The sequence below is a fragment of the Thamnophis elegans genome, chromosome 8 (genome assembly GCF_009769535.1).
Source record: "Thamnophis elegans isolate rThaEle1 chromosome 8, rThaEle1.pri, whole genome shotgun sequence".
NCBI classification, from domain to species: domain Eukaryota; kingdom Metazoa; phylum Chordata; class Lepidosauria; order Squamata; family Colubridae; genus Thamnophis; species Thamnophis elegans.
Genome location: NC_045548.1, coordinates 4,384,626 through 4,528,804, shown reverse-complemented (window position 1 = coordinate 4,528,804; position 144,179 = coordinate 4,384,626). Strand labels below are relative to the sequence as shown.

Below are 144,179 nucleotides of genomic sequence, written 5' to 3'. Positions count from 1 at the left end.
CACTGCTTCTGGCTCCGTAGGCACCTGATCACTGCCAGGGGGCCTCGGCCCCATCTCTGCCTCCGATGCATAGCTCTCATCCGAGTCTTCCCAGCCTTCAGGACTGGCCCATGCTCAGTGGTGGGTTTCAAAAAATTTTGGAACCTACTCTGTGGTGTGGCCTCCTTTGTGGGAGTGGCTTGCCGGTCATGTGACCTGGTGGGAGTGGCTTGCTGGCCATGTGTTCTCTCTCTCTCTCTCTCTCTCTCTCTGTCTTTCCTTCCTTTGTCTCTCTGTCCTTTTTTTCTTTTTTTCTTTCATCTCTCTCTCACTCTTTTTCTTTCTTTTTTCTTCTTTCTTTCTTTCTTCCTCTCCTCTCTCTCCTCTCTCTCTCCTCTCCCCCCCCCCTCTCTCTCTCTCTCCTCTCTGTCTCTCTCTCTCTGTGTGGCCGTGGTGGGTTTCAAAAATTTTTGGAACCTCTTCTGTAGGTGTGGCCTGCTTTCTGGGTCCACTGGTGGAACCTCTTCTAACTGGTTCGGTAGATTTGACGAACCGGTTCTACCGAATAGGTGCGAACTGGCAGGAACCCACCTCTGCCCATGCTCCTCCCCAACCTCCTCACTGTCCAATTACTGCCAGTTCTGCTGACTGCTGGCGGGCCACAACAGGTCCTGACATCCAAGCAACTGGGAGGAATACATTATTTAGGGCCCTTCTCGTCCCCCCACCTGACTTTTAAAAGGAAACCTATTTCTTTGGGATTGGGCTAAGTCCCACCTGATAATCCTAAATAATCATTTACTGTGCAGTCGTAAAAGGAATGGTTCCTGTTATTTGTCTCATGTTGTCTCCCACAGGCTGACTGGATACGGAATACACCACTGCTTTGCAAAGAGTATGATGGGTCATGAAGAAATGATGTCCTTCACCAACAATTTTTATGCAGACTATTACACCATGGCCAGCATCACTCTGGTGTCCTGCCTGGCCATGTGCCCAGTGGTTGGTTTTCTCGGAAGAAGAGGGGGTCTCCTGCTCTTCATGATCCTTACTGCTCTGGCGTCTCTTTTACAACTGGGCCTTCTCAACTGTGAGTGTCAGCATCGAACTGTTGCAAAGTTTAGTGCAGATTCACGGAGCCCTGACTTTACCCACAGGGTTTCCAGTTTATGAGCTGTGATGGCGCAGTGGTTAGAGTGCAGTACTGCAGGCTACTTCTGTTGACTGCCGGCTGCCTGCAATTTGGCAGTTCAAATCTCACCAGGCTCAAGGGTTGACTCAGCCTTCCATCCTTCCGAGGTTGGTAAAATGAGGACCCAGGTTGTTGGGGGCAATATGCTGACTCTATAAACCACTTAGAGAGAGCTGTAAAGCAGTATATAAGTCTAGGTGCTGTTGCTATATATAAAACTGAACATAATGAGAAAGGGAAAAATAGGTGTCACAAGACTCAAGAATTTAGATCCGGAACTGGCTGAGGAACTCTGGGAGTTGAAGTCCACAAGTCTTAAAGTTGCCAAGGTTGGAGGCCACTGCCCTACATGACCAAACCATCAACATACTCTTGTCATGCTGTTCATTCACTGAATCAGTCACTATCCACTCAACCCTGGCTCAATCTCTTCTTCTTTTCCATCCATGCTAAGGACCCCTATTTCCACTGGGTTCAATTTACATTGTATTTCCCTTTACCCTGCCCTGTTTTCACGTATAGTAAAGCAGAAGCCAGTTCTAACATGTAGCCATTTTTTTTACTTCTTTCGATAGCCTTTCATTTCTCACATCAGAATGCCTATTACCAAATACTGCATCTCTACACTTGTATATCACCGGGTTGGTTTAGATATTTTGGTCAGGGTACCACAAATGCCAGTTTTACCCCAAGTATGGCAAACTACACTACCACCTTATAAGCCAATCAGTGGTGGGATTCAAATAATTTACCAACCAGTTCTCTGCCCTAACGACCAGCTGGGTAGGCGGGGCTCAGTGGTCATGTGATCATGTGGGCGTGGCCAAGTCAATGGGCGCTTCGTCTTAGCTGTTACAATGGTAATAAGGGTTAACCGGAGAGGCAGTTTCTGTTAGCAGGGCAATCAAGATGAGGCTAGAAACAACACCAGAATGTTTCCTTCCTGCCTTCCTTACAGGATTAGCCCTGTAAAGTGGAAAGAAACAAAAGGAGATTTCTTCCAACAACCGGTTCTCTGAACTACTTAGAAAGTTAACAACCGGTTCTCCTGAATAGGTGCGAACTGGCTGAATCCCATCACTGAAGCCAATATACTGACATCCCACTAGCTAGAAGGCTCATGCAGTGCGCTGACTCCAAATGCTGCCTTCTGAGAGAAAGAGCAAAGTACAATCTGATAGTTGTGCCCTGTGTAATTGGGGTTTTATGTCCTGCAACCTGCTAGTTATAACCATCTCTTTTTTTATTCAAGGTTATCATTTCCTGTAGGTCAGTTGCACAATTTAGAATCAGAGCAGTGACGTGCGGTGAGGTTTATGACTGGTGAGGCAGCAATTTGTTTAGACTTGTGGACTTCAGACTCCCAGAATTCCACAGCCAGGCATGCTCAGTTCCGATTTAAAGCGACAGCATTTGTTTTCCTCCTTTGCTAAATAAGTTTCCTTCTTTCTTTTTCTTTTTCTTCTCCCTTCCCCTCCTTCCTCCCTCTCTCAAACACACACACACACACACAAAGTTGCACCAGGAGGATGAAGTTTGAATTCCTCCCCCTCCTTCCGACCCACACACGTACCTTTCTCAGCTGTTTCAGAGAGGATTTCAACTCAGCTCTTGCCTGCCATCATGAAAAGAAAAAAAAATGTAAAAGGAAAAAGGCAAGAGCTGAGGTCAGGCTGGGCTAGTTGCTGCCAGAGTCACCGTGTGGATGACTCTGCTTAACTGTTTAAAAAAGCCTCTAAAAAAGCACCCTCTACAGGAGGAGGCGGGAGAACCACGTGCCTCATCTACATCAGGAATTTTTCGGCTTTTAACCCTTGCTTAACTCTGCTCGAGTGATCATAAAACGCCAGACTAGATGAGGCACATCGTTCTCCCGCCTCCTCCTGTAGAGGGAGCTTTTTAAGAGGCTTTTTTAAACAGTTAAGCAGAGTCATCCACACGGTGACTCTGGCAGCAACTAGCTCAGCCTGACCTCAGCTCTTGCCTTTTTCCTTTTACATTTTTTTTTCTTTTCAGGATGACATTGGTGAGGCTCTGCCTCCCCTGCCTCCCCTTACTGCACGTCCCTGTCACATATATAGCCAAATCTTGGGTCTCTGCAAGATTCATTTTCTAGCCTACTCTGTGTCTAGTTTGGGTAAATTCAGAGATTGAGGAGAAAGAAAACATTGGCTGATGACACATTTCCATCTCTGCCAGAACTATCCTGGGATTTACTGATTATGCTACTTTTAATGGAAAGCATCTCAACTCCTGTTGCGTTAATTTGAATTTGGCTGAGAATAGCAGATGCCGAGATCACAAGATCCCACAAGATCCTATTAGCAGGTCATAGTGACTCAGATTCACCTTTAACCTCTACTTTTAATCCAATATCATTTTCCTTTTTTTTTTTGAAGCCTAAATTAATGTTGGCCTTGTGTGACTTTAAGTAATGCCTCTGAGATTGTAATGATCAGGTAATTCTGTCCATGCAGATATAATGAAATATGGCATCAGGCATTTAGAAGGCATATTTTAGCAAAAGCTCCATGCAATTTATGCCTACAATCAAACTTTGAACACACCACTTTCAGTTCTTAGCAGATGGATAAGGGTGATTTTTTTTCTGGATTTGGAAGCCAAGGAGGATTGTAGGCATTTCATACATGAAAGGAAGAAGGAAGAGCATTATAGAGTCTCAGCCTGTTGGGGAGACTGGAAACATTTCTTTGGAAAAAGACAGTAACAAATAACTTCCATTCCGTTTCTCAACTGCATGGATGTTATCTGTGAAGATACACAGGTCAAGCTTAAACTTCAAGGAAATGTTATTTTGATTTTAAAATGCTCATCTTCTATGAATCACTAGGATGGAACTTTGGATTTCATATCATATCCCTCTTCATATAAATGCAAACGACAGCAAAGCAGCTCTGTAAAATTTTATATCTGGTTATGAGCCGTGGTGGCACAGTGGTTAGAATGCAGTACTACAGACTAGTTCTGCTGACTGCCAGCTGCCAGAAGTTTGGCAGTTCGATTCTCACCGGCTCAAGGTTGATTCAGCCTTCGACCCTTTTGCGGGGAGTAAAATGACCCAGATTGTTGAGGGCAATATGCTGACTGCGGAAACCTCTTAGAGAGGGCTGTATAAAGCACTGTGAAGTGGTTTATAAGTCTTAAGTGCTATTGCAATATTACATAGCAATATGTATATGTTACATATCTGTATATAACATACATAACGTTGCATAAAATAATATTGAAATAATCCAAAGATGTCTTGAGAAACAGGAAAAGAATTGGAGATCATGTTTCTTGAACGCATTCAAGAAGGATTGAGTCTTAACATTTACAATAACAGGATTTTGTGAGACTCCAGTAAACTTGCCTAAAAATCTTAAGAGTTTTCTTTTTTTTAAACTGAATTTGTTTCTATCTGTATTCTCTCTCTATTTTCCCTACATTATCAATATAAAAGCTTTTGTTGAGACTTTGCATTAATTCTAAGCCTGGAATCTTCCACTATTGTGCAGTTCATTGTTATCATCTCATTAGGATTTTTATTGGGAATTGGAAATTAAAACGGCAGGCCAGGGAAAAAGATGTATTTCCGCTTTATCAAATCATTAAACAACAAATGTGCTGGGGTAGTTAGAGGAGCAATTCTACACTGTAATTTTTTTTTTAAAACAACTGCAACTGGATGTGTGTTTTTCCTCATATGTTCTTTTTTCTTTTCTTTTTCTGTTTCCCATGTTTTCATCATCTTATCGTTCGGAATCCAGTGATAGGAAAATACAGTCAACTTCCAGACTCAGGTATCATTTCCAGATCATTTAGAATGTGATTTAATTAATGTTAGTGAACTTTCTTGAGCCTATTGAGCCGAGGTGGCGCAGTGGTTAAATGCAGCACTGCAGGCTACTTCAGCTGACTGCAGTTCGGCTGTTCAAATCTCACCGGGCTCAAGGTTGACTCAGCCTTCCATCCTTCCGATGGTAAAAATGAGGACCCGGATTGTTGTTGGGGGCAATATGCTGACTCTGTAAACCGCTTAGAGAGGGCTGAAAGCCCTGTGAAGCGGTATATAAGTCTTATTGCTATTGCTATCTTGGTCTGGGGAAGAGGTGGTATTCAGCAGGTTCTGACCGGTTCTGGAGAACCGGTAGTGGAAATTTTGAGTAGTTCAGAGAACCGGTGAATACCACCTCTAACTTGCCCCACCCACATCTATTCTCTACCTCCCAAGTCCCAGCTGATTGGGAGGAAATGGGGATTTTGCAGTAACCTTTCCCAGGAGTGGGTTGGGAATGGAGATTTTACAGTATCCTTCCCCTGTCATGCCCACCAAGCCACACCCACCAAGCCACACCCACAGAAATGGTAGTAAAAAAAATGTGACTCCCACCACTGGTCTGGGGGCATTATAGAGCCGAGGTGGCGCAGTGGTTAGAGTGCAGTACTGCAGGCCACTTCAGCTGACTGCTATCTGCAGTTCGGCGGTTCAAATCTCACCGGCTCAAGGTTGACTCAGCCTTCCATCCTTCCGAGGTGGGTGAAATGAGGACCCAGACTGTGGGGGCGATAGGCTGACTCTGTAAACCGCTTAGAGAGGGCTGAAAGCCCTATGGAGCGGTATATAAGTCTAACTGCTATTTCAACCCTTTTAAGCACAATTAGCTAATTTTGAAGAAATACTATTTCACCCATTTAATATCTATTGTTATTGTATTTTAACTTCCCCAACAAGCATGTTTTTAAATCAGGGGTGAACAGGCATAAATCTTATTGGTCAAGGCCACACATCCCCAAAGCTTCCACAAAATTTCAGGTTAACAAAACAGAGGGAAGCATCAGACATATGGGGAACAACTACAATATCTGTAATATCAATGTGACATTTTTTTTTAATCAAATGTAAATTGAAATGAATCAAGTTTAGACTTTGCCCTAGCTGAGTCTCCTTTTGGAGGACATCCTTGGGCAGCCCCGCCTCCTAAATTTGGACAGCCTTGATTTTAATGGTATGGGAATATCTATTCCTTGAGCCCAAAGGTGTATTTTACCTGCATGTGTTAACTATGTCCTGTTTTTTTTCTCTCTTTTAGACTAATTATAATTACATAGGAATTGGAGGTCATTTTTCTTTTCAATGCCATGCATGATAAAGGCAGGTTTATCTCTCCATACTTCAGATAAGAGAGAGATAAAAGAGCCAATTTGGTGCTATGATTAAGGTGCTGGCTTAGAAACCAGAACACTGTGAGTTCTAGTCCTGCCTTAGACATGAACCCAACTGGGTGACCTTGGGCCAGTCATATCTTCTCAAGTCTGGGAAGAAAGCAATGGCAAGCCACTTCCAAAAACCTTGCCAAAAGAACTACAGCCATTTCTAACCTTCAATTAAGCTTATCTTCCAGCAAATTATTAAGTCCAAACAAACCGCTTATTCCAATTATTCCTCTTGTAACTCATTAATAATCAATGCTGTTGTAGAGCGATCTTAAGCTCCGTAGTTTGTTTGTTAATTTACGATTCATCCCCGCCTTCAAGACTCCGGCGCCATTTTATCTTCTGTCTCTTTAGTTTTAATAGAAGGAATTTTTTTTTAAAAAAACCGAGCTAAAGTTTAAATGTACCTACAGTTGTAGATTCTCCGGTATTTGCTCTGCCTGCTTTTTGCTCAGAAGTAAATCAAACATTGTGCAGGGGCTGTCGTGAGCCTTGGTTTATGCTATAAAGCAGAATGAGTCCCGGGCGCGGAGTGTGCCGAGCTGCAGGGTGGCTCACACCTTCCACACCCCAGAATTATCTCCTGGGTGGGGGGCGTTAATGGAGCTCTTCCCAAGCTCAGCAGCTCTCCCCCTTCCTCTTCACCCGAGGAAAGGGTTATCAATCTGTCAGACGGCGGATGTACGCTGTCGAAACAGTGTTACGCGATCTCGGGGCTGGAGCTTCTCAAGAGAGCCGTTCTTCAGGCTGCACGGAGCCACTCTTCATGACAGTCTCCTAAATGTGTACAGGGGCCAACTGTTGTAGTTGGTAGAGGGGCACGTTAAACAAGGGGGAGCTGTCAGTCCTTGAGAGAGAATGCGAATGACGTTTTGCATGTTTCCAAACAGGTATGAGTGACACCGTAAAGGACAAATTCTCCATTACGTTTTCCATCGTGGGGATGTTCTCATCGCACGCAGTTGGAAGCCTGAGTGTATTCTTCTGCGCAGAGATCACCCCAACTGTAATAAGGTATTTAAACAAGAGTTCATTCTAGGAACAGAAGACGTTTTGAAGTTCCATCCTTATGTATAGACATTGATCCTCTGATCAACTAGTTTTAGGAGTAGACATTTTGGGGGCAAACCTCCAAAAACTAGTAAGGACATTGTTTTGTTTTGTTGTTTGCATACCACTTGTGATTAGTCCATACAGTCGCTTTGATCCCTAAAGCTAATGAAAGGAAAACAGACTAGTTAGTTATAGTTTATAGTTTTATTGATTTGTATGCCGCCCACTCCCGAAGGACTCCGGACGGCTTACAATAAAACAAGGGAGGGGGATAATACACAAACAACATACAACAGTCACAATTTCCGGGGGACCGGATATTTCAAGAGCCCCCGGCCTGCTGGAGCAGCCATTGGTGGCTTTGCGGAAGGCCGGGAGGGTAGTAAGGGTCCGGATCTCCACGGGGAGCTCGTTCCAGAGGGCTGGTACTGCAACAGAGAAGGCTCTCCCCCGGGGAGTCGCCAGCCGACATTCCCATTTGAAACACTTCTCAATCTCTTTGCCCAGATCGGAATCTGGGCAAAAGGAACAAAATTGAAATTGTCTCAGCTAAAGAGTCTGTTCTTCTTAGCTTCACTGAAAGAACTTGCCTCATTGTTTCAACGAAGCTTATCAGTATGTGATGTGATAAGGACTGTGCTTTTCATCTGGCTTGCTGATTTGGGTGGAGAGAGTGATTGCTCAAGGTCATCCAGCTGGCTTCTGTCCTAGGGGAGGACCAGAACTTGGCTCTCCCTATTTCTAGTCAAGCATCTTTAGCACTATACCACATTTTCTCTCTTCATTCGGATAGAAAAACCGGGATTTCTTTTGCCCTTTATTTATTACTTGGGCAAAGAGGGACAAGCAGAAAATCAAAGGAAGCTGAGAAAGAGAATCATTCTCAAGTAATTTCAGAGAGTGAGAGAGATAGCACCCAGAATGTGTGAGAGAATAATTCCTGAAATTATTTGGGAGTGATTTTCATCCATATTCCATATCCCATTGAAGCATATGTATATATTCCATGAAAGTTTAGGAGCAGCTTTTAGAAACTCCCTAAAGTGTGAATATATAAATAAAAACATTTTCACCAAAAGGCCTATTGTAGAATCCCGACAGAGCCAATATATTTGTAGAGATTCCTGATTTTAAGCACTACTAGGAAACAAGAGATAATAAATTCCACAGACTGAATTTTAGGAGATGAAACTGTGATCACTTGATCTCGAGAGGATTGTTACAGAGAGATAAAAGAAAGATGGAGAAAGGGGCAGATACATTTATTTGGTGTCTTCCTTCCTTAAAAAAAAAAAAAACTTTGGAGGCTGACCTTAGATAAAAGATAAGTAAATTTAGACACAACAAAATTCATGGATAGTATGGAAAATGTGGATAGAAATTGTTCTGTTTCCCACTGTTTGATCAAAGAATGATTTCATTCTGAATAATGTGTTGAATCCCAAGAGGCACACTTAGAAATTTTTTTTTTTTAGAAATCAGTGTCATTAAAGCCCTCTATCATTGTGTATTTGTTATATTGGACAGAATTGTCATTGTTCTACACATTCATGTGTACTTAATTCATTAGCTAAAAGAAACATTTTTCAAAAACGATAGCTCCTGAAGGACTTCCAAATTTATAGTGGATATAAAATGTGACAGTGAAAAGGGAGCAGACAGAAGTCTGTCATCAGTATATCTTTTTCAGTAACCCGGCTCCCTGCCTTTATATTTCTTATAAAATAAACTTGAGGAAAGGTTGCTCTCTAGCGATAACACAAAGAATTACGTGTTCCAGGTTTCTGTTTTTCGTAGGCTAGAAAACAAAGGCTGAACAGTGGAAGAGAAGAATAGTTAATGCTTGCTCCAATCTCAATTTCTTGTACATTGCAGATCAATTCTGCTGAAGCCCATATCATCTATTCTAGAAAATGATGAATGTCTATTTGAATAAAAAGTGTATTGTTTTAAGGTATTCTATTAGTTTTTAATAACATATTTACCTATTTTTGGATTGTACTTGATGATAAATGCAGATTTAAAGCAGACAGCGGAACACCTCATTGTGACATCTCCTCATTTCTGCTGATTATGTTAGAACCGAGTGATGAAATAATTTTCACCTACTGTATACACAACTGTTTGGTTTTATGTCCATCTCAGCAACAGGGCTGGCACAATAAGACTTTATTGAGTAAAAATTCATTTGATTTCTGAAAATAATTCTTGAAAGAAACACAACTCTTGCTGCTGTCAATAATTGTCACTTATTGTCACTTATTAACCAATCAGCTACTCCTTTTGCTTTTATAATCCATGCCAATCTTGGCAGAAGGAGACCAACAAGTGAACATAAGTCCTCAGGCTTGGCCATGGTCCATCTTTGGTTCTCTCATGTACTGTGTAACCAAATATTTTAAAAAGTTAATAGTAAGTGGTCTAGTTTCTTGGCTTCTATTGGGGTCAAGGCAGAGGTGGGTTCCTACCAGTTCGCACCTATTCGGTAGAACCGGTTCGTCAAATCTACCGAACCGGTTAGAAGAGGTTTCACCAGTGGACCCGGAAAGCAGGCCACACCTACAGAAGAGGTTCCAAAAATTTTTGAAACCCACCACTGCCACACACACACACACCACCAGACACACACACAGAGAGAGACAGACAGACTGACAGAGAGAGAGAGAGAAAGAAAGGAAAAGAAATAAAGAAAAAAGAAAAGAGTGAAGAGAGAGAGAGAAAAAAGAAAAAGGGACAGAGAGACAAAAGGAAGGAGAGAGAGAGAGAGAAAACACATGGCCGGCAAGCCACTCCCACCAGGTCACATGGCCAGCAAGCCACTCCCACCAGGTCACATGGCCGGCAAGCCACTCCCACAAAGGAGGCCACGCCCACAGAATAGTTTCCAAAAAATTTTGAAACCCACCACTGGGTCAAGGATATCATTGGGTGATTTTTTATATTCCGGGCTAGATGCTGGAAAAATGGTTTGGGACCACTAGTTGCCATCATTATTATAATTCAGTTAAGTAATTAAAGGGTTCTTTTCCATGGATATTCCTCTTATACTTTTATTGCAATCCTCCAACGATTGCAAATTGTGTTGAGTTTTTTTAGCGTTAAAAACATTTTTATATATTTGGCGTTAAACAAAAGTATTAGATAAAGTAATTTGTAATTTTGTAATTACTTTATTTGTATGCCGCCCTTTTCCCTGAGGGGACTCAGGGCGGCTCACAATTCAGGGGGGGGGGAGGACAAACAAGTTACAAACATGAAGACAATACATCATTAAAAGCACAACAGTCATACTATTCGAGTGGGGGTTAAAGTCTTTAGCCCCAGGCCTGTCGGGACAGCCAGATTTAAGGGCTACGCGGAAGGTCTGGAGGGTGGTGAGGGTACGAATCTCCACGGGGAGGTCGTTCCAGAGGGTCGGAGCAGCCACCGAGAAGGCTCTCCTCCGGGTAGTTGCCAGTCGACATTGGCCGGCTGATGGAATTCGGAGGAGGCCTAATAAGTAACCGAATTGAGAGATGAGGGGGAGCCTGAAGCATGAAAACAGATGCTCAAGTGCAGCTATTCTAATGTTGTTACCGTATTGCATGGACAGCTGCCCTATACTGAAGAACTATGCTTCTTTCCGCAGGGGTGGTGGCCTTGGCCTCGTCCTGGCCAGCGCAGGTTTTGGGATGCTGACGGCACCCATTATGGAACTTCACAACCAGAAAGGCTACTTCCTGCACCATGTGATTTTTGCCTGTTGTACCCTCATCTGCATCATCTGCATTCTCCTCTTGCCAGAGAGCAAAAACCAGAACCTGCCGGAGAACATTCCAGATGGTGAACATTACACCCGGCAGCCTCTCATACCGCATAAGAAGGGGGAGCAACCCCTGCTGCTCACGAACTCTGAACTTAAAGATTACTCCGGCCTCCATGATTCGGCAACCGTGAATGATGGGGTGACCGAGATCGTCACTGCCAACGGGATGAAAGCAATGTAGGAGGAGGAGGAGGAGGAGGAGCATTGAGTTGTGGGTTTGCTTCTCGTCCAAGATTACAACCATTGAGAAGAAGGGATGGATACACAGGGAAATTAAGACTCTGCTGCTAAAGCACTTCTAGAAATCTGTGATGGGGATACAAATTGCTTTGAGGCACAGTAATGTGGGGGAAATGCATCTTTAGAAAAACTGGCTGGAGATCACTGTCCATTTTTTTTCCCCTGCCATGAAATAGTTCTATTTATTTTGTCGATTTTCCCCATGAAAGCACTTTATTCTGTTCTTCTTCTCTTGTTGACCATAAACATGAAGCCATGTTACTCTCAAGAAAAGCAGCCATTCCAAGAAAGAAATCATGAGGTGGTATGGTTTGGGTTTCATTTTATTTTTTATTTTTTGTGTTTTTTTTCTAGGGGTATGAGGCATCTCTTGCTGCAACAATGAATTTGTTGGCTACTGGCGTTTTGAGTCATCTTTTTTTCCCCCCTTGATCTCTCCAGATAATTAATATTTCCTCCTTCCAACCTCCTAGTCCTAGCTACTGTGAAAGTGTGTGCCCATAAAACTAAATTCCAACTGCGTTTCAAGGGTTCCACCACAAATGCGCGAACGAAAAAAAGGCGCCTGACTAAACCGCGGTGACAAAACCATGCGACGAATGAGCGACGAATGAGCCCTGAAGCGCGCCGACAACAGCGCGCCGACAGAAGCACGCTGTAACCTAACCCTAAACCTAACCCTAAACCTAACCCTAAACCTAACCCTAAACCTTACCTTAACTTAAATCGCGCTTCTGTCGGCGCGCTGTTGTCGGCGCGCTGTTGTCGACGCGCTTTTGACATCACGGTTTTAGCGCCGCGGTTTTGTCGGCGCGCTTATGACGTTCGCGCTTTTGTTGGGTCACGCTTTTCAAGTAGCAGAAAAAAAAGTTTGGATCAGAAGCCCTGGGGTATTTTTAACAGCTCTTAATTTAGAAGTTGAGGAATCCACGTGTAAATTGCTGTTTACAGTAAAAATAAAAAACACTGCACAAGGAGGTAATTTTTTTTTTCAAGAAGAGGTTAAACGGATAGGGTTTTTAAGGGGGAAAGATTTTTACTGCTATCCTTTCAAGTGTCTGCTAATTAAGAACAGGAAGCCATTTCAAAAAGCCCTCCTTGATAATAAACACTATCAAGAATTATTTTTTAACTTCAAAAGGAAGAGGTAATGCTTTTTAGAAAATTACCTCCAACCTGAAAAGGGGGATAAATGATTGCAAAATAGTTACTGGTTGTCCCAGAAGCCATGGGCTGAAATTTTAGGCAGACCCAACATCATCATCTTTGTTCTAAGGAATGCTTGATTCTGATGGATAAGTGCAATGACTTAAAGATCAAGTTTAGGGGGGGGGGGGAATATAGGAGAAAGAGCCGAGGTGGCGCAGTGGTTAAATGCAGCACTGCAGGCCACTTCAGCTGACTGCTAGTTTGGCAGTTCGGCTGTTCAAATCTCACCGGCTCAAGGTTGACTCAGCCTTCCATCCTTCCGAGGTGGGTGAAATGAGGACCCAGACTGTGGGGGCTGATATGCTGACTCTGTAAACCGCTTAGAGAGGGCTGAAAGCCCTATGAAGCGGTATATAAGTCTAGCTGCTATTGCTATAATGGGAAGCAACTGGTTGAAAAGGCCCCTTTAAGAAGATTTTGGTGCACCCTCCATGTGACATCCGAAGTAATTGCTTTTTTAGGTTGCATCTATTGCCAACCAGCTGCCCTTTTTACTATTGAAACCTTTCAAAATGGCCGCCATAAGTGCACCAACACAAACTCCAAAGTGCTCTTGTAGGATTCTTCATTTTTTTTTTAAACCCTACAATAAATAAAAGCCAAGACCCCCTATGATCACTGGGGGCTGAAAATAGATCCTCAACTCCCTGGTCCTAAGTAAACTTGAAGGTAACTGCTGTTGAAACTCAGCTGCTTCTGACTCAGCTGCGTTGAAGAGCAGGAAGCTCATGGAAACACATCGTCTCCTCCTTCCTCTTCCCCACAGATCCATCCGTAGTATCTGCTGGCAATTTAAATCTCCTGCTCTTGCTCAATCCTTGGCTGTCTCAGCAGTGCTTCTTAGGCAAGAGTCCCTCAGAGTCAGCTTCACGCAAGAAGATCTGAACTTGTGGCTAGTTAAAACTATTCCTACTCCCTTTTTTTTTTAACGAACATCACCATCATGAGATTGATGTCCCATTTAAATCAACGCAGCAGCCAGTGTGGTGATGTGTAAGAGCTCTTCACGTGGTGGTCATTTTGTTTGATGTATATTTTGCATTTGTGGGTAAAGTGTTAAGGACCCACTTTTGTGCAACTTTCCTTGTTATGCCCCTTCCTTCCTTCTTCCTTTCTTTCCATATATTGTCCGTTGACTTCTCTGTGTATCTTCTTACTTCGGTTTTGTGTAGATCAGAGGTGGGGGAAAAACAACTTGTTTTTCCAGCCTTTTTCATATTTGTTTTGCACACTGTAGTAAACTGTCCGGTTTTAACATGACCACCTCTCCCTCCATTTATCTCTTCGACATCACATTCAAAAAAAATAAGGCCCTTTGAATTGTGCAGTATTCATGTGCCAAATTCGTGTGACGCCTTTTGCCTTTTATATGATGCTTGTTATTAAGTGATACATCAGGAACAGCAAGTTTCTAGTATACAGTTATTTTTCAGTGGAGTGGGGGCCTTGTGTTTTTTTCTTCATGGGAGGGGGATTTATTATTGACATCCAGGCTCCAAGTAAGACAACAGAGCACTTTTGCAGTCTCTACGCTGTGGAGTAGCTTTTTTTAAACTCCCCACTCCTGTACATATAGTCTTTATAAACAACCATGCAGTAATATAGGGAATTGATTGCATTTTGCCATGGTTCAAAGTCCCCGTTGTGTTCATTCCTACAGTCCTCACCACTTTCTGATGTGACGCTCCTTAACTTTACAAACAAGCGGAGAAAGAGAGCAAATGGTTGGAGATTGTATATTTGTAAGATGAGAGAGGAGCTCTTGGTGATTTTTTTTAAAAAAGATTTGTTTTTAAAGATGTGCTTTTTATTATTTTGGTCTGAATCCGGTATTTGGAATTAATGTGTCGTTATTCGTGCCCAACTTTCCTTGCAATTTGCCTCACGGAAGACTGTCAGTCGGGAGTCCTCACGACGTTTTTGTTGAAGGCAGTTTGTAGGAACGTGTTTCTAATAAATTATGTTGCACGCCTAAATTTAAATTATTTTTGGATGAAGTAAGTGGGCATAAAATTATCCGCAGAACCACCGGATTCTACTGAATGTGCTCAAGCGCAACCCTGGATTCCGAAGGCTACTCATAAAACTTGACCTACATACCTGAACTTTGATCCATTTTCAAGGACTCACAGAAGTTTGTTACAGTTGTGGTGTGATGGGTCTCTGCTGCTGTCTCCTCTGATAATAAGCTGCACGCTGCGGGAGGCTTGCTCGTAGCAAACCATTGGCAATATTTTTCCATAACATCCCATTCGAGTATTCTTCTTAAGACTGAACTACTACATACTTGGTCCCCGTGTTGTTTCTGGAAAATCAACTACTTATTGCAGCCTATCAACATTTGGACAGGTCTTTGTTTTTTTACAACTTTAGCATTGTCTCTAGACGTTGGCAACGGTCCTTAGTACAGAGCTGATTGCACGCAAACAGCCTATAGTCTATAACTTTGACAAACTGTCAGGCAGCCTCACAGGACTTGGATATATTTATTTATTAGGCATTAATTGATGTTTTAGCTTTTTCCAGTGTGTGAAATGTTGCAGGTACGTCAGTAGTGGGTTGCTAATCCCGTTCCAACCGTTCGGTTGGAACGGGCCGGCGGCGTCCTCGTGCACGTGCGCAGTTCACGCATGCGTCTTAGCGCCTGAGCGATGCTCCAGCTGCTCACGGAGACTCGCGCAGGAGCTATATGTGCCATCCAGCTGCTCGCGGAGAATCGCACAGGCGCTGTATGTGCCATGCGCCTGCGTGGAAGCACAGAAGCCTTCAAAGACCGGTAAGGAGCGCGGGCGGGCGGGTGGGCCCTTCGCCGTTCCCAGAAGTTACTTACTTCCGGTTCGCCGACCAACCGGTTCGCGGGGACCGCCGCGAACCGGTTGAAACCCACCCCTGAGGTACGTGGTGTATAGCTTCATTCTTCTCGTTAAGTCTGAAAAGCAGGTTTTATGGTCCTCAAAACTGAGGGGAGACCAGCAAGAATGAGGCCATGTTCCACTAGGATCCATTCACCACCAAATCTTTTTAGCACAACACTGTCTTTAATTGGGTGGCATCTTTTCCCCCCCACTGTTGTTTTAAACGGTAAGCCAGTTTGAATGTTCAGTCGGGACAGAACGGCAATACCTGTATTAATCTATTTAAAAAAAAAAAAAGTTTCAAATGTTGTTCTCTGATAGGAAAAGGTTGATCAACAAGGGCCCCCATCCCCCATTGAAAATGGTCATCTGGCCATTCCTTTCAATGGGTCTAGGTTCAGCAGAAGTGGTAGGAAACTTGTGTCTGCGATATATGCGCATCGGTGTGGTTCAACTGCCACTACCACACTCATTGTCTCCTGTGAGATGACTTGAACTCTCCATTAAAATTATCATTTGAGACTCATCATGTACCCAATGCCATTTTATCCTATGGAGACCAAGCAACAACATATCAAGCTTTCCCTGCAGCAGCTTTGAAGCTTAACAATCTGCAGAACCACAGAATGTGCGTTCTTGTCATATCAGCTTCTGCTTCATCGCCTACAAGCTGTTGCAATGTAGAAAAAGGGAAGGGATGCTCTCTAGTTGCACAGATTTCAAGACCAGCTTCAGCACAAGAACGCCTGAAAACTGAACACAGATCGTATCCTTGGTTCTTGCCAAATTAAATAAAAAACGGCATATGTTGTTTGGCGAAGAAATTTTAAGAACCATGACAGTCAGGACCTTCCAGCTAGGAAGCTCTTAGCAGGCTGCCTGGCCCCGGAAGAGAAATAAATAAATCCTCATATTTATCCAAACAAGGGTATCCCATCGGTATCTGTTCTGTCCACTTCAGTTTTTCTACTTCTGCTTTCGGTAATTCCAAGTTCAGCCATTTTTTGGGGGGAAGGTATATTTGAAAATAATTTATTAGAAACCTTTTTAATAGCAAGAAAGTTCAGATCAACATTGGACATTCCAAGACTTGGTGCGCCGTTTGTTATCAAAACATTTTGAAAACGAGATTTAAGATTTAATGGATTTGTATGCCCGCCCAATCCCGAAGGACTCCGGGCGGCTTACATAAAAACAAGTTAAAAAAATATTAAAAGAATTTAAAAATGGTGCAGAGAACCTTGTTATGGATCATTGTAAGAATGAATTCTTATGAGTATTCTGAATTGTTGGCTCGGTTTCTCAGTTTTTGTTGTTGTTGTTTTTGTTGTTGTTGTTTAAATTACCAACTATTTACGTCGCCAGTTCCTATAGCCAAACTAAAGAAGAAGGAAAAGTCACCAAATTCAGAAGTGCCATTAAAATGAACTCTGAATGTCATGTCAAGTTGCATCTACCGCTGGGACAGAAAGACAAGTGTTGAATATGGTTCACACTTGATTTTTTAAAAAAAATAAAGTTAACAAAACCTCATTTTTTCAATGTACTGTGTGAAAAACTTTTTGGAACAGAGTAGTGTGCTAATGTCTGTAAGTGGATGACATCCCCACCCTTTCCCTCAATTTCTGATGATGTTTTCTTGACTAATCGTTGTTACTGTACCTTTTTTTTATCACGAGTAGTTGGTGCTTCTTCATAGCACAAGCTTAACAATCAACTACTGGAGAACAGTCTTAAAAGCTAAATGTCTGCATGATGTTACACCCGTTGTACCTACTGAACAACTTTGTATGTAAATGTACAGGAATAAAAGATGTTGCTCCATTATTGCTGGACTCGAGTGTTTATCTGTTTTGTTGGGATTACCCCATTTTGCACTATTACAGATGCTGCTTTGCCCAAAATTGCTTTCCCCAAGAATACCTCCCTTTTTTCTATTCAGGGAAGAATCAGGGTGACTGAATGAAGCTGAGCATTATTTATTTATTTATTTATATGTATGTATGTATGTATGTATTTATTTATTTTATTATTTTATTTTATTTTATTTTATTATTTTATTATTTTATTTTATATTTATTTTATTATTTTATTTTTTATTTTATATTATTTTATTTTATATTTTATTTTATTTTATTTATTATTTTATTTATTTTATTATTTTATTTTATTTTTTTTTTATTTTTTATTATTTTATTTTTTATTATTTTATTTATTTCATTTTATTATTTTATCTTATTTATTTTATTATTTTATTTTATTTTATTATTTTATTATTTATTTATTTATTTATTTATTTATTTTTTTTTATTATTTTATTTTATTTTATTTAGTAGATTTATAGGCCGCCCAATCCCGGAGGACTCCGGGTGGCTTACAAAGCGAAAAGAAGAGTAATTAATAAAAATAAGGAAACAATTTAAAACATCACACGTGCACTCAATCTGATTGGGGCTGGACCTCCAGTGAGGTCAACAGCCCCAGGCCTGCTGGAATAGCCAGGTTTTAACAGCTTTTCTGAAGGCCATGAGGGTGGGCGAGGTCCGGATCTCTGGGGGTAGTTCGTTCCAAAGGGTCAGAGCAGCCACAGAGAAGGCCCTCTTCCGGGGAGCCGCCAGCCGACACTGTCTGGCTGACGGCATCTGAAGGAGGCCCACCCTGTGGGATCTCACCGCGCTGGGAGGAATGTGGCAGTAGGCGGTCTCGCAGGTATGCTGGCTCTAAGCCATCTAGGGCTTTAAAGGTGATAACCAACACCTTGAATTGTGTCCGGAGACCAATTGGCAGCCAGTGCAGCTCACGGAGGATAGGAGTAACATGGGTGTATCTAGGTAAACCCAATATCGCTCGCGCGGCCGCATTCTGGACTAGCTGCAGTCCCCGAACGCTTTTCAAGGGTAGCCCCAGGTAAGCGCAACTGAAATGTAGCTTGTCTTGTTATTGATTTAATAGATGAATCACAAAGCGCGTAAGAGTAAATATTACATATTGGTTTATTTAGTTTTAATTTGACAGCACAATGGTTTTCTTCATAATACAATCTACATCTAGCTATTTCACTTTATACATTGAAATTCATTTTTTTTTCCTGAGAAAGAGCATGTGACTCTCTTTCTCCCCCGTCTCACAAATGTTCTTCTAGAATGCTTCCCCCTTTCTTGTAAAAAATGTAAGCCTGTTCGCCACTGGTGCTCATATAATGGGAAAGTAGTTGATCCAATTCCGCACCATCCCATCAAAAATAGTTAGGGAAGCTGATAAGACTACACTTAATTGAATAAGTTTTAAGTCTTTTTTCCTTGACTTGGTTTGCTATGGGCATCTATTCTGCAATGAATCAATTCCAAATCTAATACTTTCCACTGAACAGATTCATTTTGTCTTTGATCTGATGCTACAGAACTGGATCACTGTGATTGGAAAATTCAAAACAGATCTATGTCGTGTCAAGCAGAAACAGTAGGTGGCAACATCTGTCAAATGTTGCAGCATTTATTCCAGTTCTATATTCTCCCAACAGGAATATCTAAAAACTGAATTCTTCTTTCTTTTTTCATTATATACTGATATGTAGATTCATTCATTAGTTCAAAGAGATACTCTTGAGAAACTGAATGCATTTTGCCATCCAAAAATATATCTCAGTGACTTTTTTTAAAAAAAAAATCTGTGACCCATCAAAACCGCGTTCCACAAAAGCGCGGTCAATGAAAGCACGTATGTGACGTCATCACAGTGCGACGAAAAAGATCGAAAAATTGAAATAAAAATTAAATTACAGCAAGCCGATTCACATAAAGGTAAGGGTTAGGTTTAGGGTTAGGGTTAGGTTTAGAGCGTTAGCGTTACGTTTAGCGTTAGGTTAAGGGTTAGCGTTAGGTTTTTCGTTAGGTTAAGGGTTAGGTTTAGGGTTAGGTTAAGGGTTAGGTTAAGGGTTAGGGTTAGGTTAGGGTTAGGTTTGGGGGGGTTAGGGTAAGGTTTTCGCTTTATTTTTACATTTTTCTATCTTTTTCGTCGCGCTCTGATGATGTCACATATGCGCTTTCGTTGACCGCGCTTTTGTCTACTGCGGTTTTGTGGTGGAACCAAAAAATCATCTTTAAAAAAAAAACACAAATATAAACACAAAAAAAACGTGACTATCCCGAACTAAAATTTGTCCGGGAAAGTTGCCATTTCTTCCTTGATACGGTTTTCTACAAGTAGTATGAAGCTGTTGTCAGTATTTTGAATGTTATAACTGACAAAAATCTGTTTTTTAGTCTTGCTGGCTGAAACATAAACAAAGCACACATCATATCAATCTTTGAAGGGATGTCATAGCACAAATCAAATACCATCATGTGTTCCCCATAGTTCCAAGCACTCAATTGCTGACAAAATGGTGTGTGTTTGGGAGGTAGTTGCTTTACTTTTGGGATAAATTCTCCGCATAACACACTTTTGGGAGTTCTTTGGGATAAAAGGCTTGCTTTAAAACAGGAATTGAATTGCTTTCAGAGCCGAGGTGGCGCAGTGGTTAGGGTGCAGTACTGCAGGACACTTCAGCTGACTGCTATCTGCAGTTCAGCGGTTCTAATCTCACCGGCTCAAAGGTTGACTCAGCCTTCCATCCTTCCGAGGTGGCTGAAATGAGGACCCAGACTGTGGGGGCGATATGCTGACTCTGTAAAAACCGCTTAGAGAGGGCTGAAAGCCCTATGAAGCGGTATATAAGTCTAACTGCTATTGCTGCTATTGCTATCCCCAGGGGTTCTCTGGGAAGGAGCATTATGTAAAGTAGAGGGGGGGGAACTGTGGCCTCTTTAGCACCTGTGGACTTCAACTGTCAGAATTCTTGAGCCAGCATAGTTGGTGTCAAGAGTTCCAAAAAACACCCCCAACGACAGAAGACTCCATGGCCCGAGTTTCCCCAAAGTTCCATTTTTATTAGAGATGTCATATTGGCACATCCGGGGAAACCCGAATCTGAAAGCTTCCAGTTTTTCCCCCCAAGTGAAACTTCAAGTCCCTGCCCAGAACCCACATGTCCATCATATGATCCAATCAGGTGCCATCTAAAACTGGAGATGCCTCCCAGTCACCTCATTAGCAGCTGCAGGACAAAATGGCCTTGATTTTCAGAGAAAGAATGTTATTATGGCTACATACACCCACACTATAATCCTCTCTCTCAGTTTCCCGCAGTAGAAAATGTGGCAGGCGTGAAATCCCAAAGGTAAAAAGATGGGTTCCCGGTCTGACAGCTGGCCCAGGAATTCTGGGAGTTGAAGTCCACAAAAGACCATAGTTCCTCATCCCTGATTTAAAACAATAATAATAAACATACTCAAAGATTGCTCAAAGCGCAGAAGGTTTAGGATCATCCCATATAATTTGAGCCATTACATTTTTTAAAAAACTTTTGTATCGTGGTGACCAGCACACGCGAAGGATGTCAATTAAGCCCAACCTATGTGATCATGGATTTTTCCCCCCTTCCTTTTCCCTGTGTTAAGTTTTAAAAATTCATGCACATACGTACCTAGTCTTTGAGCTAAAGAATTGGAGGTATTGTCAGAAGCATTGCCAAAAAGTAAGGTTGATGCCGGAATGGAATCCTGTAACGAAGAAAAATTTTTAGGAGCAATTCTGTGCTCTAATATATATATACAGATCCTCTACAGAAGAAAAATTGCTGTAATTATGGGGGGTTTTTTTCAGAGGCTGATGCCACTGCAGATACAATTTTTGGCTTCATCCTTTGACTTAATGTTTTTTCTAAAAACCTCGCTTCAAAGATGTATGAAAACAACAGAAGTGCTAAAATGAAAGATCACACAACAGAAACTTCGTATCTAAATCGGTTGCCCTCTCCCCTCCTTGGAAGAACTTTATTAAGAGCCGAGGTGGCGCAGTGCTTAGGGTGCAGTACTGCAGGCCACTTCAGCTGACTGTTATCTGCAGTTCAGCGGTTCTAATCTCACCGGCTCAAGGTTGACTCAGCCTTCCATCCTTCCGAGGTGGGTGAAATGAGGACCCGGATTGTTGTTGGGGGCGATATGCTGACTCTGTAAACCGCTTAGAGAGGGCTGAAAGCCCTACGAAGCGGTATATAAGTCTAACTGCTATTAATTGAACCTTGGACTTTTGACATAGATTTTGACATAGGGATATCTTGTGGTTAGGCACTGGCTTCCTGTTTCTTTTGCAACTCTGCCTATGTGGCTTTTATAGAAGTAAAGGGGCTCTAAGAGGCTGTCCAGCCTGACCCAGTAGGTTTCACACTTAATGTCCAAATCTCACTTTACGTCTGCTTTATGATCCCCTTTTGCGACCTCCCGGACAAGCAAAACTAACGAGGAAGCCAGATTCACTTTTAACAACTGCGTTGTAATTGAACACAACGGCAGGGATTCCCTTAACCAACACGGCAAGAAAAAGTCATCAAATGGGGCAAAAACTCAACTAATTTTCTCACCGAGGAACAGTTTGTGGGGGGGGTCAACTGTGGTCGTAAGTTAAGGACTGCCTGCACCCACAAAACTGACCTGCAGAAGGAGGTTGCCTTCTCATTGCTCCGTTTAAAAAAAGAAAGAAAATATTACTAATAGCAAAGCTGCAGGTACTGAATAATTTACCAGCTGTGCTGTTATAATCCTACAAGAGGGTGGATACCGTGGCACGACAAAACCGCGCTGGTCAAAATTGCAGCGATAAAATCGCGGCGCTAAAGCCACGACGTCATCACCGCGCGTCATCACCGCCATGACAACAGCGCGGCAACAGAAGGGCGCTTTAAAACGGCGCTGCAGCAGAAAGCCGACTTCAATTAAGGTAAGCGTTAGGATTAGGTTTAGGGGTTTGTTTTAGGATTAGGGTTAGGGTTAGCGTTAGGTTTAGCGTTAGGGTTAGGTTTAGGGTTAGGTTTAGGGTACTGAGTGCTTGGGAATGCGCGATTTTGCCCTCCGTGATTATGTCATTGCGGTAGGGTCGCGTTTTTCCTTAGTGCTTAGAACGGCGCAAATTAGTCTTCGCGCTTATGTCTCCGCGGATAAGGGCTTCGCGGATTTGTGCTGGAACCAGTGGATACAGTTAAAGAACTATGTGGTTTGTAAGCCTATATAGAAAGCAGAGCCTAGGCTAAGGGATGGTATAAAAGATCAGTTTATAGGGCAGTGCTAAATAACGTTCATAGTACCACACTTCTCTGCTAGTAAGCTAATATTTTTGCAATCCAGATTTCAATAATGCACCGAATGAGAACTGCCAGATGTACAAGCTGGATTCAAAACAGACAGAGGGAACCTGAGATCATATTGTTAACATGTGGGTGCCTAGAAAAGACAAGAGAGTTGCCAAAAAAAATGCCTAATTTGCTTTATGGATTATATTAAGGCTTTTGATTATGTAAACCAGTGGTCACCACTGAAAAGTTTGGTGGTCCGCAGAAAATTATTTGCATTTTTTATATTGCACTAAATACTATTTATCTTTTTTTTAAAAAATCATATAGTGCTCTCCGCAGGATTTAAAATTATGAATTTAGTGGTCCCTGAGATCCGAAGTTTTGGTGATCCCTGACGCAGACCATAGTAGATGTAGCAGTGGTGGGATTCAGCCAGTTCGCACCTATCTGGGAGAACCGGTTGGTAACTTTCTAAGCAGTTCGGAGAACCGGTTGTTGGAAGAAATCTCCTTTTGGTTTTGTTCCCCACTTTACAGGGCTAATCCTTGTAATCCTGGATTATATTACGGCTTTTGATTATGTAAACCAGTGGTCAGGTTCCCATTTAAGGCTCTTAATTGTTGCATTGTCTTATTTATCCCCCTTCCCTTTTTATTGTAAGCCGCCCGGAGTCCTTCGGGAGTGGGCGGCATACAAAACTAATAAACTAAACTTTGAACAACTGCGTTGTAATTGAAAACAACGGCAGGGGATTCCCTTAACCAACACGGCAGGATAGCAATAGCAATAGCAGTTAGACTTATATACCGCTTCATAGGGCTTTCAGCCCTCTCTAAGCGGTTTACAGAGTCAGCATATCGCCCCCATAGTCTGGGTCCTCATTTCACCCGATAGATAGAATGGATAGATAGATAGATAGATAGATAGATAGATAGATAGATGATAGATAGATAGATAGATAGATAGATCGATAGATAGATAGATAGAAATAGCAGTTAGACTTATATACCGCTTCATAGGGCTTTCTGCCCTCTCTAAGTGTTTACAGAGTCAGCATATCGCCCCCATAGTCTGGGTCCTCATTTCACCCAGATAGATAGAATGGATGGATAGATAGATAGATAGATAGATAGATAGATAGATAGATAGATAGATAGATAGATAGATAGATAGATAGATAGCAATAGCAGTTAGACTTATATACCGCTTCATAGGGCTTTCTGCCCTCTCTAAGTGGTTTACAGAGTCAGCATATCGCCCCCATAGTCTGGGTCCTCATTTCACCCAGATAGATAGAATGGATAGATAGATAGATAGATGATAGATAGATAGATAGATAGATAGATAGATAGATAGATAGATAGATAGATAGATAGCAATAGCAGTTAGACTTATACCGCTTCATAGGGCTTTCTGCCCTCTCTAAGTGGTTTACAGAGTCAGCATATCGCCCCATAGTCTGGGTCCTCATTTCACCCAGATAGATAGAATGGATAGATGATAGATAGATAGATAGATAGATAGATAGATAGATAGATAGATATAGATAGATAGATAGATATAGATAGATAGCAATAGCAGTTAGACTTATATACCGCTTCATAGGGTTTTCAGCCCTCTCTAAGCGGTTTACAGAGTCAGCATATCGCCCCCACAGTCTGGGTCCTCATTTCACCCACCTCGGAAGGATGGAAGGCTGAGTCAACCTTTGAGCCGGTGAGATTAGAACAGCCGAACTGCAGAACTGCAGTCAGCTGAAGTGGCCTGCAGTGCTGCATTTAACCACTGCGCCGAGGTGGCGCAGTGGTTAAAGTCATCAAACGGGGCAAAAACTCAACTAGTTTTCTCACCGAGGAACAGTTTGTTGGGGGGGGGTGTCAACTGCGGTCGTAAGTTGAGGACTGCCTGCAGCCACAAAGCTGAGCTGCAGAAGGGGGTCGCCTCCCCATTGCTCCGTTTTAAAAAAAAGGAAGATAAGACGGATCTCCGCATCTGCGGAGAAAAATGGTTGCGCGCTGCGCCGGGAATCCAACCGGGAGCGAACCCCGCTTTGCAAACGAGGCGCATCGTCTGCAACCTCCTTTACACCCCCCCCCCAAGGTTGCAACCCCAAAGCCCGGGACTCACGCGGGGGTTGCACATGGCCACGGCCAGGTTGCTGAGCTCCGGGCCGTCCCCGACCCAAAGGAAGAGAGTCCCGCAGGCGCATGGCGTGGAAATGCACGACCTGCTCCGCTAAGCGCCCGCAGAAATTGTGCAGCGAGATCCCGGCTTCCTCGGCTGCCGGCGGGGCGGGAGCATCATCGTCTCCTCTTCCCGGCTCTTGCGCTTCCTCCATCGCCGCCGCTGCTGGCCAAAGCAGGCTTGTAGGCCGAAGCAAGCGATCCCCGATCGCGCCCGCCCTTCCCCGGTTGTCAGCGGGCCAGAAGCGGGCGTGGCCTCGCTTAACTTTTTCTCTTTCTTCCAAGCGGCGTCTCGACTTTCATTTTTTCTTTCTTTTCTTTTTAAATGCACGCCGCCGAGCCATAAAAGGAATTGTTCGATTGGGTTAAATTCACGCCTGGCTCGCCGTAAACCACAGTTTGGCCACCTTTGTGGTGCAAACGTAGCTTAAGAAACAGCTGTTACTTCAAACAAGAGTTTTTGGCGTTTGAATTGCACTCCCCGTCCGTTCTTCCTCCATATAAATATAAATAAATATAAATCTCCAATAAACAATAAGGTTTATCTCCAATAAACTACATGTAATCCATAACCAAATAAACCACAATAAACAATAAAGTTTATCTCCAATAAGCGCATATAAATCCAATAACCAAATAAACCACAATAAACTCCAATAAACCATAATGTTTATCTCCATAAACTGCATATAAATCCAATAATCCAAATAAACCACAATAAACTCCAATAAACAATAAAGTTTATCTCCAATAAGCTGCATGTAAATCCAATAACCAAATAAACTCCAATAAACTCCAATAAACAATAAGGTTTATCTCCAATAAGCTGCATATAAATCCAATAAACCAAATAAACTCCAATAAACAATAAGGTTTATCTCCAATAAACTGCATATAAATCCAATAAACCAAACCAATCCAACAAGGAATCTACGATTAACTTCTTTAACCCCAATGCTCTGGGAAAATTGGGATGGTTTGTGGGAAGTTATCATCCAGCCCTCCCCCAGAAAAATGAAATAATCCTAGGAAATATTGAAAAGGCAGAATATTTCTCTGGATGTGAAAAGAGAAGAAACACGCTTTAAAAGACAATAGTTGCCTGTAGCTTCCTGCCCATCCACACTTTGTCAATAGGCCATTGAGAAGGCCAGGCTAGCCCACTTTACATAATAAGACTTCTCCACTGCAGCTCAGGGGAAAGGGATATTATTCAACTCTCCACATGGCATCTGAGAACTCTCTATGCCTGGATTCAAAACAGCCTGGAGAGTAGCCCCCTGCATGGCACCATGGGAGTCTGACAACCAATCAGAACACATATCTTACACAGGAACAGGAAACAGAGAGGTGGGACTAAACAGGGTATAAAAAGCCTAGCAAGCCCCTTCCTCAACCCTTTTATCTTCTTCTCCACCTACATCAAAGCATGTGATCCCCTTTTCTGGTCAGGGCTCAAGCCACGTGGCCCTGTCCAACAATAAACCATCTTTCCAAGCAGCCTCCATGTCATGTCCAGTGTCTTCTTCCCCACTTGGAGCCGAACCCAGAAGGACATTTCTTTCAACAATTTGTTAAAAAAACTGCAACATCATTGCTGTTTTGGATTATCACAACCAGACCCGGAGATGTGATAGCCTCTATCCACTAGATGGAGAAATTTTATTATTCCTATCTGGAGTCTCTACCTGTTATAAATATTCCGATACTGGCTGTTTTTTTTTTATTTCGCTGGAAAAGGTTATGCTGAATTTAAATGGAAATTGTGTCTATTAAGGAAATCACATTTGCAGGATAAAAGAATAGCATAAACTCAGCAGTTATAAATATCAGCTATTCCCACAATCTCAGTCAGCTTTTTCCAGACGTGGGTGTGGATGTCAGGCTCCAAAAACCAACAAAGACACAGCAAAGTTCTTCTAAGCCACAGGTGGCAAACTTGCCATGTCACATTGCCATCACTTGACATATTTTTCGCCATCACTGGGTGGGCGTGGCCTGCACATCATGCATCCAGCCCACGGGATGCCAGTTTGACACACCTGTACTAAGCAGATTCCTTTACTGTTCCTCGCCCATAGACAGAAATATTGCGAGCTAAAGCAAACTACTTACATCATTAAACATATACTCTGAGAATTCCTAGGGAGGAGCTGTTCCGGCTGTCTTCCTCCCACTCAGACTAAACTTTGCTCCTCTGGAATCAGGAGTGGGTTCCTGCCAGTTCTAACCTCTTCTATAGAAGAGATTCCACAAATCTACAGTGCTGTTTAGAACTGGTTCCAGCTCCCTCCCCCCGCCCGTCCAGGCACTGAGAGGAGGAATTCTGGGAGTTGAAGTCCACAAGTCTTAAAGCTGTCAAGTTTGAACACCCCTGGTTTTTTTTCCTAAAGGGTTAGGGGTGCAAGGGTTTGTAACGTGACAGCTTTAAGACTTGCATGCTTCAAATGCCAGAGTTTCTGAGCCAACATTTTGGTTGCTAAGCAAGAGCGTTGTTAAGTGAGTTTCACCACATTTTACAAGTTGGCCACGCCCACCCAGTCACATGGCTGGCAAGCCACTCCCACCTGGTCACATGGCAAGCCACTCCCACAAAGCAGCCACACCTACAGAAGAGGTTCTAAAAAATTTTGAAACCCACCACTGTCTGGAATAGCAATAGCAATAGCAGTTAGACTTACATACCGCTTCATAGGGCTTTCAGCCCTCTCTAAGCGGTTTACAGAGTCAGCATATCGCCCCCACAATCTGGGTTCTCATTTCACCCACCTCGGAAGGATGGAAGGCTGAGTCAACCCTGAGCCCGTGAGATTTGAACCGCTGAACTGCAGATAACAGTCAGCTGAAGTGGTTGTAGTACTGCACTCTACCCACTGCGCCACCTCGGGAATGAACTCCCTCCCTGACTACGTTCAGACTGAATCCAGACTCCATTCCTCCACAGTGGAAACTGCTTTGTCCATATATTGTCTCATTCATAAAACAGAAAAATGGAGATGAAAGCTCTCGTTCAATCTTACTACTAATGCAGGAAATCCTTTATAACCTATCAAGTCTTCACTTCATATTTTATTTTTATTTTGGCTCTTTATTTTTCCAACCTCAGAAGGATGGAAGGCTGAGTCAACCTTCAAGGTGCTAGTTGTCACCTACAAAGCCCTTCATGGTATTGGATCTGGGTACTTGAGAGACCACCTACTGCCAATTACCTCCACTAGACCAATAAGATCCCACAGACTAGGCCTCCTCCGAATTCCATCAGCCGCCCAGTGTCGACTGGCGACTACCCAGAGGAGGGCCTTCTCTGTGGCGGCTCCGACCCTGTGGAACAAACTCCCCGTGGAGATTCGTACCCTCACCACCCTCCAGGCCTTCCGCATAGCCCTTAAAACCTGGCTGTTCCGACAGGCCTGGGCTAAAGACTTGCAGCCCCACTCCGAATGGTATGATTGTTGTGTTTTTTAATTGTGCGTGGTCTTTATGTTTTGTAATTTTGTTTGTTTTTCCCCCTCCTGAATTGTGAGCCGCCCTGAGTCCCTTCAGGGAAAAGGGCGGCATACAAATAAAGTAAATTCAAAATTCAATTCAATTCAACCTTGAGCCCCACCAGGATCAAACTCTGGGTTGTGGGTAGAGTTTGCCTGCAATACTACATTCTAACCACTGGGCCACCAGGGTTCAGATGAAGAAGAATCAACCAGTTTCTATACAACAAGCAGTTTGTATCACCGGGAAATTATTTGTAAGCTCTGGAATCGATTAAATGTACTTCGCAATTTTGTTTAATTTGCACTCATTGAGACAACTCCTTCCTGGAGTGACAAAGAGAAAAAAACCAAATTGCTCCATCGTTGTAACAGTTCCTCATACATTTTTAAGACGGTTCACCGACAAAAGGGCGAACGACAAAACCGCGCCCGACTAAACGGCGGTGACAAAACCGTGTGTCCTAAAGCGCTCCGACGAATGAGTGCTGAATCGCGCCGACAACAGCGCGGCGACAGAAGCGCGCTGTAAAACTAAACCTAACCCTAACCCTAAACCTGACCCTAAACGTAACGCTAAACCTAACCCTAAACCTAACCCTTACCTTAAGTTTAATCGGCTTTCTGCCGACGCGCTGTTGTAAAGCGCCCGTCTGTCTCCACGTTGTTGTCGCCGCGCTGTTGTCTCCGTGCTGTTGTCGCCGCGCTGATGATGTCGCGGTTTTAGCGACGCGGTTTAGTCGGGCGCGGTTTTGTCGTTCGTCACATTTTAAGACAACTATTAAATGACATGCAATGGTCCCCATTCCAAGATAAACATCTACATGCTCCAATTCCGGAAGAATGAGAAAGGGACCACTTGAATACCCTGAAATGGAACCTAAATTGTTGAAACGTACTTAAGGCTGGAAGCAAACTGATTTTTTAATATTACCTAATAGATTACTGTTGTAGCTGGAATCTATCAGATTCATGTACCAATGGATATATGCCAGAGGAGAGTGTGAACCCAGCTAGCTTATGGTTAAGTGAGATGTCTGAACGCAGGCAATTGGGTTAAGTAAACCATAATTCTGTTAACCACAATTGAATGTGTTGTGCAAACACTGCTGAGTGTGAATTGAAAGAGAGAGCCAGTCGTTTTCTGAAAATACCATAGTTTTTCTGCGTCTTTATACTTTTATTATTCTCTATTTACATATTTGTGCACACATACACACACAAAATGCAGCACAACAAAATCTCCCGAGCTTTCTTGGTCCCTTCTATTTCAGCATGCAGGAACTTTGTAACGAATTATGAATCTGTTTTAACTATGAAACCATTTTTCTTCCTGGAAAGCTTATGTGAAAAACTAAGCTTTCCTTGTTACATTTAGGAGCTAAGAATTACTCTTTTGGGATGTAGCCCACTTTCTACTCCCTGCTCTTGTAACATTAGCCCTTCTGTGAATACACACATTTCTACTGTTTAGAAAAATCCAATTATCTAAGCAAAAATAGTTCTGGAAACTCTGTATATCTTACTTCTTTTTGCAAACACCAGACAAGAGCTGATATTCTTGATCTCATCTCTTATAAAATCAGGAGAGGAAAAATTATCTGGTCTCTGAATTCAGCATTTGCTACCCTCCTGCTCCAGACAATTATGTTTTGTTTTGTTTTGTTTTGTTTTGTTTTATTATTTTATTTATTTTATTTTATTATTTATTATTTTATTTATTATTTTATTTTATTTTATTATTTTATTATTATATTATATCATATTATATCATATTATATCACATTATATCACATTATATTATATCACATTATATTATATCATATCATATTATATCATATCATATTTATTTTATTTTATTATTTTATTATTTTATTATTTTATTATTTTATTATTTTATTATTTTATTATCATATTATTATTTTATTATTTTATTATTTTATTATTTTATTATTTTATTATTTTATTATTTTATTATCATATTATTATTTTATTATTTTATTATTTTATTATCATATTATCTTATTATCATTTTATTATTTTATTATTATATTATTATATTATTATACTATTATACTATACTACACTACACTACACTACACTACACTACTATACTATACTATACTATACTATACTATATTATATTATATTATATTATATTATATTATATTATATTATATTATATTATATTTTATTTTATTTTATTTTATTTTATTTTATTATTATTTTATTTTATTTTTTATGGTGCAGTGGTTAGAGTGCAGTACTGCAGGCTACTTCGGCTGACTGCTAGCTGCAGTTCTTCAAATCTCACCAGATTGTAGGGGAAAACATGCTGACTACGTAAACTGCTTAGAGAGTGTTGTAAAGCACTATGAAGCGGTATATAAGTCTATTGCTTTTTAATTTTATCATTTTTAACTTATGTTATTATTTATTTTATTATTTTTATCTTATTTTTTAAATTATTTTTGAATTGTCACCCATCTCACCTAGAGGCATTGCAGTGCATCTGTTAAGCAGAAACTCTACATTCACTCTATGAGTGCTTGATGTGGATCTGTTGAGAAGATTCTCCTCCCTCCACCTACCTTTCTGCAAGTTGGAAAGAAGATCAATCCATCCCTGTTCATGAGCAGGAACCCAGGGAAGTGCTGCATTTAGAATACGGCCATGCGGGCCAGTGGTGGGATTCAATATTTTTTTTACTAGCGGTTCTGTAGGTGTGGCTTGGTGGATGTGACAGGGGAAGGATACTGTACAATCTCCATTCCCGCCCCACTCCAGGGGAAGGTTACTGCAAAAACTCCATTTCTTCCTGATCAGCTGAGACTCGGGAGGCAGAGAATAGGTGTGTGTGGAGCCAGTCAGAGGTGGCATTGACCAGTTCTCCAAACGACTCCAAATTTCCGCCACCAGTTCTCCAGAACTGGTTCAGAACCTGCTGAATACCACCTCTGATGCTGGCAACAAGCTCAGTGTTCATTTACAGTGCCAGCAGATCTTAAAGACCAAATCCACTCCTAATTGTAGCTGCCAGGAATGAAACCCTATCTGCACACAGAACAGCTGATGATGATCTTCCCTTGTTGCTGCATTTAAGCATGTTTGTTTTGCCTTCTCCTCAAGACTTAATACAATTACTCACAGAAGGCAGCATTATGCATAACTGCGGTTTTTTTAAAAAAAAAAAAAAAACCAGAAATGCTTCATCACATAATTCCCATTATCCTCTGTGTCAGACCAACATATCTGAAAGACACCAGATTTAGAAGCTGTGGTTAACTAAAGTCTTTAAGGCTCTGATTTCTCGTTTGAGTCTATCAACATATCAGCAAAAAAGAGCTGCTTCATCCTTTCGTGGATCGGAAATGCCTTTTTTTTTTGTTAGCAGTATCCAGGCTGCCGTGACCCGTCAAAACCGCGGAGGACAAAATTGCGCTCGACGAAAGCGCGCATGTGACGTCATCACAGCGCGACGAAAAAAATTAAACACTTAAATAAAATTAAAATTAAACCAAGCCGATTCACATAAAGGTAAGGGTTAGGGTTAGGGTTAGGGTTAGGTTAAGGGTTAGGGTTAGGTTTAGAGCGTTAGGGTTACGTTTAGCGTTAGGTTAAGGGTTAGCGTTAGGTTTAGCGTTACGTTAACGGTTAGGTTTAGGGTTAGATTTAGGGTTAGGTTAAGGGTTAGGTTTAGGGTTAGATTTAGGGTTAGGTTTGGGGGGGTTAGGGTAAGGTTTTCGCTTTATTTTTACATTTTTCGATCACAGCGCGATGTTTTTGTTGCGCTGTGATGACGTCAAATGCGCGCTTTCGTCGAGCGCGATTTTGTCCTCCGCGATTTTGTGGTGGAACCCCAGGCCGCTACCCATAGTGAAATCCAGACTATTGATTTCATTGAGATAAAGGATACTTAACACTGCAATACTGCAGTGTAAGACACACAGAAGCCGAGTTGAGGTCCAGACAACTTCAAGTTGCCAAGGTTGAGAAACACTGATATAGCTACATAAATGGATATCAGTCTCAACTGCAATCTAAGTGATAAGAGTTTTCGTCAAAATGGCAATGCACGTTCTACCTCTTACGTGCATAAGCAAAACGTCACAATCCCCCCCCTACAGAAGGAACAAAGTTTGCATTTCAACACAACGATGTGTGCATCATTTCCCCCTCCCTTCTCCCCACCAATGGATGCCCATGGTCATTGTATTGCTGAAATAAGTCTTTTGTTACCTGCCAGCAAAGAAAATTATAGCAGTGGGCATCTTAACACCTTCTTATATTTTAACACCATAGCCCTATGCTCAAATGGCATAGAAAAAGATGTAAAATAAATGTTATTGATTTCAAGCAATTCTCTGCTCCTTTCCTTCAAAATTCAGGGTTAGGGGAGACCTTCATTTGTTTCCATATTCTTGCTTTTTAAGCCACGAGACGGTATTGTCAGAACCGAAAACGTTACCGGATCACGAGACAGAGGGATCCTTTTTTTCCCCCTTATTGCAGCTTGTTTCCAAGGCTAAAGCAGTTGCCTTGGAAACCGCAGTCAGTGGAATCTGATTCAATGCGTGGCTGGGCCAGACCGGAGCATCAGAGATCTGTGGGTAGCGTTTCAATGAAGAAGGGAGCCGGTCTCTGAAGAATTAAGGAAGGCGTGCAATTGAAGAGAAGCAAAAAATTTAAAAATGCAAATTCAGGGCAATTCCTCTCCTAGCGCGGAATGTCAAGTTCTGCATAAAAAAATAACCGCATACGTTCGAAATGTAACAGGGACTGGGATCAGGCAAGAATGCCTTGCCGGAAACAATAGGAACCTGCTATTATTCAGTATAATGGCTCCTCTAACTAGAGATGGGGGAAGGGGAAGTCTGCTTTTCTCTCTTTTTTAGGGCACAGAGACGTACAGTCAGAAAACTAGCACTTTCTTTCAGAGAGAATTATATTTGGAGACATCTTCTTTGTTCAGGCGGCCTATTATCTTCTTAACGCCTGCTAGTAAAATTCACAGAAGCAACCCACTTCCATTTTTATATGCGATGTGAAACTGATACGGTATTTGTGTGTGTCAGGGTTTTTGGGATAGATGGATATATATTACAGACATAAACCGAGGGATTAATTATTCAGTTATAGCCTTGGCCATCATCCAGTGGGCGAAGGGAGCATATGAACATCATTCATATCCGTGCTGGTTTGAGTACCTACTTTTGACGTGCTGTCGTTCTTTCTGACTGCTGCATCACTACGGTTTAATAGCATGGATCGTGTTACTCTTCTGGGATCTGAGGATGTTAATAAAACATTGTGGCTCTGTTGGCCCCTGTCTATCTTAATTTATTCATGCTGGCTTGACGGAGCGGTAATGCCAGCCTTGAAGCGGGCCGATCCGACCCACAAAGCAGCTCTTTCTGGATCCAAATTTTTATTCATGAAATAGTGGCCTTGACAGGTGGAGTGAGGGGAAATCTGCTTGAATGCAGTAGTGCAGGGGGGCGGATATGGCCTGCGGGGTGCTTAAATCTGCCCACAGGACCAGCCTGGAAATAGCAAAGGACCAGCCCTTGGTGCCTCTGGAAGCCAAAAGGTTTTAGCTGGCAGGTGCTGCAGGAGGCATCCATCCTGTCCCCCAGAGGTGGGTTCCTACCGGTTCGCACCGGTTCGGTAGAACCGGTTCATCAAATCTACCGAACCATTTAGAAGAGGTTCCACCAGTGGACCCGGAAAGCAGGCCACACCTACAGAAGAGGTTCCAAAAGTTTTTGAAACCCACCACTGCCACACACACACATACACACACACACACACACACAGACTGACATAGAGAGAGAGAGAGAGAAAGAGAAAGAGAAAGAAAGGAAGAAATAAATAAATAAATAAAAAAGAAAGAAAAAGAGTGAGAGAGAGATGAAAGAAAAAAAGAAAAAAGGGACAGAGAGACAAAAGGAAGGAGAGAGAGAGAGAGAGAGAGAGAGAGAGAGAGAGAGAGAGAGAACACATGGCTGGCAAGCCACTCCCACCAGGTCACATGGCCGGCAAGCCACTCCCACAAAGAAGGCCACACCCACAGAGTAGGTTCCAAAAATGTTTGAAACCCACCACTGCTGTCCCCCCACCCCGGCCGACCAGCAGAAGAGAACTATTGAGCCGAGGTGGCGCAGTGGTTAACTGCAGTACTGCAGGCCACTTCAGCTGACTGTTATCTGCAGTTCAGCTGTTCAAATCTCACCAGCTCAAGGTTGACTCAGCCTTCCATCCTTCCAAGGTGGGTGAAATGAGGGCCCAGACTGTGGGGGCAATATATGCTGACTCTGTAAACTGCTTAGAGAGGGCTGAAAGCCCTATGAAGTGGTATATAAGTCTAACTGCTATTGCTATATTGCTATAGATCAGGGGTGTCAAACTCACAGCCCGCGGGCTATAGGTATCACGCGCTGGCTATGCCCACCCCCGTTTTAGCAAAGGGGAAAAAAGTTGCAATACATCAAGTGACGATGCAAGTTTGACACCCTTGTTATAGGTGCACATAATTCTCCAAAATATTTTTAGATGCCCCAGGACATTTATTCACAGATAATCTTGATTTACCTGCAACTCTCATATATCTCATTCTCCTTCCTAGCATTTTTGTCTCCAAGCGCAGGCTTTGCTTTTTCAGAACAATCAAATGTTGATCCATTGGTTGCAAGAGGAAATGACCAACTGGTTTGTATCCTGGAACAACCCCCTCCTTCTTTAAGCCGAGAGGAAGTGCCTGGCCCAAAATCACCCAGTTGGCTTCCATGCCTAAGTCAGGACTAAAAACACAAGGTTTCCTGGCTCTAGCCTGATGCCTTAACTACTAGAATGAACAGACTCTCTTGTTATACTCATGTTGTTAGTTGTGAAGTTGTGTCCAACTCATTGCAAACCCATGGACAACGTTCCTCCAGGCCTTCCTGTCCTCTACCATCCTCTGGAGTCCATTTATGCTCATGCCTACTGCTTCAGTGACTCCATCCAGCTGCCTCATTCTCTGTTGTCCCCTTCTTCTTTTGCCCTCAATCTTCTCCAGCATTCGGCTCTTCTCCAGAGAGTTATATTCACAAATACTTCAATTTACTAAGTATATTTTCCACATAGGTATAGAACAGTGGTGGGTTTCAAAAATTGTTGGAACCTACTCTGTGGGTGTGGCCTCCTTTGTGGGAGTGGCTTGCCACCCATGTGACCGGATGGGAGTGGCTTGCCGCCCATGTGACCGGATGGGAGTGGCTTGCCGTCCATGTGAACGGATATGAAATTATGAATTAGTACTTAGGTCGGTCCAAGTAGCTATTCAGAAGTTAGTGGTTAGAAGCAATCGTAAAGCAAGATATGGAATTAAAACCAGAAATATTTTGTTGGCTATTTGAAAGGGAGTATAATATATATTTAATTTTACACATATTAGCAGCTGCTGGAATTGTGTTTGCACAATAGTGGGAAAACAGAGATATGTAAATGAATGAATATTACAATGTGCAGGAATAAATAAATTGACAATTAAAATCAAGAAGGCCTTGAATACTTTTTCACGTGGGATTTGTTTTAGCAATTGCCAACTAACGGAAACAGAAATTAGAAATCCAAAAGTATGAAAGAAAACACCAATTATGTAAGGAAAGGTCCCTGAAATGGATAAGGAAATATTACTAGATCATTATTAATGCATAGATAACTGCGGGACATTACACAGCCACCAGTGGTGGGTTTCAAATATGTTGGAACCTCTTCTGTAGGTGTGGCCTGCTTTCCGGGTCCACTGATGGAACCTCTTCTAACCGGTTCGGTAGATTTGACGAACCGGTTCTACCGAATAGGTGCCAACTGGTAGGAACCCACCTCTGGTATAGAATATACATAGCAATATATGTGATTAAACAACACATTCCAATTAATGTGCTTTTCTTTTGCAGCACACATTCCTGAGTTTCACACATTGTACCAGACCATAATGTAATTTGTTTCCTTTTAGCTAAATTATGGTAAGTGAGAGCAAGCCAGTTTGGTTTAGGGATTAAGGCTTCAGAAAACCAGGAGACCGTGAATTCTAGGTATGACTTGCGCATGAAGCCAGCTGTGTGACCTTGGGCCAGTCATCTCTCTCAGTCCAAGGAAGGAAGGAATAGCAAACCACCTCTGGAATCTTGCCAAGAAAACTGCAGGAATTTGTTGCCAGGATAACTGCAAACAGTTGCCAAGAATCAAGACTGACTGAAAGACCATTTTTTTGAAAAAAAGTGTGAACTCAGCATTGTGATTTCTTCACAATACAGTGTGTTGTTATGCATGAAATTAGTGTTATGTGTGAATAGGCTACAGTTAAAATGTGGATTAATATTGTGTGAATTTAGCAAGCTTCAAAACAAGTAGGAAATACATTGAAAATGAATAATAATATATACATGGCATCTATATTTATATTCACACACATAAGAGATGTGCCTGCTTGTTCTTTGGGGGAATGTTTCTTCAAAAGAAGATCGATGCACTCTCTTATCACACATTTTTCCCACAGTGCTTAAATGGAAAAAAAAAGAATATTCCGTTTCTAAATTCCCCCACCCAAAATAACATCCCATGTCATGTGATTATGAATCTACAGATCCTGTGATTCTCAAAGTAGAATAATAATCTCCACCTGTTAATACTATCATTTTAAAGATGTAGATAGGGGTTATATTCCTTGCAGGATTGCTCATCCCCAGAAGAACTGTTAAGGTAACATGGGGGGATATAAGCTGTTCCAAGTAGGGTGGTTTTTTGTAGAATCAGAATGTTCAATTTAAATTTCCAAATAGCGAGGTAGCCCTTTAGGTATTGCTCCAAGGGCTCCAATTACAATCGGGACAACACACAATTTCTTTTTCCACAGTCACTCAACTTCAATTTGCAAGTCCAGGCACTTTGTGATTTTTTTTCTTGCTGTTTATCTTCAGTTCCTGCATCTCCAGGTATTGCAATGTCAATGACCCATACTTTTTTCTTTTCAATTAATGCTATGACAGGTGTGTTGTGGGCCAAGTGCCTGTCAGTCTGGATTCTGAAGTCCCACAAGATCTTGACTTTCTCATTCTCTAAAACCTTCTCCACCTGATGTTCCTAGTGATTTTTGCTTGCTTAATAGATGAACAATACATCATTTTTGTGTGTGTGTGCACAAAATGAAACAGTATAATGCATATACAGTATATAATGAATCTGGACGCCTATTTTATATATATATTTAAAGTCACAACCCCTGGTATGCCCAAATATGGGAGGTTCGATTCCCAGCAAGGGTATGGCTAGCTGATGAGAGCTAAATAGCTTGAAATAGATCTATACTAGTCTCCCTTTATTTATTTATCAGCACAAATATAACATATATATACGTTTTTGGGAACTTGGGTATGGCTAGCTGATGAGAGCTAAATAGCTTGAAATAGATCTATACTAGTCTCCCTTTATTTATTTATCAGCATAAATATAACAAATGTAACAAAAAAGGCAACAGTAAAAAATATTGGGTTTCTGTCTGGATGGTCTCTTGTGATGAGCCTAATGACAGAGAGTGGAAGTGTGACCCTTCCTCCCATACTTGGGCATACCAGGGGTTGTGACTTTAAGTATATATATATATATATATATATATATATATATATATACCTCCCACCCTGGCTGGCTGATAAGGAGTCGTTCTCTGTAGCTCAAATGGTTAACTCCCTGCCTGGGAGGCAATGGAGCACAGGTTCGATTCCCAAACATGGGTATGGCTAGCTGATGAGAGCTAAATAGCTTGAAATAGATCTATACTAGTCTCCCTTTATTTATTTATCAGCACAAATATAACAAATATAACAAAAAAGGCAACAGTAAAAAATATTGGGTTTCTGTCTGGATGGTCTCTTGTGACGAGCCTAATGACAGAGAGTGGAAGTGTGACCCTTCCTCCCATACTTGGGCATACCAGGGGTTGTGACTTTAAGTATATATATATATATATATATATATATATATATATATATATATATATATATATATATATATATATATATATATATATATATATATATATATATATAGTGTCACAACCCCTGGTAAGCCCCAATTATGGGAGGAAGCTAACTGCTTCCATCATCTGTCAATTGGCTCCTCACAAGAGTCAATCACGACAGCACATTTATCAGCACAAATAAAACACACACACACACACACACACACACACACACATATATGTGTGTGTGTGTGTGTTTTATTTGTGCTGATATTTGTGCAGCACAAATAAAACACTAATATAACAAAGGCAACAGTAAAAATATTGGGTTTCTGTCGTGATGGATTCTTGTGACGAGCTGATTGACAGATGATGGAGGCAGTTAGCTTCCTCCCATAATTGGGGCTTACCAGGGGTTGTGACACTAAATAAATAAATATATAATGGAGGGATGAATTTCTGCATTAAGGCTTGCACCAATGCAAATGTGTATGCCCCAGCTATGAGATCCTCTTGGCTCACTCCCTGAGCAGCATTCCAGTAACAATACAAAAAGGCTACTCCGTGGCCTACGATCACTGGCAGGGTGGTGCGTGAGGCGGGTTTCCTTCCAAGTGACATCTACTAACAGTAGGAATGGGCAGAAACCAACCGCAGCATAGAAAACCCCATCCTACCCACCCACCCACCCCCAGCGCTATTCCGTTTCTCACCACAGCTGCTGCATCTGCTGAAGGACGGCCGCCTGTTCCCCAACCCCCAGCCTTAAAACGTGGGAAGCTAACGGAGATAATTCATCAGCACCGACCCCTCCTCTACAAAGAAGCGGATCTAGGGAAAGCGAGGCAGTTGGCACCTTGCTTTGGTGCAAATCTGACCAAAAAGACTCGCCTAATTAAACCAACTGCATTTTTTTAAAAAAATAGGAAAGATAATACTCTTCAGTAGAAACATTCTGGAAACCGGAGTGTTAATATTTCGCTTAGCGCCGACTTGGGGGGCTGGAGAGGGGGGTTTAACTGCTTTGACACGGTTTCCGTCCTTTGCAAAATCCCAGTGCACGTGAGAAAAGCCTTTTCTCTCTCCTCGTTTTCCCCCCGTCTGCCTCTCCCTTCTCTCCTTCTCTCCCTCCCTTCTTCCCCCCCCCCTCTCTGTCGTAGCTATTCTCTCCCCACCGCTCCCCCACTCCGGATAGCACCGCCGTCAACTCTTCCTCTCCCCCCCCCCCTCCCCACTTCGCTCCCATTGACAGCTTGGCGAGAAGCGACTGCTCCGACCAAGTACAATGTTGCGACCTTGACGAGACCCCCGATCGATCCTCGCTTGGAAAACTCGAAAATGCTGCCTGGCTGGTTTTGCATCCCGTGCTGCAATTCGAGCCCGAAAGGGGACCGTGGAGGGTGGGAGTGGGGAGGTCGGGAGAGACGATGGGGGGGGGGGAGGGACGTTAATGAAAACTCCCCGTTGTCTACAACGCTGAAACCAGAGTTGGGTTTTCTCTTCTCTCCCTCCAGCTCGGCTCCCGGAGGAAGCGAAAGGGCTCGATCCGCCAACAGCTGGGGTGGTTTCGCGAAAGGGTCCCTGTGTGTGTGTGTGTGTGAGTGTGTGTGTGTGTGTGTGTGTGTATGCAGCTTCTCCTGTTTCCCACGAGCTCTCTCCCCCCCCCCTCTCTCTCTCTCTCTCATCTATCTATCTATCATCTATCTATCTATCTATCTATCTATCTATCTATCTATCTATCTATCATCTATCTATCTATCTATCATCTATCTATCTATCTATCAATCTATCTATCTATCTATCGTCTATCTATCTATCTATCTATCTATCATCTATCTATCTATCTATCTATCATCTATCTATCTATCTATCTATCTATCATCTATCTATCTATCTATCTATCTATCTATCTATCTATCTATCTATCTATCATCTATCTATCTATCATCTATCTATCTATCTATCTATCTATCTATCATCTATCATCTATCTATCTATCTATCTATCTATCTATCTATCTATCTATCATCTATCTATCTATCTATCATCTATCTATCTATCTATCTATCTATCTATCTATCTATCATCTATCTATCTATCATCTATCTATCTATCTATCTATCTATCAATCTATCTATCTATCTATCTATCTATCTATCTATCATCTATCTATCTATCTATCTATCTATCTATCTATCTATCAATCTATCATCTATCTATCTATCTATCTATCTATCTATCTATCTATCTATCTATCTATCTATCTATCTATCTATCATCTATCTATCTATCTATAGAGAGAGAGGGAGAGAGGGAGAGAGCGCGTGGGAAACAGGAGAAGCTGCAGCACGAGACACGCCCCTGCCCCCCACCACCTTTCGCGGCGTTGCTGCTGCTGCCAAGGGGGCGGGCGAGGCTCCGAAAGGAACAAAAGACTTGGGGGGACTTGGGAGTCGGAGGGCGCGGTGCGAAGCGCTCTCCGAACGGAGGCTCGGAGCCTGAAAGCCCAGACGTTGCAGTTTTTTCGTCCCCTCCTCCGCCTCCTCCTTCTCCCTAGCGCCTTATTTAGCACCCTCTCTTCTCCCCCCCCCACCCCACCCCTCCGAGGAGGAGAAACCAAGAACAAAGCGCTGTTTCAGCCTTAAAAAAAAATAAAAAGTTGGAGCGCTCCCCACCCACCCGGGCTCCGCATGTCGGTTAAACCCTAAAAGAGATCGCTTGCGGGGTGTCTGTGAGAGAGAGAGAGAGACAGAGAAAGAGAGAGAGAGACAGGAAGAGAGAGAGAAAGAGAGAGACAGAAAGAGAGGGAGAGAGAGAGGGAGAGAGAGAGACAGAAAGAGAGGGACAGACAGAGAGAGAAAGAGAGAGAGACAGAAAGAGAGAGGGACAGAGAGAGAGAGGGACAGAGAGAGAGAAGGTAGAGAGAGAGACAGAAAGAGAAAGAGAGAGACAGAAAGAGAGGGACAGACAGAGAGAGGGAGAGAGAGACAGAAAGAGAGACAGAGAGAGACAGAAAGAGAGAGGGACAGAGAGGGAGAGGGAGAGAGACAGAGAGAGAGGGAGAGAGACAGAGACAGACAGAGGGAGAGAGAGGGAGGGAGAGAGGGAGGGAGACACAGAGAGAGAGACAGACAGACAGAGAGACAGACAGACAGAACCAAAGCAGACCTTCCTTTCGGTCCCTTCTCTGATCCGAAGCGCATTTTCTCTGCCTGGGAGTGTGGGGGTGTGGGATGACGGGAGGGGGGGGTTTCAAATCAGCAGAGGAGGCCAAAATGCCTTGAGGAATCATGCCGGGGGAGGGGGGCTGCGACGATCGCCCCACCCGCCAGCTTGACATGGCTCTGGGTTGCTTTAAGAGGACTCGAACATCATTTCCGCCTCTCCGCTTTCGAGAAGAAAAAAAAACCCTGATCGTTTTGATCCCGCCGTTCCCTTCTTTCTCTACTACTCTCCACCACTACTACCGTATTACTACGATGAGTAGGATAGGGGGGGGGCGGCGGTGGTTTTTTTTATTTTTCATTTATTTTTTTGCTGCCGATCTCTCGGTTGGTGGAATAGAAGAAGGGAGTCCATTTGACAGACCGGGAAGCCCCCCCCCCCCTCAAACCCTCCGCGATCCCTTCTTCCCTTCTAAAAAGGCAGCGAGCGAGCTGCTTCTCTCGCCGCGGGGGCGGCGTAGAAAGGAGAGAGAGGGGGGGAGAGGGAGAGAGGAGAGGAGAGAGAGAGGAGAGAGAGAGAGAGAGAAGAGAGAGGAGAGGAGAGAGAGAGGAGAGGAGAGAGAGAGGAGAGAGAGAGAGAGAAGAGAGAGGGGTAGGGAGAAGAGAAGGAGAGGAGAGAGAGAGAGAAGACGAAGAAGGAGAGAGAGAGAAGGAGGAGAGAGAGAAGAGAGAGGAGAGGAGAGGAGGAGAGAGGAGAGAGAGGAGAGAGAGAGAGAGAGGAGAGGAGAGAGAAGACAGCGATAAGAGAGGAGAGAGAGGAGAGGAGAGAGAGAGAGAAAAAACAGAAGAGAGAGAGAGGAGAGGAGAGAGAGAGAGAGGAGAGAGAGAGAGAGAGAGGAGAGAGAAGAGGAGAGAGAGAGAGAGAGGAGAGAGAGAGAGAGGAGAGGAGAGGAGAGAGGAGAGAGAGAGGAGAGAGAGAGAAGAGGAGAGGAGAGAGAGAGGAGAGAGAGAGAGGAGGAGAGACACACACACACACACACACACACACACACACACACACACAGAGCGGCCTTTTTGCCGCGGTCGCCCCCCCCCCCTCCCCCCGCGCCTGTCCAGAGCCGCATTACCTCACCCTGGGAGAAGGGGCGGGGCTTGGAGGGAAACGGGGCGGGGCTGGGGGCTGCGGAAGGGCGGCGCTCCGCGCTCTCCCCCCCCCCGGGTATAAAAAGGCAGCTCGCGGCCCCAGCCCTTTCCCTGTCGCAGGTTGCCGGCGCGAGAGCAGGTGGAGGCGAGGCAGGAGGCTGAAGCAGCGGCCACTGAGGGGGGGGTGCGTGAGCCCAGAAGAAAAGCTGTCGCCATGCGTGAAATCGTGCACATCCAAGCCGGCCAGTGCGGGAACCAAATTGGAGCCAAGGTACCCTGGGCGAAGAAGTGGCTCTTCTGCTGTCGGAGGCTTCGCGGCGGGGTGGGGGGCTCAAGTACCCACGGGTGTCACTGCATCTGTGGGCAGGGCGGTCGTTTCCTTCCCCCTGCAGCAGATTGGGGGGGGGGACTCGGAAGTCCAATACTATGCTCTCCAAATTAATTTCTTTCTGAATAGTTATAATTATATATAATTATAAAAAGATTATATATGTGTACGTGCATGCATGCATGTATTTGTGCATACATGCATGCATGCATTTACGCATGTATTTATGCATGCATATATTTATGCATGCATGTATGTAATGTATGTATGTATGTATGTATGTATGTATGTATGTATGTATGTATGTATGATCTCGGGTGCACATTTTCCCCTTTGTTCTGCTTCAGTGGAAGGGAGGGGAAGATCGCTTGTCGGCGTTCATAATCAGGTTCATTGCTGCGGTACAAAGAAACTAAAGCGGGCGAGCTTTAGCCGGGGCGCTTGGAGGGGGGAAAAAGGCGTGTCCCCCTTTCCCACCCCCCGTTGCTTTTTAATACGCGGTGGAGGGGAATAAAAAGCTCGGGCGACTCGGTGAGAAAGCAGGGATTCCTTTCCGAGCCACGCCCTTAACTCCCCTTCCATTCAGACGTACCTTCTATTATACATTAGTGCGACTCGACTAGAGGACGAATTGCATACAATTTAATTGGAACAGGAATTGGAAACTCCGGAGCACCATTCTGGCATTTCAGTTTCCAGCCAAAGGCGCAAGATGTAGAATTATACCCCCCCCTCTGCAAATTCTAATAGGTTTAATTTTTTTCACCAGGCTGGTGAGACTATTGAAGGTGAAATCCAGCTAACAATTGGAGGTGGAGGGCATTAACTCTTCGCTGCCATCTAGATCTGGTTGGTGGTACCCATTGTTGGTGCTTTTGACACCCGCCACACAGAAGCAGACTTGGGAGCCTCCTGGGGAAATTGGGACCCAAATGTTAGCTGGGCAGGAGGTTGGGAATAGGATCGATCCAGTGCTGTGCGGTTTTAAGCCTTCTGCAACCCCACCCCTCTTAAGACAGTCAAAAAAATTGCTCCGTATATCTTAAAAATACCAAGGACCACTGGTTCTTTTTTTTTTAGGGGACCTCAATCAGATGAAGTGAAATGTGTGCATTTATTTTATATCTCGGGGAAGGAAACTGGGGTTTTTTGGGGGATGGGGGGTTATAGACAGGTGTGTGAACCGAAGAATCCTACATCTTCACTTATTCTAATGCAGAACACCGGGTCTGCAGTATGGGCAAAATATATTCATTTTCTTTCGAGATGCAGCTGTTAATAAAGCCTCTTCGATGTAAAATGTCCTGCTCTTTAAGTATTTTCAGATATGTTCAATATTCTTTTGTAAAGAACATTGAACATAAAAAGGGGTGGGAAAAAAATCCTTCTTAAGACTAGTTTTAACTAGAACATATCTGAAAATACTAAAGAGCAGGAAATCTTTCGTTTATGGTTGCCCAATTCTCCTCCTTGGCAAAAATATAGAAGAATGTGGGTTTTTTTTTAGAATTAATGGCAGATTGAACCTCTGTCTGCCTTCAGCTGTAACTGTGTCATTTCCTTGTACTTTAAAACCCCTCTTCCTTTTGACACAGCTGCCTTGATCTCTGCTGGGGTGGCAACAGCAGCTCTGGCAGCAGAATTAGGCAGGGTGTGCCTTGCAACGGAGCACGTGCTGCTGCAGCCTCCTGGCATTTTTAACTGCAGTTGCTAACAGCTCTCAAAAATCCCGTTCCAGTTCTGGGAGGTCATCAGCGATGAGCATGGCATTGACCCCACCGGCAGCTACCACGGAGACAGCGACCTTCAGCTGGAGAGGATCAATGTCTACTACAATGAAGCAACTGGTAATTGGGGGGGGGGAGAGAGAGAGAATCTGTGATATGTTGTGCCTGAATTTTTCATTTGAGAGAGAGAGAGAGAGGGACAGAGACAGAGAGGGAGGGAGGGAGGGAGGGAGGGAGGGAGGGAGGGAGAGAGAAACAGAGAGAGAGTGGGAGACAGACAGAGTGAGACAGACAGAGAGGGAGACAGAGAGAGAGAGAATGAATCTGTGATATGTTGTGCCTGAATTTTTCATTAGAGAGACAGAGAGGGAGGGAGGGAGGGAGAGAGAAACAGAGAGAGAGGGAGACAGAGAGAGAGAGAGACAGAGACAGAGGGAGACAGAGAGAGAGAATCTGTGATGTGCCTGAATTTTTCACGAGAGAGAGACAAAGAGGGAGGGAGGGAGAGAGAAACAGAGAAAAAGAGAGAGAGAGAGAGAAACAGACAGAGAGAAAGGGAGACAGAGGGAGGGAGGGAGAGAGAGACAGACAGACAGAGAGAGACAGGGAGGGAGAGAGAGAGAGAAACAGAGAGAAAGGGAGACAGAGAGGGAGGGAGAGAGAGAGAGAGAAACAGATGGAGGGAAAGGGAGACAGAGGGAGGGAGAGAGAGACAGACAGAGAGAGACAGAAAGAGAGACAGACAGAGAGAGAGAGGGAGGGAGAGTGTCAGCACTCCTCCATTGAATAATTAGGAAAGAAAACCACGAGACTCCATTGATAGAAATCAAGTGTACTTTTACTAATTATAAATGATCAGAAGCGTAGCAAAGCGAAGACTGATTATTTAGGCACGAAAGCAAATGATATATAGAATAACCCATTCCCCACCCCTTGGCATCCCAGTTACAGTCCAATCATAATTCTCCCAAGTGTCAGGTGCGAGATAACTTCGAAAGGCATCACCAAGATGGAATGTCGGTGCCGTTGGCCTTGGCGGGAAACCTCCTCCGCATGCGCAGTAAGACAGGCAGCAGAAACTCCAGAATCTTCCTCCAGCACAAGTAGTAGTCCCCTCCCAAATACCATGCCCCCCTCCCCGTTTCAGTGGCAGCTGAAGCAGCAGCAAAGCAGAGGCTGACAGAGAGAGAGAGACAGACAGAGAGACAGAGGGAGGGAGGGAGAGAGAAACAGAGAGAGAGAGAGAAACACAGAGAGAGACAGAGAGAGAGAGAGAATCTGTGATATGTTGTGTCTGAATTTTTCATTAGAGAGAGAGAGATAGAAAGAGAGAGACAGAGAGGGAGGGAGGGAGGGAGGGAGAAACAGAGAGAGAAACAGACAGAGAGAAAGGAAGACGGAGGGGGGGGGAGAGAGAGAGAATCTGTGATATGTTGTGCCTGAATTTTTCATTAGAGAGAGAGAGAGATAGAAAGAGAGAGACAGAGAGGGAGGGAGGGAGAAAGAAACAGAGAGAGAGAGAGAAACAGACAGAGAGAAAGGGAGATGTAGAGAGAGAGAGAGAATCTGTGATACGTTGTGCCTGAATTTTTCATTAGAAGAAAGAAGGCAGCCACCGGGAGCAAAGTGTGACAAATCATTGATAAAACAGTCTGGTTAAATCCTTAAGCAAAGCATGAATGCCTACTTGAAATTCCATCCTTGTTTCCTGAGATGAGGCGTGTCTGGCTGTGGTCTGCATGCAGCCCTGGACACCTAATAATGGTACCTAGTTATAGTAAACCCTATTACAGGTAGTCCTCAAGTTAGGTACCGCAATAGAGCCCAAAATTTATGTTGCTATGGGAAACATTTGTTAGGTGAGTTTGCCCCATTTTTATGACTTTTCACGATGGTTAAGCAAATCATTGCAGTTGTTAAGTTAGTAACGTGGCGGTGAAGTGGATCAAGATTCTCCATTGACTTTGCTTTATCAGAGGATCGCATGACCCTGGGGATCCTACAACTGCCCTAAATGTAAACCAGTTGCCAGGCATTTGAATTTTGATCACATGACATGGGGATGGGCAATGGTCATAAGTGTGAAAAATGGGCATAAGTCATTTTTAAGTGGTGGTGTAAATTTGAACATCCATTAAATGAACTGTCGTTAAGTCAAGGACTACCTATATGTGATTTATATACATTACTATGTTATGTATTTTATATGTGGTTCAAGACAATTCCTGAGAGTGATCCAGGCAAGCCAGAAGATTGGCCATCCATGCCTTTAAATATAAAACCTCCCCTTCTATCTGTCTGTGTCATAGCTGTGTTTCTTTACTGAACAGCAATGAGTTGCCAAAAGCATAGAAGCAGTTTTCTTTTTTTGTAAAGATTTTTATTTTCAAAACAAACATACAAATCCTCCTCCTTTACGTACTGTAGAAAGTGTATCAGTTGGTTACAAAAGGCTTTCGTGCATCTCTTCCCACCGTCATCAAATATAATTCATATTAATTCAAATACCTTAACTCAGATATTTATTATATTACCGTCATCATACCTCCACTTTTATTTGACTGTAGTTATTTAAACGTCCTTCATCCTAAAATATACCAAGATTTAATATATAACCACATACTGGCATTTCATTTACTTATTTATAAAATCCTCCATTAACAATAAATCCTCATATCCTGTTCTAGCTAAACATCCATAATATTTAATACAAATTTTTTCTAATCCTCCATGTATATAATTTATTATCATTATCCTTGCTTTTTTTAACTATATCCTACATCATAACGTTTCCCCCCCCTATTAGTTAAAACTTAGCTGTGTCTAAAGTTTCTGTTCCTAAGCGAAATATTTGTTAAGTGAATTTTGCCCCCTTTTACAATCTATCTAGCCACATAAGTTGAATCACTGCACAGTGAAGCAGCTTTCTTTTTAATTGGTTGGATTAGTAATACTGGGTATTTTTGTCTTTTCCACAGGTAACAAATATGTTCCCCGAGCAATCCTTGTTGACCTGGAGCCTGGTACAATGGATTCGGTCAGATCTGGGCCTTTTGGCCAGATCTTCAGGCCTGATAATTTTGTCTTTGGTGTGTAGCTGATCTATGTGGCTTCTCTTTAAATCTTTTCTTTCACATGGGGATTATATAAAGGTATACTGTTATCAAATAGATAATCAAGAATGTAAGGGAACTATGACTTATTGGGGGGGGGGAAATAATCGTAATTGAACGTATACTGTACAATGAAAGCGAGTTATTTAGTTACACTAGATGAAAAATCTGTGATGGTAAATGTTATTCGAGAATACGGATGTTAAAACATCTTCCATACATTTTTAAATAATGACTTCCGACACTCCTCAGCAGTATGGGCAGTGCTGAGGGAAGCCAGTTGTTATAAGTTTCATACGTTGCCAAAACCTAGGCTTGTTTTAAGTCATCTGAATTCAACATATATAAAGAGTCTACGTGAAGGAAAGACTACTGATTCTTTCAAATCGACTTCCCCTGCATGGGACAAAAACATTTTCACTCTTTATTGAAAGTAGACCAAAACCAAAGAAGTTGTAGATGAATAAAAAAGATGATTAAAGATGGAACTAATTTCAGAAATCCTATTTAATTACTTTGGAGCAATTTTCTCTGCTCTGACGCTCACTTAAAATGTCAAACCCTTTCCTAAACTAAGATGGCAAGGCTATTTGGCCTTCTGTAATAGCATTTCCATCAGAAAGCAAGTGATGTGTTGAAATAAGACCTTTCTTCTAAATCAAGATACTGTACTTTACTGTAAGAAGAATTGAATTCTATGCAATCACCTGAATTTATATAGAGCACTCATTAATTCTAATGTAAAAAAGAGGCCTAATAAATTACATTTGCATTGTATGTTTAAATAAATACATATTTACTTAAGGGAAATTTGTGGCTTAAAAAGACTAAATAAGTCTTGTGGCCTTGGATGAATTAGTTCCCTAGAATAGGTTGGAGCTCGAAAATCAGTCGCAGTATCTACCCTATTTATAATGAGTGGTGCCTGGGTTGAGATACAGTCTTGAATAAATTACAGGGGTGGGATATATCTGATATGTTTAGGCTGAGAATAAAAGCTTCATTTTGGCTTTAGTATTATGTGTCAAACTGTGGTTATATTTAAAATACAGCCTTGGAGTGCTCAGATATATAAAGAAAAAGAAAACGATTTGGTATGTGCAAGGACACTCCCATCGTATCTGTGGGTGGGTCCTTAAAACAGCTGCATCTTCCCTGATCATAAGCCTAGACAAGCAGCAACAATTGAGACCAGCAGGTTGGTAGATAAGCGAAGTGGTTGCTGAGTGAAAAACCACGATTTAGTGATTGAACTTCAGCTGCGAAGGTTGTATATGCCAGGATTGGTCACAAACTTTTTCATCGTTGTCATAACTGAACATTCACTGTCTGAGGCAGCCACTAAATGAGGACAACCTGTAAAATATTAGTATTTAATGTGTCTCCTGTGTGTGTAATAGGTGGCATAGTCATTTAAAGAGCCGTTTTTAGAATTTGACCAAAATACAACAGGAGCATATAAATAGTTTGGTTTGGTTTATTAGATTTATATGCCGCCCTTCTCCCAAGGACTCAGGGCGGCGTACAACATTAAAAGAAACACATAATGGAAAAGTTAAAAAAATAAATAAATAGATAAATATAAATAATTTCTACATATGCTTGGTGCAAGGTGATATTTGTGAAATAATTATTAATCTATTTTCTTCTGGGTATTTTTTTTCCTTTTAGGCCAGAGTGGTGCTGGGAACAACTGGGCCAAGGGCCACTACACAGAGGGAGCTGAGCTAGTGGATTCGGTGCTGGATGTAGTAAGGAAGGAGTCTGAAAGCTGCGATTGCTTACAGGGCTTCCAACTCACCCACTCATTGGGTGGGGGCACTGGTTCTGGCATGGGAACGCTTCTCATCAGCAAGATTAGGGAGGAGTATCCTGATAGGATCATGAACACCTTCAGCGTAATGCCATCTCCAAAAGTCTCAGACACGGTGGTTGAGCCATACAACGCCACCCTCTCTGTCCACCAGCTGGTCGAGAACACGGATGAAACCTACTGCATTGACAATGAAGCTCTTTACGACATCTGCTTCCGCACATTGAAACTCACAACTCCGACCTACGGCGATCTCAACCACTTGGTATCTGCCACCATGAGCGGAGTGACCACCTGCCTCCGGTTTCCCGGCCAACTGAACGCAGATCTTCGCAAGCTGGCGGTCAACATGGTGCCTTTCCCTCGCCTGCACTTCTTCATGCCGGGATTCGCGCCCTTGACGAGTCGCGGCAGCCAACAATATCGTGCCCTGACAGTCCCGGAGCTGACGCAGCAGATGTTTGATTCCAAAAACATGATGGCGGCCTGCGACCCCCGCCACGGCCGATACCTGACGGTGGCAGCCATCTTCCGGGGCAGAATGTCCATGAAGGAGGTGGACGAGCAGATGCTGAACGTCCAGAACAAGAACAGCAGCTACTTCGTGGAATGGATCCCCAACAACGTGAAGACGGCCGTGTGTGACATCCCTCCCCGGGGCCTGAAGATGTCCGCCACCTTCATCGGCAACAGCACCGCAATCCAGGAGCTCTTCAAGAGGATCTCCGAGCAGTTCACAGCCATGTTCCGACGGAAGGCTTTCTTGCACTGGTACACCGGCGAAGGCATGGACGAGATGGAGTTCACGGAAGCCGAGAGCAACATGAATGATCTGGTCTCGGAGTACCAGCAATACCAAGATGCTACTGCAGATGAGCAAGGAGAGTTTGAGGAGGAAGGAGAGGAAGATGAAGCTTAGGAGGTTTGAGTAGGGTTAGTCCATAGGCAAGTGTCCAAGGTGAGGGCTGTACCAGTGCATGCTTTTCCAGTGGTTCTTGGTGCTTTTCACTGTTGCCTCTGTCAGCAGTTTTTGTAACTTCACTCTTTATGTAGTTGCAAAAGATTTCTGGGGAGAAAAGTCTTCTGTTTCAATGTCTAATCTCAAACATAAAAAGTATTTGTGTTTCTCATTGGTGTCTGGATTCTTTTCTTACAAAATAGCAATAGCAATAAGACTGGATTACTGTAACACGCTCTACATGGGGCTGCCCTTGAAGAGTGTTCGAAGACTTCAGTTAGTCCAGAATGCAGCCGTGCAAGCGATGGTGGGTGCACCTACGTACACCCACGTCACGCCTATCCTCTGCGAGCTGCACTGGCTTCCCATTAGTCTATGGACACGCTTCAAGGTGCTAGTCGTTACTTTTAAAGCCCTACATGGTATCGGACCTGGGTACTTGAGAGACCGCCTCCTACCATTTACCTCCCAAAGACCTATTAGATCCCACAGACTAGGCCTCCTCCAAATTCCATCTGCCAGCCAATGTCGGCTGGCAACTCCTCGGGGGAGGGCCTTCTCTGTGGCTGCTCCGGCCCTCTGGAACGAGCTCCCCGTGGAGATCCGGACCCTTACTACCCTCCTGGCCTTCCGCAAAGCAGTTAAGACCTGGCTGTTCCGGCAGGCCTGGGGCTGTTGAATCATCCAGCCCCATTCGAGGTTACGACTGTTGTGAATTTTAAACTGTTGTTTTATTTTTATTTTTTGTATCCCGTCCCTTTTTATTGTGAGCCGCCCTGAGTCTCTCGGGAGTAGGGCGGCATACAAACTCAATAAATACAAATACAAAATACAAATACCAATAGCAGTTAGATTTATATACCGCTTCATAGGGCTTTCAGCCCTCTCTAAGCAGTTTACAGAGTCAGCATATTGCCCCCAACAATCCAGGTCCTCATTTTACCCACCTCGGAAGGATGGAAGGCTAAGTCAACCTTGAGCCGGTGAGATTAGAACCGCTTAACTGCAGATAACAGTCAGCTGAAGCAGCCTGCAGTAATGTCATAAGGCTAATTGATTTAGCCTAATCGAAGGAATATGGCAAGCTGATACTAATTTCCTTTGTCCTTTACAGTCTGGACTGTCAGTAAAAAAAGTATGAATATTGTTTCTTTGTGATTCTGTAGTTTATATTTCTCCCTGTAAATTACAATAGCTCTTAAGGAATTTTGACCAAGTAATAATTCATTCTTTCCGTATAATGCATACTCACCACTGGGCTGTAGTCCTTTAGTACAATTTTAGGGAAATAAATTTATGGGCTTTGGTTATAGAGATTTGAAAAGTTGTAGCTTGCCAATCTGCTTTTTGATGCTTTCCCCGCTGCCTGAAAATTCCAGCCCCTCTCCCTTTTTTCAACATTTGGGGGTCTTGGTGAGAGTTAAGGAAAATGAATGCCTTAAACTGCAAAAATATAATTGGAGAGGTGTTCATGGCCTGCTATGTAAATCCTGGAATGGCCCACAAGGCAACAAAAGTTGGCTATCCTTTTAAAGCAAAAAAAAACAACAACAAGACACAAGTAGTATAATTTTTAAAATGAAGAGATTTGTGATTTGAGTTGAAAACTGCATCTAACAAATTCCCTTGCTGTTTTCCTTTCAAAGTGAAATCTGGTGTTAAGAATAATTATTTTTAACTTGTCCCAGTGCACAGCAGTTTAATTACAGCAAAACCATTCATACATAAAATGACTTGAAGCAACTTAGTCCTTCCGTGTTCATTTCATGAGCATTCAAACTCCATATTTAAAACCACAAAGTTAACTCTTTTTTCAATGTGAAGAGCCAAGACCTTAGCCCTGAAGCCAACTGGTGTTGAGAAAAGGGTGGATATTGGTTCAAATCCAGAAACAAGACCGAGCTTGCGTCTCAACGTCACAGGAAGAAGGAATAATTAAGGTATGGTTTGGACCTTCCATGAAATCACTGTAAATACTTTGAAATCGTGGTGTCAAAGATGATGTTACTCACGCCCTTGTCACCTCAAGGCTGGATTATTGCAATGCGCTGTAGGAAATTCTGTTGCTTTATACCAGCAAAAATATTCCAGAATTGGAAGACTGCAGAAAAGAACCAAAATATTATTAGTTAAGGAGATGGGGTCCTTGCTTGTTTTCTTAACTTCTTGCAGACGTTTCATTACCCTAACTAGGTAACATTATCAGTGCTGCTGTTAGTTAAGGAGAGTTCTTTTTTTTTTTCTGTTTGTTAGCTAGAAAAGAGATGGAGTAAGTCTTCCTTTTCTCATAATACTGGGATTCACACTTCCCTAATTAAGTTTAAAAGAGAAGTACTGAACACGATCAGAAGATTCCCGGCAACAGGTAAGTACAGTGAGCTGGAGATACAGTAAATCCAATAAATATATACCAGGCATCCATAACAGACCATGACAGGGCAAATGATGTGTATTGTCACCATAACATCACAATGTGATTTATGAATGAGCAAAAGGCTGGAGTGTGTAATGCGATGGATACTATGATGTACATTTCATTAGTTTTCATCATCTCGGTCCGTACCAGATGCCTGCAGCTGGATGCTTTCCCGATCACGTTTTTGTCCCCAGAGATTGATAAAAAATAAATGGAGAAGGACTCTGCCTTAACAGCAGTCTGATTCCTGGAAAGGGTTGGATAATACGCTAGGTCAAACCATTACATGGCTCAGTGTGTCAGGCTAATAAAGTCAATCACTACTAATGATGGTAGCAGTTGGATTCTGCATTTCTGGTCTTTATTTACATGAAACGTTGACATGGAGCTCAATGGGTATGAGGACTTAAAATGTATATAACTCCACACACCATAATGTTAGTGTTATCTATGTTTCTCTAATCAAAGCTATTTCTCTAATCAAGACAACACATCACCAGTGATTATGGACTTATTATAAAGAGAATTTATTTACAGGTAGTCCTCAACTTATGTCCTCAACAATGGAGCCCAGAATTTATGTTGCTGAGAACTTTGTTAAGTGAGTTTTGCCCCGTTTTACAACTTTTCCTGCCACAATTATTAAGTCAATCACTGCAATTGTGAAACTAAGTAACCCGGTTTGTTAAAGTGAATCTGGCTTCCCCCATTTTCTTTGCTTGTCTGAACGTCGCAAAAGGAGATCACCTGGCCTTGGCACACTCGTTAACAAACACAGGCAGGCAACCTAAAAGGAAGGCTTTCTTTATCAGTTCTCAGTTCAAACCGGCTTCGAGCCCAAAAAGAACATAAATGCAAGTCTCCGACAAGAATGCAAAACAAAAACTCTTACAAGCGCTGCACTTCTTCCACAGTCTCCACGGATCAGGTTTAGATGAAACACCAAAGCACTTATCTGTTCTGTTCTTCTTTTTTTTAATATATTTTATTTTCATTTTCATACACTCACATGTATACACCATACAGTATTAAACAGTAATTGCATCAATTCCTCTTGTCAACAATGCCCCAGAAAATAAAAGCTCAATATACCTCTTCCATTCTCCATACACCTCTTTCTTCCACCACCTTCCAACTTTCTATCTTCCCTCCATCATCCTCCTCTACCCTACTTCCCCTCGCCCTCTACCACTCCTCTCTCCAGATCCACTCCCCCCTTCCTTTTCGCCTCCCCCCACCCTCTCTCCCATCCCTCTCTACCCATCTTTCTTCTTTCCTACTCCTCCTCCCCTTGATGTATTTCCACGATATGTTAATGTACTTGGCTTATCCTATTTTTTTTTTTTAAATAGAGAAAAACAGTATACATGTGAAGTCACATTGCATTGAGATCTAACACATCGTGTCTAGCCTAATATATATCCCTCCCTCCCCCCCACCCTCTCGCCTGACCCCCCCTCCTTCTCCCCCCCCCCGACTTCCCAGAACCCGTACACGGTATAGATTTTTAACAAACACAGTCTAAAATCTATTGAGAAAAAAGAAATAAAGAAATTAATAACATCTCTACATTGATCTTAGCTTCTTCTTGCTAAGCTAACTTTAAACAATACCAAAGCACTTATCCAAGTGTAACAAGCATAAATCACGATTAATACTCAAGCAATGTTGTACCAAACAAGGAACACACGAAGGAACGTATGAAGGAACGACGTTGACTCCTGCGACTAGGGCGTGGCAGTATCCGTCCTTTTATCTCCAAAACCCCACTAACGAGCCCCAGCTGCATCGTTAATCATTGCATTCCGAAAAGACTCACAGCAGACATCTGCTGAGTCAACAACAGGTTCCCATACCATATTAGAAACCTTTTTTTAAAGTGTCCACCATTAAACCATCTTTCCAAGCAGCCTCCGTGTCTCCGATGTCTTTTTCCCCACTTGGAATTGAATCCAGAGGGAAATTTCTTCAACGCCACCTTTATTATTTTCGCAAATAACTCAAGCATATGCAACGCACCTTCCTCCTCCTATTTTCCCCACAACAACAAACTTGCGGTGTGCATTGGGCTGGGAGAGAGAGTGGCCATCCCAAAGGCATCCTGCTGGTTTTCATGACTAAGGCAGGACTAGAACTCAAGGTCTCCCACTTTCTAGCCTTGTGCCTTAACCACTAGACCAGGGGTGTCAAACTCGCAGCGTCACGTTGTGATCAAGTGAAGTATCAGGACTTTTCCTCCCTTTGCTAAAGTGCGGATGGGCATGGCCAGCAAGTTTGACAGCCCTGCACCAGACTGACTCTATAAGACCAAATATGAATATTGTATTGTCATAAGAAGTTATCTGTTCTGGGCCCCCTCCGTCCGGTAATGAACACAGACACAGGCTTAGCTGTTTGCCACTCTTTATTCACAGCAATTATAATCCTATTGGCTGAAAGCCTAGACACGACTCACTGGCAAGACGTTGGCAGCAACCCAGACTCCAACAGACACGGGAACACAAGGCAGACCAGACAAGGAGTTCTCCAGATTAGTACGAACGGTTGTGTCCTGCAAAAGGACTCCTCCCAAAGTCTCTTCTTATATACTCTCTTAGGAGGGGCCAAGCCACAACCACCTGGGCTTGATTATCTCTTATGAGTCTGTCTCCGTAACTGCTGCCTCCGTTTCTCCACCCTCCGTTGCCTGGCATCAGGGACAAACTCCCTTTGATCTTCCCCACTGCTCCAGGCCTCAGGCGCCTCCTGGGGGCCAAACAGCCTCTCTGGTCCCTGCTCTGAGTCTGAACCCTGCCCAGGGTCCTCCACATCTTCCGTAGCAGACTCATAGGGGTCCTCGCTATCGGAGTCCATCGGCAGCTCCAACGACTCCTGCTGGGCCACAACAGTTATCTAAGAAAACAATCTTACAGTATGGATGCTTCAAATGCAGACAAGGCTGCATTTGGATTGCAAATCGCACAGCAAAACCATTAATAAAGATGTCAGGAGCCTTGCAATAATTGCTGTGGTCTTTATTGCTAGGCCCTGCCCTCTTTATTTATGGAAAGGCTCCAGAAGGCAATGCTGAATATCACATGCTAAATAGCTCTGGGGTACAGCTGGCTAAACTGCCATATACAAAATCAAGATGGAATCTCCCTCTCTCATTGTTGGAAAAACTCTGTAAAAGCAATTAAGAACCCTGTAAGTGGCTCACATATGCAAATGTGCTGCTCTTAATTTATTCCAAGAAGAAGCTGCTGAACTGGATTGGGTTCTTTGTCTCTCTCTCTCTCTCTCTCTCTCTCCTCTCCTCTCTTTCTCTCTCTCTTTCTCTCTCTCTTATACACAGATCCTCATTTTCTGCAAAATAACATCGTGCACTTTCGATAAAATCCCCGCCTTAAAACTGAACTTATTTTGGACACCAAATCAAGTTAACAATTCAACAACAACATACCCTAGAAGTGTTTGGTGTTTTATCTTTAACGAGTTGTTTGGATTTAATGATTTGTTAGACTTTTTGTTTGCTGAAATTGCCAGGAGATGAAATGCTCCTGGGGAGGGATCATCCCACAGTCCCTTCTCCCCAAGGAGCATTACTTCGAAGGTCTGTGTTTGTATTTTTGCGTTCTCTTCTCACGGGTATTGTGTGTGCAATTCCCCCGCCTCCTTTTTGGATCAAAGGGTAAGAGTATCTTGGTTCTTTGCACTAATAGAGACACGCTACCTCATTTCTCACTACAATCAATATCATTTAGGCACATAGGTTTTTTCTCCCCTGCCCCAAATTGCTTTCTGATTGGGTAGGTTTTTTCTCAGTTTTAGTTCAGAGAGAACACGCATTTTAAAAAAATGATGTTCAGAGATGTCTTTGTCAATTGAAACAATCTCTTTTGCAATCAGTGTATAGCAGAGGTGGTATTCAGCAGGTTCTGACCAGTTCTGGAAAACCGGCAGCGGAAATTTTGAGTAGTTTGGAGAACCGGTAAATACCATCTCTGACTGGCTCTGCCCCCATCTATTCTCTGCCTCCCGAGTCCCAGATGATCAGGAGGAAATGGGGATTTTGCAGTATCCTTACCCAGCCACGCCCACCAAGCCACACCACACCCACCAAGCCACGCCCACCAAGCCACACCACGCCCACCAAGCAATGCCCACAGAACTGGTAGTAAAAAAAAATGAACCCCACCACTGGTGTACATGCAGGGGTGGGTTTAAATTTTTTTAGAACCTATTCTGTGGGTGTGGCCTGTTTTGTGGGACTGGCTCAGTGGTCATGTGACTGGGTGGGTGTGGCTTAATGGGCATGTGACCGGGTGGGCGTGGCCAACTTGGAAAATGTGGTGAAACTCACTTAACAATGCTCTTGCTTAGCAACCAAAATTTCGGGCTCAATTGTGGCCATAAGTTCTCTCTCTCTCTCTCTCTCTCTCTCTCTCTCTCTCTCTCTCTCTCTCTCTCTCACTCTTTCTTTCCTTCCTTCCTTTTGTCTCTCTCCACCTCTTTCTTTCTTCTCTCTCTCCCACTTCCTTTTTCTTTTTTCTTTCTCATTCTATCTTTATCTCTCTCTTTTTTCTCTCACTCTACTTCCATTCTTTCCTTCCTTCCTTCCTTCCTTCCCTCCCTCCCTCCCTCCCTCCCTCCCTCCCTCCCTCCCTTCCTTCCTTCTTGCCTTCCTTTCTTATGTGTATCTCTTCCTTTCCTGTGTGCAGGGCCGGATTTTCCTATAGGCTAACTAGGCTTCAGCCTAGGGCCTCAAGATCAAGAGGGGCCTACATTCAAATTGTTAGCAATTTGGTTACCGTGTTTACTATAGTAATGACTATCCTTGTATATCTTTCTATATACTAATGATTATTACCCTTGTATAATTATAATCATACCCAGTCACACTGAGGATAATCTCTGATGAAGTGAATTTTAATCTATAAAATTAGAGTATGTCACTATTAGTGTTGAAGTATATGGAACCTCCCTCCCTCCCTCTCTGTCAACTGGAATATGGTAGAAGAGGCCAGAACATACATGCCAGAACATATAAGATGATTCAGACCAAATTTGACAATCATTCTAAACCTCTGTCAAGGGGCAGATAGAGGGTTCCTAGCATCGCCAGTTCCTAACCGTGTATGCTAATAAAAACATCTGATTCTGATTCTTTTCAATCCATGTCCTCTAGGGAGGGATGAGACTGACCTATACATTGACTATCGCATGACTGCAGTGATGGGATTCAGCCGGCTCGCACCTATCCGGGAGAACCGGTTGTTAACTTTCTCAGCAGTTCGGAGAACTGGTTGTTGAAAGAAATCTCCCCCGCTCCACTTTACAGGGCTAATCCTGTAAGGAAGGCAGGAAGGAAACATTCTGGTGTTTCTAGCCTAATCTTTATTGACCTGCTTACAGAAACGGCCTCTCTGGTTAATCCTGATTACATTTTCACAGCTAAGGCGAAGCGCCCATCAACCTGAGTGACGTTGAGTTGGCCACGCCCACCCAGTCACATGGCCACCGAGCCCCGCCTACCCAGCTGGTCATCAGGGCAGAGAACCGGTTGTAAAATTATTTGAATCCCACCACTGCGTGACTGTGTCAAACACAAGACCAGCATCACACATTCCAACAACCCCCACCCATACCTACGAAAACTAGGCATGCACACACGCCCCCAACTTCTTCCAGGTCCACCACTACAGACCTTAAACGCAAACTACTAAACACAATAAGCCTCGCCAACAAAATGCCTGCATTCCTACTACGACTAAACGAGGCCCTTTTCGTTCTAATCTTTGTCTGTGGAGACACGGTTGAATGGTATCCTTTCCATACTCCATTACCACAGTAAGTGACTATCATGTTTTCCCGTCTGACCAGTGGTGAGATCCAGCTAGTTCGCACTTATTCGGGAGAAACGGTTGTTAACTTTCTAAGCAGTTAGGAGAACCGGTTGTTGGAAGAAATCTCCTTTTGTTTTTCCCCACTTTACAGGGCTAATCCTGTAAGGAAGGCAGGAAGGAAACATTCTGGTGTTGTTTCTAGCCTCATCTTTAGTGCCCTGCTTACAGAAATTGCCTCTCCGGTTAACCCTTATTACATTGTCACAGCTAAGGCGAAGCGCCCATTGATGTGACGTTGAGTTGGCCATGCCAACCCACTCTCTTGACCACTGAGCCACGCCTACCCAGCTGGTCATTAGGGCAGAGAACCGGTTGTTAAATTATTTGAATCCCACCACTGCGTCTGACCATGAAAACCGTAGAGGGGGTGTTGGTGTTGCCATTTTCTATTAAAAAAAAATCCCTAGATCTCAAAACAACTGTGCAAGTTACCCTGGAGCTTGCTCTTCCTGAAATGAAAGCCAAGAATGCGGCCAGACAAAGGCAGGGCAATGGTACAGTTGCCTCATTTTTAATTATTGAGCCTTTTAAAGTTTAAAAACACCAGCATCACATGCATATGAAATGGCTGCTTTCTTAATGGACTGCAATCATCCAAATATATCAATGGGACTTGTGAATCCCTGGGACATTTTACACGGGTCATTCTCTGCCAGTGATCCAGTGGTGGGCTTCAAATTTTTTAAGAACCTCTTCTGTAGGTGTGGCCTGCTTGGTGGGAGTGGCTTGCCGACCATGTGGCCAGGTGGGAGTGGCTTGCCAGCCATGTGACTGTGTGGGCGTGGCCAACTTGTAAAATGTGGTGAAACTCACTTAACGACGCTCTTGCTTAGCAACCAAAATGTTGGCTCAGAAACTCTGGCATTTGAAGCACGCAAGTCTTAAAGCTGTCAAGTTATAAGACCCTTGCACCCCTAACCCTTTAGAAAAAAAACTCCCAGGGGTGTTCAAACTTGACAGCTTTAAGACTTGTGGACTTCAACTCCCAGAATTCCTCCTCTCACTCTTCATCTTGATGATGTGCAGACGAGCGGCGGGAGGGAGCTGGAACCGGTTCTAAACGGCACTGTAGATTTGTGGAACCTCTTCTATAGAAGAGCTTAGAACTGGCAGGAACCCATCCCTGCAGTGATCCTATGGGTGTGAAAGAGGGGAGGAGGGGATGGGGGAGGGAGGGGGGAGAGATAGCCAGGCTGACAATGTATTGAACAGATTTTATTTACTTGCCTAATTTTCTAACAATGCTGCGTCCCCCTATTACTAACAGGGCTGAAGGCTTGTCAAACCCGAGTAGGGGCGGGGGAGGAAAGGAGAAGTAAGTTAGTAGCATTTAGTATTTAAAACTGAGCAAGATACACTATTGCAATGATCACCAGAAATTAATTTCTCGAGAAAAATATTTGGTCTTAAAAAATGGTTAGACTAAGAGTACTTAAGGAGAACACTATGCAAATTTCTACTATTTTTTTTAAAAAATAGCAAAATTATATGCAGAAAGCCAGAGAAGGCGGGGGGGGGGGGGATTTTTCCAGAATTGCAGAGCCCCCTCCCCCACCTTCAGTTCCCACAGTTCTTTCCATGGGGCTTTTTATTTTCTTTTTACACAGGAGTCTGCGTCTTTCGCAGTCTCCCAAAAATGGTCGCTTCTAATGATGAATTTAAGGAAATAAGGATTGTTACAAATGAAAGAACCCAGGATATAAATTATTTGTTTAGGATTACATTGCAGCTAATCTGGAGTCAAAAGTTTCTATTTTCTACAAAGCCATATTTATATTTAATATATTTAATATTATTTAATATTATTTAATATTATTTAATATTATTTAATATTATTTAATATTATTTAATATTATTTAATATTATTTAATATTATTTAATATTATTTAATATTATTTAATATTATTTAATTTTATTTAATATTATATTTAATATTATTTAATATTATTTAATATTATTTAATATTATTTAATATTATTTAATATTATTTAATATTATTTAATATTATATTTAATATATTTAATAATGCTTAGCAAAGCACTTGATAGCCTATTCAATTCTCAAGTTTTTTCCCCCCTGTTTTAAAGGAAGAATTGCCTTGAAAGCTAGGCGACGCTTAGACAAAATAAGGTGAGCTCTCCATGCTTATTCCAACTTGGGTTTATCTGAGCAAGGAGTAATATTGGTGGATGTATCTGAATAAAATGCTCCATGACAGCGCAATACTCAAGTTACGTTTAATGCAAAACCAGGGATGTTAATCCTGAGCTTAAGGATTGATGCACAAAAAACTTGATGCGCAACCAAAAGAAAAGGCTTGATGAAACGGAGGAAAGCTGGTCTTTTTTTCTTCTCTCGCTTTGTTTTTGCATGTTTTGTTTAAAAGGAATCAATATATATATATATATATATATATATATATATATATATATGTGTGTGTGTGTGTGTGTGTGTGTGTGTGTGTGTGTGTGTGTGTGTGTGTGTATTTAGTGTCACAACCCCTGGTATGCCCAATTATGGGAGGAAGCTAACTGCTTCCATCATCTGTCAATCGGCTCGTCACAAGAGTCCATCACGACAGAAACCCAATATTTTTACTGTTGCCTTTGTTATATTTGTGTTTTTTTTTAAATTTGTGCTGATAAATAAATAAAGGGAGACTAGTATAGATCTATTTCAAATAGATCTATACTAGTCTTCCTTTATTTATTTATCAGCACAAATAAAAACACAAATATAACAAAGGCAACAGTAAAAATATTGGGTTTCTGTCTGGATGGACTCTTGTGACGAGCCTAATGACAGAGAGTGGAAGTGTGACCTTCCTCCCACACTTGGGCATACCAGGGGTTGTGACTTTAAGTATATACCTCCCACCCTGGCTGGCTGATAAAAGGAGTCGTTCTCTGTAGCTCAAATGGTTAACTCCCTGCCTGGGAGGCAATAGAGCACAGGTTCGAATCCCAGTAAGGATATGGCTAGCTGATGAGAGCTAAATAGCTTGAAATAGATCTATACTAGTCTTCCTTTATTTATTTATCAGCACAAATAAAAACATATATATATATAAAGTCACAACCCCTGGTATGCCCAAATATGGGAGGAAGATCACACTTCCATTCTCTGTCCTTCGGCTTGTCACAAGAGACCATCCAGACAGAAACCCAATATTTTTTACTGTTGCCTTTTTGTTACATTTGTTATATTTGTGCTATTGTTATATATATATATATATATATATATAAATGGTCTCTTGCAAAAGGCAATGAACGCGCGCGCGGCCCCTTTAAATCCGACCAATTCCGACTGGGCAGCCGAGCTGGACCGACGGCCTTCGTGCCTAGAGGGGGGCGGAGCCACGCCGAGCCAGGTATAAATAGAGCCGCGGGTGAGCCGCCGCCCTCCAGTTTTCCAGCAGCGGATGCTCGGCGTGTAGAGAGAGAGTCGCTCTCCCCGAAGGCACATTCGCAACCATGCGCGAGATCGTCCACATCCAAGCCGGCCAATGCGGGAACCAGATTGGAGCCAAGGTATCGTTTGTGGGAGAGGGGGGGGGGGAAGGGGGTTCGGCGGTTCGAATCCTCAGATAGGTCTCATATAGGGGGGTTGGATTAGATGACCTCCCGACGTCCCTTTCCAACTCGGTCCCTGCTAACTGTGGCCCGCTTGGATGGTCTCAAGAATGCAAGAGGAATGATATCGTGCCTTAAGCCCTCCCGAGCTGAGGGTAATGGGAATTGTAATCCAAAGCTTCTGGGAGAGAAATGTCAATTTTGGGCGTGGGAACCCACTCACGTGATTTCTTTCCGGTTTGGGGGAAAGGAGGCGGGAGGGAGGGAGGGAGGGAGGCGGCTGCTGCTGCGCTTGTAATAAATCCTATATAGTGCCACCTTGAATGCGGAGGAAGAGAAAAAAAATTTAATCCGAAAAACAAGCTCAACCAGTGGAGATTCCTTGTTTTTATATATATATAATATATAAAAGGTATTTACAACACTACAGCTGTGGGCGATGGCCAAAAGCCACTTAGAATTGCATCATTAGCCCTCTCCCCACCAAGAAATTGAGGTTATACTTAAGATGGTTTGGGCTTTTCTTCTTGGCTCCCTTTATGGAGGAGAATGTGTGTGTGTGTGTGTGTGTGTGTGTGTGTGTGTGTAATGTGTCACAACCCCTGGTATGCCCAAATATGAGAGCTAAATAGCTTGAAATAGATCTATACTAGTCTCCCTTTATTTATTTATCAGCACAAATGCAACACACAGATAGATAGATAGATAGATAGATAGATAGATAGATAGATAGATAGATAGATAGATGATAGATAGATGAGAGATAGATGAGAGATAGATAGAGATAGATAGATAGATAGATAGATAGATAGATAGATAGATAGATGATAGATAGATGAGAGATAGATGAGAGATAGATAGAGATAGATAGATAGATAGATAGATAGATGATAGATAGATAGATAGAGATAGAGATAGATAGAGATAGAGATAGAGATAGATAGATATATAGAGAGATAGATAGATATATAGAGAGATAGATAGAGATAGAGATAGAGAGATAGATAGATAGAGATAGATAAGAGATAGATAGAGATAGATAGAGATAGATAGATAGAGATAGATAGATAGAGATAGATAGATAGATAGATAGATAGATAGATAGATAGATAGATAGATAGATAGATTGATTGATTTGCAAAATCTTGGAGGCTTCTGCCATGCTCCCCTCCCTCTCCGCATCCTCTCTCCTCTCCGTAGAAGTGCGTCTGTTTGGAGACAAAGAGGATCTCCCTCCTCCTCATTTGTTCGACGCAGAGACAAAGAAGCCAGCCTTTTATGAGTCAAATTCTCTCTTGAACCCAGTAGTTGTAACAAGGTGTCTTAGCTGGGAACCTGGCGCACTTTTAATAATAGCCCTTGATTGCCTCGCCCATTTTCAGAGGGTGAAACCTGGTGAAGAGGCGCAAAGGGTGTGTGTGCTTTGCAGGCAAATCCTAGGAACATTTTCTCCATAAAGGGAGCCCCACAAGAACCATCCTAAGTATAAACCTTAATCTCTTGGTGGGGAGAGAGGGCTGATGATGCAATTCTAAGTGGCTTCTGGCCATTGCCCACAGCTGTGGTGTTGCAAATACCTGTTGTAACAGCCCCTTTCTTGTAAGGTTAGAGCTGCACTTAGACACGACCAAGGGGACCCCAGAGGGGAGGTGGGCACCGCATGGAGAATGCGGCCATTGGCTGCAGAATGCGGCTAAGGTGTGGCTGCACCACGTGCAATGCAGCCCTGGTGGTGTTTCAAAGGAATTGGCGAATAATTCTCGAAAATCCCGTTCCAGTTCTGGGAGGTCATCAGCGATGAGCATGGCATCGACCCCACCGGCAGCTATCACGGAGACAGCCACCTTCAGCTGGAGAGAATCAGCGTCTACTACAATGAAGCGGCTGGTAAACCCTTTTCCTCTCCTCTTGCTGTTTTGAAATGTTTGGAGGGTTTTTCCGCGAAGGCCGTGTGAGCTAGCAAAAGAAACCCACCCAGCAGAAAAGTCATCTGAATTGTGTCCCTTGTTAAAAACAACAATTGTAATTCTGCTTTCGGCTTTTTTCCCTTGTTAAAAACAACAATTGTAATTCTGCTTTTGGCTTGTTCTTCTTTTAAGATATTGCTGCTTCTGGTTGCATTGGGGGAAAATGAGGATATTTTAACCCACTCCAACCTCCAGGTTAATACTTTGGAAATAATGTCAACCACTAAGGGAGAGCCAAACCTTTGATGGGCAGAAATGTTTTTGGCGTCTTGCTTTTTTTAAAAAAAAATATACTTTTTATTTTCCATTTTCATAACATACAATCACATGTATACTATTACATAGCCAGTATCCTATTGTATTAAGTAGTAATTACATCAGTTCCTCTTGTCATCCACGCCCAGAAAGATAAAAAACCATTATTAGCTCTTCTGCTCTCCATACACCTCTTTCTTCTACCTCTCTCCTACCTCCTTTCTTCCCTCCATCATCCTTTCCTACTCTACTTCCCCTTCCTTTCTCCTTCTCCTCTCTCTTCATTCCACTCCTCCTTACCCTCCGCATCTTCCCCCCTTACCCTCTCTCCTATCCCTCTCTTCCCATCTTTCTTCTCTCTTCTGTTTCCCACTCTTCCTCTCATTGGTGTATTTCCGCTTCTGAGCAAACTCCATTCTATGTTGATGGTATTTATGCTTCCATATCAATATACTTAGCATATCTTAGTTTTAAAGAAAAAATAAGAGAAGACAGTATACATGTGCAATCATATCACATTAAAATCTAACACCCCTCTTCAAGCCTAATATTCATCCCTCCCTCCCCCCCAACCCCCCCCAGCCTTCCCTCCCCCGACTTCCCAGAACCCATACACGGTATAAATCTTTAACAAAAACAGTCTAAAATATATTGGAAAAAAGAATAGAGAATTGATAACAAGGAGCCAAGGTGGCGCAGTGGTTAGGGTGCAGTACTGCAGGCCACTTCAGCTGACTGTTATCTGCAGTTCTGCGGTTCAAATCTCACCGGCTCAGGGTTGACTCAGCCTTCCATCCTTCCGAGGTAGGTAAAAATGAGGACCCAGACTGTGGGGGTGATATGCTGACTCTGTAAACCGCTTAGAGAGGGCTGAAAGCCCTATGAAGCGGTATAGAAGCCTAACTGCTATTGCTATCTTTACATTGAACTTAGCTCCTCCTTGCTAGGCGTCTGGCTTTTAAAGTCTTTAATATCCTATTCCTTCCAACATGTCAGCCGGTAGTTGGCCTTCAACATGTCTGCCAAATCCTTCCCTGCTTCTATCTTATCTGTTGGTGCAGGAGGTGAGAATGAGTTTAACCCTTTCCTCTGACGAGCCATTTTACTAGCAATCAAGGGTTTATCCGATTGGGAAATGTTAGTAATTAAAAAAAAAAAACAAATTTTGAGTTTCCATAACTGAAAGCAATTAAAAGAAGCTTATAGGTCAAATATTCTGGCTCTGCTCAGATGATATAAATGACTCAGACATCTCCTTCTCCAGGAATAGAATCAGCTTTGCAGGCCAACACTATACGCTGGCTGAAAATGTCACTTGGTCATCCGGTTGTTTTTTTTTTTTTTTTAAATTCTCCAGAGGGAAAGACTGCTACTTCCCAGTTCTTTTTGGATTTTTTTCCCCCCACCAAAGCAAATAGTAGCAATAGCAGTTAGACTTATATACCGCTTCATAGGGCTTTCAGCCCTCTCTAAGCGGTTTACAGAGTCAGCATATTGCCCCCCAACAACAATCCGGGTCCTCATTTCACCCACCTCGGAAGGATGGAAGGCTGAGTCAACCTTGAGCCGGTGAGATTTGAACCGCTGAACTGCAGAACTGCAGTCAGCTGAAGTGGCCTGCAGTGCTGCACTCTAACCACTGCGCCACCTCGGCTCTAATACCGTGGTAAAGCTTAACCCAAGAACAATTAGAACAATCCTGCTAGAGTTCAGTTCTTTTATTTGCTTACACACAATAAACAGAATCTTGCCAGAGTAAACCTATATTATTCTCATCCTAATGGATATATACCCATTAAGGGGATTCTAAGGAGTGGCTCTCACTCTTGTCTCCTATCCAGCTCCAGGCTGTGATGCCTCTTGTCTCCCCCACCCCACCCCACCCCTCCATGGTTTGGGAATGGGCTCCCTTCTTCCTGGGTAACAACTGCTGCTTCACTAGTCCATCACATCACCTCCCACTCCTCAGGAACCATCCCTCGCGGCTGCCATTGTGGGCTGGCCACACTGCCCCCCCCCCTTTCACTGTCTTTTTCTGCTTTTCACCATTCCGCCTCTTCTGTGGGTAGTGAAAATAACCGTGACCCGACAAAAGGGCGCCCGACAAATCCGCGCCCAACTAAACCGCGTCGCTAAAACCGCGACGTCATCAATGCGCCGACAACAGCACAGAGACAGAAAGCTGATTTAACTTAAGGTAAGGGTTAGGGTTAGGGTTAGGTTTAGCGTTATGTTTAGGGTTAGGTTTAGCGTTAGGGTTAGCGTTAGGTTTAGTTTCAGTTTTACAGCACGCTTCTGTTGTCGGTGCGATTCAGCGCTCATTCGTTGGAGCGCTTTAGAACACGCGGTTTTGTCACCGCGGTTTAGTCGGGCGCAGTTTTTTCGTTTGCCCTTTTGTCGGTGAACCAAAAAAACCAAGGCAGTTGAGAATCTCTAAGAAGGTTTGCCTCTTTCTGGAAATAAGAATAAACGTGACTCCTTTATAAGTGATTGACATGACATGAGAGGCTTAGTTTAGACTCATATTTAATTTTCTCTGCCTTAGTTAAGACTTAATTCCAAGTCTTAATTTAACATAGGGCAGGAAATCACTGTGGAATTTTGATGAGGTTATGACAACCTTTTTTTTAACAAGATCTCAGGATTGTCTCGGAGCACGTGGTACATCATGCATGTTCTATGTAACTAAATGGTAATAGCAATAGCAGTTAGACTTATATACTGCTTCATAGGGCTTTCAGCCCTCTCTAAGCGGTTTACAGAGTCAGCATATCGCCCCCCCCAACAACAATCCGGGTCCTCATTTTACCCACCTCGGAAGGATGGAAGGCTGAGTCAACCCTGAGCCGGTGAGATTTGAACAGCCGAACTGCAGTCAGCTGAAGTAGCCTGCAGTGCTGCATTTAACCACTGCGCCACCTCAGCTCTCTCTAATAAATCCAGAGTATTTTTTTTAAAACTATATCAACTTTGTTGCTCCCTTCTAGTCATTGTTAACTCCTGGCAATTGCCTGAACAGGTCCCTGCAGTTTTCTTGGCAAGGTTTTGAAAGTGGTTAGCCTTCTTCCAAAGGCTGAGGAAGAGGTTTACTCATCTGGTTTTGTGCCCAAGAAAAGAATGAAAATTTGCAGTTTTCCGTTCCTTAATCACTACACCAAATGGAGCTTCAAAGTTGATTCAGTAGTTTTAATAATCATAGCTATTCCATGTGGACCCTGGAAAATATAGCAATAGCAATAGCAGTTAGACTTATATACCGCTTCATAGGGCTTTCAGCCCTCTCTAAGCGGTTTACAGAGTCAGCATATTGCCCCCAACAATCCGGGTCATTTTACCTACCTCGGAAGGATGGAAGGCTGAGTCAACCTTGAGCCGGTGAGATTTGAACCGCCGAACTGCAGATAGCAGTCAGCTGAAGTGGTCTGCAGTACTGCACTCTAACCAGTGCACCACACAATATATGGTGTTGGAATTAAGAGATTTTAAAAGATCCTTGGTAATCTGGGGAACATTTATTCATAGAGTTCCATAAAAATATAAGGAATTTCTATAGGCATCAAGGTGAAAAGCTAAATGCTATTACTTGACTAGATTATGGTTGAAGGCCATACAGCCAGTCCTTGAGTTGAGGATTGAGGCCAAAACTTTTGTTGCTAAGTGAGACATTTGCCCCATCATAAAACCTTTCTCGCCATAGTCATTAAGTCAGTGTTTCTCAACCTTGGCCACTTGAAGATGTCTGGACTTCAACTCCCAGCATTCGCTGGCTGGGGAATTCTGGGAGTTGAAGTCCGGACATCTTCAAGTGACCAAGGTTGAGAAACACTGCATTAAGTGAATCATTGCACGCATGGTTGTTCATTGAATCTGGCTTCTCAGATAACTTAGCTTGTCAGAAGGTCACAGAAGGTGATCACATGACCCTCAGGATACCACAAATGTCATAAATATGAGTCAGAATTTTGATCTCCTGACCATGGCGATGCTGCAACGGTTTTAAGTGTGAAAAAATTGATCAAGTCACTTTTTTCAGTGCCAGTGTCACTTTGAACAGTCACTAAACAGTTAGCAATAGCAGTTAGACTTATATACCGCTTCATAGGGCTTTCAGCCCTCTCTAAGCGGTTTACAGAGTCAGCATATTGCCCCCAACAACAATCCGGGTCCTCATTTCACCCACCTCGGAAGGATGGAAGGCTGAGTCAACCCTGAGCCGGTGAGATTTGAACAGCCGAACTGCAGAACTGCAGTCAGCTGAAGTAGCCTGCAGTGCTGCTTTAACCACTGCACCACCTCGTTAAAGGTAAATCCAAGGACTTACCTTTATGTCAGCAGTACACAGCACGTGCTTAGCACATGAGAATTTTCCTTCACACTTCTTTTTGCGATGTTTAGGTAATAGGGACAAAGAATTGTGTTTGAATTTCTGCAGCTAGCTAGCCAGCATGAACCTGTAATAACAAACTGCCTAAACCAGGGGTATCAAATTTGCGGCCCGTGGGCCAGATGATTCACACACTGGCCGCGCCCACCCGCCTCCCCCCCCTCCGGTTTAGTGAAGGGAGGGAAATTGCGATATGTCATGTGATGTTGCAAGTTTGACATCCCTGGCCTAAACCAATGAGAAACAGATTCTTTTTTTTTAATTGAATTTTTTTTTAAAAAAAAAAGCTTTTACAAATATTTCCCTCCCCACCTGAACCGACCCCCCCAACCTTTCCCCCCCCCCCCGACCTCCCAGAACAAATACAGGATATAAATCTTTAACAAAGATATTCTAAAATAAACTTAAAGAAGGCTAGTATCATCTTTCATTTGAGCTTTAACTCCTCTTTTTGTTAGGCTAACTCTAAACAGATTATGTCATTCCTCGCTTGCTCAGTCATAAACTATCTGGAATTTCTTTAGTCCCATATTTATTTTGAATATAGTCAATCCATCTTCTCCACTCCAGTTTATATTTCTCATTTGAGTGGTCCTTGAGATATGCTGATATTTTAGCCATCTCTGCTAAGTTTTTTTACTTTTAATGTCCATTCTTGAATAGTAGGCAAATCTTCCTTCTTCCAGTATTGCGCCACCAACAGTCTTGCTGCCGTTATTAAGTACAAAATCTCTCTAAAAATATGGAACACATCCCGAATTTGCATGTCATCCTTCCGCAGGGGCCATGCTAATCTTCTCTGTATCGTTCCAATTTTAGTATATGTGCTGCCAAAGCGGGCACGAGAAACAAATTCTTTATGTATTTTATGAGCTTACCAGTTGGAGAAATTATTATAGAGTTGGTTCATCCATTAAGCTATGAGCTACCAGTCAAACTGTGTAAATAGATATGTCTACATCTAATTTTAAATAGGGCCTAGATAGCTGGAGCGCTGTATAAAGCAGTACATTGTGGTCTGGCCTAATTAAACACGGCACGAGAACATGGACAAAAGGAATGTTCTTTCATATCCTATCAAAACAACACAAAGTTCATAGGGGAAATTATAATCAAGATTGATGTTAGCCTTCAGTATTTGAATTGAATTTGAATTGAATTTGAATTTTAATAGATTTTGTATGCCGCCCAATCCCGAAGGACTCTGGGCGGCTTACATAAAAAAACAATTAAAATATTAAAAAGATTAAAAACACGAAACAATACAATTAAAACAGGAAAAACACAACATGCACTCTGTTATAATGGGGCTGAAGTTCAGTGCCTTCTGCATGTCAGCATTTCCACGAAGGAGGATTTAATCACTATGTGCTTCAATTGTTGTCTGTGAAATGTGGCTCTAGTGATTCTGTTCTTCAAGCTGTCACACTTCTGCAAGCATTTGAAATTTCACTGCTTGTGAGTAAGCTGCTCTTTTGGGTTCCACCACAAAACCGTGTTCGACTAAAGCGCACTCGACGAAACCGCGTAGCTGACGTCATCACAGGGCGACAACAGCGCAGAGACAGAAGCACGCTGTAAACGCTAAACCTAAAATTAACACCTAAACCTAACCCCCCTAAACCTAACCCTAACCCTAAACCTAACCCTTAACCTAACCCTAAACCTAACCCTAAACCTAATCCTAACCCTAACCCTAAACCTAAACCTAACCCTTAACCTAACCCTAAACCTAACCCTTAATCTAATCCTAACCCTTAACCTAACCCTAAACCTAATCCTTACCTTAACTTGCTTTCGGCTTGCTTTCAAAGCGCTATTTAAAGCGCCCTTCTTTTTCCGCGCTCGCTGTTGTCGCCCTGTTGATGACATCAGCGACGCGGTTTAATCGGGCGCGCTTTAGTCAAGCGCGGTTTTGTCGTGCCACGGCTCTTTTGTACCCACCTCCCTTCCTTTCCCAGTCAAGCAGGAGTTTTCTCCCCCTTTGGCCGCAGAGAAGGTTAACGTCGTGAAAAGTTCTCCCATTTCAAGCCCTTTGGAGATGCAGTTTCGTTTCTGGGCACATACAGTATAGATACCCATCTGAGACAAAGATAATATGATGCAAGCTGGTGCAGGAAACTTAAGAGAATATTGATCAACGGCTGATGTGTTTGTTGTACTTTCAGAGTGAGATTTTAAAAAAAACAAACTGTTCCACAAAGGAATTACTTAATGCCATCTTTTAAAACATCGAAGTCGCCAAGGGTACAATAGTTGGAAGGTATTTTATAAGGCTGCTAGATAAGGCTGAGCTTTTGTTCTTCTCCACAGGAAACAAGTACGTTCCCCGGGCAATCCTCGTTGATCTGGAGCCGGGTACAATGGACTCAGTCAGGTCTGGACCTTTTGGCCAGATCTTTAGACCTGATAACTTTGTCTTTGGTACGTAATACTAATTATGTTATTCACCGATTATTATCTTAAGTATCCGAAGCATAATTCCTACTGTTCAATTTGTTCTCAGTCAAAAGTAGGCACTATGTGTCCCTTAGGTGAGTGGTTCCCAAACTTGGCAACTTTAAGACTTGTGGACTTCAACTCCCAGAATTCTCCAGCCAGCAGAGCTGGGAAGTCCACAAGTCTTGGAATGAACTCCCCACGGAGATCCGGACCCTCACCTCTCTCCAGGCCTTCCGGAAAGCCGTCAAAACCTGGCTGTGCCGGCAGGCCTGGGGTTGATGAGTTCCCCTCCCCTCTCGACTTGTATGGCTGTATGACTCTTGTGTATTTTAATTACGTGTATTGTGTTTGTATCCCCTTTTCCCCCTTTTGAGTTGTTCGCCGCCCTGAGTCCCTCCCGGAGAAGGGAGGCATACAAATAAATTAAATCTTAAAGTTGCCAAGTTTGGGAACCACTGCCTTAGGTGTTGCAAAATTTAAATTTCCAGCAGTCCTCATCAATGGCCCCAGCTGGTAGGAAATATAGATCAGCAACACCTGGAGAATCACCCTTCCTCTATATCAGGTGTCAAACTCACGGCCCATGGGCCGGATTCGTCACGGGCTGGCCACGCCCATGCCTGTTTTGGGGGTGGGAAAGTCGTAGTATGTCACGTGATGCCATGACGATGTGAGTTTGATAACCCTGCTCTGCATATACCTTATAGATATAATGAAATATATAAAAATGTACCATTTGTAGAATCCATTGATCAGTTCAGCCTCTATATAACCATAACCAAAATGAGCATTACTGCCTAGATAACAAAAAGATAGCATAACTACAGGCTGTCCTAATTAATATGATGTCCAGATTTGCGATCTGATGAAAAATCTCCCTGATCCATTTCTATTCTTTTAGCTTTAAATTACAGAATATGGGAGAGCTCCAAAATTTTGTATCTTGGACTAATGTGTCCACCACACTTTTTCTCCTAGATTTAATGCAGTCCTTTCCTCATCTCACCATGCTGTAGATGTAGGAACGAATAACTTGACTGCTACTGGGCCAGACGGCAAATTTAGCTTGGATTGATTTTGGTCCACGGATCAAACATGAACATTATTTTAGCATTCCTGTCCTGTAAATGGTTTTGTAAGCATCTCTTTTTCCCCCCTAATTATTCCTCTAGGCCAGAGTGGTGCTGGGAACAACTGGGCCAAGGGCCACTACACAGAGGGAGCTGAGCTAGTGGATTCGGTGATGGATGTAGTAAGGAAGGAGTCTGAAAGCTGCGATTGCTTACAGGGCTTCCAACTCACCCACTCGTTGGGTGGGGGCACTGGTTCTGGCATGGGAACGCTTCTCATCAGCAAGATTAGGGAGGAGTATCCTGATAGGATCATGAACACCTTCAGCGTAATGCCATCTCCAAAAGTCTCAGACACGGTGGTTGAGCCATACAACGCCACCCTCTCTGTCCACCAGCTGGTCGAGAACACAGATGAAACCTACTGTATTGACAATGAAGCTCTGTACGACATCTGCTTCCGCACATTGAAACTCACAACTCCGACCTACGGCGATCTCAACCACTTGGTATCTGCCACCATGAGCGGAGTGACCACCTGCCTCCGGTTTCCCGGCCAACTGAACGCAGATCTTCGCAAACTGGCAGTCAACATGGTGCCTTTCCCTCGCCTGCACTTCTTCATGCCGGGATTCGCGCCCTTGACGAGTCGCGGCAGCCAACAATATCGTGCCCTGAGTGTCCCGGAGCTGACTCAGCAGATGTTTGATTCCAAAAACATGATGGCGGCCTGCGACCCCCGCCACGGCCGATACCTGACGGTGGCAGCCATCTTCCGGGGCAGAATGTCCATGAAGGAGGTGGACGAGCAGATGCTGAATGTCCAGAACAAGAACAGCAGCTACTTCGTAGAATGGATCCCCAACAACGTGAAGACGGCCGTGTGTGACATCCCTCCCCGGGGCCTGAAGATGTCCGCCACCTTCATCGGCAACAGCACCGCAATCCAGGAGCTCTTCAAGAGGATCTCCGAGCAGTTCACAGCCATGTTCCGACGGAAGGCTTTCTTGCACTGGTACACCGGCGAAGGCATGGACGAGATGGAGTTCACGGAAGCCGAGAGCAACATGAATGACCTGGTCTCTGAGTACCAGCAATACCAAGATGCTACTGCAGATGAGCAAGGGGAGTTTGAGGAGGAAGGAGAGGAAGATGAAGCTTAGGAGGTTTGAGTAGGGTTAGTCCATAGGCAAGTGTCCAAGATGAGGGCTGTTCAACTGTACCAGTGCATGCTTTTCCAGTGGTTCTTGGTGCTTTTCACTGTTACCTCTGTCAGCAGTTTTTGTAACTTCACTCTTTATGTAGTTGCAAAAGATTTCTGGGGAGAAAAGTCTTCTGTTTCAATGTCTAATCTCAAACATAAGAAGTATTTGTGTTTCTCATTGGTGTCTGGATTTTTTCTTACAAAACGTCATAAGGCTAATTGATTTAGCTAATTGAAGGAATATGGCAAGCTGATACTAATTTCCTTTTGCCTTTACAGTCTGGGCTGTCAGTTAAAAAATATAAATATTGTTTCTTTGTGATTCTGCAGTTTATATTTCTCCCTGTAAGTTACAATAGCTCTTAAGGAATTTTGACCAAGTAATTATTCATTCTTTCCGTATAATGCATACTCACCACTGGGCTGTAGTCCTTTAGTACAATTTTAGGGAAATAAATTTATGGGCTTTGGTTATAGATGTTTGAAAAGTTGTAGCCTGCCAGTCTGCTTTTTGATGCTTTCTCTGCTGTGTGAAAATTCCAGCCCCTCTCCCTTTTTTCAACATTTTGGGGTCTTGGTGAGAGTTAAGGAAAATGAATGCCTTAAACTGCAAAAATATAATTGGAGAGGTGTTCATGGCCTGCTATGTAAATCCTAGAATGGCCCATAAGGCAACAAAAGTTGGCTATCCATTTAAAATAAAAAAACAAAAGACACAAATGGGAGGTATAATTGTTAAAATGAAGATATTTGTGCTGCTTCTGTCAGCAGTTTTTGTGACCCTGCTGTATTACTTTAATATTTATAAACTGGCAAGATGATTTAATTAGGGAGATACAGATCCTATTAAATTTGAGAGCTATGAAGTTGAACTCTTGAACAACAGTGCTGGTAGTTAGACCAGCATTACAATATATATTAAAATCTTAAGAATAAACTTGTTTTCCCATTTATGCAACTATAGATTCTGCACCCCTAATTGGTATTTAAAGATTATTCTCAAGGAAAATTCCTGCAGGGATTAAAGTTTTATTAAAGAGAGATGTTATACTTTATCTAAATTAAGAAAGAGATTTACGGAGTGCTTTGCAAACAAAGCTGCCCTAGATTGGTATTTTTTAGATGTGTTGTAATTTGCAATTCCCAGATTTTCTAGAAAGCACAAGATTTTTTCTTTCTTTGGGAACCATAGGACCTAACACTTCTGGAGGGGATTACATTGGAGAAGACTTCCTTATCCCTTGTTATTGACTATTGATCTTAAAAGGCGGTAATCAAGAAATAGATTAATAATGGATTTCTCTACCAATTAGAGCAAGGAGAGTATCTTTTTTTTTGTCTACCCCAGTGGTTCCCAAACTTGGCAACTTTAAGACTTGTGGACTTCAACTCCCAGAATTCTCCAGCCAGAAGAGCTAGCTGGAGAATTCTGGGAGTTGAAGTCCACAAGTCTTAAAGTTGCCAAGTTTGGGAACCACTGGTCTACCCCATGAAATATTTTTGCACATGCTAAAGAATATTCTACTCAATTGCAGAGGCAGTAGGCAAACTTACGTTGATTAGCTTTTTCCTTGTCTTGTGCCTTCACTCAAACACACACTGGATAGAAGTGCTTACAGTTACAATTAGAATTCTATATGTAACTTGTAACACTTTATTCTGATTCGAACTGTCTCATTTCCAACTTTTGGGGTCCTCAAAAGACGCAGTTATTGCAACAACTGGATTCTAAAACTATTTTTTTTGCAATGCAGGAAATCATTGGCTTGTAATCTTAGGAACTTATTCCCTCTCAATTTAAGAACTAAGGTGGTTTTTTTTTTTAATATTCAGAATCACTGGATGTTCCAAATCATGTCTGCAGCCTTTTTCTTTAAAAAAACAAAACAAAACCCGACCCAGACTTTGAGGAAGAAACGGGCACAATTGCAACTAGAATGCTAGTAGAGCAGGCATGAATTCAGACAGCCTGGATTGAGCATGTTTTCTGTGGCGCTGTCTTATGTTGCTTCCTTTTGAGTATTGTATAATAAACTCTTCAAGAATGTCTGCAGTGAAATTCTACAATGGCTTTTGTGTGGTGTTCAGTGTATCAAGGCATGCGTTTTGGATAATGACTTCTCTTTGTGCTTTTCTTCAAGATTGAATCTGGGCAATAAAAAAAGTATTTATTGAAACTTGTGTGTCTCTCCCTTAACATTTCTACAAAGCCTTTGAGAAAATATTCCCACTTCTAGCAGTTTTTAATCATTTCCCATGTCCCGGAATTGTTGGCATACATGAGTAGGACAAATAATGTATGTTCCCTTGTTGCACTCTTTCCCTTAAGAATACAGTTTGCTGTTGCCAGTTTCACTTTGAACTATACCAATCTCTCAGGAACAGCAAAGAAACAGGTGCTCTACACAAGAAATTCTTCTACCATTTTGTTAAACTCTTCCGCAAACCGTAGGTGTAAATTATGTTTTCCTTCAGGCATAAAATGCAACCTGCAACGACAAAAGGTTGAATAGGTTAAAGTGCGCCAAGGAAACTGGTACAAGACAACCTTGATTTGCTGTTTTCCAAAATGACACTAAAATTAGAAATGGCAGCCAATGGAAATCCCACTTTTGTCATTCTAGGCCAGTGGTTCCCAAACTTGGCAACTTTAAGACTTGTGGACTTCAACTCCCAGAATTCTCCAGCCAGCTCTGGAGAATTTAAATTTCCAGCAGTCCTCATCAATGGCCCCAGCTGGTAGGAAATATAGATCAGCAACATCTGGAGAATCATCCTTCCTCTACATCAGGTGTCAAACTCAGCAGAGCTGGCTGGAGAATTCTGGGAGTTGAAGTCCACAAGTCTTAAAGTTGCCAAGTTTGGGAATCACTGTTCTAGGCGTTGCGAGTTCTAGCACACCAAGGGACACACTGGGTTGGTAAAGATTACCCTTGTATATAGAGAGAGAAATTGGGTGAATAGAAACAAATCAGTGGAGGAAGAGAAATGCATGATCTGAAGCCAAATCGTTGTAGTTGTAAGTCTACTCTGGGCTAAGGCCTGATCATTTCTTTAGGCCTCTGTAAGTACAGGTATTGCAATAGAACTGATCTGTTTCTTTGAAGGACCTAAATCAGGTTACGGCTGATTTTAACTCCTTCCAAAGGAAAGGCTGAATTACCAAATTTCCCTTTCCCTTTGGTTATGCTGGCTGTGGGCATGATGGAGGTTGAAGTCTTGAAGCATCTACAAGCAACAGATTGGGGACTAATAGGGGGCTGGTTTTGTCCCACAAAAATTTTCCTTAGAAATATGTATTTGTTCAGTGAAAAAAAGACTATAGTTTTGCCTCACCAAAAACCCATAATCTGCTTCCTAAGGAGCAATCCTTGATGTTTCTTCCTGTAGTTACTTGTCTCAGATGATAATCTCCAACCTTTTTGATAAGAGCCATGGTGGCCCAGTGGTTAGAAGGCAGTATTGCAGTCTAATTCTGCTGACTTGCCAATTGCCAGCAGTTCGAATCTCACCGGCTCAAGATTGATTCAAAATTCCACCCTTCCAAGATCAGTAAAATGAGGACCCGCACTGTTGGTGACAATATTCTGACTCTGCAAACCGCTTAGAGAGGGCTGTGAAGCACCGCGAAGCGGTATATAAGTCTTAAGTGCTATTGCTCTTGGGCCTTAATGGATCCAAAATGAATTGAGTTTACCCTGGCAATATGTATGTTGCCAAAATCAAGGGGGTGGTAGTGGAGGATAACCCAGTTAACATTTCGTCTTACTGCTCTTAACTCCAAATTTATTTTCATCCTGCCTTAATTATTTTTATAGATAACACAAAAGCAGTCAATTAGAATACCACCTGTCGGTTGTGACCAGGGGGGCTTTTGCCCAGGTTCGCCTGGTGCACCAGTTGTGGCCCTACCTGGACCGGGAGGCACTTCAAATGGTCACATACTCTCGTCACCTCTAGGCGCTTTACTTGGGGCTGCCCCTGAAGAGTGTTCGGAGACTACAATTGGTCCAGAATGCGGCCGTGCGAGCGATATCGGGTGTACCTAGGTACACCCATGTTACACCTATCGTCCGCGAGCTGCACTGGCTTCCCATCGGTCTCCGAACGCGCTTCAAGGTGCTGGTCGTTACCTTTAAAGCCCTACATGGCTTGGGACCTGGATATCTGCGGGACCACCTCCTGCCACATACCTCCCAACGACCCATAAGATCTCACAAGGTGGGCCTCCTTCGGGTACCGTCGACCGGGCAATGCCGGTTGGCGACTACTTGGGAGAGGTCTTTCTCTGTAGCTGCCCCGGCCCTGTGGAATGATCTACCCGCAGAGATCCGGACCCTTCCCACTCTCGGCCTTCCGGAAAGCTATTAAAACCTGGCTGTTCCGGCAGGCCTGGGGCTGTTGACCCCAAAATACAGTCCAGCCCCATTTAGAACGGAGTGCATGGTGTGCTGTTTTTAAATCTATCTTTTCTTTCCCTCTATTTTATTTTTAAAAAATTTATTCTGTACTGTAAGCCACCCGAAGTCCTACGGGATTTGGCTGCATATAAATGTTATTAAACTTGCAAACTTGCAATATTCCTTCCTCCTCCTATTTTCTCCGCAACAACAACCCTGTTAAGGCAAATTGGGCTGATAGAGAGCGACTGGTCCAACTGGATTTTCATGCCTAAAACAGGACTAGAACTTGCAGATTCCTAATATCTAAGCTAGCACTAGACCAAACTGGCTCCCAATTTGCATTCTCAAACAGAATAAGAGATTTGTGCTTCAGGGAATCTGTAAGGTGAACTTAATGTGAAAGGTTCTTTAATTCCTTAGCCATCTTGGAAATATTTGTATATTTCTGCAGCACCCTTAAAAATGTATGGCACCTGAAGTCACCTATAATAAAAGCAGGAAGACGCGGGAGGCGGTTAATGTTTTACAAAATGATAAATATTCATTACATCAGATTCTCATCCAACCAGTAAGGGTATGAGACTTACCGTGAACCTCGGATATGCTTGTGGAGATATTCTGCATGAAAACGGGGTACCAATGGGTCTTTCTCACCATGTATAATTAGCGTTGGGCATTTAATATGAGGCAGCAAACGCTGACAGATATCACCTGTGGAGGAACAAGAAGTATATGAATCCTTCCATTCCCCACTATCCAGGCAGAGCTGAAGAAGCTTCTTGGATGACAAGTGGAACATCTTCAAAGAAAAACCAGAAAGTCCTGTTGCCTCTTGAAAAAGCACCTTTGGGAAAACCATGACCTGGATGGCTGAGAATCTCCATAGGGCCCAGGCAGTGAGCGAAAATGAATCTTTTTATTTAAAACAGGCAAAAAACGTGACAACAGAATGTGCAAAACAGCTGTATTTCTCTAACCTTAACATCACTGACGAGCAATTTGGAATAGCAAATAGCTGGCCAAGAACAACATTTTCCCTTGTTTTAATCACAGCTGCAATTTTTTTGGTTCTCTCCAGATTCCCTCCCAATAATGAACACTCCAGTTAATCAAATGCAGACAGTTAAATGAGAAGAGCAGTTTAATCCAATGGCATTTTATATCAATAAGATGATCCCAAACTTTCTTTTCAATATTTTTTTTTTGCTATCTAGCGAATGCAAACAAAATATATTGTGGTTGATATAGATGTGTCACTGCCTCCCCTCCACGTAATAAATAAATCACGTTTATGATTTGCCTAAAGAGAACCTGGTTGAGTTTCGTGGAAACTGAAGATTATTTTGCCTTTGGAGTGATTAGGGTTAGGTTTAGGTTTATTAGATTTATATGCCGCCCTTCTCCCAAGGACTCAGGGCGGCGTACAACATTAAAAGAAACACATAATACAAAAGTTAAAAAAAATTAAATAGAATATCCCAAACCCAATTAAAATTGACAATGACTTTTTAAAAAAAACAAAATTGAATTAAAATTAACAGTGATCAATAATTCATTTTGTTTTGTTCAGGCCAGGCTGGCTTGCTGGAAAAGCCAACTTTTTAGGGCGCGTCGGAAGGACCGGAGGTCGGGGATTATACGAAGCTCCAGGGGGGGGCAGCTCATTCAAGAGGGAAGGCGCTCCCACAGAGAAGGCTCTCCCCCTGGGGGTGGCCAGCCGACACTGTCTGGCCGACGGCACCCTGAGGAGGCCAACTCTGTGGGATCGCACTAGACGGTGGGAGGCTACCGGTGGCAGTGGGTGGTCTCGCAGGTACCCTGGGCCTAAGCCATGGAGCGCTTTAAAGGTCATAATTAGTACCTTGAATCACACCCGGAAGACAACCGGCAACCAGTGCAGGCTGCCTAAAAGGGGTGTAACATGGGAGCACCTAGGTGCCTAGGTGCGCGGCTGCATTCTGGACCAGTTGAAGCTTCCGGGTGCTCTTCAAGGGCAGCCCCATGTAGAGAGCGTTACAGTAGTCCAGGCGAGAAAGGACGAGGGCATGAGTGACTGTGCACAGAGCATCCCAATCCAGGAAGGGGCGCAACTGACGTACCAGGCGTACCAGTTCTTGGGTTTTTTTAAAAAGTAACCTTCCTTCATCTGACAAAGTAACCAAACTCTGTGACCAGTCTGAATATAAATTCCAAAAAAAAATAAAATAAAATCCAAATAAATTACCAGTGTTTCATTCTGTTTTTACATGTTAGGCAGTTGTATTAGCCTCTAAGCCACAAGCTCTCCTCCTTTGTCAGCTGAGCCAAGGAAATGATTAAGTGTTACGTCAAAGCACCTCGTATGCCCAAATATGGGAGGAAGCGTGTGTGTGTGTGTGTGTATAAACATACACACACATCCATATATGAGAAGGGAAAATAAACAATGCCCGATTTATATGTCATTAAACGTAGTCTGCACAATTTAAAATTACACTTGTAACATGATTCAAAACATTGGTGTATCCCTCCCGTCTCCGAATATATCTAGAAGATTAAGTCTTGAGGGCCTTTCTTCATACGTGGAGCAACAATGTTCATATACATGACCTGGTGTAAAGCACAGGCCCCCCCAAAAAATACCTACGCATGAAACTTCATGGGTTTTTTAAACAAGGCAACTGTGCCAATGACCATAATGAAAAAAAAGTCTGTTAGGTAAATCTAACGTTTTCATCTGAACTTTGAAATCCCAGATTAGCATTTTAGGCGGAATTACCATTCTAAAGGGAGTCTTGTTGGGCATATAGGAAAACTGGACGTTATATCTTCTTAAGATTTGCTACCCAGCTTGGAAGTGACTTCTACGAATCACCAAAATGTTAAACAGAGGGTAGGAATTATGACTGCTTTATTCCCCAGTCTAGAGGTTAATTCTATATCTTTCCCCTAATTTAACCTTTCCGTCCTTAACATGTTGAACAACAATTCCAAGCAGAAAGCACTTAAGGTGACCTTGTTGGAAAAACACAACCTGGTGGTAATTAGTTCTGAACAACTATTGCTTTTAAACTACTACTGGCAATGATTGACTTAGCTCCGGAGAAGCAGAAGTAGGTAAAGTTAATACGTACCATATTTAAAATGGAAGTAAAACAACACAAGCAACTGATATGCAATAAAGCAGCTTCTTGTTCTCCTCTATATTCCTAGCAGAGGTTGTTGTTGTGTGTGTGTGTGTGGGGTGGGAGAGGATGGAGACATGTTGGGACGTTTGAAAATGAAGCTTTCTTTCACCCTCCCTCTTCTCTAGGCGAACCGAACATTCCTCAGGTTATGAACGAATTAGAATAATTAGAACAATCACACCTGTGTTTGTTCTTATGATCCAGCCTGGAATTAAGAAGCAGAAACCAGTCTGTGACTTATATCATGTGCTTTGCAGAGTATAATTGACTCAATAAAGGAGGAATGAAATAGGAGCATTTGTTGGGCTCCAAAACATGTTTGTCCCATTCAAGAAACAGGGCACATCGGTAATTCTTGATAATTTTTTTTTAAATTACTCTCTAAGGGAAGTTAAGATGCCAGCCTATGATAAATGCTGAGTTTATGAACTGTTTCTTCTATCTACCATAGAAGATAACCGTTGCCTTGATATTTATTTTTCATCAGGGAAAGGAACAATTCAGGTGTACTGTGTGAATTCACAGTGAAGCTTGGCTCGAGTAATTTATTTCACGAAAGGTTGGGTTTTCTTTGTGAGGCACCACGTGGCCAAATTTGATTTTACGACTGTTTTTATGATAGTTTTAAGAGCCGAGGTGGCGCAGTGGTTAAATGCAGCATTGCAGGCTACTTCAGCTGACTGCAGTTCAGCAGTTCGGCTGTTCAAATCCCACCAGGCTCAAGGTTGACTCAGCCTTCCATCCTTCCGAGGTGGGTGAAATGAGGACCCAGATTGTTGTTGGGGGCAATATGCTGACTCTGTAAACCGCTTAGAGAGGGCTGAAAGCCCTATGAAGCGGTATATAAGTCTAACTATTGCTATCGTCGTAAACTGTGCCGTGGTCATCAAGTGAAATATGTGGTCGTTAAGCAAACCCAGCACATCTAATGGGCATTTTTGCCATTGCAAATCATAATCATACAACCACGGGGTGCTGCAACCAGTTGTAAGGGTAAATCAGTTGCCAAGTGCCTGGAATGTGACTACGGGAGGTCATGGGGCAGTCATTAAGGACTATCTACAATGAGTTTATAATGTTTCCATGCAGAAATCTATTTCTAGATGTTCTTCCAAACTGTTGTAAGTACTGTTCCTACAAACTTCCTGTACTGTACTTCAATAAATACTTCACCCTTTGGCACTTGGAGTTCTCCACTCAGAGAACATGAGGGGGTGATCACAAGGTTATACTTTACTGTTAAGGGCAGCTCCTGCGATCAAATGGCCTCCAGCTGTGTTAAATTACAATATTCCGACTCAGCTACTGTGAGGGAAGGGCAATGCTGATTGAGGATGATGGAATGTATAACACCTCTTGAAAACATTAGGCTAGGAGACATTTCTTTGTTCGTTCCCAGTCTCTATGGTCATCGAGGGATGCAAAGGGCTTGAATGAGCTCATTCAACTTCCTCAAACATAGCACCAGTGGTGGGTTTCAATTTTTTTTAGAACCTCTTCTGTAGGTGTGGCCTGCTTTGTGGGAGTGGCTTGCTGGCCATGTGACCTGGTGGGAGTAGCTTGCCGGCCATGTGACCAGGTGGGAGTGGCTTGCCAACCATGTGATCGGGTGGGCGTGGCCAACTTGTAAACTATGGTGAAACTCACCTAACAACGCTCTTGCTTAGCAACCAAAATGTTGGCTCAGAAACTCTGGCATTGAAGTGTGCAAGTCTTAAAGCTGTCAAGTTACAAGACCCTTGCACCCCTAACCCTTTAGGAAAAAAAAACCCCAGGGGTGTTCAAACTTGACAGCTTTAAGACTTGTGGACTTCAATTCCCAGAATTCCTCCGCCAGTCATGTTGGCTGAGGAACTCTAGCATTGAAGTGTGCAAGTCTTAAAGTTGTCAAGTTACAAGACCCTTTCACCCCTAACCCTTTAGAAAAAAACCCAGGGGTGTTCAAACTTGACAGCTTTAAGATTTGTGGCCTTAACTCCCAGAATTCCTCCTCTCGCTCTTCATCTTGATGATGTGCAGATGGACCGGTTCTAAACATACAGTAGATCTGTGGAACCTCTTCTATAGAAGAGGTTAGAACTGGCAGGAACCCAGCCCTGCATAGCACTATGATCTTCTGAAAGCAACTATGCTATGCCACAGACCTCCCACCCCCCCCCCGTCCCCCAAGTCTCTCTTTCACATGCAACTTTTCCTGAAAACAACATCAAGAGAAAGATGGCAAGAATGAAAAGTTGCAGCAAAGGCAGGAGGATAATGTATCTGGGATATGGGAAACACAAAAGTATTACTTAAAAAAAAAAGAGATAAAACAAACTAGGCCACAGTTCCAGGTTCTTACCATTTGGGTTTTTCATGAACTGGGAGATTCCATCTACCCAAGCTGAACATATTTTGCTGAAATATTCATGTCCATACATTGCTTCCAAAGGCTTTCTTGTTTTTTCACTCCATTTTGAAACATCACGGAGACCTGTATGTAATGATGAGATATAGTTTCCCCTTCAGTATTATCTCTGACCTGGTAGGCAATTTTTAAATGCCTGTCTGAGCATTTTGAACCCACAGGGTATTTTAAGAATGATCAAATGGCTTGAAAATAATTATAGACTCTTTAAACGCATACGGTATACTTCATATTTTGATATGTTGGCTGCTGAACTGAGATTTTTATTTATTTTATATTGTTCTTAAAACGTATATTCTGGGGAACTGAATCAACCAATGAGTATTTGAAGAGGTTAAATGCAAAAATCCCTTTATTCAATTTGGATTATCCAATTTATTCAATTAATTACGGTCTTCAGACTATTATCTGATTACTTGGATTTGATCCATAAAAGTTTACAACCTGCTTTCGTAAGATTATTTTTTCTAATCTTCAGGCATTAAAAATCTCTCTGGGGTTATTGTTGCTCCTATTAAATATGACTATCTCTTTCGAAATATTTGCATTGGAAATGTTGTTTGTAAAAGGCAGAAAGGTTTAACAGATTTATAGATTATTGAGAACCGTAAGGCAGGATTTCTAATGACTCAAATGAACAATTGTCACTGTAGAATATTTAGATAAATATGTAATATAAGCACAGAGGGTCTATAACAATTCGCCATGGCCAACTCGCCACAAGATAACTCACCATTCTCTGTTGGACAACTCAACATAGGAGGACAAATGTAACTCATCACATATCTCTCATATCTCAATATTTCTCATCACATACCGCAATTTCCAAGTACAAAATGAAATTTACCTAATTAGAATACATATTGCCTCCTGTCACTTTCTACCCTGAGACTATAAAGGAAAACATAATTTTCTTCCTACCCATAGGCATCTGCAAGGGGATGAGAAAACATGTATTGTGAGATCACAATGGAAACCACGTGACCTATTATGTCTACCCCAGAGTTAGGCTTGTGATATTTCCTTATTTTGGGATGATTGTGGTATGTATAGATGCCTGTTGTGGCCCAGCAGGAGCCGTTGGAGCTGCCATCAGACTCCGACAGCGAGGAGCCCTCTGAGTCGGCTCTGGAGGATGTGGAGGACCCTGGACAGGGTTCCGACTCCGAACAGGGCACAGAGAGGCTGGTTGGCCACCAGGAGGCGCCTGAGCCTTGGACCGGTGGGGAGGAGACAAGGGAGTGTGATCTGGACATCAACAGTGGGGAGGAGCCAAGGGAGTTGTTCCTAGATGCCTGGCACCGGAGAGCTAATAGGCGTAAGGAAACAATTACGCAATTACAGGAGGTAATTGCACTCAGCTGGTGGTCATTAGGCTCCTCTCCAGACTATAAAAGGACTGCTTGTGCACACGCCCCTCTTGCAGAAGTCAACACAGGAATTAATGTCGGAGAACATTATTGTGAGCTTGGTAAGCTGGATTGCTGCCAAGCCTTATCTGTGCTGGATTGCTGCCCAAGCTTGTCTGTGCCGGTTTGCTGCCAAGGACCTGTCTGTCTGTTAATTAAATGCCGTAACTTATCTTTGGCTCGGAGTGTGTGTTGGTGTGGGACGAGGAGAGTCAGAACAGATGCCTATAGAGTAAATCCCATCCATACCTCATTTTTTTTCATTTAGTCTAATAACTAGCTTTAGCAAACTCAAAAGCCACTTTTATATCCTTTTATGATAGTTTGGTTGGTGGTATAATATATTTCAGGATTCTATACCTAAAGCCTTAAGCAGCTTCAGAAAAAGCATTTGGATCCCTTTGATTTAACTCTTTGAACATGGAAAATGTTGCCTAGATCCTGCTCAGCCACTCAGTAAATTGGTACAAAAGGATTTTACATATAGTGGTGTTGAACAGAATGTACAGTTTCATATTTCAAAATTACACAGACAACCATAGGAAACTCATGAGCTATGCAAATGAATTATTACAGCAGAGGTGGGTTCCTACCAGTTCGCACCTATTCGGCAGAACCGGTTCGTCAAATCTACTGAACCAGTTAGAAGAGCTTCCACCAGTGGACCCGGAAAGCAGGCCACACCTACAGAAGAGCTTCCAAAAATTTTTGAAACCCACCACTGGTAGGTGTGTAATGTCCCACAGTTATCTACGCATTAATAATGATCTAATAATATTTCCTTATACATTTTAGGGACTTTTCCTTACATAATTGGTGTTTTCTTTCATACTTTTGGATTTCTGTTTCCGTTAGTTGGCAATTGCTAAAATCAATCCCACGTGAAAAAGTATTCAAAGCCTTCTTGATTTTAATTGTCAATTTATTTATTCCTGCACATTGTAATATTTATTCATTTACATATCTCTGTTTTTCCACTGTTGTGCAAACACAATTCCAGCAGCTGCTAACATGTGTAAAATTAAATATATATTATACTCCCTTTCAAATAGCCAACAAAATATTTGTGGTTTTAATTCCATATCTTGCTTTACGATTGCTTCTAACCACTAACTTCTGAATAGCTACTTGGACCGACCTAAGTACTAATTCATAATTTCATATTCGGTCACATGAGTGGCAAGCCACTCCCCTCCGGTCACATGGGCAGCAAGCCACTCCCATCCGGTCACATGGGTGGCAAGTCACTCCCACAAAGGAGGCCACACCCACAGAGTAGGTTCCAACAATTTTTGAAACCCACCACTGGATCACAGGGACACATTTGAACTCAAAGGATGCATAGTAAGGGAGTTTTCAAACTAAACACTTCCTTAGAGAAAGTAATCAACATCTGGACCATTTTCCTATCCAGTGTCTTTAGCAGTTAATGTAGCCTATTAAATATTTATCACCTTCAGATGCTTTAAGCAACATTGGAACCTGTCTTACAAACCCATTTCAGAAATCTTAGCCGCAAATACTTTTTACCAAGAAAGTAATGCGCCCGCTTAAGTGGCATTTGCTGAGTAGAAAAGGAGAAAATGTATAATTATTGTACTAATTGGATTATTTTCATCCACAGAGTAATCTGTTATTCTAGAGATTGTAACTACTTTAATTTCTTGTGCCTGCTGCGCTATTTCTCATTGAGAGAACCTAGATTTTTTTTTAAAAAAAACAACAAAGTGTGTAGTAGTTGTTTTTGTGTACACCATGCTACTTAATTGTAAAAGTATCTTGTTTGGTTTGCTTTAAATCTATCTTGGTCTAGAATAAGGCTCAAGTGAAAATTACTCATTCAGTTAAATGCAGTTAACAAGGGGGCGGTGGGAGGGAGAAGGCAAAATATTTTATTTTTGATTGAAATTTTTTGATTGAAAATATAGTTATTCTTTTAAAAGATATATGCGTAACATGTGCCTATACTAAATATTTATATAAGCATAATATATATGTATGTGTGTATGTATATGTGTGCATCATAATTTAGCAGCGTGCCGTAGGCAAATGCTCAGTTGCCAAAGTGTCTCAAACTGATTTAGAGATGAGGACATAAGTCATGATTCTGAGATCCTTCCATCTGGATGATCTCTTCCAATGGGATCATGTACATGTTCAATAAATAAGGGAGAGATTTAAACCTCATGGCACTGCATATCGAAGAGCCCAAGAGTTGGCTCAAGGTTCAAGGACATCTCATCTCACAGGAAATGTCTACTTCATCGACGTCTAATTTAATTTAATGTAGTTTATTAGATTTATAGGCCGCCCCAATCCCGGAGGACTCCGGCCAGCTTACAGAGAACAAGAAAGAAAAATCAAATAAAAATAAAGATTAAAATTCTCAACACGCATACATTCAAATTGGGGCTGGACCCTACATAATAAGGTCAACAGCCCCAGGCCTGCTGGAACAGCCAGGTTTTAACAGCTTTTCTGAAGGCCATGAGGGTGGGTGAGGTCCGGACCTTTGGGGGTAGCTGATTCCACAGGGTCGGAGCGGCCACAGAGAAGGCCCTCCTCTGAGGCCCCGCCAGCCGACACTGTCCGGCTGACGGCGTCCTAAGGAGGCCCACCCTGTGGGATCTTATCGGCCATTGGGAGGTATACGGCAGTAGGCGGTCTCGCAAATACGCTGGTCCTGAGCCATGTAGGGCTTTAAAGGTAATGACCAACACCTTGAATTGTGTCCGGAGACCAATTGGCAGCCAGTGCAGCTCGCGGAGGATAGGTGTAATATGGGTGTATCTCGGTACACCCAATATCGCTCGCGCGGCTGCGTTCTGGACTAGCTGTAGTCTACGAACGCTTTTCAGGGGTAGCGCCATGTAGAGCGCATTGCAATAATCCAGCCTTGAGGTGACAAGGGCGTGAGTGACTGTTTACAAAGTCAAATGCCTTCTGACATGACTCTGTAGGATATTACCCCATCCACTCTTCAGAATCCGTTCAATTGGCTTCCTATTGCAAACACATGTGGATTTTTATCTGTCAAATGCCTTTCTGAAAGGTAGTAGCAGCCCTCTAGTGGTTCTTTCAGTTTATTCTCCCCTGACACAGTCCTGGTTACCCTAAAAAGATTCGCTTTGGCTAAAAAAAGTGCCTAAATCGGATGCTATACAGCCAAGGCGGGTGGACAGGGCCACCCGCGATTTCCGCTACCGGTTCAGGTAAACTGGTCCGAACTGGCAGAATACCACCTCTGATCTTAACCCACAGAAGGGACATGGGGAAGAGAAAGTGTCTCAGAAAGAACCTTCCCTAGTTCTTTTGGAACCAAAAGGAAGGGAGGAGTGAAGGGCTTTCAGCGTTGCAAGATTCCATTGGTATAACCTTTCAATAAAAGTAAATTTTAAATTGTAAATTTAATGAATGTATATGCCGCCCAATTCCGAAGGACTCCGGGCGGCTTACAAAATACAACACTAAAAGATAAAAAAGTAAAAATAGGGAAAGAGAAAACAGATTAAAAAGCAGCACATCATACACTCAATCTAGGTGGGGCTGGACCACATTCATGAGGTCAACAGCCCCAGGCCTGCCGGAATAGCCAGGTTTTAGTGGCCTTTCGGAAGGCCGAGAGAGTGGGAAGGGTCCGGATCTCTGGGGGTAGATCGTTCCACAGGCCAGAGCAGCTACAGAGAAGGCCCACCCCCGAGGAGTTGCCAGCCGGCATTGTCCGGTCGATGGCACCTGGAGAAGGCCCATCCTGTGTGATCTTATTGGCCGTTGGGAGGTATGTGGCAGAAGACGGTCCTAGGCCATGTAGGGCTTTAAAGGTGATAACCAGCACCTTGAAGCGCGTTCGGAGACCGATAGGGAGCCAGTGCAGCTCGTGGAGGATAGGTGTAACATGGGTGTATCTAGGTACACCCGATATCGCTCGCGCGGCTGCATTCTGGACCAATTGTAGTCTCCGAACACTTTTCAGGGGCAGCCCCATGTAGACCTACTAAGTAGAGTTACTACTCCTGGTTTGGTTTTTTGGTCTGGACTACCTCACTGGGCTGACAAGATACCCTGTTTCCTTGAAAATAAGATCTCCGCGGATAATACGCCCAATTGGGCTTTTGAGAGCATGCGCTAAAATAAGCCCTTCCCTGAAAATAAGCCCTCCTAGAAAATATTGCAGCACAGCAGAATGATAAGACCCCCCTGAAAATAAGGCCAAGTGCTTGTTTTATGGGTCAAAAGAAAATAAGACCCTGTATTGTTATTTTTGGGAAAACACGGTACATACCATTGTAAATTTTCACATCCTCTTCTGTAACGGTCGCATTGGCTCCCCACACCACCATTTTGTGGATCAAATCTGGGTATTTTGCAGCTGCTACGAGTGCAGTTATCCCGCCGTCACTCCATCCCAACAAGGAGAACTTTTGGAACGTCAGTGCCTTGTTGAGCATAAGAGAACAGATTGGAAATAACTCATGACAGCCAGGAACACCTATTGCTAAGCAGTGCAGTTGTGTAACAACGTATTTTATCAATCAAACATTTCTTTATTTCTTTAAAAAAAAACACACACAAAAATATTTCATCATTTGTCAATCATTAAGACATTGAAGTACAATTTTTTTTGTGTGTGTGCCCCTCCCTCCCTCCACCCCCCCTCCTCCCCCCCCCCGACTTCCCAGAACCCGTACACGGTATGGATTTTTAACTAACACAGTCTAAAATCTATTGAGAAAAAAGAAATAAAGAAATTAATGACATTCTACATTGACCTTAGCTGCTTCTTGCTGAACTAACTTTAAACAATTTAAATCATTTCTGATCTTAAGCATAGGCTAACTGGAATTTATTGGTCCCGTATTTATTTTGTATATAGTCAATCCATTTTTTCCAGTCTCGTTTATATCTCTCATTTGAGTGATCTTTAAGATATGCCGATATTTTAGCCATCTCGGCTAAGTTTGTCACTTTCAATGTCCATCCTTGGATTGTAGGCAAGTCTTCCTTCTTCCAGTATTGCGCCACCAACAGTCTTGCTGCAGTTATTAGGTGCAGAAAAAATTAGTCTCTACCACTGTAAAGTCAGTACATATACCTAGTAAAAATAACTGAGGAATAAACTTTATCCTTCTTTTAAAAATATTTTGCATGACCCACCATATTTTTATCCAGAATGCCTTAACCTTTTGGCAGGTCCACCATATATGATAATATGTAGCATCGGTGTAACAACGTATTTATGACTGCATTGTTTCAGCAATTCCAGTCCAAATGGCCATTGTTAACCAAGGACTATCTTTAATGCCTAGAAATCTCCAGTGACTTGTTCTTGTGGCCTGTCGGCTGCCAGAGAGAAATCAGATGAAGAATCCGATGAGAAGGCGCTGTGGGAGTCAGGCCAGCATCAAGGCAATCTGAGAGCTCCGAGGGGGAAGAGGGATTGGAGCTGTCTGAGAGAGAGAGAGACAGGGGCAAAGCCTGGGCTGTCCATCAGCCATCAGATGGAGAGTCAACAACTCCCAGGTCCGGAAATGGCTGATGAGGAAGAGGAGGAACCGCTGGGTCCAGTGCCTGACGGGTGAATCTGCAGAAGGCAGAGGAGAGGAGAGCAGCAGAAATCTATGGGCCGGTACTTGGGACGGCAGAGCAATCGCTGCTAGCAATGCCCCCTCCCCTAGCTCTGGGGATCAAAGGCAGGAGGTGGAGATGAATAGGTGTGGCAGACAACTATTCCTCTCCTTATCGGACGGACTTCTTAGCCTGCACTTACGAATCCTGTCTGGAAATTATCAGAATTCTTCTTAGAATCTGCAGAGCCTTTTGAGCATGTGTGGGCGTATCTCCGCTGCTGGAAGAAAGCAAGCGCACCTTCCAGGACTTCCTTTGCAAATGTGGGGTGAGACAGAGAGGAGGGGGGTACTTCAAGAGGAAGGGAACGAGCGTTACTTTCCACAGCACTTACGAGACTTTGTAGCCTGCTGTGAGAAAGGGAATGTTTAGTTAAATATGAAGGGCTTGTCGTGTTTGGAAGCTGGGTCAGGAATACTTGCCTAGGCAGTCACCAGGAGTGAACACTGTCACAGATACCAAATACTACTACTACTACTACTACTACTACTACTAATAATAATAATAATAATAATAATAATAATTATTATTATTATTATTATTATTATTATTTTGCAAAGAAGTTGATGAAACTGTTGATCACATACTCAGCTGCTGTAAAAAAATCGCGCAGACTGATTATAAATTGCGGCACAATTCAGTAGCACAAATGATCCATTGGAATTTGTGCAAAAATTATAATATTAAAACAGCAACAAACTGGTGGGAACATCAGCCTGAAAAAGTCACCGAAAATCAGATGGTGAAGATCTTGTGGGATTTCCGTATACAAACGGACAAAATACTGGCGCATAATACACCAGACATCACACTGGTTGAAAAAAATAAGGTCACAATCATAGACATCGCAATAGAGCCAAGGTGGTGCAGTGGTTAAATGCAGCACTGCAGGCTACTTCAGCTGACTACAGTTCAGAAGTTCGGCTGTTCAAATCTCACTGGCTCAGGGTTGACTCAGCCTTCCATCCTTCCGAGGTGGGTAAAATGAGGACCCGGATTGTTGTTGGGGGCAATATGCTGACTCTGTAAACCGCTTAGAGAGGGCTGAAAGCCCTATGAAGCGGTATATAAGTCTAACTGCTATTGCTATTGCTAATACCAGGTGATAGCAGGGTCGCCGAGACAAACCAACAAAATACTGGCGCATAATACACCAGACATCACACTGGTTGAGAAAAATAAGGTCACAATCATAGACATCGCAATACCAGGTGATAGCAGGGTCGCCGAGAAGGAACATGAAAAAATCGCAAAATACCAGGACTTAAAAATCGAAATTCAACGACTATGGCACAAACCAGCAGTGGTAATTCCAGTGGTAATCAGCACACTGGGTGCTATACCAAAAGCACTGGAATTACATTTAAAACAGTTAAAAATTGACAAAATCGCCATCAGTCAAATGCAAAAAGCCGCACTGCTTGGATCCGCACGCATATTACGAAAATACGTTACGACGTCCTAGGCCCCTGGGTGAGGCCCGACTAGTAACCAATGCCAAATCCGGCAAAATAACCTGGCCGCTGTGATACAATTGTATATTAATAATAATAATAATAATAATAATAATAAATAATAATAATAATAATAATAATAATAATATAATAATAATAATAATGTCCTCTGTAGAAACATTCTGCTTCTGAACAGGTTCAATCTTCATTCCCATGAAGTTTCAAAGGAACAACCTTCGAGGTTCTACTTGCTGATTTCCCAAACTTCATGTGCAAAATTCTCAGTAATCAAAGGTTTCCGAACTGGGTTTGAGAGAAGCCCGAACATATTTACCTGCATCAAGTCAACTGCATCTTTTGCGTCTCTTTCAAAAAAGTCTGGAGGAAAATCTCGGACTGGAGGGATTGACTTCCCGTATCCTCGAGGGTCCCAGGCCACAACAGTAAAAATCTCCTTGTTCATGTTCTTCAGCTGTGGTTCAAAATCAGTCTGACCGCTGCCTAAATCAACAGAATAAAACACTGCAAGATCATCATGACCAAGAGAGAAACTTATTTCACGCGTATTAATATGTGCAAAAGAAAAACTTAAGTCCCAAAAGCACGATCAAATTAACTCCTCAAATTATGTCTGCAATTGAGCCTAAAACATATGTTGCTAAGCGAGACATTTGTTAAGTAAATTTTGCCCCATTTTACGATTTTTCTTGGCGCGGCTGTTAAGTGAATCATTCCATTTGTTGAGTTAGTAACAGGATTGGATTCCCCCCGTCGTCTTCGCTTGTCAGAAGGTCGCGAAAGCTGATCATGTGACCATGGGGATACTGCAACCGTCATAAATATGAACGTTGCCAAGCATCTGAATTTGATCATGTGGCCAGGGGAGGCTACAATGGCCGTGTGAAAAATGGTCACAACTCACTTTTTTTCAGTGCCGTTGTAAATTTGAATGGTCACTAACTCAATTGTTGTAAAGTCAAGAACTTCTGTATCTTTATGTCTCTTTTTTGACTATTAGGAAAGCTAAGAATCGTCCTTTTTTGCTGCACTATGATCAATTTCACTTGTTATTCTCCAACCATTGTAAAAACCAACCATTTTTTCCTTGGCTTCCTCCTCACAAACTCACTACCACTGGCTGAGTGACTATAAAACATCACTCTCTCTCCAGTGGAAAGCTAAGCGGTGTCCTACAGCGTGACCCGATAAAGGGCGAAAGACAAAACCACGCCCGACTAAAACCGCGTCGCTAAAACCGCGACGTCATCAACGCGCCACAACAGCGCGTCGACAACAGCACGTCGACAGGAGGGCGATTTACAACAGCGCGGCGGCAGAAGGGCGATTTAAGTTAAGGTAAGGGTTAGGTTTAGGGTTAGGTTTAGGGTTAGGTTTAGGGTTAGGTTTAGGGTTAGGTTTAGGGTTAGGTTTAGGGTTAGGTTTAGGGTTAGGTTTAGGATTAGGTTTAGGGTTAGGTTTAGGGTTAGGTTTAGGGTTAGGTTTAGGGTTAGGTTTAGGGTTAGGTTTAGGTTTACGTTTAGGTTTAGGGTTAGGGTTAGGTTTAGGGTTAGGTTTAGGGTTAGGTTTAGGGTTAGGGTTAGGTTTAGGTTTAGGTTTTAGGGTTAGGGTTAGGTTTAGGATCATACTGTTTCCTCATTTAGGAAACAGTAATCAAAAACCCTTGGAGATCTCTGCTATCATCAGAGTAAACCAATAAATTTTTATCTCACCTTCAGTTTATTTGCATAGTTAGGTTAATCGACTTAGATAATTAGTCTTGCCTAAAAGCAATTATTTTAGAGTCATGCACGACTATAAAGATCTTCAGACAACGTATCGATATAGTTTTTGCATATATTATCCATTCCAAATCAGTAGCATAGTACAGTGTTAGATCCATACTAACATGCCAGGGAGTAGGAGCACAGCATGAGTTCCCATTTCCAGTTTGTTGGTAGTGCAGGTGGTTCCCATTCACTTCTACTTTTGCTGAGGTTATGGCAGTGCTGGAAGAAATAGCTTCAAGGTTCAATCTTTCATATTCCATCTTTCTTCCCAACAGCAAGCACAGTTCTCCCCTCTTCTATTATCTTCACAGTAAGGCACTGTATGCAGCGGGAGTGTCAAACTCGATTTCATTGAGGGCCACAACAGGGTTGTGTTCAGGGGTGGGTTCCTGCCAGTTCTAACCCTCTTCTAAAGAAGAGATTCCACAAATCTACCATGCCGTTTAGAACCGGTTCCAGCTCTCTCCCCCCGCCCGTCCGCACATCATCAAGATGAAGAGCGAGAGGAGGAATTCTGGGAGTTGAAGTCCACAAGTCTTAAAGCTGTCAAGTTTGAACACCCCTGGAGTGTTTTTCTAAAGGGTTAGGGGTGCAAGGGTCTTGTAACTTGACAGCTTTAAGACTTGCCTGCTTCAAATGCCAGAGTTTCTGAGCCAACATTTTGGTTGCTAAGTAAGAGCGTTGTTAACAACAAATGTGTTGTTTTACCCACACTTTACATGTTGGCCACGCCCACCCAGTCACATGACTGGCAAGCCACTCTCACTCGATCACATGGCCAGCAAGCCACTCCCACCCGGTCACATGGCTGGCAAGCCACTCCCACAAAGCAGGCCACACCTACAGAAGAGGTTCTAAAAAGTTTTTGAAACCCACCACTGGTCGTGTTTCACCTCAAGGGGTCGGAGTGGCCGTGGCCAGGGTAGCAAAAACGGGCTCCCAATCTCAGTTTCCGTCTGGGACGGCCTCCTGCAGCCCTCTGCCAGTGAAAACGGAGCTCGATAGGGCCCTCCATTTTCACTGGCAGGGGGTGGCAGGAGGCCGTCCCAGCCGAAAACAAAGATTGGGAGCCCGATTTGCTGGAAGAGGCACCATAGGCTGATCCTTTGCTCTTTTCAGGGCGGCCCCGCAGGCCGGTCTAAGCACCCCACAGGAAGGATATAGCGCCCGGAGCCTTGAGTTTGACACCCATGGTACACAGTATGGCTCTTCTCTCTCTAATGACACACACAACCATCCAGTGTGTTCAATTTGAGGTATAGTTTTGTGTTCTGACCCCCCCCCCTTCATACACCAAAGCACGCCGAGACAAAGATACTTCAAGGATTTATTAACACAGAGACTAGACCTTGGCAGCAATCCAGCACAGACTAACCTTGGCAGCAATCCAGCCTGCCAAGCTAGCCACGAGAGTTCCCCAACTCTAGTGAATACGTTGACTCCTGCAAAGGGCGTGTGGACAATCATTCCTTTATAGTCTTGAGAGGAGCCTAATTACCACTAGCTGAGTTCAATTATCTCCTGTAACTGTGTAATTGTTCCTGACGCCTAGTAGCTCTTCGATGGCGTGCATCCAGGAACAACTCACTGCGGGCTTCTGGATCACTCCCCCCTTGTCTCCTCCCCACTGGTCCAAGGCTCAGGCACCACCTGGTGGCCAACCAGTCTCTCTGCGCCCTGCTCAGAGTCGGAACCCTGTCCAGGGTCCGCCAAATCCTCCAGAGCACAATCATTCCTTTTATAGTCTTGAGAGGAGCCTATTACCACCAGCTGAGTTCAATTATCTCCTGTAACTGCGTAACTGTCTAATTACGCCTATTAGCCCTCCGTTGCCGGGCATCCAGGACCAACTCCCTTGTCTCCTCCCCACTGCTCCAATGCATGACATCAGGATCACACTCCCTTGTCTTTTCCCCACTGCTCCAATGCCAGGCGCCTCCTGGTGGCCAACAAGCCTCTCTGCACCTGGGTCGGAGTCGGAACCCTGTCCAGGGTCCTCCACATCCTCCAGAGCCGACTCATAGGGGCCCCTCGCTGTCGGAGTCTGGTGACAGCTCCAACGGCTCCTGCTGGGCCACAACAGTTTTGTGTCTTAAAGCTTTTGTCTAGTCCAACTTTCCAACTCAGATTTTTGCAACAAGGTATCTATTAGGCACAAAGCGAGTTGAGTTACCTTGTGCCAGTTACTTTCTTTCAGTTCTTTCTTTCTAAAAAGCAGGCAAGCCATTTCTGAAAATCCTTCCAAGAAAACTGAAAGGATTCATTGTGTCCATTCATTAGATACAACTGAATGGAAAAAAAGGCGGCGGGGGGGGGGGGGGAGAATCTGCTAAAGGTGTTTTCCAAAATTCCCAATCAGCAAAACCAACAGGTATTTTTTGAGTGGCAATTCCAACAATTTTTGTGGACATTAGGTTAGGAAAGGATATTAATCACAATAACATACTGATTGATTCACTGATTATGTGAGCCGAGGTGGCGCAGTGGTTAGGGTGCAGCACTGCAGGCCACTTCAACTGACTGTTATCTGCAGTTCAGTGGTTTCTAATCTCACCGGCTCTGGGTTGACTCAGCCTTCCATCCTTCCGAGGTGGGTGAAATGAGGACCTGGATTGTTGTTGGGGGCAATATGCTGACTCTGTAACCGCTTAGAGAGGGCTGAAAGTCCTATGAAGCGGTATATAAGTCTAACTGCTATTGCTATTGCTATGTGCCATCAAATTGGAGTCAAGTTAGATCACAGAGGCACAACTTCTCTTGGGTTTTCTATTCCCAACCTGGACCTTCAGCTGTTCTCAACAGTGCACTGATGGTGGGAAAGGCCACAATCGCTACTAAAGCCCTTTGCAAATAAGAACTGCCTTGTTCTGAATTTGCACCACCAGGTTTTCTCAAATAAACTTGAATTTATGAAGGAAGGGCAGGATTGCCTCTGTCAAACAAAGGAATCAGATTCTTCTCCGTCAAATAAAAGGAATCCGGATCTCCAAGGAGCAGGGAAGAGTTTAAATTACATGTCCACAGATTCCAGCTAAGCACAGCACACTTCATATCTTATCATACCTGTGCATGTATATAATATTTCGCTTCTATATCTACACACCTTTATACACAGTTCTATATATATTATATATAGTTTTTTGGCTTAATTGGCTGTCATTTTTTAAATTAAAGAATAATTTTAATTTATTAACTCGTTCGGAAACTTATTCTCCCAGACAGTTGTTTGTCTAATGGAGAGGGGGTGGGTGGTATAGATGCGATTATTCCTGAAGCCTTATGCAGGGTTTTTCCCACTGGCCATATATTATTTCGACAGGCGAGTTTTGCGGAGGCCTCCGTAAAAGCAGGGGTCTCCAATCTTGGCAACTTTACGACTCGTGGACTTCAACTCCCAGAATTCTTCAGCCAGCAGGTGCTGGCTGATGAATTCTGGGAATTGAAGTCCACGAGTCGTAAAGGTGCCAAGGTTGGAAACCTCTGATCTAAGTGGAGAGATTCCAGGAAGGGATTATGAGAGAGGTAAATTATGCTGTCTGGAGAATTCTGGGAATTGAAGTCCACGAGTCTTAAAGTTGCCAAGTTTGAAGACCTCTGATCTAAGTGGAGAGATTCCAGGAAGGGATTACAAGAGAGTAAATTATGCTGGCTGAGGAACTCTGGGAATTGAAGTCCACGAGTCGTAAAGGTGCCAAGGTTGGAGGACCCTGCGTTAAAGGAAAGACTATCTAAAGCAGGGGTCTCCAACCTTGGCAACTTTAAGACCTGTGGACTTCAACTCCCAGAGTTCCTCAGCCAGCATGTGCTGCCTGAGGAATTCTGGGAATTGAAGTCCACAAATCGTAAAGTTGCCAAGTTTGAAGATCTCTGATCTAAGTGGAGAGATTGCAGGAAGGGATTACAAGAGAGTAAATTATGTTGTCTGGAGAATTCTGGGAATTGACCTCTTGAATGAGGTCCAGCCCCACTACGGTTGTGTGTGTGTTGTGTTTTAACCTGCTTTGTTTTTTACTGGAGAATTCTGGGAATTGAAGTCCACAAGTCTTAAAGGTGCCAATTTGAAGACCTCTGATCTAAGTGGAGAGATTCCAGGAAGGGATTACAAGAGAGTAAATTATGCTGGCTGAGGAACTCTGGGAATTGAAGTCCACGAGTCGTAAAGTTGCCAAGGCTGGAGACCACTGCTCTAGACAGTCTTTCCTTTAACGCAGGGGTCTCCAACCTTGGCGCCTTTACGACTCGTGGACTTCAATTCCCAGAATTCCTCAGACAGTATAATTGCTCTCATAATCCCTTCCTGCAATCTCTCCACTTAGATCAGAGGTCTTAAAACTTGGCAACTTTAAGACTTGTGGACTCAACTCCCAGAATTCCTCAGGCAGCATAATTTACTCTCTTGTAATCCCTTCCTGCAATCTCTCCACTTAGATCAGAAGGTCTTCAAACTTGGCAACTTTAAGACCTGTGACTTCAATTCCCAGAATTCCTCAGGCAGCACATGCTGGCTGAGGAACTCTGGGAGTTGAAGTCCACAGGTCTTAAAGTTGCCAAGGTCAGAGACCCCCTGCTCTAGAGCATTAAGGCTTTTACGGTCCATCGATCTAAATCGATTCATACGACCAGACTTCGTCCCAGCAAGACACGCGGGCTCACAAACCTAAAAGGCACACACAGTGCACAAATAGGCACACACACACACACACACACCCCATAGCAAGGCTGCCAAGCGCTTCGGTTGGACCTAAACCCTCTCCGGGTTTGCAATGAAGTCCTCGGGGCCCTCTAAATTCATGCAATCGATCCCCCCCACCCCTAATTCCGCCCACCGCATCTCCACCCCCCTCCACCGCCTCTTCGCCGCGGCATTAAACACGTCCCCGCTTTTCTCTTGCGGCCAATCGCGCGTGCGCACTGCGGTTTCGGCCCCCCCTATTAAGCTCCTATAAGTGGGTTCCTCGCGTCTCTCGTCCCGTCCCGCGGGCAATTTGTTTTTTACCTATAGGCAGCCGTCGTGGGTCTCGGGACCGCTGCCAGCCTTGCGGAGCTGGAGAGGTGCGAGAAGAGGCTCCGCAGCCGCGCAAGTCGAGTCATTTCCCCCCCCCCTTCTTTCCCCCCGCAGTCTCGTCTTGGGCGGTTCCGCCTTCCTCGTTTGCAGGGAAAGTGACCGCAAGGGGGCGCAATCTCAATTGGGCTTTTCAATCCATCCATGGTACGCATCGTTGGCTTCAATTTTGCATGCCTTTTACTGAATCCAGGGCATTTTATTTATTTATTTATTTATTTATTTTTTTTATTATTTATTTATTTATTATTTATTTATTTATTTATTTATTTATTATTTATTTATTTATTTATTTATTTATTAGGCTTATATACCGCTTCATAGGGCTTTCAGCCCTCTCTAAGCGGTTTACAGAGTCAGCATATTGCCCCAACAATCCGGGTCCTCATTTTACCCACCTCGGAAGGATGGAAGGCTGAGTCAACCTTGACCGGTGAGATTAGAACCGCTGAACTGCAGATCACAGTCAGCTAAAGTGGCCTGCAGTACTGCACTCTAACCACTGCACCACACCCATCCATGGTGGGCATCATTGGCTTCAATTTTGCATGCCTTTTACTGAATCCAGGGCATTTATTTTTTTATTTATTTATTAATTAGACATATAACGCTTCATAGGGCTTTCAGCCCTCTCTAAGCGGTTTACAATATTTTTTTTTAGCAAATTGAGTCAGCAACTTGCCCCCACAGTGGATCCTCATTTCACCCACCTCGGAAGGATGGAAGGCTGAGTCGACCTTGAGCCGGTGAGATTTGAACCGCTGAACTGCAGATCACAGTCAATAGCAATAGCAATAGCAGTAGACTTATATACCGCTTCATAGGGCTTTCAGCCCTCTCTAAGCGGTTTACAGAGAGTCAGCATATTGCCCCCAACAATCTGGGTCCTCATTTTACCCACCTCGGAAGGATGGAAGGCTGAGTCAACCCTGAGCCGGTGAGATTTGAACCGCTGAACTGCTGATCTAGCAGTAGCCTGCAGTGCTGCATTTAACCACTGCGCCACCTTGGCTCTAAAGTGTCAGCTAAAGTGGCCTGCAGTACTGCACCTTAACCACTGCGTCACACCCATCCATGGTGGGGCATCGTTGGCTTCAATTTTGCATGCCTTTTACTGAATCCAGGGCATTGGCACAGCGCTTTGTAGGAAGTTATCACATTATCACATTATATGTTCTGGCATGTCACTGGCCTACCTTATTTCAGTTGACGGGGAGGGAGGGAGGGAGGTAGGCTGCATACTGCTGAGAAAGTTAATAACCGGTTCTCCCGATAGGTGCAAACCGGCTGAATCCCATCACTGCAGTCATGCGATAGTCAATGTATAGGTCGGTCTTATCCCTCCATGGATTGAAAAGAATCAGAATCAGATGTGCACCTGTTTTTATTAGCATGCAGGGTTAGGAACTGGCGATGCTAGGAACCCTCTATCTGCCCCTTGACAGAGGTTTAGAATAGCAGTTATACTTATATGCCGCTTCATAGGGCTTTCAGCCCTCTCTAAGCGGTTTACAGAGTCAGCGTATTGCCCCCAACAACAATCCGGGTCCTCATTTTACCCCCTCGGAAGGATGGAAGGCTGAGTCAACCTTGAGCCGGTGAGATTAGAACTGCCGAACTAGCAGTCAGCTGAAGTAGCCTGCAGTGCTGCACTCTAACCACTGCGCCACCTCGGCTCAATGATTGGCTTTTCAGTTTTTTCAGTTTTGGGGACTGGTCAAATTTGGTCTGAATCATCTTATATGTTCTGGCATGTCACTGGCCTCTTCTATCATATTCCAGTTGACAAGGAGGGAGGTTGCATATACTTCAACACTAATAGTGACATACTCTAATTTTATAGATTAAAATTCACTTCATCAGAGATTATCCTCAGTGTGATTATGATTATAGCAATAGCAATAGCAGTTAGACTTATATACCGCTTCATAGGGCTTTCAGCCCTCTCTAAGCGGTTTACAGAGTCGGCATATCGCCCCCAACAACAATCCGGTCCTCATTTCACCCACCTCGGAAGGATGGAAGGCTGAGTCAACCTTGAGCCGGTGAGATTTGAACAGCTGAACTGCAGACAGCTGAAGTAGCCTGCAGTGCTGCATTTAACCACTGCGCCACCTCGGTTTTTTAAATTATACAAGCGTAATAATCATTAGTATATAGAAAGATATACAAGGATAGTCATTACTATAGTAAATATGGTTAACCTACAGAGTCATAGATGGTGCAACTTTTTTATACAGGTACAAGTTCACAAGTGTACAGGTAAGAGCAAGAGTAATTGTCAATCATAGCTTTGCTTTGCTAATTTAGCAACATATATTATAGCATGGTTAGCATGCAAGGTTCCAATTAATTATGTGGGGATTATTATCTTTGTACCTGTGGAGGAAGTTATCACCCAGCCCTCTCCCAGAAAAATGAAATATCCTAGGAAATATTGAAAAGGCAGAATATTTCTCTGGATGTGAAAAGAAAGAAACGTGTTTTAAAAGACAGAATAGCTGCCTGTAGCTTCCTGTCCATCCCCACTTTGTCAATTGGCCATTAAGAAGCCAAGCTAGTCTCTTTACATAATAAGACTTCTCCCCTTCAGCTACAGGAAAGCATGATAATATTGGCCCCAACTGACCATAGCTTTGCTTTGCTAATTTAGCAACATATATTATAGCATGGTTAGAATGCAAGGTTCCAATTAATTATGTGGGGATTATCATCTTTTTACCAGTGTAGGAAGTTAACACCCGGCCTCTCCCAGAAAAATGAAATATCCTAGGAAATATTGAAAAGGCAGAATATTTCTATGGATGTGAAAATGAATGTGTTTTAAAAGACAGAATAGCTGCCTGTAGCTTCCTGCCCATCCCCACTTTGTCAATGGGCCATTGAGAAGGCCAAGCTAGTCCCTTTACATAATAAAGACTTCTCCACTTCAGCTACAGGAAAGCATGATAGTATTGGCCCCAACTGACCACATGGCATCTGAGAACTCAACCAAACCTGGATTCAAAACGCAGCCTAGAGAGTTGCCCCTGCATGGCCCCATGGGAGTCTGGCAACCACTCAGAATACATTTCTTACACAGGAACAGGAACAGAGAGGTGGGACCGAACAGGTTATAAAAAGCCTAGCAAGCCCCTCCCTCAGCCCTTCTCTTCTTCTCCACCAACATTGAAGCGTGTGATCACCTTTTCTGTTCAGGGCTCAAGCCACGTGGCCCTGTCCACCATTAAAACCATCTTTCCAAGCAGCCTCCATGTCTCCAGTGTCTTTTTCCCCACTTGGAGCCGAACCCAGAAGGACATTCCTTTCATCAGGTTAGAATGCAATCTTGCAGGCTAACTCTAACCTGCAGCCTGGAGTTGCAAGGACCTGTCTTGTCTGTTAATAAATTCCGTAAAGTATCTTTGGCTCGCGTGCTTTGGTGTGGACGAGGGGGGTCAGAACAGGTTCGACATCACGGTATAGGCATTTGCAGCTTGACATGAGATCAAAATAACATATAATTCAAGACTTCCTCAGCTTTTGTGTTTCTACTTAGTCACTAACTAAATAAGGCAGGCACTATTACATAAAGATTACCGTGTGTAAATTGCTGGTTTTGCATTGCGTTTTTTGTCCCTCTAGGGCCGTGATGGAAGTGGCGGGCAGAGCCATCTCTCTGGCGTGCCAGATGTTGCCTGTTGCTCTTCTGGTTCCGGTTCCGGCCATTGCATGTAGGCTGGCCGGCTGGTCTTCGCACGCACATGTGTGCCAGAAACCAGAAGACCAGACGGCCAGTGTGCTACCCGGAAGCTGAGCTTCCCAGCATGCATATCCATGCGGGGGACCTGCTCTTCCGGTTTCTGGTATTCCCCTGCGTATGCGCATGGCTCCCGTTTTGGCACTTGGTGGTGCAGAAAAGGTTCAGCAACACTTGCTCATGGGGAAATTGTGTAATTGCTCCCAGGGGAATGAATAAGAAGTAGCACAAACGATACCAAATAGCACCCACCAGAATTGCCATGTGAATCCACATGAATATATAGCACCCATCTTTACTAAGGGAGTAGCATTAGTGCACAGTTTGGTGTAAGCCATCCAGGCTGGGTTCCTGCCAGTTCTAAGCTCTTCTGTAGAAGAGGTTCCACAAATCTACAGTGCCGTTTAGAACCAGTTCCAGCTCCCACCCCTCACCCGTCCGGACATCATCAAGATGAAGAGCGAGAGGAGGAATTGTGGGAGTTGAAGTCCATAAGTCTTAAATCTGTCAAGTTTGAACACCCCCTGGGGTTTTTTTTTCCTAGAGGGTTAGGGGTGCAAGGGTCTTGTAACTTGACAGCTTTAAGACTTGCATGCTTCAAATGCCAGAGTTTCTGAGCCAACATGACTGGAAGAGGAATTCTGGGAGTTGAATCCACAAGTCTTAAAGCTATCAAGTTTGAACACCCCCGGATTTTTTCCTAAAGGGTTAGGGGTGCAAGGTTCTTGTAACTCCACCGTCCAGGCCTTCCGCATAGCCTTGAAGAACTGGCTCGCCCGTCAGGCCTGGGGATAAGGATAGTTGCCCCTCCCGAATGATGAATGTTGTTGCCTACCATTTTATTATGTTTCTATCTTGATGTCTGTATTCCCTTCCCTGGTTTTATGTGAGCCGCCCTGAGTCCCTCAGGGAAAAGGGCGGCCTACAATTCTAATAAAACTAAAACTAATAAAAAAAAACTTGACAGCTTTAAGACTTGTACACTTCAATGCCAGAGTTTCTGAGCCAACATGACTGGAAGAGGAATTCTGGGAGTTGAAGTCCACAAGTCTTAAAGCTGTCAAGTTTGAACACCCCTGGGGATTTTTTTCCTAAAGGGTTAGGGTGCAAGGATCTTGTAACTTGACAGCTTTAAGATTTGCATGCTTCAAATGCCAGAGTTTCTGAGCCAACATTTTGGTTGCTAAGCAAGAGCGTTGTTAAGTTGAGTTTCAACACATTTTACAAGTTGGCCACGCCCACCCAGTCACATGGCTGGCAGGCCACTCCCACAAAGCAGGTCCCACCTACAGAAGGGTTCTAAAAAATTTTGAAACCCACCACTGAACCCATCATATTAGAAATTGGAAGACTGGGTTCTACTTCCGTCAGCTGGGTGACTTTGAGCCAGTTCTCTGCCCTCATAAAGAGCCGAGGTGGCGCAGTGGTTAAATGCAGCACTGCAGGCTACTTCAGCTGACTGCAGTTCTGCAGTTTGGCTGTTCAAATCTCACCGGCTCAAGGTTGACTCAGCCTTCCATTCTTCCGAGGTGGGTGAAATGAGGACCCAGACTGTGGGGGCGATATATGCTGACTCTGTAAACCGCTTAGAGAGGGCTGAAAGCCCTATGAAGCCGTATATAAGTCTAACTGCTATTGCTATTGCTATAAGTAAGCAATGGTAAGCCAGTTCTTTGGGTATTAGCCCACGGGACCAATTCTGTTGCAGTTTCTTCCAATACATCTCTTCTTTCATATCCTTCTAAATTTTCTTTGCCATTTTCTAAACAAAAAAAAGGGAGGGGTATCTTGCTTCAAAGGGAAAAAAGTATGTTTTTTCAAATCATGCTGTTATCTTTGTTTGGTATTGGGGGGGGATATTAGCTGTTGTTTTCCATTCCCATTCCTTGTGTTTGCCTTTATATCTAAGAAAATCACACGTGATCCTCTATTGTTTATCCTTGCTATGATGGTTGCTGAAGCTGCTACTGATCAGCCCTTACTAAGCTGTTAGTCTATTAAGATTCGCAGTTTACTGATAGAAGTTGCAGTTTTTATAACTGAAAGCAATGCTAATCCAGTTTTGTTTTTGAGAAGAGATTCTGGTTTGTAATAAGACGAGGAGAACAGCCCTCGGCCCATTTTCTCTATTTAAAAAAATTAAAATTGTACAAATTCATTCAAAAATTCGACATATTATAAAACAGGGGAGAGGTATGCCTGGAATGGAAAAAATATTGCATTTTATACCTAGAAAAAAGTCCATAGCACTTCAGAAGTTCTGATGAACTATTTCTGGCTAGTTATGGTTTGGCAGAAGCTAGGCCAGAATACTTTTGATGGTCTTGCATTTAGATGAAACAAATCCAGATAGGCAAACAGGGATAGGTTACTTTTCCATTTCCATTATCAGTTCCCAAAATGGAACATCTCAGGCACCGGCCTCACCAGTGCTTTCCTGTTGTGGCCCAGCAGGAGCCGTTGGAGCTGCCACCAGACTCCGACAGCGAGGGGCCCTATGAGTCGGCTCTGGAGGATGTGGAGGACCCTGGACAGGGTTCCGACTCTGAGCAGGGTGCAGAGAGGCTGGTTGGCCACCAGGTGGTGCCTGAGCCTTGGACCAGTGGGGAGGAAACAAGGGAGAGTGATCCAGAAGACAGCAGTGAGTTGTTCCTGGATGCACGCATCGAAGAGCTACTCGGCGTCAGGAACAATTACACAATTACAGGTGGTAATTGCGCTCAGCTGGTGGTCATTAGGCTTCCTCTCCAGACTATAAAAAAGACTGCTTGTGCACACGGCCCTCTTGCAGAAGTCAACGCATTGACTAAAGAGAAACTGTTGTAACTAACTTGGCAGGCTGGATTGCTGGCCAAGGTTTGTCTGAGTTGCTGCCAAGGTCCTTATCTGTTTGTTTGCTTGGCTTTCAGCCACCGAGATTTTGGTGTCTTGCTATTAAAGGGACATTCCAGTTAAGCTTGTCTCGGCATTCGTTACTGGACGGAGGAGGGGTCAGAACACTTTCCTTTCCCTCCCTCATCCTTCTCCTCAGCCAGCACCATTGCCACTAAAGGCCAAGTGCGGTATATACCAAAATCTTCCCCAGCTGCTCTGCAGTCCTCTCTCCCTCTGACTCAGCCACTGCTGCTCCTCTCCCTTAGCTGTGGAAGAACCCCGTTGTGGTCCGTTGTCCAGAACAAAACAGCCGTCTTGTTCTGTGTGTACCTAGAGCAAAAGACTCGAATGTTTTGTCTGCTTCTGCTGGAAAGCATTCTGTCAAATTTCTAGCTTTTTTTTTTTAAGGGAGAGTACTACGAAAACATCCCTTGGGATTGGCATTATTTGATCTTTTATCTCAGATTCCTTACTCTGCTGGCATAGAGTAGTGGCAACATTTGTCGTGACCAACAACTGCTTGTATACAAAAAAATGTCCTCTGGGGAAAAAATATTCAACCCAGCCAAAGTCCTCCAGCTCTTTCTTCGACGTCTTTAGCTGTTGTTTCTATCAACATTCTGGCTTATTTTGACAAACTTATTGAGGAGATCTCTCCGGTCGCAAGCAAAGAGGGCTCTGGCCAACTTCCCCACCGTGCCCCTTTGCTGCCTTCCTTCATCAGCCACCTCTGGAACATCTGGTAAACCTTTTCTTTGAGTCCATCCCGTTCGTAGTCGTGGTCAATTTCATCCAGCTCGGGTCACTGAAGCCTAGCTTACGGAGCGCAGTGTTTCCACTTTTTGGAATAAGTTGTCTCTCACGAGGTTTAGGTGAACATCCGAAACTATAGCCGTGCTGTCTGTGGTAGAAAAAAAAGAAAGAAAACCGAAATAGTTATTTGGGTTTTTCCCAGAAAGATGTTCTTTGAGGCCATTGGATCAAAGGGAATGTTCATGACAAACATTTGGGAGTTGCTTCAGGATGCATGCAGGCGAAGGGCTACTCAGCGTAAAGAACAAAGGAGAAACTAAAGGAGGTGATTATGAACCAGCTGATGCTGATCAAGATCCCTCCTGCTGATAAAAGAGACTGCTCGTTCGTGGACGGAGGAAGGGGGGTCAAAACAGTTTACTACAGTTTGGGCACCAGTCAGGGCTGCAAAATCCGGATGACTATACATTAGAAAAGGAAAGCCAACTCATTCTGTTATCTCTTTACTGTCATCTGTGGTTACTGCAGGCCAGCGAGGGTATCTCTTCTAAATTTGAATCATGGCCTGCCTGCAGAGAATACAGGATGCCTTATAAAGGATCCTTATAAAGGATTATCTCTCTAACCATTCCATCCAATAAGCCTACAAAGAAAGATAGCACAGATTTTGTCTCCATGACTAACAGTTTTTAAATCAAAGTCCCTCCATTCAGATCTATTTCAACACATTATATAAAGCTATATATTGCTTGCCTTGGAATAAACTTATTTAACTAAATGGAAATGCTTTTGAATGGATCCTTACAGAATATTATTGTAACTTTTCTCCAATGTATGTGTTAATAAAACACCAGACATGAAAAATCTCTGTAAATATGATCAGTAAAGCTGAAATATCAATGATGAGCGATTCTCCCATTAAGGAAGCAAAAGGTTTATTTTTCCACTTACCAATAATTTCTGGTATTCTTCTGTATAGTAATCAGCGGTTGCTGGAGCGCTGTTTTCCTCGAATATCTTGATTTTGTTAATTTCTAAAACGTTGTAGGAGCCTATTTGAATTCCAGTGCATTATATATTATAGTGTGCAGGTCTTCTGATTATGGGAAAATGTTTTAGGGGGGAAAAAAAACACAAGTGTAAACACACAAGATACAAAACTTAAGGAATAAAAAATACCAAACTGTACGTAACAGATATATGAACAGTATTTTTTTCATAAATGAAAAGGTATTCTGATTCTTTCCTATGAACATCAAGGGCAGATTCAAAGAACCACCTTCATCAGAGTTGCTTCGTACAGTCACTTTGCCAATAGTTTGCCAACAGGTCAACAGCATATTTGCAATCGCAGCTTATTTGAAAGTTGTTTTTTTTTAATAATCCTCCATGTTTTTAAAGGACATATCAATGGCTCCACCTCTTGAAGAATAATTTTTTTAAGCCTTTGAGGCATCCATGCTATTTCATTCCAGGCTAGGCAAAGTTATGCATAGCAGAAAAGGCAATAATTGTAGTCGCCAAACAAATTGAAAGCACTGTGATAAGAACTATATCAGAGGTGGGTTCCTACCAGTTCGCACCAGCTCGGTAGAACTGGTTCGTCAATCTACCGAACCGGTTAGAAGAGGTTCCACCAGTGGACCCGGAAAGCAGCAGGCCACACTTACAGAAGAGGTTCCGAAAAATTTTTGAAACCCACCACTGACACCACACACACACACACACACACACACCCACACACCACACACAGACTCACACAGAGAAAGAGAAAGAGAAAGAAAGGAAGAAAAAAAAGAAAGAAAAAGTGAGAGAGATGAAAGAAAAAAGGAAAAAAGGAACAGAGAGACAAAAGGAAGGAAGAGAGAGAGAGAGAGAGAGAGAGAGAGAGAGAGAGAGAGAGAGAGAACCACTGGCCGGCAAGCCACTCCCACCAGGTCACATGGCCGGCAAGCCATCCCACAAAGGCCACACCCAGAGTAGGTTTCGAAAATTTTTTAAAACCCACCACTGAAATATATATTTTATACACACACACACACACACAACAACACACACACACACACATATATATAATATATTATAATATATATCCATATCTAATTTACACTAATTTCTCCTTTCTGTTCTTGTTTTATCACATCCATACAGCCCTTCATACACTTTTATTCTTGAAACTCTTTTTTTAGGTCCCTTAATTTTTATCCACCTACCCCCCCTTCGAGTTTTGTTATTCTTCATCCATTTTTATTAATTCTCATTAATTCTCTAAGAGGAAGTCAGCCAGCACGCTTCCTGTCCCTGGCCAACCTAGAGAAAGATTGCCTCCCTAGCATTTCCTTTTCCTAGCTTCCTAGCTATCCTTTGCATTGGCTGAGTGGGCCTGTTAGCAGCTTGCAGGGGGGGCAGGGAGAAGGCCTAGGCCTGTTCGGAGGGGTGTGGTAAATCCATAAGCTGCACATCCGATCAATGGATATTAAATACCAATATTAAAATATTTACAAATAAGAAAGTTTCAAGTTTCGTTTAATAACATTTATATGCCGCCCAATCCCGTAGGACTCCGGGCGGCTTACAGTACAGAAATAAATCAAAAATAAAATACAGTGAGAAAAAAAAGAGATAGAATTAAAAACAGCACGCCATACACTCCGTTCTAAATGGGGCTGGACCGTATTTTCGGGTCAATAGCCCCAGGCCTGCCGTAACAGCCAGGTTTTAGTGGCTTTCCGGAAGGCCGGGAGTGGGAAGGGTCCAGATCTCTGCGGGGAGATCATTCCACAGGGCGGCAGCTACAGAGACCTCTCCCGAGTGGTCGCCAACCGGCATTGCCCTGTCGACGGCACCGAAGGAGGCCCAGCCTGTGAGATCTTACGGGTTGTTGGGAGGTATGTGGCAGGAGGCGGTCCCGCAGATATCCAGGTCCCAAGCCATGTAGGGCTTTAAAGGTAATAACGAAGGAAAAAACGAAGGAAAACTCAGAGCAACTAAGCAAAAGAGTTGAATTTATCTATTAACCTAGAGCAGAGAAATTATTCGCGTCCCTTTAGGCTGGACTGAGTTAAAAAACTGAGCCATCCCGGCCAGGGGAGGCGTGGTCAATAATTCCGTAACTCAGTCTCTAGGCTAATGGACGAGAGTTAACCCATGGCTTGAGATTCCCCAAGCAGCACACAGAGAATGGAATAGGCTCACACATTAGCTGGCTAGACCACAGAAGAGGGGGAAGGGGGAGTTTCAGGACTCCCGTGATTAAGAGCCGAGGTGGCGCAGTGGTTAGGGTGCAGTACTGCAGGCCACTTTCAGCTCACTGCTAGTTCTGCAGTTCAGCGGTTCAAATCTCACCGGCTCAAGGTTGACTCAGCCTTCCATCCTTCCGAGGTGGGTAAAATGAGGACCCGGATTGTTGTTGGGGCCAAATATGCTGACTCTGTAAAACGCTTAGAGAGGGCTGAAAGCCCTATGAAGCGGTATATAAGCCTAACCTTGCTATTGTATTGAGGATAGGTGTGCTGCCAATCACCTGATTATGGTCCCGTAACTCTGAGGGTGCTGCAATGGTCAGAACTTTAGGCAGGGTTCTCACAGTCCGTTTATTATGGACCATTGTAATTTCAAGTGGTATTGAATGAACGGCTGTAAGTTGAGGACTGTCTTTATAATAAAGGGGGGCATTCCGTATATGTGGTGCAATGCTTCAGATGAAGTCTAGATAGCAACCACAGAGATGAGAGAAAAGTCTAAACCCATGAGGGCAACCTATGGCAAACATGCTGGAATTGGGCACCCAGAGCCATCTCTCTGGGCATGCAACCATCGCCCGTTGCTCCTCCAGGTTCCGCGTGCATGTGTGTGTGCCAGCCAGCTGGTATTTGCATGTGCGGAGTGCCAGAAACGGGAAGAGTAGCTCCCTGGTGTGCATGCGCTCGCCGGGAAGTTGAGCTTCTGGTTTCCATCACGCACATGGGCACGGGCTGTCTGATCTTTGCACATGCCGCCGGAAACCAGAAGCTGAGTTTCCCCGTATGTGCAACAGCGCCAGGGAACTGTTCTTCTGGTTTCTGATACTCCCACGTGGGAGCGCCAGCAAGCTGCTCTTCCCGTTTCCGGTGCTCCACTGTTTTGGCACTTTTCGGTGCCGAAAAGTTTCGCCAACACTGGTCTAAACATTTTACTGCCACCTAGCTGTCATTTGGTGTTTTGCAGCCCAGACATGGTACGCGCACCATTGAAAGAATGTCCTCTGAACAGAACGTTTTACTTGCTTGTTTTACCTGTAGGTATTCTGCTCCCAAAAGGATGTGCAAAGTTGTATTTTGGAATGGGAAACGTCTCCACAGGACCTAGATAATTGTACAGATTGTTTCAGAATTATGTCAGCGTCACTGTTCTTGACCCCTGTAACCGTTAAGAGTATAAAATACAATCGATTCTATAATTACCCAAATGAAAATCTGAGTGATGGTAATGGTATTCTGAGCTCTAGTAGGCTGATAAATTTTTTTTAGTGGTATGGTGGTATCTAAGCAAGATTGACTGTTATGGAATCCTGTTTCCAACTCTCTCAGCTGGTAAAAATCCACCAGTTTGGCCATCTGCGGCAAATAATCTTTACTTCCATGGGATTAAAGAGAAAATCTTTACCAAACATAGTTCATTTTTAAAAACAAAATATAAGTGCAATTTTTTAGATCACTAAGATAGCCATGGTCTGACCAGACCACAATCCCTTACTAGGAACTTGAATCTTGAATGTCAGTATATTTTCATCTGCAGTATTCCAATTTGGATTAAGAATTTTTACTTCATCAAGTCAATGATGCAACCACGTGTCTTGTATACAGCAGTGGTGGATCCCGAATCCTGTTGCAACTGGTACGCTACAACAGGGCCCGGCATTGACCACGTGAATGCACCAGCACACGTGCAGCACGAGCATGCGTACTTACTGCCGTGACCCGACAAAAGCGTGCCGACAGAACCACGTCGCTAAAACCACATCATCAACGCGCCAACCACAGCGCGGCGACAACAGCGCGGAGACAGAAGGGCGCTTTACAACAGCGCGTCGACAGAATTAATTTAACTTAAGGTAAGGGTTAGGTTTAGGGTTAGGGTTAGGTTTAGGGTTAGGTGTAGCGTTACGTTTAGGATTAGGTTTAGCATTACATTTAGGGTTAGGGTTAGCGTTTAGGGTTAGGTTTAGTTTTACAGCGCGCTTCTGTCGCCGCGCTCTTGTCGGCACGATTCAGCGCTCATTCGTCGGAGCGCTTTAGAACTCGTGGTTTTATCACCGCAGTTTAGTTGGGCGTGGTTTTGTCATTCGCCCTTTTGTCAGTGAACCCTTACTGCCCGCGACGCTCCAGCTGCTCGGGGAACATCGCACAGGCGCCGTACGCTCCGTGCACGTAAGCCCCAATCGGCTCAAATAGCAGCAACGAGAGCAGGCAGGCGGGTGGGCCCTAACCCCTCCGGAGCACCGTACCAGAACGGTACCTGGTGCTCCTAGCAGGCACCGGTATGTCCGTACCAGGACGTACCTGTCATATCCCACCACTGGTATACAGGTGGTCCTTGAATTAAAACCACAACTGACCCCAAAAGTTATGTTGCTCGCGAGACAGTTAAGCGAGTTTTGCTCCATTTAACTACCTTCCTTGCCACAGTTGTTAAGTGAATCACTGCAGTTAAGTGAATCTATCTTCCCCACTGACATTGCTTGTCAGAAGGGCGCAGAAGAGGATCACTTGATTCCGGGACACTGCAACCGTCATAAATATGAGTCAGTTGCCAAGCATCTGAATTTTGATCATGCAACCACAGCAATACTACAATGGCCATTAAGCATGAAAAAATGGTCATAAGCCGCTTTGTTCACGGCCGTCTTAACTTTGGATGGACACTAAAAAAAATCGTAGTAAATAAGTTAAAAGGAGGACTAGCTGTTGTTGTACTATAATATTTACAATCTTCAGCTCATATGGATGGGCATTAGATTACACAAAGCTGTATTGCAGTGCTACAATTGAACTTGCGAAGAATTTCATTCAGGCCAGTTATTATTACAATTTAAATTATTGTAAGGACAATCAGACGTTAAGATGGAGTACTGTGTTTTTCAGAGTATAAGACACACGTTAGTTTTTGGGGAGAAAAATAAGAAAAAAATTCTGCCTCTACCTACCAGCATCCATGGCAGGGCTGGGTTCCTGCCAGTTCTAAGCTCTTCTATAGAAGAGGTTCCACAAATCTACAGTGCCGTTTAGAACCGGTTCCAGCTCCTTCTCCCTGACCGTCCGCACCATGCTTGCCCCGCCCGCACTCACTGATTGGCTGGCTCACCAATCACCCCCCCGCCTCTCAGAGTTCTATCTAAACCTTAAAGTCTTGCACACTTCAATGCCAGAGTTCCTGAGCCACCATGACTGGAGAAGGAATTCTGGGAGTTGAAGTCTTAAAGCTGTCAAGTTTGAACACCCCTGGGGTTTTATTTCTAAAGGGTTAGGGGTGCAAGGGTCTTGTAACTTGACAGCTTTAAGACTTGCACACTTCAATGCCAGAGTTCCTGAGCCAACATGACTGGAGGAGGAATTCTGGGAGTTGAAGTCCACAAGTCTTAAAGCTGTCAAGTTTGAACATCCCTGGGGGGGGGTTTCTAAAGGGTTAGGGGTGCAAAAGGGTCTTGTAACTTGACAGCTTTAAGACTTGCGTGCTTCAAACGCCAGAGTTCCTGAGCCAACATTTTGGTTGCTAAGCAAGAGCGTTGTTAAGTAAGTTTCACCACATTTTACAAGTTGGCCATGCCCATCCAGTCACATGGCTAGCAGTTACTTACTTCCAGGTTCACCGACCAATCGGTCTGTGCGGACTGCCGCGGACCGGTTGAAGCCCACCCCTGATTCGGTGTATAAGACGCACTCAAATTTTCACCCTCTTTTTTTTGGAGGGGGATTGGTGAACCTTATACTCTGAAAAATACGGTAGTTAAAGCTGATTAACTTTATTATTGTGGGTTGCAACTGGACTCTGCTTTTCGTTCTTTTCCTGGGTAATGGATGGTGTTAAGAGTGGACATGGCCACCACGATGTAAAGAGAAATAAGCAACCCTCCCATATTACCTCACTTACCAGTTTCTGTCCTTAAGCTTTGGGGATAAAGATACGGACTGAATGGCTTGGCCTGATTGTTTATGCCAGATTCTGGAATCGGTGCTTTATTGAAATTCACGTTTGCCGCTGGGGTGCTGCTCCGTAGAGATCTTCTGCACTTGTTAGCCTCCTGTGATATGGAGTTCCTGCCGCCGAAAAGCCATTTGGATCTATCGCTCCCAGGGGTGTTGAGTGCCACGGACGACTTGAATGAGGTGTACTGCTATTGTTGTTACTCACACTTGCTTGGATGTTTTGAGCTCGCGGGTAAAACTCTGGTGACCGAGGTATGACTGGCGCTTTGGCAAAGGGGTCATATGAGACCTTTCTCCTTCTCCTCTCCTCCTCTTGCATTTGAGCACTACGCGCAGCATAAGGACCTTCTTCCGGCTTATCCATCCTGCTGCCATAGAGATGGTAATTTAGTTCATCCTCTAATTTTCGTTCCAAGGTCGCTGAGGGCTCGTAGGCATTTTCGCAGCTTTCTACAGGTTCATTTTCTGGATATGGCGCAAACATGCTTTCATCTATGGTGTTAGCGGTGAAACCTTGAGAACTGTGCAAAGAACCAGGTTGATCTGTGGCACAGATTAGAAATGTTACTTTATGTACAAGATAGCAGGTATAAATATAAACATAAACATGAACAAAGGAAGTAAATACAGATAAATGCGGACAGTAAGACAGGGACAGCAAGGCACGCTGGTGCGCTTATGCATGCCCCCTTTATGAACCTCTTACGAATGGGGTGAAGCCCATGGCAGACAGTTTGAGGTTGAAGCTGTGAGGGTTTGAGGCTGTAACAATGGAGTTGGGTAGAGCAGGGGTCTCCAACCTTGGCCACTTGAAGACTTGTGGACTTCAACTCCCAGAATTCCTCAGCCAGCAAAGAATTCTGGGAGTTGAAGTCCACACATCTTCACATCTTCGATGGCGTGCATCCAGGAACAACTCACTGCTGGCTTCCGGATCACTCTCCCTTGTCTCCTCCTACTGGTCCAAGGCCCAGGCGCCTCCTGGTGGCCAACCAGCCTCTCTGCGCCCTGCTCAGAGTCGGAACCCTGTCCAGGGTCCTCCACATCCTCCAGAGCCGACTCACAGGGCCCCTCGCTGTCGGAGTCTGGTGGCAGCTCACAAGGCTCCTGCTGGGCCACAACAGATCTCTAACATAGTTTTTAGTTGGAGGTCACAGAGGCTGACTATCAGGCATCACTATACCTGGAATCTGTTGGATCAACAACAGTGTAAACTGGATATAAATAAAATAAAATTAAATACACGATCGAGCGTGCTGGGAGGTTCTGACACAGCATCTACGTGGAGAGATTCCATCCGTTTTACAAGTTCAATTGGTTCAGGGTATATTTCCTATTACACAGAACAAGAATAACAAAAAGTGATGAATTGTCAGGAAGAATGTAGCTTTAATAGGAATATACAATAGAGATATCTTTTAAAGGTAACTTTGATGGATGTACCGCTACGTGTTAGATAACTTACTTTTAATTTTCTCAAATGCTCTTCCACATCCTTTTCAAAGAATTTGTAGTAAAATGGGCTGTAAATCAAATTTATTTCTACAATAAAAGAATTAGTGAAAAAATGTAAATAAAAATCAATAACCCCATCATTAGAAATGAGAAGGTGTCATTATGTTAATCTAAGTTTGCACGTAATTCTAAATTATGGTTAGAATTTGAAATGCTTTAAACTAGCATTGTCCCTTGAGTTCCGTAAAACCAAAGGTTCTAGCATGTAGTTTTCTCCTTAAATTATTTAGTACTAATGGTTACACAAATAATGGGGCTCTACATGGGGCAGCCCTTGAAGAGTATCGGAGACTTCAACTCGTCCAGAACGCAGCCAGCTGCGAGCGATTGTGGGTGCACCTCGGTACAACCCACATTACCCCTATTCTCGCGAGCTGCACTGGTTACGATCAGTCTCCGGATACGCTTCAAGGTGCTAGTCGTAACTTATAAAGCCCTTCATGGTATTGGATCTGGGTACTTGAGAGACCGCCTCCTGCCAATTACCTCCCACAGACCCATTAGATCTCACAGGGTTGGCCTCCTCCGGGTTCCATCTACTAGCCAATGCCATCTGGCTATTACCCGGGGGAAGGGCCTTCTCTGTGGCAGCTCCGGCCCTCTGGAACGAACTCCCCGCAGGGATTCGGACCCTCACCTCTCTCCAGGCCTTCCGAAAAGCCGTCAAAACCTGGCTTTGCCGGCAGGCCTGGGGTCGATGAGTTCCCCTCCCGTCTCGACATGTATGGTTGTGCGACTGTTGCCCTATTTTTATTATTTGTATTTCGTTTTTATGTTTCCCTTTTCCCCCTTGTGAATTGTTCGCTGCCCTGAGTCCTCCCGGAGAAGGGCGGCATATAAATAATAAAATTCCATTCCATTCCATTCCAATAAATATCGTAATAGACCTGGCTATAACAATAGGTTCTGTGATATATGCTTAATACAGGTCGTCCTCACTGACTTACAACAATTCATTTAGTGACTGGTTCAAAATTACAACGGCACTGAAAAAGATGACTTACAACCATTTTTTCACACTTATGACCATGGTCATATGTTACATTCGGATGTTTGACAATAGCTCACATTTATGGCGGGTTGCAGTGCCTCAGAGTCACATGATCCCTTTTTGCGACAACCTGACAAGCAAAGGCAATGGGGAAGCCAGATTCACTTAAAACTGTGTTACTAATTTAATAACTGCAGTTAACTACACTTAACAAATGTGACAAGTGAAGTCGTAAGATGGAACAAAACTCACTTAACAAATTTCTCACTTAACAACATACATTTTGGGCTCAATTTTGATTGTAAGCTGAGGACTACCAGTATTCAGATTTAGCTGGAAGCATTGAAATCAAAATGTCTCTATATAACAATTCAGGGGTGGGGGATCAGGGCATTTGCAAAAACTCCCTGTAGGGAAATCTTTTTTTTTTCTTCTGTAAATGTGTTTTTATTTTCCATTTTCATTTTCGTACAGTCCATATATACTGTGCATAACCGGGGCCATATAACATTAAACAATAAACATAGCCATTCCTCTTGTCAACAATACCCCCAAAATAGAAACCCAATGTACCTCTTCGACCCTCCATACACCCTTTCTTTCGCCCCCCTCAACTTTCCATCTTCCCTCCAACATTCCCCTCTACCCTACTTCCCCTCCCCCTCTACCACTCCCCTCTCCCGGTACACTCCCTCCCTTCCTTCTCCCCCTCCCTCCAGTCCTCTCTCCCACCCTCTCTACCCCTCTTTCTTCTATCCCTCTACTCCTCCCTTCGGTGTATTTCTACAATCTATTAATATATTCAGCTTGTCCTATTTTTACAGTGGAATTAAAGAGCAACAGTATACAAGTGCAATTGTGTTACTATAAAATCTAACACATACTATGTATCCCCCCCTCCCCCCTAACACCCCACCTCCCTTCCCCCCCCCGACTTCCCAGAGCCCATAAACGGTATAGATTTTTAACAAACACAGTCTAAAATATATTAAGACAAAGGAAATTAAAAAAAGAAGTAATAACATCTCTGCATTGAACTCAGCTTCTTCCCTGTAGGGTTAGGGTTAGGGAAATCCTTCTTATTCCCTGAAAATAGGCTCTCGGCCCCCCTGTGTGCCCATGGGCTCCAGGGGTGAATTACATCCAAGGGGAGATAAATAGGAATGGAACGAAGAAAAACACAGTCACTAGACACATCTTGTTATGTAAATTCTATTTTTTGAGCTTTAGAAGAAGTCATCAATGTATCTCGAATTCTCATTAAGTTATTAATTTGCATTGAAATTCCTACTGTGTAGTTTTCAAACTAAGTACATAGATGAGAAGTGGATGTTACAATATGGTGGAGAAATCATTTAGATAATTTATGATTTATGAGCTTTGATGCAATGTATGAAAACCAGATTCTCAGAGATTTGACAAGTCAGGAAATCTATACCTTCCTTTCCACTATGTTTTTTAGAAAGTACCATATTTTTTGGAGTATAAGACGCACCAGAGTATAAGACGCACCAAGGTTTCGAAGAGGCAAATTAAAAAAAAAAAAGATTTTGCACTCGGCAAAACCTCCCCCAAAATGGCCCGTTTTTTGGGGAAAACCGGGCCCGTGTTTCCCCTCCCGTTCCCCAAAAAGGGCATGAATTGCCTTTAGGAGGCTTGTAGAGTGCTCCTGGGGTGGGGAATGAGCAAAACATGGCCCAATTTTCATGAAAACAGGCCCGTTTTCCGTCAAAAAAAAGGGCTTGGTTAGCCTTTAGAAGGCTTATAGATGCTCCTGAGGGCTGGTGGGGGGACAAAAACTGGGCAAAAAACGGCCTGTTTTTTGCTTCTTTCTGCCCTTCCCAGCCCCCAGGAGCACTCTGAAAGCTTCCTAAAAGCTATGCATGGACATTTTGGTGAAGGGGGGCAGGGTTTCGGGAGGCAAAAATGCTGTATTCAGTGTATAAGACGCACCCAGATTTTCAGCCTCTTTTTTGAGGGAAAAAGGTGTGTCTTATACTCCGAAAATATGGTAGGTAAAGTTTTTTTTCCAGTTCTAGTTCAAAAAACCTTTCAGCTGTTGATGTATGTATTGTTTTAATATGTACAGGGAATGTTGGGTTGCATGAACCACAATGCTGAATAACCAGTGGTGGGATTCAAATAAGTTAACAAAAGGTTCTCTGCCCTAATGACCATCTGGGGCTCGGTGGTCATGTGACTGGGTGGGTGTGGCCAACTAAAGGTCACTCAGGTCGATGGGCGCTTCGCCTTAGCTGTGACAATGGAATAAGGGTTAACCGGAGAGGCAGTTTCTGTAAGCAGGGCAATAAAGATTAGACTAGAACACCAGAATAGTTTCCTTCCTGCCTTCCTTACAGGATTAGCCCTGCAAAGCGGGAAAAAACAAAAGGAGATTTCTTCCAACAATCGGTTCTCTGAACTACTTAGAAATTTACCAACCGGTTCTCCTGAATAGGTGCGAACCGGCTGAATCCCACCACTGTGTGTAACGTATGGGAGAGTTCCATGTGCATCTTACCCGGTTTTCATTCTGCTGCTTATGGAAATCGATCCACACTTTCTTTATGTCCAGTTGTTCACTACCATTATCTTTTTGCCTTGCTATAAATAGTTAGCAGACGTATCTTGTATTACCTGCAAAGGTAGGGCTTCATTTGGCTGTTGCTTCCAACAGCATTTCATTAAACTAATAATCTCCTTTGGACAAACGCCTTCCACCTCTTGGATAGGTGGCCGGTTCCCTGTTGTGATGCAATAGCACAGCTGCGTATCACTGACCGCATCTGGATGAGGAAAAGAGAGAAGAATTGGGCATCAGTAGCAGGGCACTGAGTGCACGCAGGGCAATATTTTATAAAGGAGAGAGATTTGAGTGCAAACTCTTAGTCCCTCGGGAACGTGGCACGACAAAACCGCGGTCCACTAAAGCGCGCCCGATTAAAGCACGTCGCTGACGTCATCAGCAGCGCGACAAGGACCGCGGAGAAAAAAAGGGCGCTTTAAAAAGCGCTTTTAAAGCAAGCCGATTCACGTAAGGTAAGGGTTAGGTTTAGGGTTAGGTTAAGGTTAGGTTTAGGGTTAGGTTAAGCGTTAGGGTTAGGTTTAGGTTAGGTTAAGGGTTAGCGTTAGGTTTAGCGTTAGGTTAAGGGTTAGGTTTAGGGTTAGGTTAGGGTTAGGTTAAGGGTTAGGTTTAGGGTTAGGTTTGGGGGGGTTAGGTTTAGGTTTAAGCGTTAATTTTATCTTTACCGCTCACAGCGTGCTTTTTTTCGTCGCGCTGTGATGACGTCAGGTACGCGGTTTCGTCGAGCGCGCTTTAGTCGAGCGCACTTTTGTGGTGGAACCCCTCGGGAATAGGGGCGGCATACAAATTGAATAAACTACAACTGCATACAAATTGAATAAACTTACTCTCGTAAGGTTCTTTGGAGGCAAAAATGGCCCATAGGACAATGCCAAAACTGTAAACGTCTGATTTTTCCACAGGTGTTGCATTGATGTCCTGCAGATGTTCCGGGGCCATGTAGGAAAGGGTGCCCGCATTATACTCGGAATTCTGTTTGATTTTCCTCTGCCGGCTGGTCTCTTCTTTAGTCAACCTGCTCCAGTTTTTGAAACAAGCCACACCTAGGTCTGCTATCTACAAGACAGATGAGATTTGTGTTTGTGTGTCATCGTGTGGCATACATGTACAAATGAACTGGAGCTTTAGTTGCGACGAATGGTATTGTTTCCATCGCTTTCACAAAAGCCACTTGTGGTTCTGATTTTAATAGAAACTGAAAATGTGTGTGGTGTGTGCATGTTCATGTTACCTTGATATGAAATTCTTCATCCACAAGAATATTTTCTGGCTTCAGATCCTTGTGCACTAAACCTTGTTCTGTTAAGTAAAGCATTCCTTCAATGATCTCCAGAATAAAGCGTCCTTTCACTGGCAAAGGAATAGGAGCCTATAAACGGGGAAAAAAAGACTTCCAGAAAAATATTGATCACATTTGGTCTAGATATCTACAAAACTGAATTTTCCAGGTCAGATCGGTCATAAAAAAAAATCCTGAATTAGTCAGACCCATTAATATAGGACACTAGTTGCCCAGGTATTTATTTATAGGGGGAAAATATCCAGACCAAACGTAATTTCTAATGTTGGATTTTCCCTCTTACTAGAGGAAGACCCCTTGTGGAGTAGTGTGAAGCTGTTACCATGGCAACTCCACTGTGCAGTACAGTAGAAGCCATTTTAAGGCACAACAGGCTGTATCTTAACAGAACACACCACCCCCCAAGGGGTGTTAAGGGTGTCTTATCCCCACAGTATTTGTTTCCAGTGAGTAAGTCATCTGTGTACCAAGTTTAGTTGAAATTGCTTGAGGGGGTACAGAGTTATGCTGGAACATACATACACAGCCATTTTATATATATATTAGATAGATAGATAGATGATAGATAGATAGATAATAGATAGATAATAGATAAATAGATAGATAGATAGATGATAGATAGATAGATAGATAATAGATAGACAGATAGATAGATAATAGATAGATAATAGATAGATAGATAATAGATAGATAGATAGATAGATAGATAGATAGATAGATAGATAAAGAAGGGAGGTGGAGGAGGAGGAGGAGGAGGAGGAGGAGGAGGAGGAGGAGGAGGAGGAGAAGGAGGAGGAGGAGGAGGAACATTGGCTAAGCCTGATGGATATTTTAATCCAGCACATCTGGAAGGCATTCACTTGGGGGAAAGTTTTCAAATCATTCTTATAAATTTCAGTGGATGACTTGTAGTTTTCCCCCAGCTGCAGAAAGCACACATCTGGATCCCATCCTACTTCTTATATTGCACTGTCCCCATCGTTCAGCAATCCCGTCATCGTATTGTATCAATCAGCAATCCCATATAATAAACCCTATAAACACCCACTATTTGGGAATTAAAATCCAAACTATTTTCATGGCCATACAAAAACCGTTAACCTCTAGCAAAAGTTAAGATTGAATAAACATCTAGTTTTTTAGGCAATTTCTCCAAAATGACCAGTGGATTAAGTTGCCAGTTATCAACATACTTCTACTTACCGCTTTTAGAACAGACATCATGTCTCCTTTGCGTATGTATTCAATCACAAGGGAGTGGTTTCCATCCTCCAGGATCACACCTAGTAGTTTTACCACCCGATCATGATTTAGTCTGTGCATCATCTCGCCTTCTTCTAGAAGGGACTTGTTACATCTGGAAAATAATTACTGTAGACGTTATCAAGAGAACTGGAGATCTAACATTCTATGCTTGAGTTGTGATTTTCAGACTTTTAAGCCTAGAATAGGCAACTGGTGTTTTCTAGATAGATTAGCTTCTCCTTACAACCAGCACAATCAGTACCAAGACATCCAGAGCATTCAAATCTAGAATATCTGGAGGCCATCGGGATGCCTAACTTTCTTTTAGTTTCATTCATCTGAAGTTGCTGAAATGAGGGATTGAATTGCGATGACAGCAGGCACAGTTAAACACAAACCACAATCCCCAGTGCCACCAGGTCTGTTGCATTACAAGTCTCGCAAACCTTAATCAACTGTGATGTTTGAGATGAGCACATCTGCAGTGTACCACACTACAGAAAACTGGTGTAACGAAACTGCAAAATGGGAGGTGAATGAATGAGAAATGGTCGTATAACAATAGCAATAGCAGTTAGACTTATATACCGCTTCATAGGGCTTTCAGCCCTCTCTAAGCGGTTTACAGAGTCAGCATATTGCCCCCAACAACAATCCGGGTCCTCATTTTACCCACCTCGGAAGGATGGAAGGCTGAGTCAACCCTGAGCCGGTGAGATTTGAACAGCCAAACTGCAGAACTGCAGTCAGCTGAAGTAGCCTGCAGTGCTGCATTTAACCACTGCGCCACCTCGGCTCTTATATATGAGGGGCACCTCGTATATATGAGTGGCAATTCCTATTATTACCAGAGGTGTATTCTATCGTTTTCACACTATCAGGAATATTAAAGGATCCGGGTTCTTTCTGGTTGGATTTCCCACTATCCCTTACACTTCAATGTGTATGCCGGCCTGGAGAACAGCTGCATTTTAATCTCCACAATAAATTAGTCTAAGACATGATAGGAAGTTAAAATGGCTCCTACGTCTTTTAAAGAAAAAAGGACCCTTTGAAATATATGGAGATATTCTATAGATACCTAAACGAATCCTCAACTGGTGGCTTTTGCAGAGCCAGGAGTAATGATCTACTTGCAGCAAAGTTAGCTGAAAGTTTGCGAGATCAAAAATGCACACAATAACTACCTTCCTCTGTGGTTCTGAGCTCAATGAGACTTAAATTATATAATCTATTGTCAGCTACAGGGGGGGGAGGTCAGAGCTATTGCCCCATTCCTTGGACAAAAGGAACTGTTGTGATGCAGTGGTTAGAATGAAGTATAAGCTCCTGCTTGAAGTAGGAGGTTAGACTAGAAGACCTCCAGAGTCCCTTCCAAGCCTATAATGCTGTTTCCAAGTATTGCAGGCTAACTCAGCATTTCACTGCTAGGAGTCCGATCCTGACCTGACTCAAGGTTCACTCAGCCTTCCATCCTTTGTGCCAGTAAAATGAGGACCCAGATTGTTGGGGACAATACGCGAGTCTTTAAACCACTTAGAGAGCGCTATAAAGCAATATGAAGCGGTATAGGATGCTAAATTCTATTGCTGGTGCGCCTTTCTTAAGACAAATCTGGTTTGTCTGGAACAGGGGTGGGTTCCTAACCAGTTCGCACCTATTCGGTAGAACTGGTTCGTCAAATCTACCGAACCGGTTAGAAGAGGTTCCACCAGTGGACCCGGAAAGCAGGCCACACCTACAGGAGAGGCTCCCAACATTTTTTGAAACCCACCACTGGTCCTTGGATATGATTATTCTACACTATCATGCTCCTATTTATAAAACTCAGTGCCTCTGTGAAAGGTAAGATGACTACTGCGTTTGTGGTGCAATCAGAACATTGCGTGTGTTGAAGTTGTTTCAACGCAAACCAAAGATGCCTTTTAAAAACAAGTTTACATCCTATTCTCATGCATGCCAGTGCTGTGTGTGAGGGAATTTAAGGTGGTTCTGACAAGTGTCGTCGGCATCTTCATATCCGGTCACATGGGTAGCAAGCCACTCCCATCCGGTCACATGGGCAGCAAGCCACTCCCACAAAGGAGGCCACACCCACAGAGTAGGTTCGAACAATTTTTGAAACCCACCACTGGTCTGGAAGAAGCCAGATGTTGGATAAGATAGAACAGTGTTTCTGAACCTTGGCAACTTGAAGATGTCCGGACTTCAACTCCCAGAATTCCCCAGCCAGCATTTGCTGGCTGGGAATTCTGAGTGTTGAAGTCCGGACATCTTCAAGTTGCCAAGGTTGAGAAACACTTGAGATAGAGCAATTGTTTGACCTGGATTCCTTTGACATACTTATTATACACCATTGGGAAAATCTTGCTTTAGTAACAATCTCTGGTAATCAAATCTTTTAAAACGATAAAGAAAGAACAAGCTCAGCCAAAAGACCATCTAACCTGGTTTGGAATTACCAGGATGCTGATGGCCGACAACTCTGTCCTGCCCTCTCCCCACGTGTGTGAAGAACATTTCTCCAACTTACTCTGTGCGTTGAGGTCCAGTATACACCGTTTTCAATATTACAAGCCCGTGAATTTTGTGGTAGCATAATGAGACAGTTCCAAAACCGCCAGCATTTAGACGTTCTTTTTCCAAAAAAAATCCTCCGATTTCATCTGAATGTCAGCCAAGGCCATGATTGCAGTTCACAAAGCGCTTTAATTCAGAAAGAAAAAAGAAAAAATCCAATGCCTGAAATGTTCATACAGAAGAGAAGGTAGTTTTATGACCCATCCTTCAATTCCTAATGTAGATTCTGGACAAAGCAGGTACTTTTGATTTTTCAACGGTTTTATTTCTTTTAAAACACAAATATTCATCATTCGTCAATCATTAAAACATTGAAGTACAATTTGTGTGTGTGTGTGTCCCTCCCTCCACCCCCCCTACCCCCCCTCCTTCCCCCCCTCCTTCCCAGAACCCGTACACGGTATGGATTTTTAACAACAGTCTAAAATCTATTGAAAAAAAAATAAAGAAATTAATGACATTCTGCATTGACCTTAGCTTCTTCTTGCTGAACTAACTTTAAACATTTAAATCATTTCTGATCTTAAGCGTAGGCTAACTGGAATTTCTTGGTCCCGTATTTATTTTGTATATAGTCAATCCATTTTTTCCAGCCTCGTTTATATCTCTCATTTGAGTGATCTTTAAGATATGCCGATATTTTAGCCATCTTGGCTAAGTTTGTGACTTTCAATGTCCGTTCTTGGGTTGTAGGCAAGTCTTCCTTCTTCCAGTATTGCGCCACCAACAGTCTTGCTGCCGTTATTAGGTGCAGAATCAAGTTCGTCTCTACCACTGTAAAATCAGTACATATACCTAGTAAAATAACTGAGGAGTAAAACTTTATCCGTCTTTTAAAGATATTTTGCATAACCCACCATATTTTTATCCAGAATGCCTTAACCTTTTGGCAGGTCCACCATATATGATAATATGTAGCATCAAGAGAACCACACTTCCAACATTTAGGCTGTACATCCAGATACATAGAAGCCAACTTTTTAGAATCTAAATGCCATCTATAGAACATCTTGTAAACATTTTCTCTCAGATTTTGAGCTTGTGTAAATTTCACATTTCTTACCCAGATTCTTTCCCATGTATCCAACATTATTGGTTCTTCATATTTTTGAGCCCATTTTATCATACAATCTTTAACTAATTCTGTTTCCGAATCCATCTGTATTAATACATTATAGATCCTCTTTATATGCATTAAGCTTTGATCTCTTATTTGTTTAAACAAATTATCCTCAACTTGGATAAAACCAATTTTTTGATCTATTTTCCACCTAGCCTGTAATTGCCCATACTGGGACAAAGCAGGTACGTTTGTTAGTTATAGTTTATTGGTCTTGTATGCCGTCCACTCCCGAAGGACTCCGGGCGGCTTACAATAAAAAAGGGGAAGGGATAAATAGACAAAACAACAATTTAAAAATACACAACATTCATAGATTACCGTGGGGCTGGATACTTCAACAGCTCCCCGGCCTGCCGGAGCAGCCAGGACTTAGTGGCTTTGCGGAAGGCCGGGAGAGTAGTAAGGGTCCCGATCTCCACGGGAAGATCGTTCCAGAGGGCTGGAGCTGCAACAGAGAAGGCTCTCCCCCCGGGGAGTCGCCAGCCGACATTGGCTGGCAGATGGGATCCGGAGAAGGCCAAGCCTGTGCGATCTGATCGGTCTATGGGAGGTGATCGTCTCGCAGGTATCCTGGGCCTAAGCCATGGAGCGCTTTAAAGGTCAAAATTAGTACCTTGAAATAAGTGCTCTTGAAGACTCAACCCGCGCAGGGATAGAGGAGAAGAGATAGAAGAAGAGATAGAGGGGTGTGCATCAGGAGGGATGAAAAAAACACACTTCTGCACTATTCTAGCCATGAACCTACCACACACAGAGTAGAATCAGGAAACCTGTCACCAGAGTGTAACAGAAATCCAGGCAGGAGACAACTAACACATGGACAAATTGCCTCTTTCTGGAGTCAGGTATGAACAGATTCTCCAGATTGATTGATTTAGTACATGACAAAAATGTTAAAAAGCATCACAGTTGCTTTCTCAGTGAGCAAATACGAGCAAAGATATTTAGAAGACAGCATACACTGGTCTTTCTTATTTCCCAGCAGAACACTGGGCAAACACTGAAAAGTAAGGGAAGTGACTCAGAGTGAAACTGAATAAGAGTAAATGTTATATTTTCATGTGTTTGCTCTTGACTCTCATTTTACTTAGTCACCTTGTTTTATTTTAATAATAATAATAATATTAATATCTTATGGGTGGGGCCCGACTAGTAACCAATGCCAAATCTGGCAAATCTGGCCACTGTGATACAATTCTGTTGTTGTGATAATAATAACCCAATTTCTGATCATTTTGACTGCAGCTAACCCACAGCCCGGAAGGGCATTGTTTTTTTTTAATAATTTTTTATTTTACACACATAAACACATCACAAAAACAGACATTAACATGACTTAAAACAACATAGGAACAATAAGTTCCATCGTATATCATACCGCAGTTCCGTATCGGTTTCTTTGCAGTTAGTGTTTTCCCTTCTATACATTTCTATCTTGCGTTCGTAATCTCCTTATTCCTTATCCATTTTTTATGTACAATTCTATATTTATTTATACTTAGCTACGTATGATCAAATATTGTTTACCTATATTGTGGCTTTATATTCTTACTGTCATTTATTCTCTTACATACAATTCTAGGTATACATTCACATGGTTATTCTTTTTCTTTGCCAGTCTTATTACTATTTTTCTTCCATTAAAAAGGTTATAAGGTATAGTTTGGGATTGCTTTGTTTACCATCCCAAGCGCCTGTTGTGACCCACCTTATTTTCTCTTTCTTTTCTTTTCTCTCTCCCTTCTCTACTTTCCTCTCCTTCCTCCTCTCCTTTCCCTTCTTCTTCCCTTACCTCTCCCCTACTCCTGCCCTCTCTCTTCCCCTTCATACCATCTCTCCTTCTCTTTCTCTCCCTTCCCCTCCCTCCTTCTCTTCTCTTGCTCTCCCTTCCACCCACCTCTCCTTACCTAGTTCTTCTTCCCTTACCTCTCCTCCACACTTCCTCTTCCTCTCCTACTATCTCCTCCTTCTCTTTCTCTCCTTTCACCCCCCTCTCCTTAACCTTTCTTCTTCCCCTACCTCTCCTCCACTCTTCCTCTTCTTTCCTAGTATCTCTCTTTCTCTTTCTCCTCCCTTCCTCCCTCCTCTCCTTCTCTCCCTTCCTCCTCTCCTTCTCTTTCTCTCCCTCCCTCCTCTCCTTACCTCTTTCTTCTTCCCTAACCTTCTCCTCCACTCTTCCTCTTCCTTTCCTACTATCTTCTTTCTCTTCCTTCCTCCCTCCTCTCCTTCTCTTTCCTCTCCCTTCCCCCCCTCCTCTCCTTACCTCTTTCTTCTTCCCTTACCTCTCCTCCATTCTTCCTCTTCCTTTCCTACTATCTCTCCTTCTCTTTCTTCCCTTCCACCCCACCTCTCCTACCTTTCTTCTTCCCTTACCTCTCCTCCACTCTTCCTCTTCCTGTCCTAGTATCTCTCTTTCTCTTTCTCTCCCTTCCTCCCTCCTCTCCTTCTCTCCCTTCCTCCTCTCCTTCTCTTTCTCTCCCTCCCTCCTCTCCTTACCTCTTTCTTCTTTCCCTAACTCTCCTCCACTCTTCCTCTTTCCTTTCCTACTATCATCTCTTTCCTCTTCCTTCCCTCCTCGCTCCTTCTCTTTCCTCGCCCTTCCCCCTCCTCTCCTTACCTCTTTCTTCTGGTCTGCCCTACCTCTACCGCCATTCTTCTCTGTCTTTCCTACTCTATCTCTCAATCTCTCCTTCTCTTTCTCTCCCCTTCCACCCACCTCTCCTTACCGTTTCTTCTTCCCTTACCTCTCCTCCACTCTTCCTCTTCCTTTCCTAGTATCTCTCTTCTCTTCTCTCCCTTCCTCCCTCCTCCTCCTTCTCTCCCTTCCTCCTCCTCTCTCTTTCCTACTCCTCCCTCCCTCTCCTTACCTCTTTCTTCTTCCCTAACCTCTCCTCCATCTGCCTCTTCCTTTCTACTATCTCTCTTTCTCTTCCTTCCTCCCTCCTCTCCTCTCTTTCTCTCCCTCTCCCCCCTCCTCTCCTTACCTCTTTCTTCTTCCCTTACCTCTCCTCCATTCTTCTCTGCTTTTCCTACTATCTCTCCTTCTCTTTCTCTCCCTTCCACCCACCTCTCCTTACCTCTTTCTTCTTCCCTTACCTCTCCTCCACTCTTCCTTTCCTATCTCTCCTTCTCTTTCTCTCCCTTCCTCCCTCCTCTCCTTCTCTTTCTCTCCCTCCCACCCACCTCTCCTTGCCTCTTTCTTCTTCCCTTACCTCCCCTCCACCCTTCCTCTTCCTTTCCTACTATCTCTCCTTCTCTTTCTCTCCCTTCCCCCCTCCTCTCCTTACCTCTTTCTTCTTCCCTTACCTCTCCTCCATTCTTCCTCTTCTTTTCCTACTATCTCTCCTTCTCTTTCTCTCCCTTCCACCCACCTCTCCTTACCTCTTCTTCTTCCCTTACCTCTCCTCCACTCTTCCTTCCTATCTCTCCTTCTCTTTCTCTCCCTTCCTCCCTCCTCTCCTTCTCTTTCCTCTCCCTCCCACCCACCTCTCCTTGCCTCTTTCTTCTTCCCTTACCTCCCCTCCACCCTTCCTCTTCCTTTCCTATCTCTCCTTCTCTTTCTCTCCCTTCCACCCTCCTCTCCGGAAGGGCATTGTTAAGTTGCTTATGCTTTCTACTTTCTATTCTTATTTTGGTTTTCGCATCCGGGAAGTCAGTTCCGTTCCCTTTTTCTTTTCTTTTCACACCCACAGACACACACACACACGGCCTCGGCGCGGGTGAAAAAGAAACTCCAGGGGCATAAAAAGCAAAGGGCTGCCTGCGAACCTTTTTATAAAGATCTATGGATTTCAACTGCCAAGAGTTTCCCCAGCCATCTTCCCCCGTTGAAGTCCGGAGGTTTTGAAAAGTTGGCGGCACTGAGCAACGCCTTAAGATTGCAAACCACATGGGAAAGAGGCTGCATGCATTTCCCGGTTACATCGCGGATTTCCCAGCTGAGCGGAAGCGCTCCGACCATGAAACCCAGCTGCTTTCGCTTTCATTTTCGACTTTCCCGCCTTCCAGGTGTCTTTCTCCCCCCTTCCCCCCCCCCCATCATTGTCTAAGGCGGTGTTTTCTCAACCTTGTCAACTTGAAGATGTCCGGACTTCAACTCCCAGAATCCCCCAACCAGCATTCGCGTATAAACAATTCAGTGTCTAGGACAGTGTTTCTCAACCTTGTCAACTTGAAGATGTCTGGACTTCAACTCCCAGAATCCCCCAGCCAGCATTCGCTGGCTGGGGAATTCTGGGAGTTGAAGTCCAGACATCTTCAAGTGCCAAGGTTGAGAAACACTGGTCTAAGGAAATCAATCGCGAGTGATTGACACCCCAAGAGCCAAGAGCGGCCACGGCTTGGCTCCAACCCTGGAAGAATCAGCGACCCATCCCTGATCTATTTTACTCCCCAGCGGATGCAGGGGGGAAACCAGGAAGAAATGCAGCGGGGGGAAAATGCAGAAGCGCGATTTCTTTCGGGTTTAAAGCAGAAAAACCGACCCGATTCCCTTTTTACCTCTTCTCCTCCGAAGCGGGGGGGTTCACACACGTTTTGCGCGCTCCGCAAAGACGGGGATCCCCTCTTGCTAAAATACAGACAGCCGCCGCCCGCTCCGCTTCTTTCTTCCTCCTTTCGGCCGAGCTCTTTCGGGGCGGAGATAGGCGGTGGCGAAAGGGGAGGGAAACTCTCCTCCAGCCTATGAAACACGCATCTTCCGCAGTGGGTCTGGTCACTTTGGACACGTGAAGCCTCGTAGATGTCAAGCCCCGGCTTGGGAAGCTCGCGGAGGTTCTGATGTAGAATGTCAATCAAACCAAAACTCTATTTTGTTTCCATTTTTTAAAATTTACAAACATGTAAAATACACACACACACACACACAAAACTTAGACGTACACCACATTTACACAATACAATACGAACAGGTTCTTTCTAATAGCAATCATCAATCCATACCGCTCACCTTATATTATTTCCCCTTCTGTTGTATTTCATTTGGATTTCACCAGTCTTAACCCTCCTATTTTAACTCATAACTATTATTTTTGAGTTTTATATTATTTCCCCTTCTGTTGTATTTCATTTGGATTTCACCATTCTTAACCCTCTTATTTTAACTCATAACTATTATTTTTGAGTTTTATATTATTTCCCCTTCTGTTGTATTTCATTTGGATTTCACCATTCTTAACCCTCTTATTTTAACTCATAACTATTATTTTTGAGTTTTATATTATTTCCCCTTCTGTTGTATTCATTTGGATTTCACCATTCTTTTTTTTAATAAATGTTTTTTAATTTTAATTAAAACAAGCACAGCATCTTTCTTTACATCTGTAAAAAATGTATCAATCGATTACAGACAAGCTTTGGTACATCTCCTCCACAGTCAACAAACATAACTCATATTAACTCAAGCATTATCATATATCCATTTTCATTTGACTGTAATTATTATTTAAAGATATTAATAAAGTAATAATCTTGAACAGTACCTGCCCACACCAGTGGGGGGGATTTCACCATTCTTAACCCTCCTATTTTAACTCATAACTATTATTTTTTGAGTTTTATATTATTTCCCCTTCTGTTGTATTTCATTTGGATTTCACCGTTCTTAACCCTCTTATTTTACTCTTAACTATTATTTTTTTAGTTTTATATTATTTCCCCTTCTATTGGATTTCATTTGGATTTCACCATTCTTAACCCTCTTATTTTACTCTTAACTATTATTTTTTGAGTTTTGTTATATTCTTTCATTGATTTTTGTTTCTTTCCTCCATCCACCTATACCATTTATCCCGTATCTGGTAGAATTCTGATTCTTCCTTTCCCTGGATTTCTTTAGTTAGTTTGTCCATTTCGGCACAATCCATAACCTTTCTTATTATTTCATCTTCGCTTGGAGTTAATTTGTTTTTCCATTTCTGTATTTATGCAATATTGCACCAGGTAGAGTAATGCAAAGAAGGAACTGAAAATCCCATTACAGGAAAACACTAAAGGATAATAATTAGATATCATGGAAGTCTGGTGGGATGAGAATCCATGATTAGAATATTAAACTTAGACTTTTGATTTGTTCAAAACCAAAAAATAGAGAGGCAGGGCAGATGTTAATATAAAGAAGCCATATGTTCATAAAGAAATTCATGTCCCTAAAAATGGATCTCCATTAACATTTACAGGAAAAAGGAAGAAAAGGTGACCCTGTAAGTTTTGTACAAGTGTCTTCTCTAGACAGAGGAAGGGGACAATCCCTTTCTAAATCAATTCAAAAATATCCCCTTATCTTCCTATTCATTTATACACTGATAAATGAGTGGCATCTTAGAGGACAGCAATTGTGCCATGTCGGGAGTTCCAAATGACATGGGGACAGTGCTGCAATTCAGCCGGTTCTATCCGGTTCGGATGAACCGGTAACTCCGCCCACCTGCCAGAAGGTCATCATATCCCCTTTTTAACGCTCTGTGCATGCGCGGAGGTGGCATGTGCGATCACATTTGTGAACCGGTAGTGAAGGTAAGTTAATTCCACCCATGTCCCGTTGCTATGGGACAAAAAGCTAACAGAAATAAATAATTTCCCTGGACTTCAGAATGGTTTCAATAAATTCAGGTGAAAGTTTGGCACTGTTATCATCTCTTGAGATCCCGAAGAAGAAACATGTTAACAGCAATGGGGAGGTGCAATCTTCTTCTAGTTGTCGAAGGATTTCTCTCCATCTGAAAAACTCCATGCAGCTTGTTTTTTTATTATGTTGTTCCAAATATTTCAAAATGTTGAACACGTTTTTCTTTCTAACATGATCCTTTGTCTTTTATGTAAAAACCCACATTGATTCTCGTGAGTGAATTCTTGCAAAGTTATTTTGAGTCTTTCATCTGGAATCATTGTGAACAACTTAAGAGCTGTAAGATAGAACATTGTGTTCGTAGAGATTCTGAAAGTTTATCTTCAAAACCTTTATAGTACAAACCTGATAATCTATCAGATCCTGGCATCCTTCCTTGAATTTTTTATATCTTCCAAAATTTATCTTATTGTTATAAGTTCATTCATAATTTTTTATAACTTCCAAAACTTCCCTTATTGTTATAAGGTAATTCATAATTTTCTTTTTTCCTCTGTAATGCATTGTAGATTTTGTTTTCTAAGATATTCATCTATTTTCTGCAAAGATATAACGCGTCCTTTAGAAAAATTGGAATACTGGTGAAATGCTTTTTGCATACCCACATTAAACCATTAATGCAATATCTCTGGCGTTTCAACATATTTTCCCCTTTCTTTTCTAGCTCATATGCCAGCCATTTCCTGTCAAAGGTTGAGGTTTTATTTCTTTTTTTCTTTTTGCTGTTCATGGGTTCATTTTCATACCCATTTCCCTTCATAACATAGATCGCTGTTGCCGTAAGAGTTTAATTTGTTAAGAGGAATTTATCTTCTCTGGAAATTTCTTTTAATCTTTTCTTTTGATCTCATCCAAAATATTTGGGTTTTTTCTTTTGCCTCTTCTTAAGTTATTATGCTTTGTGCCGACTCAACAGTATATAGCTAGTATAAGAATTAAGAACTGTCTCCTTTAAGAAAACGACCTCGTGGGAAATGTAACTACCTTATGGGAAATGTAGCAGAACTGCCTTGTGGGAAATGTAGTTCCATAACATGTGACCACATCTGTGTTCCCCGACTGGCAGTTCCTACTCTGCCCGGGAAAAGTGATTTATTACCGGAGGCTCATTGAAGAATTTTCTGTGTTAATTGAGAACAATGGACTAAACGCATGTATCCTCACCTCCGCTTCAAACAGAGGAATGGAAAAGCATAGTTATTTTTTCACATGGCGCAATGGAGAGATCAAGGACAGATGTATCTTAATATTGAACTGTACGTTCGGTACTAAGAATTCCTGTTAATAAATTGATCTGAGAGGCACCAAGCCTAAAGCGTGGAGTTTAAAGCTGACTGGCCCCTGGCAGGGTTGCACGCCGGAACAGTGAAAAAAACTGTGAATGAAAACCATCTCCTCTAGCAAAAGTGCTCTTTGTGGCTAAATTCCCCTGCAGTAAAGAGACAGAGTGATGTTCATTTCCTCTAGAAGCAAGAGTGACACTCCGCTCCATTCAGGGAGCGAGGCAATTAACATTCCAGAGGCAAAATGCTTTGCTGTGATTAAGAAGATGTGTTAAAGGAGGTTTCTTGAAAAAAGGAAAGGAAAAAAGGCAGATTAGAATTAAATAACAGAGTGAGTCAGTGGTGGGATTCAAATAATTTAACAACCGGTTCTCTGCCCTAATAACCAGCAGGGTAGGTGGGGCTTGGTGGTCATGTGACTGGGTGGGCGTGGCCAGCTCAACGCTCACGTTGATGGGCGCTTCGCCTTAGCTGTTACAATGTAATAAGGGTTAACCAATAGCAATAGCAATAGCAGTTAGACTTATATACCGCTTCATAGGGCTTTCAGCCTTCTCTAAGCGGTTTACAGAGTCAGCATATCGCCCCCAACAATCCAGGTCCTCATTTTACCCACTTCGGAAGGATGGAAGGCTGAGTCAACCTTGAGCCGGTGAGATTTGAACAGCCGAACTGCAGAACTGCAGTCAGCTGAAGTAGCCTGCAGTGCTGCATTTAACCACTGCGCCACCTCAGCTCTCTCTAACCAGAGAGGCAGTTTCTGTAAGCAGGGCAATAAAGATTAGGCTAGAAACAACACCAGAAAGTTTCCTTCCTGTATTCCTTACAGGATTAGCCCTGTAAAGTGGGAAAAAACAAAAGGAGATTTCTTCCAACAATCAGTTCTCCGAACTGCTTAGAAAGTTACCAACCGGTTCTCCCGAATAGGTGCGAACTGGCTGAATCCCACCAGTGGCGTGAGTTAAAAATCTTTGCCTGCAGCAAAGCTTCCTTAATGGGACCACGCTGTCTGCAATAAATTGAGCTTCAGGGAAACATCTTGATGGGTAGTGAGACAAGAGACTTTAATGTGTTAGTTTGCAAGACAAAGCACGATCAATTTACCCTGGAAAGCCTGTATGTCTTACTGAGGATTTCCTACAGAATTAAGGACAGCGTGTTTTTTTTGTTGTTGGAAAGGTTCCATAGAAACGTTATTTGAATGAGAGAGAGAGGTCAGCCAGACCGAATTCCTTTGAAACTTTATTGCATGTTGTCAAGGGTTACGAAAGCCGTAAAGGGGTCCATCACCTCACAAGACAATTCAATTTGTGTGTGCAAGCAGTGACCCCCAGTGGGCCGCCTGCAAATTGCAGTCCAGCCAAAAATCACAGTAAAAGGCGTAAGGAAGTGCAACTTCCGCTGAAGAGATTGAAGTATGTCTATTTTGCTATTTCGCTACCCTTTGTTTATGAATTATTGAAAGAAGTGCTCTACATGGGGCTACCCTTGAAAAGTGTTCGGAGACTGCAGCTAGTCCAGAATGCAGCCGCGCGAACGATATTGGGTATACCGAGGTACACCCACATTACACCTATCCTCCGCGAGCTGCACTGGCTACCAATTGGTCTCCAGACGCAATTCAAGGTGTTGGTTATTACCTTTAAAGCCCTACATGGCTTAGGGCCAGCGTACCTGCGAGACCGCCTACTGCCACATACCTCCGTGAGGCCGATGAGATCCCACAGATTGGGCCTCCTTCGGATGCCGTCAGCCAGACAACGTCGGCTGGCGGCTTCCCGGAGGAGAGCCTTCTCTGTGGCTGCTCCGACTGCTCCGACCCTTTGGAATCAGCTACCCCCAGAGATCCGGACCTTGCCCACTCTCATGGCCTTCGGAAAAGCTGTTAAAACCTGGCTATTCCGGCAGGCCTGGGGCTGTTGACCTCATTGTTGAGGTCCAGCCCCGATCAGATCGAATGCATGTTGTGATTTTAAATTTGTCGTTTTTTTATTTTTTATTATTTCTTTTCCTCTTTTTGTAAGCCGGCCGGAGTCCTTCAGGATTGGGCGGCCTATAAATTTTATAAATAAATGAATAAATGAATAAATAAATAAATAAATAAATAAATAAATAAATAATAAATAAATAATAAATAAATAAATAAATAAATAAATAAAGTCAAGCCCTTTGGGAAGTTTCACGTCCAGCCGGGTCACCAGACGGATTCCGAGTTTGGATGAAAATCCCTTAGGAATGCCAAAGCTGGAGAGGAGCTGGGTGAGCCTCAGAAGGGATAACGCCATTGCCAATAACTCCAAAGAGTAGTACCGCAACGCACCCTAGTGGTTAATAAGTGAATTGCACCCGCGTCTGCAAAGTATCTCAACGCATTCTAACGGCTGACACGTGAATAACCCCGAGTTTGCAAGCACAGCAACGCACCCCCTAGTGGCCGACAAGTGAATTGAACTCAAAGAATTTAAAGAAATTCTCTGAATTAATCCTGGTCAAAGAATTATTGAATCTTTCCAGTCATGGCAGAAGGATCAGACTCGCCGGACCCTATGCTTGAACCCAATACAGATTCAGCATTAGTCGACCACAGCTCAGAATTTAGATGTCCAGCTAGCAGAAGGGTTAGAGGCACCTCAGATATCCTATGACCTAAAGCAGTCACACAAAGCCTCCTCTCACACTTCTAAGAAAGCGTCCTCACCTAGTCCCAAGGATACATAAGGAGGGGAGGCCACATCTGTGGTATCTCATCGTTCACACAGTTCACTACGGCAGTCTCACGCAGCTTCCTCCCACATCTCCACAATAGCCTCATCTTTCCGAGCAAAATCAGAACATGCTTTATAAAGTAATCTCTAATAAAAGCTTTACTTGCATCCCAAGCCATTCTCAAATCAAGTTGTAGCACCTTATATTTAACTCATGGATTTTCCCTGCCATAGAAATTTAGATATATCATTTTGCCATTGTTTAAATGCTACATCAGTTGTCAAAATAGGTACTGTTTGAAATGAAAACAACATTCTAGGTAAAATATTCATCTTAATCAAAGAAAATCCTCTCAGTAATGCAAATTGTATTTTCACTTAACATATTTTGTTTACCTTCATTCTATGCCTTAACATAGCTATTTGGGAATAATATAGATTAGAGAGCCGAGGTGGCGCAGTGGTTAGGATGCAGTACTGCAGGCCACTTTAGCTGACTGTGATCTGCAGTTCAGCGGTTTCAAATCTCACCGGCTCAAGGTCGACTCAGCCTTCCATCCTTCCGAGGTGGGTGAAATGAGGACCCAGACTGTGGGGGCAAGATGCTGACTCAATTTGCTAAAAAATTTGTAAACCGTTTAGAGAGGGCTGAAAGCCCTTTGAAGCGGTATATGTCTAATAAATAAACAAATAAATAAATAAATAAATATGCAATTCATATTTGTCATAGTGATACCCAATTATTTTGACTTCTTCTCAATCTTAAAGCCTAATTTGTTTATCAATTTTGTTTGATCGTGTATTTTTATATTTTTGTTAACATCTTTATTAATGTTAAAACCTGCTAATGAATCAAATTCTTTTGTCTATTGTTTCAAATTCCTGTAAAGGATCTTTCAGAACAATATCATGTGCACAAGCTCTTGATTTATAAATCTGTTTTTAAATATTTACTCCCCAAATCATCTTATTCCTGTGTTATGTCTCTATTGAGTATTTCAAGAACCAAAATAAATCAGAGACGGAACAATGGGCAGCCTTGTCTTGTTCCTTTCTGTATCTCACATGATTTTATTAGATACCCATTAGCAATTATTTGTGCTTTCTGTGAAAAAGAAATTTTATAAAATTATCTACAAAATTCATATGTCCCAAACTTAAACAAGACAGAATTCTTGGAGATTTTCAAACTAGAACTGGATGTCCACCAGTTGGGACCATTCCCTGCAAGAAGCTTTGGTCAAATGACACCTAAAGTACTTTCGAAATTTATATTCTATAATTTTTGCAAATCATTGGAAATCTTATCCAGATCGCCTTCTGCTAGGCAAGTGAGCAGGGCCAAGGATTCAATGAAATCCGTTTACCTTAGTTAAATGTTGGTGAACCTTTTTGTCACTGAGTGCTGAAAAGGGAGCGTGTGAATGCTGGAAACCAGAAGAACAGCCACCCAATGCGCATGCGCGCACCGGGAAGATGATCTTCTGATTTCTGGCTTGCGCATGCTGTTGGAGGAGGAGGAGGAGGCGGCAGCAGATATTCCGGTGACGGCGGGGGCTACACTTCAGCCGCAGCGCCAGGCGCAAGTGGCTAGGATTGGCCGCCCACAAAGGACCTCCCCGGGCTTGGTTTGCTGAACACGGGGCGACTGACGGTAGTTTGAGCGGGCGCGGCCAGCACCTAGGAGGTCCTAGGAGACCGGCCGTGCCGCGAAAGCTCCTGCCGCCGTCTTCCCCCCCACCCCCCATGCTAACCCTAACCAGGACAGAAAATCTGAGGCCCCTCAGCTTCCGGAGCCTGTGACATTAGAAATCACTGCGCGGCAGTTGGAAACTGCCGCGCTGTGTTTTCTTGCCACGTGCGTGGCCGCGCAGCCACGCACCTTAGAGGGAACATTGGAAGGGATATGATATGCTGTGGGGATGAATGGAATGATTCAATAGAAACATTTATCATTAAAAATCTAAAAACACACCGTTGTCTTTCACTATCACAACATTTCTGCATCATTCTTTTTCTTAAGATTAAGTTTTTTCAAAGGGTAGATTAAAAACAATGAAAACTAATATAAAGTAAGAAAAAGAAAAAAAGCTAAAAGTGCAAGAAAGGAGGGGGAAAAATGAAAAGAAAGAAGACATAAAGCAATTTTAAGTAAAATTATACGTGTATCTCTTATTTTACGGTTATAATATAAAGTTCTTCCTACAATCTGTCCTGTCCAGTCATCAAAACCCTAAATCACATATTCGTTTTTCCTTTTTTCATTCCAAAAAATCTATAAGGGCTTTTGATTTCCTGCCTTAGTCTTTATTTATTTATTTATTTATTTATTTATTTATTTATTTATTTATTTGATTTATATACCGCTTCATAGGGCTTTCAGCCCTCTCTAAGCGGTTTACAATTTTTTTTAGCAAATTGAGTCAGCAACTTGCCCCCACAGTCTTGAGTCCTCATTTCACCCACCTCGGAAGGATGGAAGGCTGAGTCGACCTTGAGCCGGTGGGATTTGAATCGTTGATACAAAGGAAATGGATGGAAAATAAAACAAGACACTCAAGTCTCTAATTCAATTAAATTTATTAATTGCCTCTGTGCCTTCCAAGATGGACAGGGAAAAATACAGAAACAAGTATTTGTCGGCACAGAACGTCAGTGAATATTTTCATCTTTTTGCATTCATCTCCCTGCTCTGTTTCTCAAATGTCCCCGAAGTACCATTTCGGCACACAGTGAATAGGTTTCTCCTCCCAAATGGTCTGCAGGCGTTCGACCCAGGAAGTTAGCATTTGCTTTCTTTCTCGTCTGTCACATACTCAGAGGCAAAGCAGATCTGAGGGGGAAGGATGCTGAAGCCACAGTAGTGCAGGATTCCATGCTGGAATTAAAAGAGACACAGAAAAAGCCGTAATGTTTGGCTAGTGGTTAGACCAGTGATAGGCAACCTTTTTGGCATGGTGTGTCAAAAATCGGCAAAAAATCGAGCATAACTCGCGTTGTGTGTCACTTCGACAAAAACATAATTTGCGCAATTTATAGTTTAAACTACAAAAATGTATAATGGCGCTCACAGTTCCCGTTGGCACTCCGCTGTTCCCTGCTGTGGTGCGGTCGTAACTGACAGTCCCAGGAGTAGACTCTCTGTGCCGGCCTGACTGGAGAGAGGCGCGCACTGTTCTCCGCGCTCCTCTCCTGCGGGTCCTCCCTCGCCGCGCTGATGACGTGTGTGCGCACGGCACGCACGCCTTACCAGCAGCCCTACGCTCAGAAAGGGGCAGCGGCGATACAGTAAGTGAGTGTGGCGGGGGAGATCACACGTCCCCCCCCGTTCCTCCAGCACAGATTCTTTCATCCTCGGCGGCCGTGCAGGAGCCGAGGATGAATCGCATGAAATCCTGTGCATGTCACCCCAAATGGCTACGCGTGTCAGCACTGACACGCGTGTCATAGGTTCGCCATCACTGGGTTAGACGATAGTTGATGCTGGTAACAACAACAGCGGTAAAGTTGAATTCCCAGTAGATTTCAGCCAAAGTTGGCAAGCAGGAGCCAGGGATCAATAAAAAATAGATACGTAAGTAAGTTCCTGAGTTCGTTCCCGAACTTCCTGTTGAGCCATTGGGGCTATTTTTCACACTCCCCAGCTTCCGGAGGCTTTCCTGAAGCCTGGAGGTGGGCGAAAAACGACCCCAACAGCCCAACCGGAAGTTCGGAAAAGATCTGTTTCTGGCTTCCGGAGGGCCTCCGGGGTATTGGGGGAGGTTGTTTTCGCCCTCCCCAGGCTTCAGGGGAGCCTCCAGAGCATGGGGAGGGGTTTGCGCATATATGCGCAGGGGGATGGGATTGTGCACGCATGCATGGGTGGACGGAGAGGATTGAGTAGGCATGTGTGCGTGCCGTAAGAGAAAGGTTTGCCATCACTGCAACTTATATCCTACTTCTTGGTATAATATATGGGCAAAACAATTACCTATTATTACCTGCGGCGATCGCCTACTGCCACATTCCTCCCAGCGGCCGGTGAAATCCCACAGGGTGGGCCTCTTCAGATGCCTTCAGCCAATGTCGGCTGGCGGCTCCCCGGAGGAGAGCCTTCTCTGTGGCTGCTCCGACCCTTTGGAATGAGCTACCCCCAGAAATCTGGACCTTGCCCACTCTCATGGCCTTCAGGAAAGCTGTTAAAACCTGGCTATCCTGCGTTTGTGGTGCAATCAGAACATTGCGTGTGTTGAAGTTGTTTTAACGCAAACCAAAGATGCCTTTTAAAAAACAAGTTTGCATCCTATTCTTATGCATGCCAGTGCTGTGTGTGAGGGAATTTAAGGTGGTTCTGACAAGTGTCGTCGGCATCTTCATATCCAGTCACCTGGGCGTCAAGCCACTCCCATCCGGTCACATGGGTGGCAAGCCACTCCCACAAAGGAGGCCACACCCATAGAGTAGGTTCGAACAATTTTTGAAACCCACCACTGGCTCACACCATAACTACTCATTCATGAAGGCCGAGTCCATATTTCTAGATTTCTTATTCAGAGATTGCTGGCTGGAAGATCTAGAAGCTGCAGACTCAACAGACCCCAAAAGCATCACGTTGAGGAAGACCACAAAGCAAGAACAAGAGAAGACACTGATTGGTTGGCGGAAACAGAGAGAGGGTCCAGTGATGAGTATAGATGAATGCTTATATCAGTCAGCTACAGTGTACATGCCATAACTGATTGACTGAGATCTTTGAAGAACTGAAAGAGGAGTTCAGTCAGTCCCTATCCAATTCTCCAGAAGCCAAGCCTGAGCGAGCATTTTCATTTGGCCTCCACATACCTGCATGGGCCACAGAAGGTAACGAATATCACCACTGAGTCCTCTCTTTGAATACAGTTCCTCATCTCCTCCAGTGGTAAATGAAAGCAAGGCTAATTTATTCTGCAAAGAAAGAAAAAGTGAGAGATGAAAGAAAAAAAGGAAAAAGGGACAGAGAGACAAAAGGAAGGAAAGAGAGAGAGAGAGAGAGAGAGAGAGAGAGAACACATGGCCGGCAAGCCACTCCCACCAGGTCACATGGCCGGCAAGCCACTCCCACAAAGGAGGCCACACCCACAGAGTAGGTTCGAAAAAAATTTGAAACCCACCACTGGTTGAAGGGCTTCTATTATATATAGTTTAATGTATATTTATAGGCCACTCACCTTGAGTAAACCAGAATCATAACACTTTGGGAAATCATGAGCAAATCCTTGGACTAAGACTCTGTCCATCCAGCCCTTCAGAATAGCTGGCATGCTGAACCAATATAAAGGAAACTAGATAGGAATACAAGAAAGCAATGATATCTTTGGGTTTAAAATGCCCCATAGACACCAACTTCTTCAGAAAGGCAACAATCAAGCAGGAAGAATTGCAAATATAAATTAAGTATAATTTAACAAAGTCCGATATTATTATAACATTGTGCCTCTAACATGGATCATTTTAGTCCATTATAGCGATTGGCAAGACACACCAAAGGCAAATGCTTTTATCTACATTAGAGATGAGGAATTGTAGGTCCTTTATGACTTGGGGACTTCAACTCCCAGAATTCCTGAGCAGCCTGGCTGACTCAATCATAAAAGGGCCATAGTTCCTGACCCCGAGCTACATCATCTGAAGCAATCATTTTCCTCGGCTTGTTCAATAATATTTTTAAAAAGATCTGCCTTCCTTCTGAAACAAAGCCAGATTTTATGTATAAGGCACTGAGTTGGGAAAGTTTAATCAACATAGATTAATCTACTGAACTGTCATTCCCAACCGCTTCACCGACAAATGCGCGCTAGTCAAATGCGCGCCGACAAAACCGTGACGTCAAAATCGCGCGCCATCAACAAACAACAGACTGGGACACGGGAAAAAAAACCTTATAACCCATCCACCCTAACCCTAACCCTAATTGTGCTTTTGACATCGCGGTTTTGTCGCCGCGGTTTTGTCGGTGCGCATTTGACTAGCGTGCATTTGTCGGGTCACGCTCCCAACCTAATACTCCCTAGATACATGGATGGAGACACACTCTATCCCAACCAACTTGACCCCAATTGGATGGCCGGAATGGAAGATGGACGTCAACCGCCAACCTATCTGGAGGACAGCTAGTTTGTAGTTTTGAGGAACATACTACACTCACCAGCACATATGGGACCAAAATGTAAGGGATAATATTTTGAAAGTTCTGAGATGATACGATCAAATCAAAGCAAGCACAAACCTAAAATTTCCCTACATTCCAAAATCCAAAGAGTTGCATCCACAGGATTAAACCAATTTGATCCAGCACCGGAAGTCTCGCATAAATAAGCGTTTGAAAAAAAAAAAACAATGACTTGTAAAAAGGTAAAAGCATTTTGGATAAAAATATGGTGGATTATGCAAAACGTTCTTTAAAAAAAGGATAAAGTTTACCCCTCAGTTATTCTTGTTAGGTATATAACTACTGATTGTACTGTTATAGAGACTAACTTGATTTTGTATTTAATAACGGCTGCAAGACTGTTGGTGGCGCAATACTGGAAGAAGGAAGATTTGCCTACTATTCAAGAATGGACACTAAAAGTAACAAACTTAGCAGAGATGGCTAAAATATCAGCATATCTCAAGGATCACTCAAATGAGAGATATAAACTGGAGTGGAGAAGATGGATTGACTATATTCAAAATAAATACGGGACTAAGAAACTCCAGATAGTTTTTGACTGAAGAAGCAAGGAATGATATAATCTGTTTAGAGTTAGCCTAGCAAAGAGGAGTTAAAGCTCAAATGAAAGATTATACTAACTTTCTTTAAGTTTATTTTGGAACATCTTTGTTAAAGATTTATACCCTGTATTTGTTCTGGGACGTCGGGTGGGGCGGGGAAGGTGGGGGGGAGGTCAGGGGGCGGGGAGGTAAACATTTGCAAAAGTTTTTTTTTTCTAAAAATGTTCAATAAAAAATAATAATAATAATAATGACCTGGAAAATCACCAAGTCGGCTTTCTTCACTTTCTTTTGCTCCTCAATCAAATCTTCAGCCAGGCATCCATTTTCATAAGCTTTCCAGGCCTCAATTCCATAATTAAAATGATCAGGATTGTATAGGTCACCTATAGGCACAACACAACACACAATCTAGTTGCATTGGAAGAGTTGCCATCTCAGCCTTTTTCTTCTTCTAGTACACATCTTTTTTCCCATATGGAACTCTTGCACTACAGCAAAATCTATCCTTGGGACTCTTTCTTGGTGGAACCCTTGGGCGTGACCCGTCAAAACCGCGGTCCACAAAAGCGCGCTCGACGAAAGCGTGTACGTGATGTCATCACAGCGCGATGAAAAAAATTAAAAATTGAAATAAAAATAAAATTAAAGCAAGCCGATTCACATAAAGGTAAGGGTTAGGTTTAGGGTTAGGGTTAGGTTAAGGGTTAGGGTTAGGTTTAGAGCGTTAGGGTTACATTTAGCGTTAGGTTAAGGGTTAGTGTTAGGTTTAGCGTTAGGTTAAGGGTTAGGTTTAGGGTTAGGTTTAGGATTAGGTTAAGGGTTAGGTTTAGGGTTAGGTTTAGGGTTAGGTTTAGGGTTAGGTTTGGGGGGGTTAGGGTAAGGTTTTCGCTTTAATTTTACATTTACTGATCACAGCGCGATGTTTTCGTCGCGCTGTGATGACGTCACGTACGCGCTTTCGTCGATCGCGCTTTTGTCTACCACGGTTTTGTGGTGGAACCTTCTTGGGAACACAAATGTACTTCTACCTCATCAGTGGTGCCTACCAACTATGTCCTTCCTCGTCGTTCTCGGCTCAAATTGCATTTCATATAAGTCTGAAACCGTGACGGTACAGCCTTGCTTCTTCAGTTCTTCCGCCGTCAAGGTTTTAAACGAACCGTTTAGAGATTTGGGCTCTTGGTCTGCGTACACAATCAATACTTCTTTCCCTGATGTTTAAAAAAAGGAGAAGGAAAGCAACATTTACTTAAAACAGGCAGGTAAAAATCCAGATGAGAAGATATTCTGCAATCAGGGACAGCACTGCAGTTTGAACATTGCCTTAATTAGAAGCCTGCAACTGCTTTTTTATTTTTTATTTTTTTGCTGATTGTTTTCTTTATTTGTTGTTGATTTTTTTAAATCATTTTTTCCCTTCCACAACACCTTACAGTCATTACATCAACATTGTTATGTCATCATACCTGTACATGCATATAATATTTCGCTTCTATATTTACACACCTTTATACACAGTTCTATATATATTTGTATATAATTTTTAAATTAATTCTATTCTTGTTTTGCAGCCATTTGTACCAATTGTTCCAAATTTCATAATATTCCAACTCTTCTTTATCTTTTAATTTCAGTGTTAATTTGTCCATCTCTGCACAATCCAAAGTTTTTTTTATCACTAATTTCATCCGAGAGGGTATTATTTTGTTTCCAGCATTGGGCAAATGCTATTCTAGCTGTTGTTAGCAGATGTGTGTTAATATATACTTAATTTTCTTTGTATATTTCCCCTTGATTATTCC

The 144,179-nt window shown here is 43.1% G+C and overlaps 7 protein-coding genes and 1 non-coding gene across 8 annotated transcripts in view; 3 read left to right on the top strand and 5 right to left on the bottom strand.

Moving 5' to 3' along the window:
- The window catches only part of LOC116512386 (solute carrier family 22 member 23-like), a 14,055-nt gene extending 2,588 nt beyond the window's left edge, over positions 1–11,467 (top strand). The window contains exons 2-5 of the mRNA XM_032222850.1: positions 751–1,069; positions 4,942–4,974; positions 7,279–7,402; positions 11,070–11,467. Of these exons, the coding sequence (XP_032078741.1) occupies positions 751–1,069; positions 4,942–4,974; positions 7,279–7,402; positions 11,070–11,427 (834 nt within the window). The 3' untranslated portion in view covers positions 11,428–11,467. The remainder of the gene's footprint in view (positions 1–750; positions 1,070–4,941; positions 4,975–7,278; positions 7,403–11,069) is intronic.
- An 8,139-nt stretch (positions 11,468–19,606) lies between these two features.
- On the bottom strand, positions 19,607–25,074 carry LOC116512612 (proteasome assembly chaperone 4-like). Its single transcript, XM_032223202.1, is given in 4 exon segments — positions 19,607–19,821; positions 21,075–21,150; positions 24,846–24,912; positions 24,914–25,074. Coding segments are annotated over 4 exon segments (408 nt in total). The 5' UTR covers positions 25,057–25,074; the 3' UTR covers positions 19,607–19,699.
- A 17,715-nt stretch (positions 25,075–42,789) lies between these two features.
- Positions 42,790–50,804, top strand: LOC116511967 (tubulin beta-2 chain). The gene is made up of 4 exons (XM_032222229.1): positions 42,790–42,964; positions 44,760–44,868; positions 47,727–47,837; positions 49,533–50,804. The coding sequence occupies exons 1-4, from the start codon at positions 42,908–42,910 to the stop codon at positions 50,591–50,593; spliced, it is 1,338 nt and encodes a 445-aa protein (XP_032078120.1). The 5' UTR covers positions 42,790–42,907; the 3' UTR covers positions 50,594–50,804.
- Positions 50,805–62,351: 11,547 nt separating this feature from the next.
- On the top strand, positions 62,352–74,508 carry LOC116511966 (tubulin beta-1 chain-like). Its single transcript, XM_032222228.1, has 4 exons — positions 62,352–62,463; positions 64,284–64,392; positions 71,425–71,535; positions 72,726–74,508. Exons 1-4 carry the CDS (start codon positions 62,407–62,409, stop codon positions 73,784–73,786), a joined length of 1,338 nt encoding a protein of 445 aa, XP_032078119.1. The 5' UTR covers positions 62,352–62,406; the 3' UTR covers positions 73,787–74,508.
- LOC116512830 lies at positions 69,848–69,954 on the bottom strand. The gene has a single exon (XR_004255935.1). It is a non-coding gene; the product is annotated as a U6 spliceosomal RNA (small nuclear RNA).
- Positions 74,509–75,403: 895 nt separating the features above from the next.
- Positions 75,404–99,220, bottom strand: BPHL (biphenyl hydrolase like). The gene is given in 9 exon segments (XM_032222230.1): positions 75,404–76,316; positions 78,818–78,941; positions 83,739–83,870; positions 89,496–89,649; positions 92,627–92,793; position 93,972; positions 94,195–94,224; positions 94,226–94,298; positions 99,076–99,220. Coding segments are annotated over 9 exon segments (864 nt in total). The 5' UTR covers positions 99,171–99,220; the 3' UTR covers positions 75,404–76,228.
- A 6,602-nt stretch (positions 99,221–105,822) lies between these two features.
- On the bottom strand, positions 105,823–124,013 carry RIPK1 (receptor interacting serine/threonine kinase 1). Its single transcript, XM_032223224.1, is given in 17 exon segments — positions 105,823–106,454; positions 106,457–106,601; positions 106,603–106,660; positions 107,463–107,600; positions 110,555–110,558; positions 110,782–110,850; positions 113,636–113,750; positions 113,753–114,258; positions 114,937–115,024; positions 115,157–115,233; positions 118,835–118,849; positions 118,852–118,983; positions 119,609–119,837; positions 120,013–120,150; positions 121,285–121,438; positions 123,860–123,975; positions 123,978–124,013. Coding segments are annotated over 17 exon segments (2,124 nt in total). The 3' UTR covers positions 105,823–106,350.
- Positions 124,014–138,205: 14,192 nt separating this feature from the next.
- Positions 138,206–144,179, bottom strand: part of NQO2 (N-ribosyldihydronicotinamide:quinone reductase 2) — a 10,390-nt gene continuing 4,416 nt past the window's right edge. The window contains 6 exon segments of the mRNA XM_032222947.1: positions 138,206–138,445; positions 138,448–138,520; positions 140,464–140,565; positions 140,829–140,942; positions 142,630–142,760; positions 143,424–143,588. Of these exon segments, the coding sequence (XP_032078838.1) occupies positions 138,342–138,445; positions 138,448–138,520; positions 140,464–140,565; positions 140,829–140,942; positions 142,630–142,760; positions 143,424–143,588 (689 nt within the window). The 3' untranslated portion in view covers positions 138,206–138,341.

Bases quoted from the DNA above. Each gene is read 5' to 3' on its own strand.
- LOC116511967 (XM_032222229.1), top strand. From the start codon at position 42,908: ATGCGTGAAATCGTGCACATCCAAGCCGGCCAGTGCGGGAACCAAATT. The intron at 42,965-44,759 runs GTACCCTGGGCG...ATCCCGTTCCAG, and splicing joins GGAACCAAATTGGAGCCAAG to TTCTGGGAGGTCATCAGCGA. The intron at 44,869-47,726 runs GTAATTGGGGGG...TCTTTTCCACAG, and splicing joins CTACTACAATGAAGCAACTG to GTAACAAATATGTTCCCCGA.
- LOC116511966 (XM_032222228.1), top strand. From the start codon at position 62,407: ATGCGCGAGATCGTCCACATCCAAGCCGGCCAATGCGGGAACCAGATT. The intron at 62,464-64,283 runs GTATCGTTTGTG...ATCCCGTTCCAG, and splicing joins GGAACCAGATTGGAGCCAAG to TTCTGGGAGGTCATCAGCGA. The intron at 64,393-71,424 runs GTAAACCCTTTT...TCTTCTCCACAG, and splicing joins CTACTACAATGAAGCGGCTG to GAAACAAGTACGTTCCCCGG.